We start from the raw sequence: 144,179 nt of genomic DNA on the forward strand, positions 1-144,179 counted from the left end.
TTTGAAACTAATTTAAACACATTGAATTGTTGAAAGATTAAAAACCGCAGTCAGCTAATTACACTCTCTCTCATCTCTTATTCAGCAAATGAATCACTTTTCATTACCACTTAGCTGAAGTACATGAATTTCTGCCTAATTAGAAATGTTGTAGATGGAACATTAGCAAGAATGGAGCAGGTCAGGATATCTTTGCGCTTCATTTTTAATTCCTAACAGTAGAGTCTGATAGGAAAGAATAGAGAAGTCATTAAATAATTCTAAATTATTTATAAAAATTACTTTGCCCAAATTATAATTATTTTTTCCTCAAATGGTCTCAAATGTCTAACAGAATAAAAGAAGCAGCAGTTCAACATTGATTTTAATGAACATTTTAATGTTATGTATAACAGAACATTATGAATACAATGGAAACAAAGTTTTATCAATTTAATAAAAAAATTTTCAACATAAAGTGGGGAGGTAATAATCTGATGCCTATATTATAGTATTTATTTTAAAAAATATTCCCAGCTTGAGGTTGAAACATTTAATTTTGCATTCCAAACTCTAGAATCATGATTTTCATGTGAGCTTAATGCAGAATTACAGCAGGAAAACAAAAACATTTTAATTAATTTCCTTTATTTGTCATTAAATCAATAAAATCTTTGACTGCTACAGGTCTCCTTTAATAATATATATTTCAACTCCTCTCTATTGGAACCGTATTGCTAATGGCATATTATATACACTCAAAACCAAAACAAAACAAATACTGTATAAAATCTAAAAGCAAACATTGTTGAGTTCTAACATTTATATTTAACTTAAGGTTTTAATGGATTTTTACCTTTTCAATCTTTTGAAAAGACACAAAAAAGATAAAAAATAAATATTTTTCTCTTTGACTGTTTCCGACTTAAATGATGGCTACAGGGATAAACACGGAAGAAAGCCTTGCCAAGTTAATCACTGCAAATTGTAAATGATGACTGCTGAAAACAAACAAAAAATACTGAAGGTTTTTTATTTCTTCTCTTAAAAGGAAACCATAGAGCAGTCCTGAAAAAAATATTTTTCCTAGTTCTGCACAGGATAATTATAGCAGAAGACATGAGAAAAGTTCCATAGCTATCACCAATTGCTTAAAGAGATTTTGTTACAATAAAAATTTGGATAGTATAATAGCAGTGTTGCTGGAACATTAGCAAAAGTATATACATTCCAGTTACCTTTGATTTAGCCATAATCACATATGTATGCCTTTTTTTGGACAAAAATATATATTTTTATAAAAAAATGATCATCCAACTTTAATGATTTCATATATGGACTCAAGAGTGGTAAAAAGGAACAGACCCAATTATGACAAGGCGATTCAGGGACAGAAAAATCAAGTTCCTCAGGAAAAGAAAAGTATAAAATTAGAGATTCAGCCCTACTCCAGTCTCTCCACAAATTATGTTACTGGGCTTTTCAATTTATAAAGGCTTTCAATGGTCTCATCACCCCATTTGTGGTCTATCCTCACTGGGAAAAATGACTGCCTCAACTGAAGTGCTTTCTGCTTGGCTTTCTGAAATACTAGATATTTCACTTTTATAAAACAGCCTTTTTGGTTCTTTATGTAGGTTTACTTCAATTAATTCATAAAAGAAAGGGGAATTTATTAGCATTTTCCATCCCAACATCACCTATCTGCACAGCTAAAAATTCTTCATTCAATCTGCTTCTTTACAATTTCTTATTTGCTAAAGTTGGCGAAGTTTGCAAAGGCATCTTGCTTAGGTTGCACAGTTCCAGAAGTCATGGCTATGTTGGGCATGCCCATTCCCATAGTGCCTGTTAAGCCCATCCCAGCAGTTGACATCCCTATGTTCATGTTCATGCCCATCATGCTCTGGTTCATCATTGGAGTATTTCCAAGAGGGGCCATTCCCATGGTGCCAGTCATCACGTTGGGCATACTCATAGGCATGGGTCCCCCCATTAAAGGGTTAGTTTGTGGCCGGACAGGAAGCATGTTTGATGGAGAACTGAGATTCACAGCTCCAAAACTTTGAGTCATCACATTAAGAGGCTGTTGCATATCTACCAGAAGAAAAAAGAAGAACTTTACCAAACAAATTCTTAGATTCATAGAAAAATACAATGCTTGAGGCAGTCCTGGCAGCAGGGGAAAAGATTACCAGTACACAGAGAAGTGGAATGTGTTGATGGGACTTAACTTACTCTGCTGCTGAATCATTGTATTGAGCGATGGCTGCTGGGGTTTGGAAGGCTGCATACCAGGTAGTAAGTTGTCCAGGCTGATGTTTACACTGGGGTCAGACCAAGTAGAAGGCAGGGTTTTGCTGACTGACTTCTGGACCATATCTGTATTCTGATTATAGAGAGGATTAGGCTTCTGCAGCACTGTGCTAATATTTTGCAAAGGCTGAAAAATAAAAAAGATGCTCTAAAAATTAAGCATCTGTTCTATAAAGATTATCAGATGGCAATTTAATCACAATAATGAATTTCTAAAACCAAAAGAACCACAAATGTTTTATGTTATTGTCTTCAGTACTCTGAATCATTAGCTTTCTAAACAGGTCCTTCTAATGTCTCAATTAGCTCTGGGTTCCAAAAACCCAATAATATATCTACACTAACAATTATTCTCCCATAACCCAAAGTCTAGAAGCCACCAACAATATATCTACACTAACAATTATTCTCCCATAACCCAAAGTCTAGAAGCCACCAACAATATATCTACACTAACAATTATTCTCCCATAACCTAAAGTCTAGAAGCCACCATCCCTGGCAAATGCTCAGAGCAACTACCAACTCCAGGTTAGCTTTGAGGAAATACACAAGTGGAAATTTATTCTTAGAAAACATAATTCAGGTTATGATTTCTCAAGTTACAAAAGGTAAAACCATTTTAACAGCAAATTATATTTCACATATCCTGGTTGCCATTTCCCTGCTCTGTGCATACTTCTACTAACTGAAGTGCACAACTAGTGGAATTTGATGTACACATGGACCAATTTAGGAGCAAGGAGAAATTCAGGAGAAAGAAGCAGAGATGCCAGGTAGTTACAAAGGATAATTATGAAAAGAACAGAAAAAAAAGGAAAGGTCTAGGAAAAGGAAGAATAATTTAAAAATGGACCAACACAAAGACATATAACATAGTTACTATTACCACTGCAAATAAAGCAGACTGGCTTTATGCTTAAAACACGTGTTAAGGCTGATTTCTGATATATGCAGCAGTTACCCTTCTGCTTCTTTCTTCTTTTCTTTCATCCTAACACCCAAAAGAGGAAATTCTCACGTATTACAATGAGTAATTAGTATTATAAACAGATATTCTCAATACCTTGAGTCAAAAATAGTAAGTTCCTGGTACAACTGAGAAACTTAATTTTACAACCCTGCATTTGTATAAATTCTAAGTTGATAATAAGTAATTTAGATTTAACTATGTAAAATGAATTAAGCTCCCCTTTTAATAACAAAAACCATAGGAGGAGCCTTATAACATTTATATAATGGAGAGCAGGCTCAGAATAGGGAAAAACTTTTACCATTCGAGAACACGACTTTCTATGTTAGCAACGATTGTTTAAAACAATGATACTTCAAGAACATAACCAGAAATTTAACAAGAGAATGTTTGTCATGGGTGAAGCAACATAACATATTTTTCTTAAAAACAAATTTTAAACACAACTAAATACCAATTTTTACAATTCAATTAATATTCTGAATTTTCTTCCTCTGGGGAAGACACCATGTTTGGTTTTATAGGGACTATAAGATGAGTGAGAAGGTCTTGCTTTCTCCAACCTGAATGACTATACTAGGCAAAAGAGTATAAAGTAAATGCAGTGTGTAAAGTCCCCCCCCCAACACACCCACACCCATACCCACACCCCCCCCACACACGTCCATCACGTGCTGCTTAATGAGGTAATGATGTTTGGTCAACAATGGACCACATAAAATTATATTGCCTAGTGTCATCAGAACCACCTCAGCTTTTTTGAGTGTACTATGATGTTCACACAATGACTAAAATGGCTAATGGCAATTGGCAATTTTCTCAGACTGTACCTATTGTTAAGCAACATGGAAACACACATACACACACACACGGCTTATCTTTTCTCACACTATCCTATGATTAAAGTATCTTGAAGATTAGAAATCATAATTTCCCAGTGAAGCAGACAACTTACCTGTGACCTCGACATGGGCAAACCAAGTCCTACAGCATTAGTGCTCATCAAAGAGAAATTCATACTCTGGGAAGATGTCATGGTTGCTTGGGATGAGCCCATAAGATCAAACAGATCTGAAGAATTTGAGGCAGCTGGAGGTGGGCCTAAAGCTGGTTGTGAGCTACTGACAAGTTCCACTGCTGGCTGAGAGGTACTGCCGAAGAGTTCGCCACTGGAAGGAACAGGCCCTGATGGGGCTTGGTTGAAGGCACTCCAGTCACCAAAGTCTCCATTCCCACTTGTTGCAGTTACTAAGACAAAAAGAACCACAAGGGTAAGAAACTTTCTGAAATGCACAGAACAAACTTATATAACATCTATGAACTGAAACTAATTAGAACTGATTGGAGTCCATCCTGATTAACATCTGCAGGTACTGTCTCCATCTGGACGTTATTCTTTCTCATGAATATTACACGAGTGTTAACAAGGTGGCAAAGAAAAAAAATTAAACTTCACATATAAAGTAAAACCCACCTCCTGCAGGTCTGAAGGTGACACACAGAAATTACCATAAAAACTTCCTTTCAACCAAGTTTGTGTATTAAATCTATTTCCAGCTGAACAGATAAGAACCAGTCTGGGACTTGAAAAGCAAGAGAAAATTGTAAACTGGTTAAACTTTTTGCTGACAGCTACAAAATGTTCAAGTGAGGAGACGCTCTGTAAAATCAGAGAACTCAACTTATTTCACTTACTGTTTGGAAAGGTTCAAGGAGAAATCTTTCGTTTGTCATGTTTTAAACCTCAAATTCATAAGATTAAATTTCTTTAAAAAGTATGGAGGGAAGGCTGGGCCGTAGGTCAGTGGTAGAGCACCCACCTTGCACGTGTGAGGCACTGGGTTCGATCCTCAGCACCACATAAAAATAAAAAGATATTGTGTCCAACTACAACTAAAAAAGAAATTCAGGAAAAAACAACAGTATGGAGGGAAAAAACTTAAAGGTTAGTGTTAAGAAATTCTCATTTGACTATGCTTCCATTAATACCACAAGGGCCATAGTCATGATATAGCTGCTAGTACATTTCTTGGCTTCAGTTGAATATGTCCAATGTATTTAAATATAAAGGGCGAAAGGGAAACTCATGCTAACATTAAAACAGAAACAAAATGCTACCACTATATTTCAAAGTATAATTATAAATCTGAAGTTGAATATAATAAAAAACTGACAGGTTAACTGCTAAATTGTAGTGGTTGAAAGCACAGATTTTATACCTTACTAGCTATGTGACCCCTAGCAAATTACTTATATTTCTGTGCTTTCCCTTTTAAACCTACATTGTAAAGATTAAATAATTTAACATACACTAAATGACACCTAAGATTGTTGTTGTGACTCTGAATTTACTGTCCAAGTCCCGGTGAGGGCCAAGGCACTGCACTCTCTCTTCTTTGGGCATGCCATATAAAAGTGTAAGTCATGCTTCTGTGAAGTCTGCATATGTAATATTAACTATCTGGAATACAATTATTATAAAGGCAGGTGATACTTTTTAAAAAATTGTTTTAAACTAGGCTATCCTGAATCTAAGTAAATGAATTTTTCTAAGAAAAGAAAAAAATGGATAAATATTAGTAATGAAGTTGAAAAAGCAGAAGGAAAGAATAAGCTACATAAAAACTGTCATTTTAAAGTGAATGGTATGTATTCCAAGTTAATTAACACCATCTCCTTGCAGTCTACAATCATTTACAACTTGGAGATACATTTTGTCTAGCTTATAAGGTAACCAACCACTGCACCACTGCAATACTATGTCTCATTATACTAAATATCAAAAGAGAACAATAATACAAAGTCTTTAAAATTATATTCTTCTATTACCATATTAAAATGTAAGCACCCTCAAAAGAGAAAACAATCACTTAAAAACCCCAAGCCTATCAACAATTTAATACAAGAACTGGGCTAATATTCATTAGTTCAGGGTTCTACTAAAGCGTGTCTTTGATCTTTACAAAACCGAAGACATTTAGAGTTTTACAATTAGTTCTATATATATTAAACAATTTGAGCTCATTTAAGTTAAGCTGCTGGATAAATGTAAACTTTATGCTGATTTTCTATTTGCTTGATCTATAATAAAGCAGCATATGAATAAAAACTGGGGCAAAATATGTTGCCCCATCTGAAAACTCAGTATTTGAGATGATTAATCATGAGAGGAAGTGATTTCTAGTGGGGCATATACTGTTCAGAAATGATTAATCATTGTTGCAACAGTTTTCAGCCTCCTGCACAATGGTGATCAGGTTATATTAATCAAATGCATACAGATAAAGAGATGCATCACTTAGGCAACATTAGCATATTCAAATTATTTGCATAGTAGGCAAATTTATATACATAAAAACTTTGAGAATTACACAAGGAGTCTGTAAAATTAGGGCAATGTTTATCTTCTGCTTTGATTTGCCTAAAGTAAGGTATCAAACCTTAGAAGGCGCAATCACACTTCCAAAATAAAGCAGTTAATTACTCAATAATTCTGGTTCCTGGGCAGTACTTGGAATTTATAAAAGTAGGCTATGAAAATAACCCCAAACCACATTAAAAGCTATGCATTTTTCTTCCTACCTCCTTAGGAACCTAAATCAGACATTACTAAATATAAATTTTAACACAGCTTAACAGCAAGACTAATTTATCTGTAATACATAGTAAAACTAACTCAGTTACATTTTTCCTTCCTGTCTCACCTCATGTTTAAAATTTTCATAGGTAAATTATTAAATATTTTCTTGTAGACTGTCCAGTTTTATAAAACAACCCCTTCACAACATACAGGAAAAAAGACAGTTAATAATGAGCTGAGTCTCTATTCTACATATTTCTATAGACATTACTTTATCCTTTAAAGAACTGTGACAAGTAACATTATTCCTAGTTATATTATTAATTTTTTGCAGTAGTGGGGATGGAACATAGGGATGCTCTACTACTGAGTTACATCCCCAGCCCTTTTTCCGATTTTTTATTTTGAGACAGGGTCTCACTAAGCTGCCTGAGCTGTCCTCAAACTTGTGACCTTCTTGCCTCCGCCTGCTGTGTTGCTGGCTAACAGTTTCAGAAAGTTGCCTGACTAGTCCATTTCAGAAAGTTGGTACATTTCATACCTGAAAAATTATATAAACTAAATGTATATCATATTATTTGTGTTAAAAACAGATTATTTATACTTATTTGCCCCCACCCCCCCAACTAAAAAAGTTACATATGCATATGGGCATTTTTTTAAATGTATACCTTATTATCCAGCCAAATGAACTCTTTTGGAACATTAAAGACAATGGCCTAATAAAATACCTTGTGAATTGGTTATTTGGGAATTATGAATTTTAAATATGATAAGGATAAAAACAACAAAAAAAGTTGACTGTAGGGAAGAGAGCTTTGTATTGACAACCTTTTTACCCACCGGGATGTCTGGCCAATCAAACCATCTCGTACCTTGGGAGGGAAAATTGCCTGATGCAGCAGCTGAGCCAAAATCAGCAAATCCCCCAAATAAATCAGCTGATCCTCCTAGAGGTTAAGAGTAAGGAAAAAGTTAAACTGGTAGAATCAGAGAACACTGTGTGCAATTCCCGGCATCCTCAGCACCACACAACAATAATACAATGGTAAAGGCCCCAGGCCCCAGGCCAGAAGCTACTGGCTGCCCTAGGCTTTCCTCACACCAGGTTTCCTCTAAACTAGCACTCTCAGGCCTCAGGCCAGTTCCTGGTAAGACAGCACACTTTACCTTGTGATTAAGGTATCCCTCACCCCATTTCACAAGCATTATGAGGACCAGTGGTTTATGCACTCAACTATGCTCTCTGTTAAAATCTTCCCTGGGATGCTTAAAACTGAGTAAGATTATTATTAGGGAATAAGATATCCACACATGGAAGTGAAATGCACAACACCTGAATGGACTTGGAGAGTTTTTAAAAGGTGATCTGAAGAGAGAATTGAGACACTGGGGAAATTAACATAAAGTCTGTAAATCAAACAGCACTGTTGTTTTAATGCTATAGGTATAATCATATTATTATTATAAAGAAGAATGTCCTTGCATGGTGAAATAAAGTGAAGTATTTTAGGGGCAAAATGTTACGGTGTTTGCAACTTTCTTTCAAATGGTACAGAACAAGTAGCATTTAATAAACAAAAGAATCAGTAAGAAAATAGTGAAATTTTCCATATGTTCAAAAAGTTTTTACATTAAAAGGGGAAAAGCTCTAAGTTGATTTGTTTAAAAAAATTAACTTAAACAGATACAGGGAGAAAAACCAATGTAATAATCTTAGTAGAGTATTTTTCCCCATTGTTTACTCCATAAAAGAGTAAATACTTTTTTTGGGGGGGGGGTACTAGATTGAACCCAAGGGAACTCAACCAGTGAGCCAAATCCCCACCCTGTTCTCTTTTTATTTTGAGACAGAGTCTTGCTGAGTTGCTTAGGGCCCAAGTGTAAATACTTGTATTTTTTTAATGTATGGAAAAATAACCGTTTTTTGCTACTACTTCTAAATTGGTATTTTTGTTTGTTTGTTTATTCTTAATTTTGGGAGTGCTGGGGATTGAGCCCAGGGTTTTGTACATGTGAGGCAAGCACTCTACCAACTGAGCTATATCCCCAGCCCCTTAAATTAGTATTTTTAAAGAGTGACAAGATCCCAATCAGGTCTGCAAATCAATCTATCTGTACATATCACGTTGTTATCCAAGTTTTATTTATAAACACTACATGGATAAAAGTATTTACTTTTATCTACAATTAGAGCAGTATTTCAAGTTTTAATATTTCATTTTCTCCAATTCAATTATCAAGAAAATAGTAAAAAATCTAAAGCCCTAAGTAGCTGTCCTTACTTTTGTCTGTCCTTAAAGATTTCACCTCCTAAAGAGTCACAACCTTAGAAGTCTAGTGCAGCAGTTCAATTATGGTGCTTTTAGTGTTATGTGAACATTATATAGGTTACATCACAGCTGCTTAGCCTGCAGTGCTTAGAAACTAGCCAGGTGGGACTGGAACATCTGGGCTGCACTCAAACACCACCAGGGACAGCTTTCAACATCTGGTGCCATTTCTGAATTGTCTTATCGCTGCAAGACATTCTGCCCCATCTGCTACACTCAACTGGGTTAATTAAACTAGAACCATCTCCCTTTCTTAATAAATGGCCAGCAGTAATAAAAGGAACAAATCAGTTTCTGATAGATGTATATGTATTTCTTTTTAGTGCACATTTACTGTAGTCAACCATCAGCAGGCATAACTAATTCCTCATTCCTCATCACAAGTGCACTTGCTCACGTATACATTCTCACTCACCAGTGAACCACAGGTTCCAAACTCCAACTAACACTAGAGCTCATGCCTACATTTTAAAGAATCTAAAAGATAATATCAGAGGGATTTAGTTTTCTCTTCCTTAAAGGTACATACATCATGATAAAATGTGATGAGTACAAAAGACCAGTGAGCTAGACGTTAAAAACCAATAGACAAGCACGATATTAATAAGAACTAACAGGGAAATGAATGTTGCAAACAGTTGCTGCTTAATATTCATGTTTGTTTTCTGTAATGTTCCTTCATGTTAAAAACACTGATCAAAGTACACTGTTGGGTAACAAGATGGTAGTTAATCAATTACTGTAACATTAAGGGACTTGAAAATTGGAGATTATTTTAATTTGCTTCATCCAGAAAGACAGTGAAAAAATATTAGTAATTTATTCTATCAAACAAGTAGGGGTTTTCAAATCTTAACTAGTGTAAGTTATAAAGAAAATTCATGTTGCAGATAAAAGTACTGAATATCACTGATCACAACTTAAAAACTGGGTAAGATTTATTTATTTTACTTTCTGGATTTAATAGTTCAGATAAATATCTATCTACATTTTGTTTATTCTGCTGCTCCACCCTCTTCCAACTACATGGAAATAATTTTTTTATTCATAACTTATTTACAGTAAATATAATTCCCCCTTACCCATACTACAGGGAATTTGATTTCAACATTATTAATTTAAGAATATTGGGAGTAAATAATGAAAACATGCACATAGCTATTTTACAAATATAAGCCACTTTTCTTTGACAGAGATTTGACTTTTATTTCTCCAATCTTTTCAAATACCATGTTATGCTTCAATTAGTACTTTATATAAGGTGATCTTTGAAAATTGTCTCAAAAATTAAAACTCTATTTAGGAAAAGTTTCTCTCCTAGGAGAAACATATGATACTCATACTAATGTTTTAAATTCAACAGAAAACTTTTATGTCCAAGAATTTTCCCCAATAACATCTATCTAAGGAAATGTACATCAAAGATTCTACCAAAACTGCTGCATGTGGAAGACTGCTAATTTTCACAGGAGCCATCCTTCAAGATTCCCACATGAGAGCTGTCATTATAAATGAACCATTTCCATCTGCCTTTTCAGGGCAGCAAGGAGGTTATTTACAATCACCAGCTGGGAACATGTATTTTCCAAAGCAATACTGTGAAGAAGAAAAATATGGCTAGACAGAGCATCAACTAGAAATGGAAATTTTCTCTAACAAAGAATTTAATCTGGGTTACATTTAAAAAAAACTTTTGCATGAAGAATTCTTATACAAAAGTAAAATAAACGATGAAATGCAAAATAATCACATAAATGATAAATTATACATAATCCACAAGAACTTTTAAAAAAAAATCACTAAGGATAAATACCTCCAACAGAAAAAAGGAACAAAGGACATGAATAGGCAAGTCACAATTAGTATATAAATATACAAAAAGTGTTTAAATTCAGTTATCAAATAAATGCAAAATAATATGAAATATTATTTTCTTCTTACCAAAAAGGAAAGTTTTAAGAAGTGCTAGAATGTCACTTTGTTCATAACAGTGAAAAATTTGGAAACGAAACCTAATGTCCAGAAAATAAGGAATTGAACATATGATTTAAGATATAAAGCAATGCAGAGTTCTATAAAAGAATGCATCATCATAAGGAAATGGTCATGAGAGCTTGGGTCAGAAACACTTTACAAAAAATAAAAACAAACATTATCCAGAAGGCTGTAAAGACCCTGTCACACAATAAATGCTTACAAGAGGTTTTGACTAAAATACAGAAATTGTATTTTAAAAAGAAAGCTCACTAAAGTAAATAGTTTATGAATCTAAATTAGAATGAAGCTCTTGTTTTCTACGTTTTTAAAGTGGGCATGCATTACCGTGAATAATCACTGAAAAGAATGTAACAAAAAATGATTTTTTAAAATTAAACTTGGCTTTAAACTACACATATGCCCCCCACCCAAATTCTAATATAATTTGGGGTACTGAGGATGTAATAACATGATTCAAAGTCACGTAATAGTGATTATGGAGCCAGGTGAGGTGGCACACACCTATAATCCCACCTACTCAGGAGGCTGAGGCAGGAGGATCCCAAGTTTGAGGCCAGACAGGGCAACTTCATGAGACCCTGTCTCAAAAGAAGAAGAGCTGGGGATATAGCTCAGTGGTAAAGTGTCCTGGTTCAATCCTCAGTGTGTATGGGAATGGTGGGTGTGAAGTGACTACTGAATTCAAAACAAATGGTCCAAATGTAATAAAAATATGGATTAATGTATTTTAATTCTTTAAAAATTTTTAATTAAAAAAATTCAAAACCTATTATAAGGTATGATCTTCTAGTCGTACCAATTATGGTGTATTATCTCTTCAACCTCATTTATTTTATGAGAACTCTCTTATGTAGCAGCAGTATGTTAACCAAGACATAAATTCCTTAATTACAAAGGGACAAAGAACACAATTTGGATTTATACTAAAAAAGACACAGAATGATTTTGGCCTTCTATTTCTAATTGGCTTAATTTCTAGTTACTTCATTATTTATTTCTTAAAATGTTTAGAAATGAACTATATTTAAGAGCCACCAAAACATCATTTAAGTACAGATTTTAAAAGAACAAACATCACTACAATGGGACATTTATCAAGATCATCTTGAGTAAATCTTGATGGTTAGGGTTCACATATGTTCTTTTAAATTTAGTAAGATATTCTACAATAATTTTTACCGGATATACTTTTGAAGATACCAACAATAAGGATGAAATAACACATTAAAAAAGAAAAGAAAAAAAATCTGAGCATTTTCTCAAAGGAGATATTTATCTGATGAGTGGTACAGATGCCATATCTGCTTAGCTTTACAGTTTGTGCCCATATTACTTGCATGATGGTACTATTATAAATATGGGCACATCTGGTAAATGACACCCAAATGACATACCAAACAGCAATGTTAATATGGTAGATTTCTTAAACTTTCTCATGTAGGTGCTAAAGATTTAATATCCAATTTCCTTTTACTGCAGAATTCAATTTAAAATATACTATTAAGATATATAAATAGAAATGAGATCACTAAATTTATATACTGAATGAAGGGGATCTGCAAAAACTGGTTACATGTAGTGTTTCAAATAGAAGATAACTTTAAAAAATACTCTGATGTCAATTCACATATAGTTGCATTTTAGAGATATTAAAGTAAATTAAACTTATAAGGCAAGAAACCTTCCATGGATTTCATTTAAACTTAGTCTCAATTACTGTACGACTGACTAATAATTGCTACTTCTATTTAATTAGTCAATCTACTGTTTGCATCAGAGGAGAAAAACCACTCAAAGGTTTCTTGCCAAGCAAAAGAAGCATACTGATATTTAAAAATTCTCTATTCAAAGAAATCTTGGTACCATGGAGAAAAAAAGTTACATCTACTCACTGGACCGTCCTAGTTAATTCTTCTCTGACTGTCCCATTAAAACTTACCATAGATGCATGAAAGGGGCTCTTTATTATTGGATGCCAGAAAATTAAAAATAATGATATTCTGTGACACTATTTCTATATTATATAACTACATGCCAACTATCAGTTAATAAACAATTCAAATCTTGAACATGTAAAAACATCACAAACTGCTAAAATAAGTAATGCAGTTGTTTGTAATCTTGCATTACAGTCTAATAAAGGTTAAAGAACAATTTTAGAAACAGTTACAGAAAAAAAGTGGAAAAGGAACTGAAGGATCTCAGAAACCAGGGTGAACCACAAATCCTTTAAGTTCATACTAGTTCAAGTTTTATGACAGCAAGTAGGAAGGAGAAAATAACAGGAAACTTAATTACGTGTACCAATACATTAATGAAAAACAATTTCCATCATAAATTTAAAACCAATGCAAAAGTTTTTAAACAATTTGGCTTTGAAAAGTTATTACACACAACTGGGAATGAAAGATTTAGTTTATGTACATTAGATATATTCCAATCTTGTTGGTCTACACTTTAATGTAAAATGAACTTTAAATAGGCTTGGAAAGACTTTCTTTAAAAAGAAATTTTATTTCTTAAGCTGTTTTGACTTGTAACCCAATAGTTTATTAAAATTCCATAAGCATCAAAAGCAATAACATAATATTATCAATTTTCCTGGAAACAATTTATCAGGAATTAAATAAAATGTAGCATATAATGGAAATCAAACTGAAGAAGTCATGAATCCCATCTATAAGGAAATTTTGGTAAACTGTTTTGCCACAGTACTCTTAAAACATTTGGCAGGCAGTTAAACACACATTCACACAATGCCCTTTCCTCCAGAGCACTCAGTCTGTTTACAATGAGGCAACTATCTGTGTCTCCTTGATTAATGATCACTTCCTTCACTTGACCTTTCCAAGAGGGTAAGAACTCTCTTTCATAAGTGCCCAGACTGGTGTCTCGTTAAATAAATACCTACTGAATAAATGAATAAAAAGACTTTATCTAAACTCCAAGCATATCCAAGCTGTTAGTAATTTTCTTTTTTCATTTAAAAAAAACACAAAAATCTAAGTAGCAGATTTAATATATTTTTTTCTCCAAGTTAATCTTAAAAGATTAATAATGGGAACTATAAAGCCTCTAAAATCTTTATCTTGGGAAACTGCAAAAAGGATACCAAATCTCAAAATACCATTTACTATTATTTAGGGAGAAAGCATTGTATCAAGTGTATAGAGCCATTAAAATATAAGTATTACAGTGATTTGAGTATACTATTTTACTCACATTTACTAATTACCACAAAGAGGTTCTACTTATGTCTGAGGACTAGAAAAAGGTATAACACTGAGTATATTTCTTTTAAGAGCAAACTTCGAGAAATAAGTGCATATACAAAAAGATAAACACCAACATGATAGTTCCAAAGTAGAGTAAAGGCCATAGATGCTAAAGAAAAAAGCAGGGGGAGGGAGTTACCAAATATTTAAATACTGTATCTCTTTTATCCAATTAAACAAGTATCCCCAATTAATGCACAAGGAAAATAAATTCGATTAAAAATTTTATTTTTCAATCCATCTTTTATATAGCATTTTTAAAAAACTAAGGTTGCTAAAAAGAAAAGGCTTGTGTGGAAGCTTACCTGTTGACTGGCTGGTGCCATCGAAGAGATCAACAAGGTCACCAGATGACTTGCTGCTAGGCACTGAAATCTGAAAACACACACAGGATTATGTGCTCAGAAAACAAATTTCTACTACTTTTCCCCCTAAAGCCACTTCTACCAATTTCTAATTACAATTTTAAACACAAACACCTGTAAAAACCATCCTTAACTAAGTAAAGGCAGATTTCATTTTCTGGGAAAAAAAAAAAAAAAAAGTATTAACCTGAGTCCTTACAGAGGCAGTAAGCTTTAAGGAATTTTACTTCTAGTCCTGTGGAAGTCCCTGACATCTACACTCATTTCTTTTCTAATTGCATTGCAATCTGGAAATAAACATATTTCAGATTGTATTCAGTTCAGAATCACAAAGAAAGAAGAAAAAAAATGTCCGAGTCCCATCACAATATACTTTTAGTCCCTAGAGGAATGCTAGCCTATAAAGTCTTATAAAGCTTCTTTAGCCAATTCTAAGAATCAATGTCCACCTGGTGAAAGAGCAAATTCTTATCCAGTGCTAAAATTCTAAGAAATTCTAAAAACTGATTATATATCACACAAGTTAGTGTAATTTTAAATTATGTGATATACCTTTCCATTTTACTCTTTCACATTTAGTTCCTGAAATAAAAATACAAAAGCTGGACTTCTAGTACTATTCTTGTCTTCTTCATAGTGCCAAGTGCCCTGATATCTATGTTCCTTATATTCAATACATACATGATTATGTACATGTTAAATTAGAAGTGAATTGTGAGAAAACAGGGAAACACTGTAAATTTCTAGTCATATTAATTTGAGCTTTAAGGATTAAAATTACTACACTGTGGTTCAAAATAGTGTTTAAACTTATATAAGAGATCCAAATTGAAATAACTTCAAGAACTTCAGCTTTCTGTATTTTTTTAATTGTTAAAAAAAAAAACCCAAAAATTTATATTACAAACATAAAATATTCATGGCAAGGGTTGGAGATGTAGTTCAGAGGACAGAGAAGCAAGCATGAGGTTCTGGGTTCAATCCTCAGTACTGAGCCAAAAAAAAAAAAAAAAAAATTCAGGCTATACTATAAACTGGTATTTAAAATACTTTAAGAACCCAAAACCAGACATTAATGGGATTCAGGCTGGGGTCCACTAAAGAGGCTACTTTATACCAGAGTCTAGAGCAACAGTCAAAAGTAAAAATCAAAGGAACATTTTAAAATGGTAAGTAGATCTAAGTTAAAAAACAAAAAACAAACTCAAGATAAAATCTTGATTTTTTTGTTAAATAATGATTTTCCTCATGTAACCTCAGATGGGTTTTCCATGACAGTCATCATGTATTTGGGTTTTAACTATGATAAACACCTACCAGATCCTATATAGTTAACAACAATAACTTATCTACAGAAGGGGAAATCTAAGATCATAAAAAAAATAACAGAGCCATTTCCTTTTTAACTACAACCAAAGTAAACTTATAATTTTGAGGTTTTTATCAAAAGTTAAAAAAAAAAAAAAACACCACATGGGTGAAAATTATACATCAGTTCAGAAGACACCTGGCAAAAGCTGTCAGAGTTCTTGTTCTTGCCATTACACATGCCTAGCTTTTTGTTTGTTTGTTTGTTTTTTTGAGTCACGTACAATTTGCAGAAAACATTAGAAAAATGTTTTCCTCAGCTTTTAGCTACATCTAGTTCGAAGACACAAATGGAAAAACTGTAATGGGGAAGAGTGACAAAAAAAATAATTTAATTGTCCAGGGCAAATCTCCCCCTTTGGCTGATTTTTGTATGAAAGACTACCTTGTGGCCAGCTATCCAGTAGGTGGATTTTATTTTTGTGGTGAATAAAAACAAAAGAAGGTACAAGAAACAGTGCTTCTTACAGCACTGATGGCAGTGAGGTAAATAAGCTTCCCTTTATAGTTACCATCTCAAGGCTAAATGAGACTTTCTCCTATGTATTCATCTTCTTATTCATCCATCTTTTGTCACTTCTTAATTCTGCCATGTTTTAGTTCAAGGCTTGGTAACCAGTGGTGGTAATAGATGAAAACAAATACACTATATATTCTGACTTACAACCTCCCCCAAATGAATCAAGAGTGTCATTTCTACTTTCATATGAAGTACATAATCATTCTACAATTGGACAGGTTTCTTCCCCAAAGAATTTCTTATTATTAATGACTCTGAGTAATACATGCCAGATGATCTATAATTAATATGATTACCTAGAAATGCCCAAGCCTACTAACGTCGAAATTGTAAAAGTAGTTTATTAGAATAAACCATGTGTAATGTGTAAGCTCCTGCCATTCCCACCTTAGCTGAAGACTGAGGTGGATGGGTTGAAGCATTCTGATCTGGACTTGCTTTGTCTCCTGTGTAATGTGCTGCTGCTCCAAGATCAATGGTTTTGGAAGGATTTGCTGTGCGCTTGTGTCTAGTTGTGGTGGTCTCTGTGGCCTGTGTGATATGGATATGCTTTGTCGTCACAGTTTCCTCTTCATCTTTGAATTCACCTTTGGGAGATCTGCCTCTTCTTGCTTTCTTTTCCTCATCGCTGTCACTAAAAGATATTAAAAATGAAGCAAAATAATAAGTCTTGGGATTATTTTTAAATGGAATCCTTAGTGACTTGAGTTAGAGAATTTCAAACACGATAACTCCAAAATCCTATACTTTTGACTATTTGACAGGGATCAACAGAATGTTATCTAAGCTTCCTGAATAATGATATGTGTATACTGGGGAGGGGAAGTGGGAATCTGCAGAATTCCCTAGGTAAGTCTAAAACATTGCTATGAAAAAGTCTTTACAAAAATGTGTACAAATAAAAAAATACCTAAAATAACTCAGGTTTTTGTTTATTATATATTTAAAGCTTAATTAAAAGATTAAATAGTAGGATTATCAGAATCAATTGGTAATATTCTAGTATTTAAAACATCTGCACTCGATGATCTTTTTTTGAAATGTACTGTAAACATAGCTACAGTTCCATTTTTATAACATAATTCAGTCACCAACTCTCATATACCAAGGCTTATAACATAGTAAAATTTTACAATTTCAAAGGATACTTTAAAAATATTACCCTATTTCAATTCAAGTGATTAAATGCTATCTGCAAATGCAGAAAAATATGAGGTAATGCACTTTACAGCTGTACTGTATTTTACTATATTTGGAGCTTAAACTTTTACATAACTATGTAAACTGCTTCAAAGAAACTTACCTATATTGAAAATGTTTCTGAAATGATTTCATTTTGCTCACATTAAAAATATTATATTTTTAACAACATAAAGAAAAAACAGAGGAAAACCTGGATTTTTATATGTTGGGAATGAAAATGTCAGTACTAGTCTGTTATGCAGTTAAAAGGCACTGGTTTATTTATTTTTTTCCCCCTGGGTACAAACAGAGAAAGACAAAAAGAGACAGAGGGGCAAAAGAAAAAGAACCAGGAAAATGTTCCACTACTTATATTAATTTTAGAGTAGGTGGTTTAATTTATAAATATCCAGGAACGAAATGCTTAAAATCCACCTTTAAACTATGACTGTTGGGCTGGGGATGTGGCTCAAGTGGTAGCACGCTCGCCTGGCATGCGTGCGGCCCAGGTTCGATCCTCAGCACCACATACAAAGATGTTGTGTCCGCCAAAAACTAAAAAATAAATATTAAAATTCTCTCTCTCTCTCTCTAAAAAAAACATGACTGTTACTGATGCAATTTAGCTTAAACTAATCTAAAGCAACTTCCAACTTCTATTTGAATGAATTTAGAACTTGTACAAATAAAGGATTAGAAAGGAATGGCTTTCAAATAGAAAAAGGATGAAAACATTTTTTTAAAAAAGATTCTTTTTCTTTCTTTTCTTTTTTTTTTTTTTAAGAATATAACCTTTTATTTTATTTATTTTTATGTGGTGCTGAGATTAAACACAGGGCCTCACCCATGCTAAGCAAGTGCTTTACCACTGAGCTACAACCCCAGCCTAAGATGAAAACATTTTTAAAGAAAACCTATAATTCTGGTAAGTGGCCAAGAGCTCTTACTAATCTCTCACCAACAAAAAATGACCCAAAGCTTCCGGCAATCAGGCCTATAAGTAGAACTGTATTTCTTACCTTTTTGATATTCAGTTTTGTCAGTGCAGGATAATTTCTTTATAAATTGAGAATATAAATCTGACTGGCACACAACTAAATGAAAGCTTCACGTGTGATCAAGTTCAAGAATCCCTGACTAATAATGAACTAAAGACTGAAATTCTGGTAAAGTCTGAGATAACATGCAATTTTTGTCTAAAACTCTACTACTCTCTCAGAGTACAAGATGAAAAGTCTTTGATGTGCCTGTTAGAGTGATATATCATATTTGCTTATCTCTAGCAACTGAACATTCTATATAAAAGACTTAGAAAATCTAGTAGATTCTTTCTTAGAGGGAACACATGGGAAAAACTACAATAAGGGAAAATCTGAGTGGGCAGAGAGGGGAAACAAAGAAGGAACATAGACATGAAGCTCGAAGGGCAAAGGAAAAAAAGTTAATATTAGAATGTAGGACTAGGGGTGTAGCTCAGCAATAGAGGGCTTACCTACCATGTATGAGTTTTATCCCCAGTATTGGGAAAAACAACATACCTTATTTCTAACCAGCCTACCCTTCCTTGAGTCCCACTTCATGAGGAAATCTCAATAGATTACATGGCTACTGTTTTCCAAATAAAGCCAAAAATACACAGGCCAAGAGAACATTAATGAACAAAAACAGCATGGAATATCTGAAGCAGGCGCTCTTTCCCCAAGTTTAGTTATTTATGATTGTCAGTTTATCATATGCATACTCCTTTATAAAGGAGATAGAAATGCAGTTGTAAAATAGATCTCTGGCTATTCAAAGATCATATTCCAGAAATGGCCTTTAAAAAGATACATTTCAGCCAGCTGTGGTGGTGCACACCTATAATCCCAGTGGCTCAGAAAGCCGAGGCAGGAGGATTGAGAGTTCAAAGCCAGCCTTAGCGAAAGCTAATAACAAACTCAGTGAGACCCTGTCTCTAAATAAAAATACAAAATAGGACTGGGAATATGGCTCAGAGGTCAAGTGTCCCTGAGTTCAATCCCTGGCACTTACATAAATAGAGATATTTCATTGATTTAAATAAATATGGAAACATACTGAAAATACACTAAACAATTTTACACTAAACAAATTTCAGAACCTATTTCAAAAGTAGATTACATTTTTGGTTTTTACGTCTTAATGAACCCCTAAATCTGAACCATTAAGATATTTGGGTAGGAAAAAGAAAGACAGTAATTGGTTACAAGAATGCACTTGAACGCTCAGCATTCAATTATATTCCATTATTGTGTAATTTTAGATGGGTCCACACAATCTAAATGGGCCTTAGTTTTACTTCTAAAAAATAAAGTCCTTACTCCACCTTATTTAATATATTGTAAGGCATACATAATACAGGTCTTCTAAAATCTGCCTTGCAACCAAGCACTATACACAATGACTTTTAATTTGGAAGAAAAACTAGCTTACACCTATACTGGTAGGTAAGAATAAAAACTGAATGTTTCAAAGCTCCAATATGTTCTATGTAAAACTAAATACAAATGCCCCACCACAGAAAATATAGTTTATAAAATATAAGTCTATATTAGAAAAGTTTTGGTTCAAATTTCACTTGGATTTGCTTTTTGATACATACTGTATAAAATCATAATAAAATGTAATGGGAAAAGTTAAATTTCAAATCCTTTACCTTTATTTTAAACTTACTACATGGACTTCATTATTCCTCAACAGTATCTTAGATCCCTGGATCATTTGATGTCAAAATGCAAAATAATCTGTAAATGTTTTTACTGGGGGCAAGAAAGTCCAAGGGAAGACCAAGTAGTCTGAATAAAAATATAGAGGACAGATAATCAACTTTAGAAACAAATGGGCACAGACAAAACAAAAGGAATATCAATACTAACAGCAATAATGTTTGGCCTAGCATCTTTAAAACAAATGAATGCTGCTTGCTTCAGTAGCACATATACTAAAACTACAATGTTGTAAGAAAACTAGTACAGCCTTTATGCAAGGATGACTAGTAAATTCACAAACCATTCCACATTTTTGCACAGGTGGTGAAACTATTTTAGGGTGGTGAAACTATTCTACATGGTGCTTTGTGAGTATTATGCATCGGTCAAAACTCAACAGGACTGCACAACATGGTGAACTCCAAAGCAAGCTATAGACTTTAGTTAAAACATATTAATATAGGTTTATTGTTAACAAATGTACCATAGTAAAGTAAGATGTTAAGCAGAAAAATCGGTGGGGAAGGAAAGAGGGGACATATGAGAACCCTCTGTACTTTATACACAAATTTTCTAAGAACCTAAGATTTCTCTAAATGTCTAATTTTTTAAAAAGCTGAACTTCAAATAATGTCAATATCACAAACAAAAATCTAGCTGCATAAATTTAGCACCCTTTTTAAGAGACCGGGAGACAAAATGTTAATACCTGCATCTTTCTGGAGAGTCTTCTCTATCTTTCCTCCGGAACTTGCTGATGGTGTCATCAATTGTGCTTCCAATTTTATCACTCAGTTCACCTAATTTATCACTGAATGGAAAAGCACTCTTGTTTTTATCCCACTCCTCATCCCATTTTGATTTGGGTTCAGGATCATATCTTTCGCCTATATAACACATTTAAAAAAGAAACAACTCTAAGGACATTAAATTCAAAAGGTGTCTACACTTCTTATTTCTGAAGCTTTTCCTCATAATAAAATCATTTTCAAAGGAAAACAGAAAGCTCTGACAGTGCTGAATCAACACAATTATAGCAAGGCGCAGCATGTAATGCCAATCATTAAGTAGGAGAAATGCAGATTCAAAAGCTTTTGTTTATGAAAACTTTCACAACCTTAATGTGCAGCATTCAGGAAGTTCCTAAAGGCTGTTGAAAGTAGTAATAGAAAACAAAAAAATCAACACAAGTTCTACAAGCAAAAGAAAAATAGAAATCTTTTTGTTTTTCAAATATTACTTAATAATTGTGTTTCATTCCTATTTTCAATTTAAAAATTTTTAGAAAAGTATTAGACATCAACAGTGTCTTAAAAAAACAGAAAGTAAGGCAGGCATGCTGGTAATGTGCTTGCAGTCCCAGCTATATGGGAGGGGAGGCTGAAGCAGGACTGCTTAAGACAATGAGTTCAAGGCCAGCTTGGGCAACACAGAGACAGTCATTTCAAATATCAATCAAACCAAATCAGTCAATCTAAAGGAACTCCACCATGAATGCTACATGTTCCAATATGCTGGCATCAAACTAGAAAAACAATGAATTTTAAAGCATGGGAAAGTATTTTATAATTACTGTAAAAAGAATATTCCAGCTACTAAAAACTGTACACACTAGAGTCATATAGTATGATGATATTATACAGTCAAAGACCAAGTGGAAATATATTCTCAAACTGGTGAAGCCTATAGAACTTCTGTGTGAATCAGGGAATAAAGAGAAAAGATGATGGTAGTGTTTGAACAAAGATTCAAAATGTTAAGATTTGTATTATTCCTTACTCTTTAGAACCCAATGAAGACACAAAATGGAATCTTTCCATTTCCATGTTCTAACTGAATTTAGGAAGCAAGAGTGGGAGTAGAGAAAGCAATCAAATTTAATAAAAAAAAAAAAAAAAATCAAAAAAGTAGCTAACAGACCATTGTTTCCAACCTTTGTTAAACCAGTTTTTATGGCATACATGCCCTCTGGAGACTGTACAAATACAATTTGCTGAATTGTGGGCTAAAACTTCAAGGCTAAAATTTTCTGTAGTAAAAACATTGTACTAGGGTCTGGGGATACAGCACAATTAGAGTGCTTGCCTAGTGTGTACAAGGCCCTGGGTTGAATCATCAAAAAAATTTAAAAATCTATTTCTGGGTGTGTGTAACAAATGTAGAAGTGGTCACCAACTTAAGAATATATGATAACAAAACTTCAACCAGGAAAGGTTTTCAGAAGTAATTTTCTAATAATGTATGTGCACATTTCAGTAGCAATGTGATGAACTAGACTTTGAAAAGAAACAAATATACAAGAAAGATGAAAACCAAAATGATTACTATTGGTAAAGATCATACTAAATTAGTGCTTAACATAGTAGGTTTTGGTAAGACACTATCTAAATAAGAATGATAAAACACACAAAAAAGTTAAAATAATCAAAAAGGTTGCTAACAGACCATTGTTTCCAACATTTGTTTTTCGTTAGTTAAGTCTGAAAAACAATAATAATTTAGCAAAGAATGTGAAAGTTGTTTAACTCTTCTGTCAATACAGATGCTGCAATCAGTTTGCTGTGACTAAGACTGAAAATTCTCAATTTTCTAAATTTATCTGATATAAGTGCACATTGTAATAGTCCAAAAAAGGGGGATATGCAAGTAGAATGAGTAAATGAGTTGCATATAGCAATTTTTGTTCAAAATATATTAAATTTCTTTAGCTACAGTGAAAAAGCTAAAGAAAAAATACTTGAGCAAATAATACAAAAAGTTTTTTACTCTCCTCCAGAAACAAATCCAAAACATATACTGTAGAAAAATATTCTTGTCAAATTCACAAAACAATTTTTATGTGGTGCTTTGTCACTTAAGGGAAATTTTTCTGATAGAAATAAGCTGAGAGAGCAGTACTTTTTCTTTGAGAGTAATAAAAGGAACATAGAGATAATATTCTATGGGTAATCCCAAAGTAATAAACCTCAATATAATCCAAATAAAAATGAACTCAATTTTAGGTAGTGGGAACTAGAGTGTCCCCAAAAGCAACTGTGAAGATCCATAGTGCATAAACTGTCAAAGTTCACACAAGACAGGGAGAATTCAAATGAACATGCTGTGAAAGAAAATTCTTAATTTTGTGTATGCTTCAAGAACCAAGCATCCTATTTTTAAACTACTACATTAAAAACAAGCATTAAATATTCTAGTTGCTCCTAAATGTGTTAGAAATAACAAACAAAGCAACAGATCCAGATGAAAAAGTGATAGTACAGCCAGTAATCTTTTTCTCAAGTTATATATTGCTTCACTAAGGGAACAGAAACTGAAGCTGGATTGACTTGAAGGACGCATATGTGTTTGTGGACAAAAATGTGAGCTAAACCAGTTTTGAAATAAAACAATAAATCTCTTGATCAAACTTGGTATTTTTATGCTCTACAATATGAGTGAGAGAAACTACTTTCCTGAAGAAGTGTATACATCTGTTTTATTTTCTATACATTAATACAAAGTTTGCAGTTAGCTAATTAGTTAAAATCACATTCTTGAACCTGTAATAAAAACAAGACAGGAAGATTTCCACGATCCACGTGATTGCAGCCAAAATGAGTATCATGTGTATTTAGTAATCTGTATCTTCCTAGGAAAAAAATAGCATTTTGGTATTTAGTATTTCAATGATTCTTAAAATACATCTGAGAAACTAAACTGATGCTTAGATGCCATCCTATCTTTAATACTCACTGTATCTGAATCCTCCAACACTGTCTGAGGAAACCCCAACATATTTGTCTTTGTTCTTCTTTGCTTTCTTTCGCTCTTCACGAAGCCTGTCGTCATCCTGGGCAAATTCAACCAATTCCTTCACTTTCTGGCGAATATTTATACCTTGATCCTTGCCATGCTCATCTTCAGAATGGTAAGGAAGAAAAGAAGCGAATGAATTCATTTAATACACACCAAACTCTAAGACAAAAAAAAAATAGTAATTCTACAAAATAAGAAACTAACTTCAATATTTTGAAAAATAAAAACAAGAGGTAGATTATGGTATTACACTGTGTCATTTCCTTTTTAGCAAATCCTATGTTCTAAAATGCAATTCTGCTTTACAGATCACAGATAATAGTACTGTGTAAGGTCAATTAAAGACCCACTAAAAATTAGGGTTAGTGAAGATGACCACATGAAATGAATATATCCATGTTTTCTATTATATTTTAACAGAACAAATCAAAACAAGAACCACCTGAATATTTTAATGACTGAAAAGCACCCCAAATGTCTTGGTTTCCCAATACAAGTTTGGGAACACTAATTATGAGGACTTAGTGTAGCTGAAAAACTGAATTTTTTAAAGTACTAGGGCATGCTACAAAATGAAGTGTGCTTCATTCTCTAGCCTCTTTCACATTCAAAACACACTCTGGCCTTGCTGCCTTTGCACAGTAAATATTATTTGGTGGGAGGGGGGAAAACCCAGCTTCAAACAGATGTGTGTGTTTTGGAGCTCTAACCTTTTCTTCCCATATGATTAAAGCTATTCCTTTATGGACACCACAGGGGACCAGTCTCCAGTGCATATTTTAATATAAACCCGAACACTCATGTTGTGTTGGTTCTGTTGTTATTAGCCAGTCTTTTCTGCAAGTTCTTGTCTTCACTAATTAATACTCTAGGGCCCCACGTCTTGGATTCTGCACTCGTCACACAACCAGCAACAGTCACATTCTAATTAGAGCAGAGAAGCTTCTAAGCTGGTTCAGGTGACTGACAACTCCAACTACTGTTTTAATTTGCTTATAAGGTTTTTCTATTGCTCACCTACAAAGTGGTAATTTTCCAGGGATCGCAAATCATAAATGTGTTCTCTGGCACTTGTAACAACACGCTCTGATCCATTTCTTATGAGGTAAGCTAGAAGCAGCAAGGACTGTAAAAATATAAGGCACCAAATGATTTAACGAAATAAATTCTGGTAAAGCTTTGGTAAATGGTTAAAAAAATTTTCAACATTAGCAAATAAATAATCATAGTGGTGATGAAGAGGGTTTCTTTACTCTGTATTAGACTTTAAATACACATATTATCAATTTGAATTGATATTAAATCATATTATCAATATAGAGTACAATAAATATAAATTATCCAATAAGTCCTATGTCAAAATTTTAAAAAAAGAATCAATAATTCTGATGTTTAACAACACTGCATGATACAAATGAACAATGAAGCTTTAAAAAGAGGGCTCAGTTTTTACTTCTTTTGTAGGTATTATAGAACTCTGAATTAATAGAACTATCAAAATTATCTGGCATTTATATAAACCTATAGTATTTTCCAAGGTAAAATTTAATTTTTAGAGGTTATTGATATAGCATTTGCACCAAAAAGTTAATGCCAACTAATGAAAGAAAAAACTTAAGTTTTCAGGTTTTGCTAAAATGCAAGAATGGCTACCAATGAATATAGAGTAGTGTAATTATTCTGAAATAACATAGTAGTGACTCTTGAACAACTTTGTGAATACACCAAAAACTGCACTGAACTGTACATTTTAAACATAATCTTGTTGGAACAAACTTCACTGAGTTACATGAAAAAATGGTTAGGTTGTTGAAATTAAGGAACATAAAACCTCTTCCTATCAGTGATTTATTTATTTATTTTTAAATAATTTACCCAAGAATTAAAAAAACAAAAACAAAAACAAGCACCAACCACATCTTCAATTTCTGAAAGCATACTTACTTAATTTACAGAAATTTTACTATTTCATCATAAATACAAACAGAAATAAAGACAGTGAATGTTTCCAGAAACAAACATAAGAAAAAGAACTACAATATCATTAGTGATTAGGAAAATGCAAATCAAAATTACATTGAGATTTATTCTTACACTAGTCAGAATGGCAATCATCAAGAATACATATAATAAGCTGGGTGTGGTGGCACAGCCTGTAATCCTAGCAACTTGGGAGGACTGAGGCAGGAGGACCTTGAGTTCAAAGTTAGACTCAGCAATTTAGTGAGGGACTAGGCAACTCAGCAAGATGGTGTCTCCAAATAAAATATAAAAAAAGGGCTAGGGATGTGGTTCAGTGGTTAAGTGCCCTAGTGTCCTGGGTTCAATTCCCAGTACCAAAAAAAAAAAAAAAAAAAAAAAAAAAAACCATAATAATAAATGCCGGAGAGAATGTGGAGAAAATAAACATTTCTAACATTTTTACACTGTTAGTGGGACAGTAAATTAGTATAATAACTAAGGAAATCAGTATGGAGATTCCTCAAAAGACTAGGCATTGATCCAGATATACTGCTCCTCGGTATTTACCCTAAAGAATTAAAGTCCTCATAACTACAGTGATATATGCATACCCATGTTTATAGCAGCACAATTCACAATAGCCGAACTATGGAATAAGTCTAGAGATCCATCAAAAGATAGATGAATAAAGAAAGTGTTGGATATATACACAATAGAGTTTTATTCAACTAGAAAGAAAAATGAAATTAATACCATTTGCAGGAAAATGAATGAAACTAGAGACCATCATGTTAAGCGAAATAAGTCAAAATCAGAAGACTAAGGGTCATATTTTCTCTTATATAAAAAAGCCAGAGGATCTCCTAAAAAAAAAAAAATCAAAGGGAGATCAACAGAGGAAAGGGAAGAGAAAAGGGACAAGGGGTGGAATGTGGAGAGGGAGGGAGGAAGTTCTGGGGAGTGATACTGGTCAAATTATGTTGTTATATTGTGTGAACACATAACAACAAATCCCATCAATTTTAATACACCAATAAAAAATGTAGGAAAAAACACAACAATAAAAAAGAAACAGATAACTAAAAGAGATTTTTAATCCTAAAAATCAGAACTTTCAAAGGTTCAAATATGAATGTCATGTCATTTTGTTATGTATTTTGAGTAGTAAAAAAAAAATATGGTAGTGTTGTAAGAACAAATGACACCTAGTTTTAGAATTGTGCATTACATGTTATCAGGAAAGGAATCTGATAAAGAGTGCATATATGTTCAAAATTTAAAAAATATTAGAATTTGAGTCTATAATGCCAGTGACTCAGGAGGCTGAGGCAAGAGGACTGCCAAAGCTAGCCTCAACAACTTATGGGCCCTTGGCCATTTAGTGAGACCCTGTCTCAACATTTAAAAAGGGTTGGGAATGTGGCTAAGTGGTTAAGCACTGCTGGGTTCAATTCCCTGTACCCCTGCCCCACAAAAAATTAAGTCTGTGTATTTAGGATTAAAAATCCAATTATTTTCTGAACTAATATTTTTTGGGTGCTGAATACTGTTAGAATCTTATTATTATAAATTAGGCAAATTTTTATGCAGTGATGACAAACTACATAGGACTTGATTTCATCTTAACTGCTCATAGACTAAACATGTATTATTAGAGATGAATTATTTTGATAAGTGCAAACATTTTTTATAGGAAAAATTTTCTTAAATATTTAACATTTAAAAGCTGAATTAGTTTTAAACATTTTACATTAACAATTGTTCTTTACAATGACTGATAAATAGAACACAAATAACAAATATGCTTCCTTTATGTGTTTTCGACTATTCTATTAAAGGATTTAGTGTGCTTCCAAATCACTTCTGTATGTGTGCTTTAAATTCTAAGCATTTGTTTTCAAGATGTTAGTTTATAAAATAGGCTTATGTTCATACCTTATAAACTCTTCTCCAATTCTTTTTGTTGTCTTTTAACATTCGAGACCAAAGCATATTCATAAGTTCTGGAAACTGTTCATACATAAAGGTAGCCCTGAAAAAAACAATGATTTTTCTCAAGAATTTGCAATATGTTAATTTTGACAGTAGATGGCAGGCTTGCTCTAAATTGTTATATTTCCCCCAAAGAGCTTAAAAAAGAATAAGCTTAATTCAAAAAATGTGGATGATACATTTTTTGAAAATGTTCTTCCTATATTTTAAACAATACCTATAATATCTGTAGGCACCACTAATTAATATCATACTTTGCAAGTTCTTTATTCACTGACACAGTGGCCCCGATATTCATCACAAAAAATTCTTTAGAACTTTACTTCCAAGTATTTTGTACTCATACTTCAAAATTTACATGGTAAGCTACAGTAAATCTTGAAACTTCACCTAGAAAGAAAAATTGTGGGTTTTTTTTTTCTGAGCTAATTTTTAAAGGGAATAGACCCTGTATAAAACTTTGTACATCATTATCTGAATAATTATGCAAAATTTATATTTGGCAGCTAGTTTAAAACTGAAAGAAAATTTCACATTTTTATGTAAAGATGCTTTGATTCTTTCTGCATTGCTGAGTCAAATTATCACTTACTTGGCAATCTCTCCCATGAGTTGCCCAGAAGGTCCCCAAGGATCATCATTCGTTGCTTCTCGAACCTTAGACTCAATCTCTGAATAATTCATAACCACATTGGTGCTGCAGAGAAAAAAATGCACGCACATACGCACAAAGATTAGCATCAAAACTGAGAAACACATGAAAACTTAATAATGACGCTACTGGGTGTCCTAATGAGCTACCTCTACAGGGTGGGAAAGAAAACATCTTTTGTGCACAAACTACCCCAAGGACACTATATAACACATTTAAGCTATCTTTAAGAAGATTTTACTATTCTACTATCCTTCAAGAATACAGATGAGAGACTGCATTAGAGCTGGCCTAAATTCCATAAAAAAATGGACTTGGTTAAATTAAAAAGAAAACTGAACATGCTAGAGTCTATTATGAAACTAAGTTGTCAGTTTCTTGATCAGACTTGGTTTATATGCAGTAAATTGTGGGGTTTTTTTTTTTTCTGAGCTAATTTTTAAAGGGAATAGACCCTGCAGGTTTAGGTTTCCTGATTACAAAAAATTCTGTAGATTAAGCAAAATTACATTGCAGCTGAACACTACATCATATTTTCAAAAAAGAATTATGAATCAAAGATAATCAAAGTTATTTAGGAGTACTTTGAACATTTACTTGTAATTCCAGGCTTTTTTCATCTATTATATATATTTTCTATTATCATATAGTAGTTATCCCTACTTTTATTGGCTACATAATATTCCATCAGGTATATTTAACTTTCCCTTAAGATTTCTGCAATAGTCAATAACATGGACCCCAAGAATCAGAAAACTGATACCATTCACACTTTGTGACCTCTAGCAAAATAAATTATTGTAATCTCAAATTCTTCAAATATAAAATGGGAACAAATAAAAACAATACCTTAAAGGGCAGCATATTAAATAATGTTTAGCACAGTGACTGACATATAGGAAATGCTCAAAAAATTTTAGTTACCATAATTGAACATAATAACCACTAGAATTTTAAAAATTAAACAATACTTTAATAAAGAATTGACTCTGAGAAAAATACATTTGAAAACTTAAGACATGTGATGGCAAAATGTTTGGTTGTTAAAATGCAGTTTGGCATCCTTATATGAATATAAGAATTCAAAGATATTCTGAGAAGGAATAAAGAAATACTATGAAAATGTGACATATGATAGTAGTATTAATTTGCCATCTAAAGCTCCAATTATTACTGAGCAATCATTATATAACAGATACTGTGAATATGGTAATTCAAATCTTCCATTTAAAATTAAATCTTAGAAATAATTTTTTTAAAATAGCAGAATTTGGTAGCTATTACTTACATTATACCCCCGTTTTGCTATCTAATTTTTCAGTCATCAAAAAGTACTGTTTTTTAAATAAGGAAGGCTTAGTTGAAACTGGCACTCAGAATCTCTTCAAATTTATTTTAATCCTTTCAATTTCTTTAACTTTAGGGAAGAAACTAACATACAGGTTTGGGTCAAATGACTTGCCAAATCACTGAATAACTTTAGCTTCTAGATTTACATTCAGGACACTGTTCTATTAAGGAAGAAAAGTGAAATCCTGGTATTTTATTTTGAATGCTGGAGAAAACAACCTTCTAAAATATCAACTAATTTGATAAAATAAATGCAAATTACTTCCTTGAGACTAAATAAATCCATAATCTCTACAGTCCCTCCAAAATTTAAACCTCTTAATGAATTTTCATAAAAATCCAATAATGATTACATTGAAGGTAATTTTATGTACAAATGCAGAAGAGTAATTTTATTCCTAATTTTTTTCAGCAGTGGGATCAAAATAAAACCTAGGCAGCCAATAACAGATATGCAATTTACGATGCCACAAAATGATAGATTTCAGAATGCTTTTGTTTATCCTGGTGGCTGAAGAATGCATAGCTTAGGCAGTTAAAAGTGCCAAAATGCAGCTGTGAAAATGAACAATAGCAATTAGGATTATAATTCACCCAAGCATTTCATTACCAAGAATGCACTTGAAATCTCTCTCCATTGTTTAATTTGTTGGAGAATAAGATGAAAGGAGTTAATCTCCAGTCCATGTACATGAAATATTTTTACCAGAGCCTTCATAAATGCTTTAGTTTTCTGAACACTACTTTCCTTGTTCAAGCTACAAAGGCCCATGGGTCAAATGAGAAAGGCACTGTTTCCGTAACCCTTCACAAGATTCTTTGCTTAAGGCCTGTGTGTCTGAGTGGTGTGTGTTTAGAGAGGTGGCAAAGAGCCAGTAATTTAAGAATCTCCTTATTTCCTTTGTTGAAAAACAATGGGAGCCTTAGAATATACAATATAAAGTATAACCACAGAAGGATATGGCAACTATAACAACAAAAAATTAGTCTACTTCCAGGAAGTGAATTGGGCTCTATTTTAAAGCTATTTTCCAGTGAAACTGTTGCTTTCAGAAAAGGGAAAGAATTTTTTCCAGATCAGATCTGATAGTACAGAGAATTCCAAAACAAAGTGTTTTTGAGCTTTATTTGATTCAGAAACAACTGTAAACTAAACCAAAACAAAACAACACTATATAGTTTGGCTTTATTCCAGGTTGTTTAAAAATAATGGTTTCTAAAAAATCAGAAATGGTATTTTGATCCTTCCTTTCCCATGTTTTCTATTGCCCTCCATCCGTGTACTATTCATAATTCCAGTAACCCCACTCTCAAAAAAAAATAAAGAAAAAATTTTCAGATGTTTGAAAGAAAAAACAGTTTAATTTTTTAAACTTCCTATGATTGACAGAAATGTCTGAAGAATGGCTATTTCAGACACTAGAGGGAGCTCTCTAATCAGTTTTTTTAAGAGATGCAAAATTCAGACAAAGGTCTAAGATATATTGTTAGCAGAATTATAGAAAATACCAACCAGTAAGTTTTATAGCATTTAGACTAATATCATAAACGAGTGACTTCAGAACTTGTACCAATCCTAAACTGAAATTCCTAACTTGAAAACTTAAAAAAAAAAATCTCTTTACATTGTATTACCATACCATATAGTGACCTTTTGTTAAGACTCAAAATCCTTGGATACTGTGTGTGTGTGTGTGTGTGTGTGTGTGTGTACACACACACACACACACACATTTTAACCTGTATTTCCTTTCATTATAACACTTAAGAACATAACTAAAAATTCTCTGAAACACCAAAACAATTTCCTATATACTACTTTAAACAAGCTTGGCAGTGATATCAGAAGAGAATTCAACCTATAAAAATGTCTAATGAGTTTTAATGCTTCTGATGATCACCAATCTTTTCTCTCCAGGTTTTTAACCTGTTTTTAATTTCTACAGACATGAAAATGTAAAATGGAGGGGGAAAAAAAGAAGAAAAAATTTAAATGTTGCTGTATTTTTAATTATTCTATTGCCAGCATTAAATGTTATCTAGATTGAATTATCTGAAATGTTCTCTAATTAGACTGAAAACAATCTAATAATCATTATAAAGCGCAAATGCGTCCTCCTCACATTGCTCTAGGTTTACTCAGTATTTTTAGCTTTGTCTTTGCTTAGTCATGAAAATGAGTGACAAGACGAGGTAGGTTTTCTTCTGACCTGAAGATCAATGATGATTAATATCACTCTGAAAATGTAACAGTACCTATTGCTGGGTAGTTTAGTGATACAAACAGTTAATAATAACAAAACTTAAAGGTCTCTGATGACAGGCCAAAAAGAAAAAGCAAAGGGAAAGAGGAAATAACCAAAGCAAAAATTACAGGAAGCTGCTCATGTTGTGAAGATTTTACTGAAAAGCAATTCTGAGCCACTGCTTTTTATGTGGATAAAATTCAAAATCATGTGTGTGCAACTTTTCACTGTTTCTTCCCTGTTTGTTCCTCAAGCACCCTAACAATAGGTAGGACACAACTAAGATTTCCCAAGGAAAGGACAACCAATACCAATAGCTCACCAACTGCTGAAAGGTACCATCCTCAAGCTCTGCACCAGCTTCTAAAACTGTGAGTACAGCCACATTCAATCAGTCAAGGGCTGAGTATCTTGTTTTCATTTGGCCTTCCCCATCCTCCTTTTATTTGACCACTTGATATTGATAAAATACTGAGCTATTTTACTTGATAAATTTGGATCCAGGTTTTAGAGGCAGAACTAGTGGAAAGCAAAAGCATTTAAAATGGGGCTTCAATGCTTCTTCTGATCTGCATTAAGAAAAATCAGTAAAATGATTAATGAAAAAAAACCTGTAAGTCTTTATTACTGTTATTTTCTTTGTCTTACAAATTCAGGTATATGCTTTCTAAAACAAAACTATATACCAAAAGAAAAAGTGGAGCATAAATGTAATCTGATCTTATTAACAGATGAATAAGGAAATAGGATAATGCAGTAATATTTTTCCAAGTTTGTCTCTTATTTTTTGAAAAATGGCGTCAAATGGGTCTACATATTTCATTTGGTTTCTTCTTTTTGTTTTAAGCTTATTATAAAGACTTTACTCACTGTAAATCAGGAAATATTTTGAGAGATTTAAATGTGTTTTGTCATATGAAGACTCAGCCACTCATAGAAAGATACAAATAACTTAGTTCCAAGCAAGGGTTTCAAATAATGGTATTTTGTTTCCCTAAAACTTTCCCATATTTTCCAAATTTCTTCCCATGAGCAACACACTGTAACCAAAATAAAATTATTATATGTTAATTAAAAACAAATCCAATACTGTATCTCAGTCAGCTATAACTATTTGTAGGGAAGTAAAAAATGTTGGTAAGATGATATGAATATTATTTGTATTTCAAATAACTTTTATCAGGCTTTTTAAAGTGCAGCAAAGTAGTGACTCAAATATCTCTACATGTATTAAAATATGTATACCAACTGGTACATGTATAAAAACCACAAGGAATAATTTAAGTATTTACCTTTGGAATTAACAAGATTTTTAAAAACACTATTAGGAAATAATAATTCTTGCATCAAAATCTATGTATCTAAAAGTCAACTGTTAACTTTTATTTCCAAAAAAGTCCATTTTTTTTTCTTATTTGGTACTGGGATTGAACCCAGGGATTTTACCACTGAATTACATCCCCAGACCCTGGGACCTTTTTTATTTTGAGACAGGGTCTTGCTAAGTTGTTGAGGGTGGCCTCAAATTTGAGATCCTCCTGACTCAGACTCCAAGTTGCTGGGATTACAGGAGTGCACCAACCATGCCCAGCTTAAAAAAACATTTTAATGATGAAGATACATAAAACAATTACACTCCCTGTTAAGTATCAATCTTTAAAAAAAAATTTAAATCATAAAACACCCATGAAATGAACACTGAAGGTTTTTTCAGGTAACAAGTCATTTATGCTGGGAATTTTTGTTTTTAGTTTTTTAGTGTTTTTAGCCATAGTACTAGGGAAATAGTAAGAAGAATTCTAAAAACTTGATAATGGATCTGGTGTCTTTGTTTTTGTTTACATCAGGGGATGGCCTTCACCACATTATTCTTATTTATAAACAACACTTTATAGGTTCAATATTCATATTTTAAACTATGTTCAATCTCATTACAGCTCTGTGAACAGTAACAAATTTACTGTCAACAACCAAGAACTCTACTCTTAAATACAACAATTATGTAACTTTCACCATTGGGAAATTTGTAGTGCTACATAAATGACATGGTAAGGTAGAAAAATTATTAATTCACTTAGCTGGATATTTGCCAACCATTTATTTATTTATCTCTCTTTCCACATTTTTATTGGTGTATTACAGTTGTACATAATGAGGGAATTTGTTGTTATATATTTGCACATGCACACAATATAATTTGGCCAGTATCTCTCCCTAGCACTTCCCCCTGGCCCCCATTCCCTGGTGCCTTTCTTCTACTGATCTCCCGGCCTCTGCATCTGCCCCTGTTTTCCTCTCTAACTTTCACATATGAGAGAAAACATTCGGCCCTTGATCTTCTGAGTTTAACTTACTTCACTTAACATAATGTTCTCAAGTTCCATCATTTTCCTGAAAATGACATAATTTCATTTTTCTTTCTGGCTAAATAAAACTCCATTATGTATATATCCCAAACTTTCTTTATTCATTCATACGTTGATTGAACCGAGGCTGATTCCATACTTTGGCTATTATGGAATTGTGCTGCTATAAACATGGGTATACATGTATCACTGCAGTATGATGACTTTAATTCTTCAAGATTGGGGAGTAGTGCAGCTGGATCACAGGGTGATTCCATGCCTAGTCTTTTGAGGAATCTCCATACTGATTTCCATAGTAATTATATTAATTTACTGTCTCACCAGCAGTGTAAAAGTGTTTGTTTTTCTCCCCATCCTCTCCAGCATTTATTATTATGGGTGTTCTTTTCTTCTTCTTCTTTTTAGTTGTAGATAGCACAATACTTTGTTTATTTTTATGTGGTGCTCAGACCAAACCCAGAGCCTCTCAAGCGCTAGGCAAGTGCCCTACCACTGAGCTACAACTGTAGCCCCTATTGTGTGTACTCTTGATGACTGCCATTCTGTCGGGTGTGAGATGAAATCTCAGTGTAGTTATTTCTACTTCCCTGTTAATGACATTGAACATTTTTCATATATTTTTTCATCATTTGTATCTTTCTTTTGAAAATTGTCAGTTTAATTCATTTGCTCATTTATTAACTAGGTTATTTGATTTTTCGATGTTAAATCTTTTGAGTTCTTTCTATATTCTGGATATTAACCTGCTGTCAGAAGAGTAGGTAGCAAAGAATTTCTCCCATTTTGTAGGTTTTCTCTTCACATTCCTAATTGTTTCCTTTGCTATACAAAAGCTTTTTGATTTGTTGTTATCCCATTTATTAACTCTTGACATTATTTTGTAAGTTTTAGAGATCCTACTGAGAAAGTTGTTGCCTGTGTAACACGTAATGACTCTACATTTTCATCTAGGAGTCGCATAGTTTCTGTTTAACACTCATTGAAAAAATCATTTCTTGGTTTGAAAATAAAACACAAAGCAATGAATAATGTCTTCACAAAAGCAACAACACAGTTCAACAGAAGAATTAATTTTACTACAGCGAATATTATCATATTTGATTATATAGTACCATATTTACAAAATAGCTAAAGTGCTAAACAAGAAATCTGCTACTGTTCTGTGTATAACATTGGAAGAAAACAAATAGTGAAAGTACAGAAAGAAATGCAACAATTCGACAGAATGAATCAGACATAACTTTCCTATGTTTAAATATGAATATACAACCAGTATAACCCCACATCATTCAACCACAAGAATGGGACATTATATTCCATTTATGTATAATATACCAAAAAACATTCTACTGTCATATATAACTAAAAAGAACAAATAAAAATTTTTAAAGAGAAAAAAAAAAAGAAATGCAACAAATCTAACTCTGGCAGCTTTCTCTATAATACTGCCCCTATCCTAATTAAGAAAAAGTAAGGAGAGGGAAAATATATTTAATGGCAGTTTCTTAGTGGAGAAGTTAAATCAACTCATTCAGAATTCCACAACTAGTAAGCAACAGTAGAAGTTAGAACTTTGTTAGTTAATTGAAAAGCTCATTTGTTATTATGCCATAACACCTGAAATATCTGAATATTATTGGAAATAATTAGTAGGCTTTTATAGTCTACTAATTTATATACAAGACAACAACATCAAATGCAACATCATGAACTGTGGTACTAAAAGAACTAAATGTTAAATAAAAGTTCAAAAAAATACATTGTCAGTCATAGAAATTACATTTTCTTTGGTTTTTAGAGAATATCAAATACAAACCATACAACTGAAAGAAAAAAATCCTTATTCTTCACTCCTATGCATGCACTCCAGAAAGCATGGTAAATATCAGTATGAGAAGGAAAAACTGAAATCAGAGACATAAGAAAACTGAGGATCTCTTAGCAATTCTTCTGCAATAACTAGATTTCAGAGAGAGTAATCTGCTTACTTTTTTTTAAAAAAAAAAAACTGTACTTCAATCCAATGGTATCATATCTTTTTGGGTGTTCATGTGCATATTATTTACAATTTCAATTACTTACACAAAAGACCATGCTAGATTATATACACCTTCTGTTTTCCTCTTTCCAAGAGCAAAACTACAATTCTAAATAATGAAATATGAAACCTTTTGTTTTTAAAAATAGCCATCGAGAATTGGCTCTGAAATATACTTCATCCTTCAGAGATCTCAGTTAAAAAAAGAATAGAACAAATAAATTAAAAAGCTTCCTGCCAGGTTTCGAGGAAGAAGTCCTTTAGAAAAATCTTCTACTTTCAGAATAATTCTGGATATTCAAAGAAAGATCAAGTAAAAACTGTTTTCCAACTGAAATACCAATAGTTTGTTTTGTTCTGACCCAGGGTGGCCTTTAATTTCAGTGTTTATCTTGGAGGCAGGAAACAGAACTACAGATTGTTTTTAGAAGAGAGGAGATACTGGGGATTAAACCAAGGGTGCTTTACCTTTTATTTTTTATTTTGAGATGGGGTCTCACTAAATTGCCAGGCTGTCTTTAAATGTTCAATCCTCTTGTCTCAGCCTCCCACATTACTGGGATTAGAGGTGTGCACCTCCAAACTCAACAGAGCATACCGATTTTTAATCACTCTTGACACTTTCCTACTACTGAACACAGTTAACTAATATGGTTTAATATTCTCGTAATCTTAATTCAAAGTTTTAGACTGTATTTGTACTACTAACAGATAAACCAGAAATACAAATTCTACAAAAGTATTTTATATGAAAGTATTTTCTTACTTTTCAGTTTCATGGGAGGATGGAAGGAAGAGTAAATAAAACTGAATAATATTCTGCAAGCAGAAAAAAAAATAAAGTTATAAGAGCCCCTAACATTCTTGAAAGATTAACTGAATATCCTGTGTTCCTCCAAAATTATGAGAATGGAAATGTTTATACAAACTCCAGATACTCCCAGAATCAATAAAATGTTAACGTATCCCATGTACATTATATATTTCCTCCCTACAAGTAACTGATTATTTAGAGTCAGCAAAGTTTAATTTCTCAGGCAAAAACTTGCATGGCAAGATACTTTTTAAAAATTCATTGATTTATAGATTTGATTGCATCATCATTCCAAACTACTGCCACACTTGTTGGGTTCCTCTTTTAATAGATTAAAGCATTTGATTTCTGTGTATTGTTATTAAAATAACTCTGCTACCACATTTAGAACTAGAGGTTGGCTTTCTCTGAGCTCTTCCCTCACCCCAAACAGAAGTAAGTCACCCTGCTCCAGAACTAAAAACAAAGCTGAGAGGAGGATGCCAGTGACTGGCTTGGCTAAATGACTTGTTTGAACATCAGATTTGGGTCATAACAAAATAATAAATTATTTTTTGTTGAAAATCTCCTAGATTTTTTTTTTTTTTTTGGTGGTACTGGGAATTTAACCTCATGCATGCTAGGAAAATGCTCTACCACTGAGCTACATCCTCAATCCTTTTAATGTTTTATTATGACACAGGATCTCACTAAGTTGCCCAGGCTGATATTGAACATAGAATCTTCCTGCCTCAGTCTCCTGAGTTAGCCGGGATTAAGGGTATGTACTACGATGACTGGCCAGATTTGTTTTACAGAGTTAAAACTTTAAACAAAAAAGTCTAGCCAAGAACCTATTGTATTTAAAAAGAATCATTACATAGTAAAAAATGTAATACAAATGAAATTTAATCTGAAGACTCTTTTATTAGCAGCTGACATTAACTGATTGATACCACAGAGTACTTTATCTTTTAATCTCTAAAAATATCCATTATAGATTATAAGTATTACAAATAGTCTTTATCTAAATATTTCAAGCTTAAAAAAAATCAGCATTCTAAGGTTTGGGGATATAGCTCAGTTGGTAGAGTGCACAAGGCCTTGGGTTCAATCCCAGCACCACCAAAAAATAAAAATAAAAAAAATCAGCATTCTAAAATTTGACTTCAATCCCAATTCCAATCTGTTCAGTAAAAAAGTAATTGTTTCTTTACTCATTTAAGAGTTTACTTAACATCCTAGAGAAAACTTCCAGTATGGATTATCAGTTTGGATAGGTCAAAACTAACCAAACTCACATTTAAAATTTCTAGATTCATAATACCTGATATATTCATTATTGAGCATACAGCTGTCAATGTTTTTTAAAAAAAATCAGAAAATTATTATTTTATGGTTTATATAAAATCCAAGGTTAGAAAAGATTAAATGAATAAGCGTTGAAGAAGTCAACATTCCAAATTTTGTTTCAAATGGTAAGCAGTACCAGACTAATAAGAATGTATATATAAATTGATCACTCACTGAAAAAATATAAAGTATAGAAGTAGAAACTAATTCATTTTGTAGAAAGGTCATTAAATGTTTATAGTCCAATATAAAGTCTTGGGAAACACTAAAAACCACATACAATTGTTTCAATACCTCAAAAAAAAAAAAAAAAACAGGAATTGATCCAAAACAAAAATACATAAACCAGGATGGTAGTGGAATTTCTTATCCTTATAGTCTATTTCAACTTTCCAAAAGGTACCAACTTCTTGATAACCATTAAGGGCAACTTGAATCAACAAATTTTCAAGGAAATAGTTTAGTAATTTATTTAACAGATGTACAAGGAAAACTACATGAATGAGATTAGCCAAGAAAAACATCCTGATGTCCACAACTAAATTATGACCTATGGGAGGAAGAAACTATAAAACTATTTCCCTTTTCTTACAACTTTGGTGGTTAGCAATCCCAAATAAAATAACCCATTTGATAGCAGCTCATTTTCAGACTATTCCAACATGAATATTTCAGGAACTATTCTGACATCCAAGGCCACAATAAAGGAAGATATTGAACATTTAAGCATTTTTAAAAATTGCTTCATGTTTTAAGGCTATATTGTGCACAAGCAAAATAATACTTATATTAATGGATCAATAAGTTTCTGAGATTATTAGGGCCTGAGTCTTTGTCTTCAGCATACACTAATTCTTGTTTTATTCATGTGGATAAATCAACAACTATGTGCCTTGGTTTCTTCATCTGAAAGTTCCTTATATATTACTGTTATGGAGATTAAGCATGTGTGAAGACAGAATAGTTTTCTGATATAATTTTTTGATTGAGTAACTTCAACCTAAATATGGCCCCCTATGATTAGATTGGCATAATACATATCAGTTACCCATATCTCAATCACCATGCAGAACTTGTCATGGTAACTAGCCATTTATTTGACACAGTACAAATTAATGAAATCAAGATTTCTGGGAAAGAATTACACCATAAAGACAGAAAAAACTTTCTTGATTAAGAAATAGCCTAAGAGCTGACAATGAGTATCACTAAAGGTAGACAAGAATTTATTCACACAAGTCCTGCCACTGAACAATTACAATCTCACTGATACTAGAAGTTCATACTACTTAATAATTTGGTGAACCATCAACCATGAGCCAGGGTATTATTTTATATTAAGCAACAATTTCTTAAATTACTAAAACATGAAGGTCAATTATCTAATATGAAATGTATATTTAGCAAGGCACACATGCCTGAAATCCCAGCAACTTGAGAGACTGAGGTAAAAGAATAAGTATAAAGCCCTCAACAATTGGCAAGACCCTATATCAAAATTAAAAAATAAAACGATCTGGGGATATACCTTTATCATCATATTTGCACGTGTGTGTTTATTTTTATTTTGGGAATATCAAAAGCAGCTGAGGGCCTGAGAGTGTAGCCTAGTGATAGAGCATGTGCTTAGCATTCATGAGGCCCTGGGTTTAATTCCCAGCAGAGAGAGAAAAAAAATAGTAGTAGAAATTCTGAGCTTTCAAAGGACTAAAAATGCAATCACAGGACTTAATCCATGAGGTTTCTAGCTGAATAAAGGGTTTTAGAAGGACCATGACATTTAGTTTCTGTACCATTTTTCCTCTTCAAAAACACAAAACTTTATACTAGGAAACATACCTGGACATTTATGTTTATATGGAAGCCCTTTTACTCTCCTTGAGGCTGCTGCTATTGTGACTTGGGCAGGCTAACTAACAAAAAAGCTGCCTCATAGCACTAAGGAGTTACTGTTTTCCAGAGAAGCACTTTGACAACAAATGGGAGATGGTTTGCCTTATGGCAAAAGGGAAAATTTTTTTAAGGTTAAGGGAAGTAGGATGAAAAGTAGCTTCCCAAAAAGTGGCAACAATGGTACTTGGAACAAAGTAGCACAGAACAGACAGAAAAGACAACACTAAAAAGTTCCTTTCTACTGCCACAGAAAAAGCTTAGGGCTGGGGTTGTGGCTCACTGATAGAGTGCATGCCTTGCATGTGTGAGGTACTGAGTTTGATCCTCAGCAGCACACACACAGTCAATCAATCAATCAATCAATCAATCAATAAAGATTTTGTGTCCATCTACAATTAACAATTTTTTTTAAAAAAAGAGCTCTTAAAAGTAAAATCATAAATACTTATAAATATGAAAACAGCTGGATTAGGATGGTAATAATTAAAGTACATTTGTTTACATTTTTAATTTATTGTGATTTATTTAATTGTACTGGAGATCAACCCAGGGGTACTTATATGTATAGATATAAATTTTATTTATTTTAGTTATAGGTGGACACAATAGCTTTATTTTTATGTGGTGCTGAGGATTGAACCGAGGGCCTCACATGTACCAGGCAAGCACTCCACCACTGAGCCACAGCCACAGCCTCCCAAGGGTACTTTATTACTGAGCATGTTACATTCTCAGCCCTCTAAAAATTTTTTAAGTTGCTCAGGATTAACATCAACTCTGTCCTCCTGCCTCAGTCTCCCAAATAGTTGGGTTTACAGGTAAGTGCCACCAAACCTGGCCTATAATATTTTTTATTTATACAATGAAAAAATTTGGCCATAGCTGGGGTGATTTAATTCTGGGGATTGCCTCTAACTCCTCCTAGCTCAACAGTCTGGGTTCTCTTGGTTCCCTGCCTCCATATGTAAGGTTTTAAAGTTGCTCTTTTCTCACTGGGTACGTGCAGAACACTACTGCTTCAACAGGAATTCCAGTCAGCAACCAAAAAATTTTTCTCTTTTCAACTCTTTTTCCTTCATCATGTTTCTCAGTAACTTTCAAGATTTTCATTTTTATTTTCCTTTAGAGCAGTAGTCTTTACTGGTGTTTTCTGAAAAATATTAGGTAGGGAGTGATAACAGATGCAAGGAAAGGGTTCCATGGGGGAGGTTTGGGCAATTCTATTTAAACAAGGACAACTTTACTACTGCAGCACCACCCCTCAGAGACTTTCCTACTTTTAACGGTGTGTCATGAGTCTCCAAGAGGAGACTGTATCATACATTTCCAAAAGTTCTGAGACAACATAATGTTTTTCCTAGAACACCCTGCTAAGTGTCCCAAGAAACCCACTTTGGCATATAGTATTCTAAAAAAGTGATTTTCTTTAAATTATCAAATATATTGTTAATTTATACTTTTGATCTTACCATTCATGTTTTAGTATCTGTTCTTATTTTCTACCTCATAGTTGCTATTCCTTTGGTCTTTTATTTTTATATTTCTAAACTTTTCTTAGGCAGCTGTCAGACTTTTAATGTGCTTTAAATCTTACGTATTTAGCATATTTTAAAAATCTCTTGATACCTCTTTATTGCTGATCTTAGGTTTCCTGCCTTGCTTATTTTACGTACTGATCTTGTTTTTAATTGATATGTGTATATATTGGGTAATAAGTCATAGTATTTAGCATATCCATCACTGGCATACAATTATTATTTCTTTGTGGTGAGAATATTTAAATCCTCTCTTCTAACTATTTTGAAATATTCAAATACTGTTAACTAACCATAGCTACCCTACTATATATATAATTATTTCTTCTAACTATAATTTTGCTACCATTGACCAACATATGAGTAAGATAACATGGCATATGTCTTTCTGTGCCTGATTCAGCTCCAGGTTCATCTGTGTTGCCATAAATGACAGGATTTTGTTCCGACAGTTTATATTTACCACATTTTTGTTATTCATCTACTGAAGAACACTTGTAAAGGCCGATTCCTTATTTTGGATACAGTGAACAGTGCTGCAATAAACATGAGAGGGCAGATATTGCTCTGATATACTGATTTCATTTTCTTTGGATATGCACTTAGAAGTTTAATTGCCGATCATATAATAGTTCTACTCTTATTTTTTGAGGAATCTCTTATATTATTGTCTATAACAGCTGGACTAATTTACTTTCTTATGTGTGAAAGTTCACCCTTTTCCATATCCACACCAGCATCTGTTATTTGTCTTTTGGATAACAACCATTCTAGCTGGGGCATATTTATATCCATCAATCTTGTCTGTTTTGAATCTCATCTGTTTTACTATTTTTGTACCTTGTTTTTACATTGAATTCCAAAAAAATGCATTTAAATTTTACTCTAATCCCTTCAAAATTTTCATCTATTTTTACCTTTTGTTTTCCTATTCCTTATCTGATAATCTCATGCCATGTTTTCTTTTGCTAAGCTTTCTTTTTTCCTTCATATTTTGCTGATTTTATATTTTATACTTCATAGTTGAACAAACAGGACAAAGAGCTCAAGCAAAGAGGTAGAGGTAGAGCTTACTCTCAGACCAACAGCTCCTTCTTTGGAACACCACATGAAGAAGTTACCATTTTTCACACGGGACAATTACACAACTACATATTATGTATGCAAGATATGCAAAAGAATTGGCTTTATTGAGTCCCAAGAGTAAAAATATAATTATTCTTAAAATCTGAGCTGCTTTTACAATAAAATTTATTTTCTATGTATTACTTGAGAAGGAACAACAAGATGGTAGTTTTACTACTTTTCATCCTGAAAAATGATCTCAGGGGCTAGGCAGGCTGATGTTTGGAGTTATCTTTGGAGGCCTTTTCCCTCAGTGTCTGCCCATTAGTACCCCAATCATGTTAATTCCATATTAAAAATAGAGGTGCTAACCACTAATCTGATTCTTAGAAAAGCCACGTTAACAATCTATTTCTGATGTGTGTCTGTTCCTTCTCCAACTCATCACCATATTCATCTTTAAGGTAGTTATTGCTGGGTGGGTTAGTACACCACAGACTCATTACTACCTTTCTTCAAACATCTTCCTCCTTTTCTATCAGTGGATAGTGCTGATTACTTCTCTCCATTATTCCCCATCCAGGATTCAGTCTTGAAGATCTTTTCAATTCTATTTCCCAAGTAACTCTCAAATACATCTGTCCACTTTGCCCTACCCACACTGACACTACATTGGTCTAGGGCCATACGATTTTTCACGTGGGCCAACAGTCTTGGCCCAGTCTAACTATAACTAGTCTTTATGCTTCTATTTATATTTCCTCTAAGCTAGAGCTAAAGAGAACTCTTGCTTAATTACAAATCCTATCCCATTTTTTTTTTTTAATTTTGGTTGTAGATGGACACAATATCTTCAGGCCAAGTTCCCTAATATGACATAAAACGTTCTTTATGTGATACCAATTTACTTCTTCAGTCCCATCACTGTGTCATTCTCACTGATAGGCCTTTGGTACAGGCTGTTTTCTCTAAGTCCTCTGCCCACCAATAATTGCTGCCCAGCTAAATCTTCTTCATCAGCAGGTTTTAGCCCAAGCATCACTACTGCCAAGCAACCTTCTTTTAACTCCCCAAATTCCCGGGGGGTTCTGTCTATATGTTCTTTGTTTACTTTCCTGTCCCCAACCCCCTCTCAGACTGAAAATACTTAAAAGGACACAAAATCCAGTATCTTCCTCAAAGACCCTCAATACCTGAAACAGGCTTGGTTATAGTAAATGTTTAAAAAATCTTTATCAGCTGAACAAAAAGAACTAGAATTCTTAAAAAGCTCTATGCAAAGGTCCTAAGTGAACTGGTGATCTGGCCTCAAGCTATCTATTTAGCCTTTTCTCTCATTTCTCCTGTTTCATTTCCTTTATGAGAGTTACACCAAATACAAATTACTAGCTGATTAACATGACAACATTACCAACATGCCCTTTCTTTTTACCTCAGTGACTGTGTACTCCTGAATCCCCATCAATGCTTTCAGTTAAAATCAAAATTTGTTTTTAAAAAAGATGCAAAAATGAAGCCTTTTGAGATTTTTGCCAAGTCATAATCTCCCCTTCCTATGGTCAAATAGCTCTTGTGTATTACAGTCAGTTATGTATAATGGCTATTTATGAATTTGTCTTAATTCCTTTAATATATTGTAAGCTTTACAAAGCAGGTAAAAGGAGGGGTATGAAATGGCAAAAGAGATTAGAGTTAGTAAGATGAAACTTGCTGAACTTAAACAAGAATTTCACTCCTTTCTTGGTCATGTTATGAAGATCAAGGGAATGAAGCAGGTTCACTTCAAGAGGCTCCAGGCATGTCCTAAAGAACATTTCAATGGGAAGGTAAATGAAGTCACACTGGGAGATGAAACAGGAAGAACCAAAGCCCATAGAACTGCCTGTCAAAGAGGAAGAATCCCCTAAAACAACTGTTGAGGTGGCAGCAGAGAAGGTGGTAATAAAATTACAGTGAAATACCATAGATGGTGAAAATGCAGAAAAGGACTGAACAATTCAATACACCCATGAGCTTAGAAAGTAAGAAAGCTTTTTCTTTTTTTTTTAAATTATAATTTTACTAGTTCTAATCAGTTATACATGACAGCAGAAAGCTCTTTGCTTCATTGTAAACAAATGAAGCACATTTTTTCACTTCTCTGGTTGTACATAAAGTAGTCACACCATTTGTGCAAAAAAACAAAAAGAAAGGAAAGAAAAAGAAAGAAATCTTCTCAGACAGCTAAGTTTGAGATTTGTTTGTTTTCAACCAAAGATCTGTCATCTGACTCCAAATCTATGGTTAGCTTAGATAAGCTGAAGGAAAGAGGAGAAAAGACTTGGTTTGAGTGTCTCTTCAATCTCTAGGTCTGAAGATGATGAGGAACTGAAAAAAGAGTAAAAAGTAGTTTGGGATTATCAAATCTTCAACTGCAACTGGAACCATGGAGGGATACAGAGATGAAGAAGAGGAAAACAGTAGAGTACTTTGGGACTGCCTTAAATTCTTGATGCTTTCTGTTCTCTCATGGTTTACACTTCTAATTCTTCTTCAAATGTATAACCATGTGTCTATATCCTGCCTTGCAAAGAGGAAGCATCTATCCCAGGTATATTACGAACTTCAGTAGCAATTTGACTGTTGCTGTTTCAACTTTAAAGTTGTTGTGTTTTTTATTTTTAATTGTTTTTCTTCTTATTTATTTATTTAAAATGAGGAGAGTTAGTCCTTATTATTTGTGGCCTCCATACTTGCAAACTTGCCTGTACACTGAATTGTATTTGTAATCCCAAAATTAATATTCACAGTAATTTCCTGATCATTCATGGACATGTACAGAACAGCAAAAATTCTGAGTCATCCATCACACATTCCTAGCTGAGGTCAAATAAGGTGACACTCAGCCCTGTTTTAGTTCTCATCCTATAAACATGTATTCTTTCTATGGTCTAGTTAGTGACACATTTTTCATATTTTTGGGCTTCTCAGTGATTCTGCTATTTAAAACAGTCCACAAATTGGGCACAGTGGTATACAACTATAATCCCAGCTATTCAGGAGGCTTAGGCAGGACTGCAATCTTGGGCTGGACTGGGCAACTGTCTCAAAATAAAAAAAAAATTTAAAAGGGTTAAGATATAGCTCAGTGATAGAGTGCCACTGGAGACCACAGTACTGTGCAAGGGAGATCAGCCTGCAAGTGTAGTACTGAAGTGCTAGTTAGTATTCCTAAATTCATGAAGGTTATGATGTGCCTTATAGAGAAAGTATGTGCATTAAATAGCTTTTTTTTTTTAAGGTACAAATTATAGTGCTAATGGCAGCGAGTTCAACAATAAATCATAAAATATATATTAAATAAGGCATCTTTAAATAAAAACACACACAAAAAGTTGTGTACTGATCGGAATAAAGGTGATGCTGTGTCAAAAAGGTTATAAAACCTGACCCTATATTTTCTCCTAAGAACAATGGTTCAGCCTGTATTCAGTGTAGACTTTACAAAAACTCTCTCTCTCTCAAATAATAAGAATTGACTGTACTGTATTACATGGAGTACTGCTTCCTTCTCAGTGTCTAACTAGGAATGCCTCATATAAAAGAAGTACTTAAGGTTCAATCGCCAGAAACATAAAGAGAAGGTAAAAAATGACTTAAAAGTGACTATACAGGGCTGGGGTTGTGGCCCAGTGGTAGAGCACTTGCCTAGAATGTATGAGGCACTGGGTTTGATCCTCAGCACCACATAAAAATAAATAAGAAAAATTATGTCCGTCCACGACTAAAAAAAAAAAAATTGTAAGTGAGTGTACAAGGCAGGCGTGGTAGAGCCCGCCTATAATCCCAGCAGCAAGGGAGGCCGAGGCAGGAAGATGGCAAGTTCAAAGCCAACCTCAGCTAAGCAACTCAGTGAGACCCTGTCTCTAAATAAAATACAAAATAGGCTGAGGATGTGGCTCCCCGTGGTTTCGTGCTCCCAAGTTCAATCCCTAGTACCAAAAAAAGAAAGAAAGAAAGAGAGTATACAAATAAAATATCTAGTATCTTGGAATAGGGGGAATGGAAGGAAGGAAGCTGAGACCAAGAGGGGACTAAAATAAATACTGTTTACCCATCAAGTATATATAGAGAAATAATAAATTATCTTCAGGGGGGAAAATTTAAAAGGCTATCATGGAAAAATGCTTCAATTTCAGGTCATCTGGGTGCAAGGATGTAAAGATTTCTTAATCTGCTCTGTCTTGTGATATCTCACGAACCTTTAGAAGAGATTTTAAAAAGTTAAAATCTTTGGCATAAGACTTCTATGTCCCACAGAAACATTTGAAGACTTAAATATAAACTCTAAAGATATATATATGTATATGTGTGTGTGTGTGTGTGTGTGTATTTCAAAAACATTAACATTAAAACTACTTCTACTCATGCTCAGCATTAAACAGAGAGTTTACAGAGATCACTGATTTCATTTTTTTTTTTTTTTTTGGTACTGGGGATTGAACCCATGGAAGCTTTTACCACTGAACTGTATAATTTTGAGACAGTGTCTCACTAAATTGCCAGGTTGGCCTTGAACTAGCAATCCTCTTGCCTCATCCTCCTTAGTTGTGCCACCTTCCAGCAAGGATTTCACTTCTACAGATGCAGGAATTATTCTTTTATGAAAGCAACTCTCACTTTGCAAAAAACCTTGTGAACTGAAACTCACGTATACTGGAAGCATGTCCATCCTTTATACAATCTATTACCATCGAAAAGCTTTACAAAGCCAAGATCACCTGTGTAGTAGTAACTCTTAGGTGTTCCCTTCCAAATGAGTAAAATACACAGCAGTCTACTTTATAACATAGTTGTATATGTTGTTATTGGCTTTTAACACATAAAGCTTGGGCTAGGCATTATCCTAAACCACTTCAAGTAATTTAGATAATCCTTTGACAACTCTTAAGAGGCAGGTACTGCTTTTATTCCCATTTTACAGATGAGCAAAGTGAAGCACAAGGAGGTTAAATATCTTAAGATTACACAACCATTAAATGATATGCTCATGACTTGACCTCAGAGATGATGTTTCTAATCATGATTATTTTATTCTCATGATTTCATTTCTCCTTCTACTCTTATTCTCTATCCTGATCCATTATCCAATTCAGCACCAAGGAAAAGCTACATTAAGTGGGATCATTTCACTCCTTTGCTTATCAAAATTCCTGACCAGCTTCTTATGAAAAAATCCCTGCCAATGGCTTACAAATCCCTGAAACTACCTTTGCTCATTCCCTGGAAAACTTTACACTTTACTTTTCATTCTTAATGTAGATGCTACAAGCTCAGGAGGGGGCCTCTGGCCACTCTACTTAATAGCAAGTTCACCATTTCCTACTTTAGCCTCTTTTCTTCACAAATGTATCATTACTTTATTACTTATTCTATTTATCTCTCTTCATCAAATCTTACTTACAGTTGTATTTCAAGAACCTACAATAGTTCTGGATGACCAATAAATAGTCATTAAATTAACAAGTGAAGCTATACTGTGGCTTCCCTTATTCCTAGTTACAACATTCTGACTTCTTGGAAAATATGGGCATCTGACCTGAGAGCAGAGTTGTAATCCGAGTTTTCTTATCAGAGACTATACAAGCCTTAAGAATATAATTTAAAGCCAAGAGATGTGTCTCTGTCATACAGTGCTTGCCTACCACACATGAGTCCTTGAGCTTGATCCCCAGCATCTCACTCACACACACACACACACACACACACACGTACACACAAAAGAATATACTTTCAACTCATTCATTACATGGACTAGTATCATAATCATCATATATTCTAAAAACTCATATTTGAGAAATGTTATCAGTCTAAAAGAAATGTCATTGATGGCCAGGTACAGTGGCACCTGCCTGTAATCCCAGGTACTTGGGATGCTGAGGCATCAGGAGAATGAAAAATTTGAGGCCAGCCTGAGCAACTTAGTGAGACCTTGTCTCAAAATAAAAACAAATAGGGCTGGGAGCTGAAGAGCGCCCCTGCCTTCAATTCCCAGTACCACAAAAATAACCACAAAAAAAAAAAAAAAAAAAAAAGAAAGAAAGAAAGAAAAGAAAAAACAGAAAGAAATGTCAACTATGTATTTATTTTCAAATTACCCTTTTTAAGCCTCAAGATGGGTAATGGGATATTACCTATATTAAATTCATAACCAATACTGTAATCAACAGCAAGTTTCTCAAACTTTTCTTAATGTTCAAATTAAGGCAGTGCATTTATTTAAAACTGTATAGTTTTTTGGGGGGGGCTTTTTTGGTTTGTTTTAATTACTACAAAAATGCTACTCTCAACATATGACCTTTTTTTTTTCCCAACTGAAGTCAAAAGACTTCATATTCCAAATTAATTATATATTTGGTTTGGAGGTAAAGCCCATGTCATATATTATAAGATTATGTACAGATAAATTAGTCCTTAATACTACTTTACAAAATTTCACAAACACAAATATCTTATACTTCTGTTTGCTAAATAAAGTGCCAACATCCAGTATTCTAATTAGAATAGTGCTGCCATGGTTAAGATTCTTAAATTACTCAGTAATTAGCTGCTAGTATAAACAATTCAAAAGCCAAACGAACTTTCAATGCAAGAGACAAATCTGAACTGCAGGTGTAATACTGTAACAGGAAATACTATTAGGAAGAATACACTCTCTAACAGCATTTTATTGACTTAATCAAAATAAGTATGCTTTGATACTTGTCTGTTCATACTTAATTGACTTAAGGAAAGCAAATTACATTGCTAAAGTAGAAAAAACAGGGAGACAACATATGTGTAGCCTTCTAAAATTATGTTCTCTTAAAACTTAAAAATAACAAAACCTTACACTTTTAATTATCCAAAAGAAAAATACCACCAAGCCACTTCTCAAAGAGCTCTGTCTTTGAATTATGAGGTAATTTTGCATATTGAGGAACTCTAGCAATGAATTATGACAAAAATATCTCTCTATACATAATCAACTATATAATCTCTATGTAAAAATATCTGCCTCACCACTAAAAGGAACTAAATCCAGGAGTCCTTTGAAATAGGGCTTACTTAAGGCTGAAACAGCAAAAGTATAGTATAATCCAAAAATATCTTGTATCAGAAACTGAAAAAACACTAAAAAGAAAAAAGGCCATGTTAAAAGGAGATAGATTAGCAACATCTGAGGCAATTTCACAATCAAAATAAATATGAACAGCAGGTTGCAGTGGTACACTCCTATAATTCAAGTTACTCAGGAGGCTGAGTCAGGAGGACCATAAGTTTGAAGTCAGCCTTAGCAACTTAGTGACACCCTGTATCAAAACAAAAAGGGATAGGGATGTAGCTCAATGGCAGTACCCCTGATATCAATCCCCAGTACTGATGCAAATAAAAAGAACAGTAATGAATTACAGCCTACTGAATGAAATATCACTGGAGTGATAAATGAAAGAATAAAAAGGAGGAGGCAGGAAAACAATGAGGATTTGTATTTATAGTAAATTGATAAATATGGAGAATTTGATTGGAGTTGGGCTAATCATAATATTACAATCATTGTAGTAAAGACTGGCTCAAGCAAGAAAAATCCACTGATGCTAAATCTAGGAGTGAAAGTTTGATGAGAGGTCTCAAAGTGTTTCCTCCTAGATTTCTTATTAGCTACAATGAGAAAAACAGTAGGATAGAGGAACCAAACAAGAACTTGACTAAGTGATCAAAATTAACATCACCAATGAGGAGCATATAAACACATCTTCCTCCTGGAAAGGGCACAGCATCATTTAATTTGGTACTCCAGTTTGAATGGCTCAAAATATAACCTGAGAAAATGTCAGCTCAACCTAAATTGGAAGACTGTTACATAAACTAAATGGTTTATAGTTTTTAAAATATTCGCTGTATGTGGTGGCACATGCTTGTAATCCCAGCAACTTGGGAGGCTGAGGCAGGAAGATTGTAAATTCAAGGTGGGCAATTTAAAGACTCTGTCTCAAGAATAAATAAATAAAAAGGGTTGAGGGTGTAGCCCAGTACTAGAATGGCCTTGGGGTCAATCCCCAAGTACTGAACAAAAAAAAAAACAGCAATAAAATGACCTATGCCATGAAAGACAAAGAGGCCCATAATCCCAGCTACCTCGATGGCTAAGGCAGGAGGATCAGAAGTCTGAGGTGAGATTCGTGAGTTAAGGAAATTGAAGAGATATGAAAACTAAATACACTACATATTTAATTTCAATATAAGGTTTTGCAAAAATCTGCTTCATTGCACAACACTGTGAATGTACTAAATAACCACTGAATTGAACACAGTAAAAGGGTTAACTTCATGTAATATGATCTATGCCTATGGCTATTTGCTTTTTATATGACTGATTTTGTTTTAAAAGATAAAGAACAGTGTGAGATTTTTTCATGACAAGGGGTATCATATGTAAAACTGGTTCTACCTGGTCAAATATCCAAGATATTCAAATAAAAATAGCTTAAGAATTTTACTTGCACTATACATCCCAATTCTAGTTTTTACAGGTATGATAAAATGGTCACTTAAAAAAAAACAGTAAAAATTTCACAGTTAAAAGAGCCTAAAGCCAGGCGTGAGGAAGCATACCTGTACTCCCAGTGGCTCAGGAGGCTGAGATAAGAGAATCATGAGTTCAAAGCCAGCCTCAGCAAAAAAGCGAGGCACTAAGCAACTTAGTGAGACCCTGTTTCTAAATAAAACATTCAAAATAGGGCTGGGAATGTGGCTCAGTTGTTGAGTGTCCCTGAGCTCAATCCCTAGTACCAAAAAAAAGGGCTTGAAATTTATGAAAATATACATTAAATTTTAAATTTCTATTAATTACAATTAACTTGAAAAATAATTTTTATTCATCTACAGTTTTTAACTTTTGGGTTATTGCTCTTGAAATTTTGTCACAATGACAAAACAGAAGAAACAAAATAACAAAACTTTCTGAATTTGATTATTTACTGTGATTATTTGTTAACAGAATGTTCACAATATATTAGCTCACTTAATTTTTTAACAGCCATAGAAACTAGATTTTGTATAGTAGAATTATTTTAACTCATGTCTCTCCACCAATGATCCCTATCATTCTTTATTTAAAAATAAAATCAAAATCCAAAGAAATTTGATCAAGTTTAGCACACTCATGACCAGTTTTATCTTTAAAATTTTAAAAACAGGTGATGAGCTATTTAGAACACTCTGTTAAACTGGGCATAGCAGCTCATGCCCATAATCCCAGCTACCTAGATGGCTGAGGCAGGAGGATCATAAGTCTGAAGTTAGATTATTGAGAATCTAGCTTAAAAGATAAAAAGGTCAGGAGAAGCAGCACCCCAGTGGTAGGGTGCCCCTGCATTCAACCCTTAATTACAACATAAAGCAAAACATTCAGTTAAGGTGGTTTTATCAAATGCTTTGTCCTACCTTCAGAAGAAAAATATGAAACAATGTACTAGAAATCAGTAATTCTTAGAAAGAAAAAAAAAATCACACAATTTGAACTCATAATTTTAAAAACAATGATAAAACAAGACATCCTACAGTTGCAAAATATGTGAAAATTACATCTTTGTAGATGCAAATGCTTCATATTGTAATTTAATCATATCACTTTTAGATTTTTCACTTCTACCTGATAAAACTGATGTACTGCCAAATATCCAACACTAAGTCAATGTATACAATTCTAAAAAAATCCTAACAGAATGAGAAATCCTATACCTCAATAGTGTCAAGTTTGTGACACCGCCTTTGTCAAATCAAATACTTGATATTTTGTTTAAATTAAGCTATAGATTTTTCTTTTTTTTTCACCAGTAATTAAACTTATATGCATTGCCAAATCCCAGGAACTACACTAACCATAAGCTGACATTGATGGAAATTTTCTATAACCTAACCACTAAAATTTTGAAAAACTTATAATTTATTTCCCCCCTCAAGCTGAAGAAGGAGGAGGAGGAGGAGAAAGAGGAGGAATGCATATACTTCAAATTATTTAATTTGTACTATATGGGGTAGAAAGGACCTTTCTTTTCTAGTAGGACAGATTCTCACTGATATCATCCTCTGCTTAAAACCATTTGTGAGTGTGTTCTTATCAGTGAGCGAACATCATTTGACCTGATTCAGATTTTTCATTTTTTGTGAAACTTTAATTAGCCTAGCCTTCTCTCTCTCAATACATACACATTTTTAAAATACCAGGAACATCTCCTTCATGATGCTTTTACTCAGCTTCATTTTGCCCATTCTCTGAATTTCTAAAGTATTAAGACTCCTCAAATTTGAGTATCATACCATCCTATATCATTCTCTATTTCTTTTTTATAGGAATCTCCTTTATAGAATCACAATCTGCCCAGTGGAACCCAAAGGTGCTGCCTGTCTTACAGTACTGTACTGGGCTTGTGTTAAGCATTTAATAAGCACTCACTGAAGGATTCTTTAAGGGCCACAATTAATAAGGACATCAATAATGCATTTTGAATCATTGACAACATTTAAGTATTTATAATATATGCCAAAAATTCAGCACTTCAATAGACATACAAAGGTCTAAGGAAAATTATTCCTAAATGATCCACTTTGAACATAGGAAAAAATGGAAAACACTATGCATAAATCGTATTAATATAGTACTACAGGCATATTGAACTGACCATATCATAAATATCACGGGATTATGAGGACTACTGATTCTGAAGCACATGACAGAACTCGTGGATGCCACAACATATTTCAGGGATGATTACGGAGATCGCCTTCATACAACAGGGAAGACTTTTCACACACAGAAACATCTGTCTGCTACCCTGTCATTAAGGGTCACCTAACTTATAGACATTATCGTACTGTAATAGGTCAGTAAAATTCTCTTCTATGATAGGTACATATGGGAAAGAAAAATAATACTCTCATCAAATTTGGTTCTGAATATTAAGTGCTATAAATTTTTCTAAGCATACTCGGTAATTCATTTTTATGACAATAACATGACAATTTTTTATTTAGATTACATGTTATAAAAGATTAGCAAAGACTCATATATATTATGTTCTGAAAGTAGATCATCTTGATTTAAATCTATTTTCCAGAGGTGTTACTAGTAGCAAGTTCCTGAACTACTTTGTATTCAGTTTTCTCATCAAAAATGGAGGGTAAGGGCTGGGATTATGGCTCAGTAGTGAAGCACTTGCCTAGCACATGTGAGGCACTGAGTTCAATCCTCCAGCACCTCATTAAAAATAAATAAGTAAATAAAGTTGTGTCCATGTACAACTAAAAATATATTTTAAAAAAATGGAGGGTAATTAACATTGCACTTGATACATAACAAATTCTCAGTAACTACTGGCTTTTATTATTAGAAATATCTGGACTTAAAGAATATTCTCTCCAATAAATATTAATTTACCAAACTTAACATATTCATTCAAAAATATATTTACCAAGGGCTGACCATGTATCATATACTATTCTAGTTGTTAGAAATAAATAATACAGCAGTAAACAAAACAAAGTTTCTGGCCTTCAGGTAGCTTATACATCTGAGGTAACAAATACATGTAAACAGATGTGTGTCAGTACACACTAGGTAACACAGGAGGCACACTGATCAGATCACTGAGAGGGCTCAGAGCGGTGGAAATGAGGGCAGAGGGGCAGCAAAGGGTCAGGAAGACATGAAATGAGAAGGGGGGGGGCGGTTCTGGCAGATTTCACTTAGTATTTTTAAAGAATCACACTTGCCCATTGTATGTACAGTGGAGATAAGAGACTTAACATTTTTACTGGCTTCATGAGAAATGGAGCCGCATTTCAAAAGCTCACATAATACCAATAGTATAACTAAAAGCCAAACACAACAAATCAAGGTCATTATTTAAGCAATGTGGATTAACTGTAAATAAAAACACACTTTTATCCACACTACAGTAAGTCATTTTAAAAAATGACTGATAATGAATGAGAAAATTAGCAAAAAATCCAAGTATATCTATTTGCATTATTCTTTAATGATATGCTTATCATTAAAGAATAATCAACCTTATGAAAACAAAACAAACAAACAAACAAAAAAACAAGAAACTGAATTTTCAATGCTTACCACTTTCCTACTACAAAAACATAAGGCTATCTGGATGAGAAGTGCAACATTACAAAACTGTGTATGCACATTTACCACATAATGGTGAGTTTGTGTAAAAGTTACAAAAAATTACTTATTAGAATTTAAACTCTCCTAAAATTAAGAAACTAAACAAAATTCATGTCAAAAATAACTCATTCTGACTTTTCTTATGTGAAGTACAAAGCATCCATGTCCATTGTTACGCATTAACAAATTCATTAACATTTAATACACATTCATTAGCTTAATCCATCCAGAAATGAAAACTAACTACATATTGGCTCCAATATGGGATTATATTATGGTCCTTTCTTAATTCTGATGTTAAAGGGCCCTGGTAAACTAAAAGATGCTCTTGCCATGTAGGCAGGTGGATTGAATGATTGGAAAGCCCTTTCTGCAATGTGTTTTCTTAGCATATACTGCTCATTTTTTGTCAGAAATCATGTACCACATATTCTGGAGGACTATTATTCTTAATATTGCTCAGTTTCCTAAAGATAAACTGTCAGTTTCAATTTGCATTCATAAAATAAATTTTTGATGTTTTAGAAAAAAAGTGTTTTACATTAGCAGTGTCTTTAAAATCTTGAGAAAATAGAAAAAAAGCTGAACAAAATATAAGAATTGGCAGATGGAAATTGCAATATGTCTGTCCAAAGACTTTATTCCCCAACATGGTTTCATAAGCGTATTTCTGCAATATGCTTTTCAATGTTAAAGTACAAGCATTTATGGTTTAGTAAAAATAACACAAGGCACACAGAACAGAGGTATTTAAATGAGTTTTCTTCTCTGTAGGTTAGGCTATCTATTCAGCAGAAGAATTTTAGGAGATAATACCCACTGAAAATGTTGACTTCATGGATTAAGACACAATCCTTATGTATGTGTAAATAACTTAATTTGACAGCAACAATAATTCTCTCAAACACTATGTGATATTTCTAAATGTTACAGATTATTTTGTGCACAACACAGTTATAATAATAGATTTTCCAAAGTTTATTTTATATAAAGTACTAGTCTAAGGGCTTTAGATTAATCCTCACTAGCATGTAAAATAAGTACCATCATTTCTATTTTAGAAGTACCACTCTAATACCCAAGATCATTGTTTTCTCAGTAGTGGACCTAAGATTTGACTCAATTTCTTATCTATGAACCACTAATGGCTTCTCAGATCTATTAAATACTGCCTGGAGGTGCCTAAGGGTGGTATAGAAGTGCAAGTGGTTAGCAAATTACTGTAAAATACACAGAAGGGCAAACATATATAATTTGGTTAAACAAGGGAAGTTCATATAAAATGATACCTTAAAAAAATAATAAAGTTAAGGGGATGAGGTTGTGGCTCGCCTACACATGCAAGGCCCTGGGTTCAATCCTCAGCACCACATAAAAATAAATAAAATAAAGGTATTGTGTCCAACCAACTACAACTAAAAAATAAGTATTTAAATTAAAAAAAAGGTTAAATGTGTTGTCTCAGAAAGTAATGTGTATCTGAGACTGAAAGGAGTTAACTTTTTGTATACAAGAAACATTAGAGTAAGAACTGAAAATGCATTTTGAATTTAAGTAGTCTTGCTCCCCCAAATTGGAACTTTTTTGATTAAATGACTAGATATAATTATCAACTTACAAGAATTACAGAAGACAGAGAACATTTAAATACCACCATGGGGACATAATTAGCAAAATTTAACAGAGAAACACCCAGTTTCTTTAACAAAGAAATAGCAAGAGGAAAGAAACATGAGTAGAGGCTGAACTTATACATTAAGAAAATCAAGAGAAGGCTGGTGATGATATGCTCAGTAATAAGAGTGCCTGCCTATTGTAAAGGAGGCCCTGAGTTTAATTCTCAGCACAGCAAGGGGCAAAAGAGGGAAGGGAGAGAATTGATAGTTATATCGACTATATATATTATACATATACCAGAAAACACTAAGCAGGAATTATGAAGCAATTAAGAAATGAATACTGACTAGACATTTTGTATTAAGGAATTACCGTTTAAGGCATAATAATGGTATTGTGTTTATGGTTCTAAAAAGATGATCCCAGTGGTACAAGTCTGTAATCTAAGTGGTTTGGGAAGCTGAGGCAGGAGGATCTTGAGTTCTAAGCCAGTCTCAGCAAAAGCAAGGTGCAAAGCAACTCAGTGAGACCTTGTCTCTAAATAAAATACAAAATGGGGCTGGGGATGTGGCTCAGTGGTCAAGTGCCCCGGAGTTCAATCCTTGGTACCCCAGCAAAATGATCCCTACCTTTGAGGATTGATATAATTGATATATTCATAGATGAAATGATATGGTATCTGGGAGTGAGAGCTTAGAGTACAGCTCATGCAAGATTAGCTAAATTGTTGAAACTGGGTCATGTGTCCATAAAAATTTATTACAATGTTCCCTATTTTTTTTACACATTTCAAATTTTGCATAATAAAAGTTAAAAATAAACTAAAGCTTAGCAAGCCAGAAGATCTAAATATGAAAGATAAAACAATAAAGCTTCTAGATTAAAAGGTATTTAAATTGCCTATGTTTTCTTTTTTTCCACATAGTACAAGAAATTAAACCCAGGGGCACTCTACCATTGAGTTATATCCTCAATCCTTTAATTTTTTTTTTTTTTTATTCTGAGATGAGGTCTTGCTAAGTTGCTGAGACTAGCCTCAAACTTGCAATCCTCCTGCCTCAGCCTCCTGAATCACTCGAACTACAGACAGAGACTGCTACAACCAGCATGTTTTCTTTTCACCTAAAGGAATTATTAAACATTTAAATAAGTAGAAAAACAATACAATAGTACAGAAAAGATTCAACTCTGGAGCAATAATGTAAAAGCTAGGAGTACTAGATGCTGTCAAATGATAAATTAAGCCAAGTGTGGTAGAGCACACCTGTAATCCCAAATACTTAGAAGGCAAAGGTAGGACGACTGCAAGATTGTGGCTAGTGGGCAACTAGGACGCTATCTCAAAAATAAAAAGGGCTGGAATGCAACTCAATGGTAAAGCATTTGTGGATCCAATCCCAAATATAGGGTGTAGGGTGGCAAATTAAGCTCATCTTTCTTTGGAATTAAGTTCTTAATATCCACTTGTGCTCAATTACCAAAAGAAAAGAAAGATAATTAATTCCTTGTTTCAGCAATAAGAATTATCTATAATTGGTTCAGAGAAAAGTTGATCTAGGAAAACTAAAAAGCTGACAATCATCTTGCCATCTTTGTTTTCAAGTTCTCAGAAGCTAACTGAATGGAGATTTACTGGTAAGATAGGGCAAATAAGGGTAGGGGTGGGAGGGGAATACCAGTAATACATTTGTGTTGTAGCATATTTGTAGTGGTAAGCTTTTTAAAGGCAAGAATTGTACTTTTCAAGTTCAGAAAATATAGTGCTGACCTAAGAATTAATAAATGTATTATCTGTTGAAGTAAGAAAAGAAACTATTCTCTTTGAAAGCAAGAGTTTCTCCCTCAGCGCTCAGAAAGACTGTGAGAGTAGTTACTATAGCTGTTGCATTAAACATTTAAGAACTAAAAACAAGCAAATATACACAAATGAAAATAACTAATGGGGAAAAAATGCAAGTTATGATGAAAAGAATAATTTAAAATAAACTATTTATTGCAGTTGCTGTAAGGCTTTAGTCAGAGCTGTTTAATCTCTATCCAAAACAGAGTTGCTGATCAAATAGATTTACCATTAACATATTACTTACTCCCTGTAAGGAAAGAGAAGAGTTAGTGGGGCTTGAACCCTAAGTCTTGATCTACGACAACCATGTCATCTTCATTACATTCCCCAAATTACAAGAGAAAATATTACGGAACTACAACGATTTTCAATTTATACCATGTGTGGGATGACAAATATAAATATATCTAATTTTATTCAAATAAAGAAAGGCAGGTCATAGGATGACAATGGTCAAGCCAGTCCTCGTTAGTGGGAATGGTGCCTCTTAATCTTTTCCTGCAACAGTTCCCTTTTATGCAACTTGATTACAAGTGGGAGGAAACTGGCACTACAGGCTCTGGTTGGCCTATGGCTTTATCTGCTTTCCCTCAGTTCCATAATATGTTCTACAAAATAGATCCATTTCATACCACCAGGAGGTGCAACAATTGTGGAAATATCCCCCTACCTTCCAGAAAGTTTTCAGTCTCAAAAGTCATTATACTTAAGAACTGCTAACATACTGAATGTAAGAGGTAACTCCAAGGGAACACAATATGAAAGAGTATATTTTCTTTTTCAAGTAAATTCACTGAATAGGAATATATATTAAAAGTCTTAGTTTTCCTGAGTTATGAACTATATTTATTGCCTAAAACATTTAAATGTAACATGTACCAATGACCTGTTTCTTTGTTTTTGTGGTACTAAGGACTGAAACCCTGAATCTCAGCCTTGCACACACTAAGGAAGCACTCTACCATATAGCTATACTCTCATCATATTATCATTCAAAAAAAAAATCCCTTTTCAGCCTCAATGTCTCTGAAGGATACAGGAGGAAGGAATCTCTGAAGGATTCTCAAAATTTATTTGTTACTGTGAAATAATAGTTCCACTTAGCTGCCTCTAATGGAAACTCATTTCTTCAAATACACATTGAAACAATTCTTACTCTAGCTCAATCCCTCATTTTATAGACAAGGAACACAATGTCTGGAGATTCATGTCATTCTGCCTCAAATAGTACAAATGGCTAGTTAAAAATGGTACTGCCAGACTCATGTCTCCAAACTTTCTAACTAATGGTCTTTCTGCATATCAATCTATTAATCCAGCTATCACAGTAGTCCTTAATTCATGATTCTCTCATGTGCTTGTTCCTCCATGGGTTTATCTCTTTAAAAATCAGAGTAACCATTCTATGGCTCAGTTTTACTTCTATGATAGTATTTGAAGGTGCAGTCTAACTGGATATAGTGCCACAATACATGGTTTTATAAAATGCTTTTACTTTTAGAAGGAAGAATTTCTTCTTGCCAATGAAAGATGAAAATTAAACAAGTACTCATCAGTATAATAACCATATATACAGCCCAAAGTAAATATATTAGGGCTCAATGGTCAAATGAATAGTTGTAAAGGAAAATTATTAAAGTGAGTCACTTTTCAAACTTGGAGCTTCACTCTAGTGAGTTTTATCTTACTTTAAATGCAGAACACTGCTATGGTTCAAATGTATACTGATCTAAACATATTCCTTGAGGGCTACATATGCAAGTCCTTGGCCCTTAACAATCTTCACAACCTTTGAAAGTATGCGTAGTTATTTTCATTCTGCACCAGAAAAAAATGGAGTACTGGGAGGGTAAGTTACTTGCCCAGGGCCACAAAGCTTGAATCCAGTTTTGCAGGCAGTCTACTGCCTTCTTGGTAGCAAAGAAAACTGCAAAGTATGGTCAAATTCTAGTTCTATCTGATGCATTATCCAAGCCACTGCAAATTATTTTGTTTTCTAGTGTCAAGAAAAGTTTGCCATTCACACTTCCTGAGTTTAGGTTAGGTGAGTGGCACAAAGAACTGTTTTTCTAATCCTGCTTACTACTGCATAATCACTAAAACCCAAAAGGAAGAGGATTGGTTAAATTCTTAAACTTTATTTCCTCCTGCCTAGAAGAGCCTACTGTTATATCCGATATACTAACATTCAAGTGCTAAGGTTTTCCCAGTGTACTAGGACACTAAAGCTATTTCAGTCTTAAAGGAGTCAACTATGTATTGGCCATTTTACCAGTCAGGAAAGTTAAAAACAGGTCAACACAGGGCTAGGGATGTGGCTCAGTGGTTCGATCCCCAGTACCCCCTCCCCCCAAAATAGGTCAACAGGAAACAAACATGGGTTCTTTTCTTCTTTAAGGGAAATTTCTTAATGACACCTTAAAATGGAACAAGGAGCCTACCAAAAAAGAAGTTCAGTGAAAAAGTTAGGGGAAAAGAACCACAAGAAGCTATACGGTGATCTATCTTCGCTAGTGTTAGAAACGCGAAGGTGAGTCTCATGGAATAACTTCAGCCTGGCCACTTGTTACACCTACCACCCACTCTAATATTTCAGGTTCATCAAGAATTAAGAGAGAGCCCAGCAAGGCAAGAGGTAGCCCGACCAGGCCCAAGATCTCTCTGTACTATGCCCGGAGGGACCTAGAAGGCCAGTGCGCTGCGTCCCCCACCCGCAAGCCTTCCCTGCTGCTCAGGAGGCAAAGCTCACAGCCTGGAGCCAGGATACTCGTCCTGCCAGGGCAGTGACCCAGCTCCTGACAACTCGCCCCCTCCTCCGACCAAAGCGTCCGCACCAAGGCTTGGGGTCAGGGCAAAGAGATCCCAACCTGGACAAGAGGTGGCTGAGAAGATAAGCTGAAACGGGAGAGGGTCCCTCCGTCTCCAGCCCCGCTGGTGGGACGAGGGCCCAGGCCGGAGAGGCGGCCGGCCGCCGCCATGATGGGGCCGGCCGAGCCGGGGGGGCGTGACGCCGGCGACCCCGCGCGCAGGGCCGGCTCCCTTTCCCCCTCCTCCCCTGCCCCGCGAGGGCCTCGGCCACAACTGCCCCCCGATACTCACGCTTTGTCCACCAGCTCCCGCACCTTCCACATGTTCAACATAGTGTCCCACGCGGGCCGGGCCGCCGCCTCCCTCTGCTGTTCCCCACGGACCCCGGAATACTTCCGTGCCGGGCAGGTCCAGGCCGGGGTCGCCGCCGCCGCCGCCCGCCGCCTCGAACTCCCCAAGTCAGCTCCTTCCCTTGCTACAGCCGCGGCGCCGCCGGTGACACGTCGAGACGCGGCGGCAGAGGCGCTGCGTGGAGCGGAAGCCCCCGACTTTCCGCCCTTTGCGCGCGCAGCACGCCGGGACTTGTAGTTTTTCCAGCCTCCGAGAGCCTCCGGATGCTGAGGTTGCTGCCCCAGACCCTCTGAACCCGAAACTGCGTGGGGGCGAGCCGTTTGTGCTCCAGCAGATCCTGATCACGCCCACGTTTCAGAACCAGTGGTGTAAGATGTAGTCACACTCATTCTTTTAAAATGTGAAACATTGCTGTTATTAATAATAATCACACAGAAGCGTGATCAGCGTTTGTATTCTTCATTGACAGACAAGTGGCTGTATTTATTTCGAATGTTCAAATATATTTACATCTCTGAGCCGTAGTTTCCATCTCTGTAAATTAAAGAAGTATTCTAAATTCTTTTTCACTCTGGTTCTGTGATTCAATAGTTTTATATTTACACAGCTATCACAGATACTTTGTTACAAAAGTCAGAAACTCAGTTCACACTCCATGGAAAACTAGAAAGACATCTCTAATCATACTCATATATATGTATGTTATATGTAATGCACCAAAGAACTTGGCAGTTTCACCTTCTGAAAGTCTAAATATACACACTGCTGTCAGGGGGTTGTTGCAGTGGTTGTCATTGCTTCGTTTTCATTTATTCATTTCTGTCAATCCTCAAAATAAAGCAAGTACATTTTATTTGGTCAAACGGCTTAAATTGTAGTTACAACTGGTTAATGAGTGTCACCTATGTGCCAGAAGTGGAGAATACAGCTGGGGCCCTAGTTTTCTTGGAGCTTTAAATGCCATTGGAAGAAACAGATCATAACTAAGAACACATTTAATTATAGATAGCAAATGCCTGAGTAAACAATAAGATAATGTTATAGCAATGATGCAAGAGGAAAATAACATTAGGGAGTATTTACCGCCTCTCTGACGACATTGTGTTTAAGTTGAAACCAGAATGATAAAAGGAACTGGCCATAAGAAAAGAGCTACAAGAAAAGAATTATCAGTGAAAGGAATAGATGAAGATTGGTTCACAAAGAAGTGAAAAGGTTATTAGTCATGAAGCTAGAAAACAAGGACCCCAGAACCTCTGAACCCTGACCTGTCAAGCCCTTTCTTCAAGTTGCACTCAGTTACTGGAAGCAGCTTTAATAAAAGGGTTTTCAGTAAGGCTGAAGTAAGCTCAGAGAAGCAAGGCCCAGAGAGAGGCTAGTTGAAGGAATCCCTAGGAGGAGAAGTACAAAGAGCAGAAATCAAGACAGAGCTGGCTCAGATTTACTGAGACAGGCTTGGGATCACAGAAAGAGAGTTGGAGTGGTGTGTGGGGAAGGCAGGTAAAAGATGAGCAGAGATAGGCAAAGCAATGGGGCTTTCAAATGAAAAGTTTACCTTTCCAGTTGAAAGGATGTCCAGCTCAAGGTTCAAAGGATAAAATGTGGCCAGAGGAGATAAGAAAGAGTGATCACTTTGCATAAATAAGAGCAGGACAAGTTAACTTTCAAACCAAGCAAGTCCAGAGTACACCTACTGAATAGGCTCCGCACAAAATAACCACCTTCCCCTGCCCTGGGCCTGTTAGCTTCTTCACTGCAGTGCAGTTAGCCTCACCAGAGTTATCCAGAAAGTACAACATCATTATCTAATTTTCTCATTCCAACACCAAGCTGGAGTATATCTAAACTTACTCCAGAGTTGTCACCTGTGGCATTTTCAAAGTTAGCTGGGACTATCTACAAAGTGACTCTAAAAACCTGCCTGTCCACCTTTCCTTCCCGAGAGCCCCAGAAGGGCTCAGAAAAACCAGACTTGAAGAGTTTGTTCAAAAGTGGTCTCCAGAGGCTAACCATTTTCATGTCCACAAAATGCTTCATTTGTACCTTTTATCTTGCAAGTTTGGGAGCAGTTTCCATAGTAACTTCTTTGTGGCAATTTCAATATGTCCGTGGGAGAAAAATAAATGAGAAAATGCCCCACCCACCCCTCTTCAGGAAAACATTTTTCAGTAAATGAGCTGACATTTTTTGTAAGGTCAAACCAATATATTTTGAAAGAAAACATACTCAGCTGTGTTAATTACGTGTGAAGAATAGTGGTAGACAGTGGATGCTGACTGTTAGTCTCATATGGTTAGCTTATCTCATGTGGTAGGCTCCTTGGTGTTTATTTCCTTCCCAAGAAATCAAACTCATGGCACACAGGTGTGACAGGCACAGTTGGGGCAGCACCATCCAGACAGGTGTTTAATAGGAGTTCTGAGGAAAGTGGTTATGTGATACCTCCTAACAGCCTCTCTTTCTAGGAATCATTTTTTGCCAAGGTGATGTTCAAGGTCTGCTGGAGCTGGGCTATTTCTGGACTATGCTGGACTTCTCCTGGACAGTTCTTGCCCAGGGTTGTCCAATTTCTTTGGAGCATTGTGGGAATTGGACACTCTTCCTACTCAATCTTCTTTCCCTTTCTTCTCTCCATTGACAGGTGTCAGAACTATCTTGTGATTTGAATCTCTCATACCCTATTCTTGCTCCCTCTTCCTCTTTTCTACTGATAAATCTCTACTCATCTAATTCCATCGTGGCTTCTGCTTCCTGAAGTACCCAAAGTGACCCAGCAGAGAAACATGTGCATCTTGCTTGCAGTATTTGGGCCATGAGTATTGGTTGTTTTTTTTTTTTTTCCTTTTTGCCTTTTTAATATTTTCAGTTGTAGATGGACACAACACCTTTATTTTGTTTATTTAGTCTTTTTGTTTGCTTGTGTATTTGTTTTAATGTGGTGCCAGGGATCAAACCCAGTGCCTCATGCATGCTTGGCAAGTGCCCTACCACTGAGCCACAACCCTGGCCAAAGTCTTGTTTTTGATCATACCTCCCTGCTCCTCCTTTTTAGAAGTGAGGATATTTTGTTTCTAATCATATTATGATAGGTAATAGAAACCTACCTTCTCAGACAAATAATTAAGGAAATATTTAAAAAGAACTCAGAATAGTATGTAGCACAAAATTAACATTCAGTAAATGTTAGCAACACTATTACTACTATTCTGCTACTAATACATAATTACTAGTAATAATAGTAATTATCTATGTGAAGTTTGCTTAATATTCAAATATTTTAGTTGGTTCCTATGTTCCAGGCACTGTGCTTGGTGGTGGATACACAATTGTTCATAAGACAATTGTTCATAAGACAACAGTAGCAAGTAAACAGATGTTTAATAAGTAAGCATAGTAAACTTAGTGATGTGCTCAAGATAAAATGAAATAATATATATAATTATCTTTAAAATGAGTACTACAGTAGTATTCCCTAAGTTTTTCCTCATTACTATTATCAAACCCCTTATGTGGATTTCATTTTTGTCCTTATAAACTGAGGATTTCATCTGTCAAAGTACCCTAAACCTAACCCCACATCAGAAATTCATGGACATATTTTAAAATGTTAGATTTTTTGTGTCCTACCTCTTGAATTTCTGATTCAGTTTATTCTCTACACTTGGTTGCAAGTGACCGAAACTCCATTAAAGCTAGTTTAAGCAGAGTAAGAGGAACTGAGGAACTGGGAATAGTGCCCAGTGGTAAACAGCTTCCCTTGCGTGTGCCAGGTGCAGCTCCAGGCTCCATCACTAGAACAGCAAAAAAAAAAAAAAAAAAGGAAAGAAACAAAGAAAGGAGGGAGGGAGGGAGAGAAGGAAGGAAGGAAGAAAAGAAAGAAGAGCACAGCAAGGAAATCTTTTCACACAGGAATCAGGAGTTTGCCTTGGTAATTTAAGTTTTGTCATAACTCTCTGATGCTCATTTTACCTAACTGCAATTCATGATAAATAGGTTCCTACCTTATAGGAAACAGGAGTCATTTGCATACAATTAGGTATCCAAGGGAGAAGAGATAGGTTTGTCTTTTATGCACATGGGGCTAATACCACAGAGAAACTCAAATTGGCCCACTTTTTTTTTTTTTTTGTGTGTGTGTGTGTGTGTATAGTTTCACACTTATTTTTTAAATTAATTAATTAATTTTAATTAGGTATATATGATAACAGAATGCATTTTGATTCATGGTACACAATTGCAGTACAACTTTTCATTTCTCTGGTTGTACACCATGTAACATCATACCATATGTGCAGTCATACATGTACCTGGGGTGATAATGTCCAATTCCACCATCTTTCTTGCCCCCATACCCTCTTTCCACACCTCCCCCCCTTTGTCCAATCAAAGTTCCTCCATTTTACCCATCCCCCCCCATTATGGATCAGCATCCACTTATCAGAGAGAACATTCAGCCTTTGGTTTTTTGGGATTGGCTTTCTTTGCTTAGCATAATATTCTCTAACTCCATCCATTTACCTGCAAATTCCATAATTTTATTCTCTTTTAATTCTGTGTAATATTCCATTGTGTATATATACCACAGTTTCCTTATCCATTCATCAATTGAAGGGCATCTAGGTTGGTTCCACAGTTTAGCTATTGTAAATTGAGCTGCTATAAACATTGATGTGGCTGCATTACTATAGTATGCTGATTTTAAGTCCTTTGGATATAGACCAAGGAGTGTGATAGCTGGGTCAAATGGTTGGTTCCATGATTGGCCCACTTTTGACACCTCTCTATCTCAGGGCAAATCACCTGCAGGAAGGCTGACAAAACAGAATTGGTAGCCCTAATAGAACCACACAAAGAGGGGAAAGAGTTCTCTAAAGAGACTCTGAAGATAAGCCATGCCCTGGCGACAAAAGCAACAGTTGTTCACAACTGTAAATCTAATCTGAAGTCTAAAGATCTGTATTTTGAAAACAACAACAACAAAACAAAACAAAAAAAACACAAAAAACCCTGAAGTAAGTTTTGCCAGACTTTGGGATTACTGGGCTATATGATACATGGCCCTTCCCAGTGCTCTAAATTCCACAAATCTTAGTAGGTTAGACAGTTCAAGACAGAAAAGAATGCCATGGAAATAATAAATGAAAAAGAAGCAAGGGAGAGGCAGAAGTTGAGAGTCCCGAGGCTGCAATGGAGGGGCCAGCATTGGGCAGCAGGTAATGTGATAGTGGGCACACCCTGGCTAACTCTCTGTTCTGCCAACAGTTGGGCTTTTCTTCAGTGAAATTCAGTTCCCTTTCAGAGTTGTCAGCAGGGACCAGGTGAGCCTGTTCAGAACCCTGGAAGGTGCTTTAAAGGGCTAGTGTGTTTGCAGCCTTCCATGAGAGTAGGAAGGTGCTGGCAGGAGGAGAGATGGAGATAGAAGTGCTCTTGCATGTCTCTGCCTCCCAGGATGCTGTCTGACACCCGGAACAGAAGAGCCCAGAGTGGATGCTGCTCCTAGTGTCTATGCCTGGGAAAACTCTTCTCACAGGAAGCCAAGATGCCTCAGTGAAGCAACCTGGCAGCATATGACTGTGGGAGCATCCTGCATGGTTAAGTTGGGTTCAGGGGTTCCTGGGATAGATGTCAGAAAGACTGAGCTGGCTGGTTTCTGAGGCAAGCCTTTCTGAATGAGGCCAAGTATCCTGAGAAAACTCCATGTGTGCTGATTTTGCACTTAGGCTCCTCCAAAGAATCGTGTTTTAGAAAACTTGCAATAGATCTGCCATTTGACCCAGCTATCCCACTCCTTGGTTTATACCATGAGGACTTAAAATCAGCATACTACAGTGACACAGCCATATCAATGTTTATAGCAGCTCTATTCACAATAGCTAAACTATGGAACCAACCTAGATGCCCATCAACACATAAATGGATAAAAAAAATGTGGTTCATATACACAATGAAATATTGCTCAGCTTTAAAGAAGAATGCAGTTACGGCATTTGCAGGTAAAATGGATGAAACTAGTGAATATCATGCTAAGTGAAATAAGCCAATCCCCCAAACCCAAAAGCCGAATGTTTTCTCTGATAAGTGGATGCTGATCCATAGTGGGGCGCGGGGGTCGGGGGCGGTAGGGGATAGGGAAAAATGAATGAACTTTGGTTTATGTAGAGAGGAGTAAGGGGAGTGCTAGGGCTGTGGGGATGGGAAGGATGGTAGAATGAGATATACATTATCACCTTACATACATGTATGATTACACTACTGGAGTGACTCTGCACCATGTACAGCCAGAGGAATGAGAAGTTGTGCTTTAGTTGTGTATAATATGTCAAAACGCATTCTACTATAAAATGAATTAAAAAAATTAAAAAAGAAAAAAGGTTACTAACCCAGCATGTTAACTTAAAGATGACATAATAACTGATATTATTTTAGTTTTTAAAAGAAATACATCTATAGACAGGCAATGTGTTATATAAATAAATTAATTTATTATATATGCCCACACTGAAAAGAAAGAAAGAGAACAAAATTCAAAAATCCATGAAGAGTTTCAAAAGAAAAAAAAAAGCCAAAAGAATTGTGTTCTATAGGGAAAGCTTACTGCAATGGAGTTCCAAAGAGTAATGGAGAGACCTCTTTAATAAATAGAATATATCTGGCTGATGACTTGGGGTTAGGAGCAATTAGCATTAAGTGTGCTTTCTTGCTGGGAAAGAATCAACATTTAACATTGATTGGGCACCTGTAATGTTCACTGGGGATAGATAAATACAACTTGTTATCCCAAAAAATTAGAACATGTAAGGGCGGTGGTGGTGGTGGTGGTGGTGGTGGTGGTGATGGTGTGTGTGTGTGTGTAGGGGGCAACTTTTCCTCTACCCTTTTAAGTCTGTGCCCAGGGGCCTTCAAATTAAACAGACAAAGGACACATTGGCAAGGAATAGTTTATCCATGCAATGTGCGTGCGTGCAAACAGGTATGTTGTGATGATGGTTACCTAACTTACCAGGGGAAGAAGAGCAGGGAAAAAAGGCTCTCATGGAAATAAACAGGTTTCTTTAGGAAAGACAAGTGGAGTTTGGAGAGGAACAGATGGAGATAACAAAGATGGTGGAAATGTTTTTCTGTACATCTGTGAATTTTCTTTCTGTTATCTTCAGGGGCATAACCCTCACCAAGTGGTAGGTGTCTCCATGTCTGTCTTGAGACTAGAGGGGATTCATGGTGGTCTTCATTTCTTACATGTTCCTGCCTTGAGTCAGACAAAGAAGTCTTTGAGCTTCTTTCTACATCTGTTGGATATCAAATGTCTTCAATTTAAAATAATCTTGATATCAACTCTGGGGTTCTGGTGTGTCACCCAGAGTTTAATAAGCAAAATATGTGTATAAACACACAAACCCCACAGGGAGAGACATAAGGAGGTAGTGCCATGTGTGCGAGGGGTTCCATCACAGCTGTGGTGTCTACAGGACCTTGGTTCATACCCAGGCTTCACTCCACAGCTATGTGACCTGGCTATGTGACCAGGCCTCTCAAATCTTAGCTTCCTCATTGGAAAAATGGGGCTGATAAGAGATTTGGTCTCCTTGGATCATTGTGAGGGGGGCAGGGATAAGATAACATGTTAAATTTCTTGCATAGACCTGGCATGTCAAATGGTTTCATTATTTATAAGCTCTATTATTGCCAAACTGTAGCCAGAGATCAGCGGTGATGTGGAAGAGGGTGTTAGAGCAGGTTCATGGTGTCTTTCAGTAAATTTTTGTTTGGGCACTTGCCTCATCACCAAGATTTGTTTTGTGAAAAATAGTCCTGATTCCTGTTCTCATGGAGTTTACAGTCTGATGGAGGATATAGGTATTAAACAATGGCACAATAAATCTGCTGTTATAAACTATGACGAGTGTCATAGAAGAGAAGAACAAATGCAGTGAGAGAATGTAACAGTAGTGGTTCATCTTGATTGGGTAAGAGCAAGGGACAGGTAATGTTTCTCTGGGAAAGTGACATTTAAGGAAAGGGTGTGTGTGTGCGGGGGGTAATTTTGAGTGAATGCAGTGAAGAGAGGAGAAGAATGTCCCCCATGGAGGGATCAGCCTGTGCCAAGGCCCGAGATAGGGATCCAGCTTGGCATGTTCTGGGACTTGCAAGAAGGCTCTGTGAGGCTGGATGGAGATGGGCAGAATTGACAAAGATGAACCTGGGAGGTGAGCAAGGGTGTGATGGGTTCTGGGCCTGCTCAATGTATTTTCTGTTTTCATGCCCTTCCAATCTCCAAGGCCTACATTCTCATGGTTTTCAGAGGGTTCGGCCAATTTGGGGAGAGGGGATTAGAAGATGAAAGAGATGGTGGTCTTTCTGCCCCCTCTTCCCTGCTTGGGTACCATGCTTCTGTCTGGAGTATTCCCTAGTCCATTCTGGTATCAGGTGGATCTCTTTCCATGGCTCCAGTTCTGAGTGTCCTTCCTTTGCCTCTTCAGGATGATGCTAACCCCCCGGGTGTGTCCAAGATGCTGGTTCCTCACCCTGCCTGCCCTGCTGTGAATTGTCCCTTCCTTATGCTGTACTTAGCTATGCTCCCTGAGTATGCCAGTGTTTGCTAGTGGGACCCTGATGGAAGACAGGGTCACAACATGAAAGGACTTGTATTTCAAGTTAATGACTTGCCTTTGGGTTTTCTATTTTATTATTATTTTTTAAAAATTTTTATGGTGCTGGGGATCAAACTCAGGGCCTCATGCATGCTGGGCAATCATTCCACTACTGAGCAACAGCCCCAGCCCCATTTTGGATTTTTAAAATAGTTACCTTTAAGTGCAACAAGAAGCTACACGCATTCCATAGTCTCTTCCTTGTCACTTTATTTTCTTCCAGCTTCAGCTCTGTTTCTCTGCTCCTTTTAACCAAAGGCTGTCTTCTTCACAAACAGGCTCTTCATTATTACTTTTTAGGCCATAGGTGATCCCCTTTTCCTTCTCAGAGTTCCTCCCTCAGCTTTCATCACTCCATAGTCATCTGGTTCTTCCCATATTTCAGGTTCCTCGGGAAACTTCTGTTCCTTCCCTGTTTCTAGATGTTGGAGAGGTCTCTGTGGATTTTCCCCTTCTCCCTGCCTGTCAATCAGAATCCTAACTCTAGATATCTGAACCATTGCAGAAGCCTCTGAATTTGTTCCACTAAAACCTTTTGGAATCATAAATTGAGCCATGCTACTGTATTCACAAAAAAGTTCAATAGTTTCCCATAGCCCTTAGAGTCCGAACTTGAATGAGCAGGTGTGCAGCCCTGGTCCAAACAGCTGAAGTTGGGTGGAAAGAGTGGTCCTCTCACCTTCCTGTAAGTTGGGATTCAAGGCCAGTTCTCAGGACAAGAGGTAGACCAGGGCCACCAGCTCAGCAACACCATTAAAATCTGTCATTGACAGCATGGAAGTCTATTTTTTTTCTTCTACATCCATTTTCTTTCACATTCCTTTATGTCATGTTCAAATTACAATCAGTTCTTCCAGAGAATAGGTCTTTGTGATATTGTTGGGAGTTGTGTAGCACCAAACTCTGAGTCTGGATTTGGAAGTTACTAAGGTCTGGTTCATAGTTTGTTTACAAACCCTCCTGAAGGTGAGGCTGCTGCTACTCTCGTTTTTGATGTGTTCATTTGACTAGTTTCAGAACCTGCTCTTTCTTCTTCTTTTCAATGCTGAGTATCTATTCTGGTGACACCCTGTTATTGTAGAATGTAGGTGTCATGAGTTTGGTTTTGTTTGCAGGTGGTATCTGCTGGTGGAAGCTGCTTTTTCTGTGTGCTAGCAGTTTTTTGAATTACAACTTGAGTGTCTTGGCTTCGGGTGGTGATATGAAATCTAGTTTCTCTTAGGTAGGTGTAGCATTAAAATTTCCCCATCTCTGATGATTCACCCTGGAAAGTGGTAGGTCACTGACCTGGCTTGGGAGTTACAATCTGACAAACCCAAACATCTAGAGGGGGTGGAGAGAAAACAAATATTACTATTACTCATACAAACTTAGTCTTCAATTTTTTTCTTTAAAATGGTTATTTTTTTTTAATTACAAAAGTTGTGTTCCATATGTTCTCATCCAGCTATGCTTTGACCTAGAAATTCAACTCCTGGGTGTTTTTCCAAGAGAAATGAAAAGCTATACCAAAATTATTATGCAGGACTGTTCTTAGCTCTATTTATCACAGTAGTCTCAAACTAGAAATAGCCCAAATATTCGTCAACAGGGTATGGATGGACAAGTTGTGGTAAAATATTTGAATTGAATATGACTTGGAAATAGAAAATGAGTCACTAATATATTCAACAATCTGGATGCATCTTAATAGTGAGCCAAGGAAGCTGGACAGAAAAAAATTATGACTCCAGTTATATAAAATTCAAGGACAAGAAAAACTAAGGTTAAAGAAATTAGAAGCATGATTTCCTGACGTAGAAAGAGTGAGTTGTAGGAATAAGGGAATTCAAAGTAAATATACATGTTTAACAAATTAAACAATCCAAAAATGTATCTAGAAAAAGTTAACATTTCCATGCTATATGGTAATTGTGTTAAAAGCTCAATGTGTATTTTTCCAGACTCTATCCTTGCTCACATGAATATAAACAAATATTCATGTGCATAAATAGGTTTGGGGATCATGTTGTGCATAATGCTTCCTTTTAAAAATACTGCATGATATGCCAGGTGTGGTGGCAAGTGTCTAGAGTCCTAGCCTCTCAGGAAGCTGAGACAGGAAGGTTGCAAGTTTGAGAACAGCCTAGGCAACTTAGTGAGACCCTGTCTCTAAACATAAAAAAGAATGGGATAATGATCAGTGGTAGAGGGCTCTTGGGTTCAATACCCAGTGCTCCAAAACAATAAAAATAAAAGAATAAAAATATTCCATAACATTTCAGATAGCTCCCAGTTCTATAAATGCAGATCTTGCACATTCTTAATAATAATTGCACAATTCCTTAATAGGAATGTACTATTGGACTTGGGGTATAACTCAGTGGCAGAGTACTTTCCTAGCATGCATAGGAGACCTGGGTTCAATCTCTAGTTCCCCCCCCCAAAAAAAGAATTATTGAACTATTCTCTTACTAATGTATAGCCAGTTTATTTCTATTTACCAGTACAGATAGGGTTGCAATAAAATAGATCTTTCTGTGTATATCTTTATATTTGGTATTTAGAATAGCTTCTAAAAAATGGGTACGGTAGAGCATACATGTTTCTTTTTAATTATATGTGATTCTCCCTCAGATCTGGGGGTTTGATTTCAGGACTACACACATGTCACAATCCATGGATGCTCTTGTATGAATGGTGTAGCATTTACATATATTCTACATGTCTTCCCACATGCTTAGAATACCTAATATAATGGAAATGCTAGGTGAATAGTTGTCATACTGCATTGTTTAGGAAATAATGATGACAAGGAAGAAAGTTTGTAAATATTTAGTACAGATGCAATTTTTCCCAAGTATTTTTGGTCTGTAGTTGGTTGAATCTATGGATTTGGTGGCCGCAGGTAGGGAGAGCCAGCTGTCTTGGCTGAACATAGACCAAAGAGGTTGTAGCAGTTTTTACTCTTGCCAAGTAGCATATTGAAGAGCCATTTATCACATCCTCATTAGTGCTCAATACCACATCTCTTGAATTTTTGTTCATTAGATTGATAAAAAAATAATTACAAGGTATTTGTAACAAAGGTAAATCTGTGCTTTCATATTTGATTTAAAAGTCCCTTTTAATATCTCCCTTGTCTTTCAGTCTTGTTTCTGTTTGGTCAGTAGGGTTCAGACCCTTCAAAATTGCACCTGATGTGTAGTGGAAGCAGATGTGTCAGGGAAGGAATCATTCCTATTGTTTTTCTTCTACTTCAACTATTCAGCCTAACAAATGAGAGATGCCTCAGGGATCCAAAAAGCATTAAGAGACCCCCCCAAACAGTGACTTGCCCCTGACATAGCTCCTCCACTGAGTTGGCTCCCACCTGGCTTCCTCCAGTATCCTCTTCCCATCAGCCTCTTTGCTGTAGGTATCAACTAGCTTAGGCAGAGTCAGGAAGGCAATCCTTATCTCCTGTGTCTGACCTTGATTCTCTCTGACATCCTGTATCCCTGCAGCCTGTTTATTTTCATCCAGATACCAACAAAAATCTGTGGTTGTTTTATTTGTTTTATTAAGTGGGGTTGCAGCAGGAAGCAGAACTCAACAGGGCTTCATTAAAGTGAGTGAAGTGAAGGGACCATTGATGGAGGCAGGGTGAGGCTCTCTCCAGGCATCTACAACTAGCAGTGTGAAAAACCCATTAAGACCTGTTTTAGTCATCTATTATTGCATAAACACTCCAAAATTTAATGACTTAAGTGATGGTGGTGTTGGTGGGTTTTTAATTTTCCCACAGTTCTTCAATTTGATCAGGTTTGGTGAAAATGGCCCATCTGGACTCTGCACCTTATGGAGTGAGCTGGGGCAATCAGGTTAGAGCTGGAAGACCCAAGACATGTTCATTCAGATGTCTAGAGGTTCTACTGGGGGAGCTGGAAAGCAAGGGGTGGACTAGTATTGTCTCTCTTTTTCTCCATGTGGTTCTTATTTAATCATTTAGTCCAAGTTCCTCTTAGATAGCTGAATCTCAAGAGAGTCAAACTGCAAGATGCTAGACCCTTAAAGGCTTGTCCTTGAACTGTCAGCATCACATTTGCCACATTCTATCATCCAAAGCAAGTCACAAGACCAAGTCCAGATTCAAGGGAAGGTGAAATAGATACTACCTTTTAAGAGAATGAGCAGCATATTCATATAGGGTTGAAATCAATCATGAAGGGCTGTCTTTGCAGACATGTCTTTGTCTTTTCTACACATATACCTAGGTAGGAAAAGAAAAGGGAAGAAAATGAAATTGCCAATGAAAGTTGGAGCTGTGCAGGAGGGTCTTTCCTGCAGATGAAGAGGTTGAAGACTGCTTCCAGAAATGTCGCATGGAAGCAGGGAGGTAATGGCAGAAGGAATACCTTGACCTCTTACTTCCTATTATCTGAACTTCTACCAGTACAAGGGCATCTGAGTGATGCAGTTCTCAGTGGTCAAGTCCACTACTCCAGGACGGAGTGGCTCCAAAGGGGGCATAGAATACATTGAGGGGATCAGGCAATTAGAGAAAAGTAACTTTTTCAATGACCTAGCTCTCGTTTTAAAGTATAAGCTCCCTGAAGGCTCATAGTTAACTTTTCTAGTCAGTGCCTGGCACTTCTCAGCTGCACAGTAAAATGTGTTGAATTAGTTCAATTATCTTAGAACAAATCAAAAACCTGACCTCCTTTTTGATTCTGCAGAGGAAATGCCTGAAACAGGTTAGGATGAAGATTACTGAAAAAGAGACCAGCTTGATCCTAAAGCTGTGTTTTAGTCATCATTTCACTTTGGGGCTGGTCATTGTCTAAAACTTGAATGTACACTCCCTAGAGGTGGGCATGGGAATAGCTGGAATACTTTTGAGTCTTAGCAACCACTCTGGTCCTTCTACTTATTTTCAGAGCAAATCTGGTGATGAGCTTAGGTATCTGAAGTTGATGATTTGTTTTCCATAGTGTAGCAGGTCTGAGAAGCCAGAATTATTTTATTGAGATACAATTCATATACCATAAATTTTTTTTTCCAGTACTAGGGATTGAACCCAGTGGAACTCTACCACTGAGTTATATCTTCAGCCCTTTTTATTTTTATTTATTTATTTACTTACTTTAAATCTTGCTAATTTGCCAGTCCTCTTTCAAACTTGCCATCCTCCTTCCTTGGCCTCTTGAGAAATTGGAGTTACAGGGATGTGGTACTGCACCTGGAAAAATTCACTCTTTCAAAGTCTGAATTCAGTAAATTGTTTAGTGTATCCACAGGTATGCAACCACTTCACTATCTAATTCCAGAACATTATTGTGACTCCCCCTGCCCCACCAAAAAAAAAGGAAAACCCTCTTATCAATTAGTAGTCACTTCTCTTTCCCATTTGCGCTTAACAATCACTAATGTGCTTTATGTCTCTATGGATTGCCTATTCTACACATTTTATATAAGTGGAATTGTACAATTTGTGGCCTTTTGTGACTGGCTTCTTCACTAAATGTGACGTTTTCAAGGTCCATCTCTGTCGTAGCAGATATCATTGCTTCATTCCTCTTTATAGCTTGATTTTATTCCATTGTATGGATATACCACATTCTGTTCATGTTTATTCGTCAGTTAATGTACACACGGGCTCTTTCTACTCAGTGACTGCAGTAAATAATGCTGCTACAGGCATCTGAGTACAAATTTTTGTGTGGATACATTTTCAATTCTCTCTATGCCTATGAATGGAATTGTTGGGTCATATGATAACTCTGTTTAACTTTTTAAGAAGCTGCCAGACTGTCTTGTAAAATGACTACACCATTTTCCATTCTTGCCCGAAATATGAAGGTTCCAATTTGTATCTTCATTAGTACTTGATATTGTCTATCTTTTAAAATTATATCCATCTGAGCAGGTGTAAATTGGCATCTCATTGTGGTTTTGATTTGTTTCCCTGATGGTTAATGATGTTGACATCTTTTTATGTGCTTGCCATTTATGTATCTTCTTCAGAAAAGTGTGCAAGTTCTTTGCCTATGTTTTAATAAGATTATTTGTCGTCCAATCATTTATTTGTAAGAGTTTTTTTAATATAAAATCTGGATTTAAGTCCTTTAACAGATATATGGTTTGCAAATATTTTCTCATTCTGCTTTTCATCTTTCACTTTCTTGATAGTGTTCTTTGAAGAACAACAGTTTTTCATTTTGATTAAATCCAATTTACCCATTTCCCCCTCTTTTGTTATTTGTACGTGTGGTGTCATACCTAAAATCCATTGCCTAATCCAAGGTCTTGAGGCTACAACCCTACATGTTCTTCTAAGAGTTTTATAGTTTAAACTCATATATTCAGTTTAGTCCCTTTTGAATTAATTTTTGTATATGTTGTGACGTAGGAGAATGACTTTCTTTCTTTTGCATGCAGATATCCAGTTGTCCTTGCATCATTTGTTGAATAGACTACTCTTTTCCCAGTGAATGATTTTAGTACCTTGTTGAAATCAGTTTATTTTCAGAAGTTATTCGTAATGTCAATGGTAATGGTTAGAATTATTGCTGGCTCTTGATTTATCTCGAAAACCTTTGCCCTTTCAACTCAGAGGCCTCCCCACCCCCCAGATTATTTTAGGATCTCAAATTTGTATTATTGATTAACAAAGGACTTAAAGGTACTAGGAGGGTACTCCAAGTATGATTGTATATTGATGCATTAATAAAAATTTTGTGAGCCTTCCCCATCTATAAAACGGGGATCATAAGAAAACTCACATATAGACTAGTTATAGGGATTTTAATGAGTTTTTAAAGATGCCTGTGGAACTCTGCACTAGGGGGAATAATTGTAAAATGCTTTATTGATGTAAGGAAGGCAAACTTCAGTGCTTTGGCAAGAGATGGACTAATATGTCAGAAGATAAACTTTGTTCTGTGATTAATTAGCTTGCCGGATCACTCTCTCTGAGTCTCAATTTCCTGGTCTATTGAATGTAGGCAATGAAGCCAAGTCTAACGACTTCTCTGGGTTATTATGAGATTGAAACAATGTAGTATGTGAAAAGTACTTTGGAAAAGTTGTTATCCTGGGCATTGTGAGCAATTCATAGAGAACTACTTGTTTTCATTCAAAACAGTCTTTGAACTGTTTAGAGTGCCTGATTTATCCCTGTTTGGGGCCAACCACTAGCAAAGCTTACCACAATAACACATTAACAGGAGATTTCTTGCCACTTTCTCTGGGGCAGCGCCAGGGCCTGGGACTTGGCTCAAAGAAAGTAGTTATACATTGTTGAATAACAACAAGGTCCTCAGGGAACTCTCAATAAATACTTTTGATGTTGGGAAAGAATGTGACCAAAGAATATCAACCACAGTGTTTTACTGATGACTTAGAATGTAGAGGAAGTTTATTTAAAAAAAAAAATTAAAAATAAAACCTCAGATGACCTTATTTGCATTGTGGTGGAGCTGGAAGACCAAAGCCTTTACCCACCCCATGCAGTTATGGGAATAATGATGGTTTGCCCAAGGGAAGCCAATTTGAGGGGAAGGAAATAGAAAAATAAACCAATCATCATAATCTGAATTGCTAGCTGTGTTGTAAAGGAAGGTACATTTGCAAATCATGAAACTTCTCTAGACATTTCTTTACACCTTTAGGGATTAGTTTAGACTTAACTGTGTCTGACAATCAGTTGGGAAATACTAGTATGATTCAGTATTTGTTGATGGGCCATGATAGAATAAAGGTCTTTAACTGTCACTCTTTCAGAGAGACACCAGGTACCTGAGATGCTGACATCCTCCACCCCATGTTCTGAGTGGTATGTTAGACCAGGTAACTCAGACTGAGATTTTTCTACTACAAGGAACACATTTCACCTGGCAGAGGAAGAGGGGTGACCTTGGGGCAAGAACAGCCCTGCTGAAGAAAGATGGAATTTTCTAGAGAGTGGTAAAGAAGAAATCAGCACTCTCATATGAGAAAATGAGGATTAAGAAACAGGATGAGAATTTGAAGGCTTCTAAAAGGGAAATTTCATTATGGAGAGTTTTGTTTCTCAGTAGCTTTTTCCTTTAACTGTGAGGCTTTACAGTTTGTATTTAGTTTTAGATGATTTCTCTCATACTTCAAATTTCTTTAGCTGCCTATAGCAGCTCATCAGCAAATGTGAAACACAACTCCTTAGCAGTTTCCTTACCTGTGAAGTGGAGATAATACTAGCCTTGCAGGATCATCATGAGGATTAAGTGAATTGGTACATACTAGTTTAGTTAGATTCCCCTCCAGTGCCTGGCACCAAGAAGTGCTTTGGGTATGTTAATTGTTGTGACTGTTAAAACCATAAGGCTTTGTCTTCCTCTTTAAGAAAGACTTTCAGATATTGAGGATCTGAAAAGCCTTTCAGATATCCAGAGAGGCCAGGGTCACTTCCATTTTTTAAGCATATTAAAAATAAGGAAATTACAAAATAAGATTGCAAAATAGTGTGGTCTGCTTTACACAATTACATGTAACAAATTAATACTTTGCTACATGAAGAAATACATGCTGTAAAACTGCTATTTACAGGGTAATCACGCAGTACATAAATTGCACACTGTACTCACTGTAGCTCAGGGATTGGATGTGAGTTTTAAAATGAAAGGTGAACATCAGCATCTTGTAGATCTGCCAGCCTATTTTCTAACTTTTTATATAACTTGATTTAAAAATAACTTGAAATTTTATTATTCTCATGAATGAGAGAACCCACCAAAATGTCCTCATTTATGCCCAATCCTTTGGACTTGATGCAAATTCACAAAGCGAAGCTTCATATCACTCTGCAGAGAGACAAATGGCCAGAGACCAAACAACTTGGAGGAACAAGGTCAAGAGGATGATCTGGAGGAGATACACTCTTTCCCTAATATTTATTAGGGAGGTAAAAATCTGGAGAAGGAAAAACCGCTGTTCTAGTAGCTTGAGTAACACCTGGTTCAAAAGCATCAGAGGAGCATTCAGCTTCAGTTTTGTGGGCTGACACTTTCATTTTTTTTTTGTCTGTTTTGATGGAAATCTTCCTGAAATGGAGTCTAATTTCCCATGTTATTAAAAAGATCATTGTGAAAACAAAAAAACAGAACCAAAACATACTCTGCAAATGAAAAAGATCAATGTATTTGAGATAATGTGTGCGTGTGAATCATCTCCAGGGAGTCCTGTTCTGCCTTGGAGGGGCATCTGGAAACTCAGAGCTGGAGATGCAACAAGCACGTGTATTTCCCCACACTCTGTTTCTTTCACGCTGTCCTGTCCGTGTCCTAACTTAAGACACAACATCACGGGGATAAAGAGCACGTTTGGAATTCATTGCCATAACAGTGAATTGGCAGAAGAAACGTGACTCCAAGCACTTCTGTTGGATGAAGATCTTTTTAACTGCTTTTTTTTTTTCCCTTTCAAAGGAAAAAAGCACTAATAGAAGACAAGACCAGTTAAACTCTCATAATAAATTTCCTTACACACAGTAAACCAAAAGGTTTATTTCCAAATTGAAGCCATTCTGTCTTGGCCTTGACTTCATTCCCTTTTGGGCCCCAGAGCTAGGGTGGAGTGAGAGAAGGGCAGACTAGTTGGCCAAGGTCCTGGGCATGATCTGTGTCAGGTGCTTCCCAACTGTGGTTTTAGGCATCACAATTTTGGACTCCCTGTTAGTAAAATGTGGATGGCCCAATTTCCTATCTGCTCCAGCAATGTAATAAAGATGAAATGCAGTAGAGATTTGTAACTATAAATACAGATGGATAATGTTGCCTGGTGTCTGTCCTGGTATCTGGCTGGTGCTCTACAAACAGGGCTGCTAGCGTTTGTTAACCACATTTTAGTTCCAGTTGTCTCCTTTGGATCAGCATTTTTCCTTTGCTTTTCAGTGGTTTTTTCTTGTGCTTGTTGGGATGCATGACCCAACTACCCATTCATTCATGGACTCATTTATAAATGTTTACTGTGGCAAACTCAGACATAAAAGTAGAGTGAATACTATAATAAATGTTTATTTACTTTGTATATTAAATACAAAACATTTATTTACTATAGTAAATCCCAATGTACCCATCTCCCAGATTAGGCCATGAACACATTGCCACCTCTGGTTTCATCTGCATTCCTCAATAGGAGTACTTTGAAACAAATCCTTGGCATCTTATCATTTATAGGTACATATTTCAATATGCATCTCAAAAAAGGAGTGCTTTAAAAAACATAATCACAGTACCATCATTACATCTAAAAGTAACAATGATTTCTTAACACTGCAACAATTCTTAGTCAAGGTTCAGTTTTCCAAATTGTCTCTTGTTATTTTAAAAAAAGAAGAAGAAGAAGAAGAAGAAGAAGAAGAAGAATGAATGAATGAATGAATGAATGAATGAATATTTTGATTGGAATACCTACAAAGCCCTCTTTTGGAGTGGGAGGGCGGTCTTTGCAATTTATTTTTTATAGTTACAGGTCAATGGTCTGAAAAAATTTTCCAAATCCTGAATTTTACTAATGGCATTCTTATTGTGTTGTTTAACATGTTTTCTTCCCACATCAGCCCTATATTTCCTGTAAATGGGTGTTTAGTTCTAGGGCTTGATCTGATTTATATTTTATTTGGCAAGAATATTTCAGGGTGGAGTAATGGGCTGAACGGTGTCCTTCCAATATCCACATGTGAAGTTCTAACCCTCTGTACCTCACACTGGGACTGTGTTTGAAGGTGGAGTTTTTAAAGAAGTAATTTAGTTAAATGAGGTGGTTCCTATTCTAAAATGACTGGTGTCTTTTTAAAGAAAAGACTGTTTAGGCTGGGCTTGGCTGGGGATGTTGCTTTGTGGTAGAATGCTTGCCTACCATGTGAAAGGCCCTGGGTTGGATCCCCAGCACTGCAAGGAGGGGAAGAAAAAAGGAGACATTCTGACAGTTAAACTGGAATGAACACCTGAAAACACAGAGAAAATATTACATCCACAAGCCAAAAAGAGGAACCTCTGAAGAAACCAACCCTGTCAACACCTTATTAGTTTTGTGTAGAAATAAATTTCTGTGGCTTGATCCACCCAGTCGGAATCTGTGGTACTTCATTAAGTCAGCCCTGGCAAACTAATATGGGTAGTTGGTGATAGGAATTTTCTTTAGGAGACTCATGGTATGGATTGTCTCTATTATAACATTTGCTGCCAGTAATGATTATTGCCTTACTCATTTCATTTGGAGTTTGTAAAAATAGTCATGTTCCAGGGTGGCCTTATAATATAGTAAGAAACATAGCTGCCTTCCAATAATAATCTTATTCCAATTCTATCATCATTTGTTCTTCATTTCCGTTTTTCCCAATTTTTATTGGTGTATCGTAGTTGTACATAATAGTGGAATTCGTTGGTACATCGTTGTTCATGCATACCATATAACAATATTATTTGGCCAACAATACTCCCCGGAACTCCCTGCCTCTTTACTGTATTGTCTGGGTCTACCTTTGCTTTTCATGAGATAGCCTCACCTTTCTTCTTCCTCTCTAGCTTCCACATGTGAGAGAAAACATAACCCTTGACCTTCTGAGTTTTGGTTTATTTTGCTTACCATAATGGTCATAAGTTCTATCCTTTTTCCTACAAATAATATAATTTCATTTTTTATGGGTGAATAAAACTCCATTGTGTATATAGACACCACATTTTCTTAAACCATCTGTTGATGGACACCTAGGTTGGTTCCCTAGTTTGGTTACTGTGAATTGTGCTGCTATACACACGGATATGCATCTACCAAGGTAATATGGTGACTTTAATTCTTTAGAAGAAATACACAGAAGTGCTATAGCTGGGTTACATGGTGGTTTCATACCTAGTCTTTTGAGGAACCTCCAAACTGACTTCTGCAGTGCATGTACTAATTTACAATCCCACCCATATTGTAAAATCCCACATCCTTTCCAGCATTTATTATTATTGGTAGTCTTCAGTGTTACCGGGATGACTGGTGTGAGATGAGGTCTCAGTGCAGTTTTGATTTGCATTTCCCTAATTGCTAATGATGTTGAACATTTTTCATACATTTATTGGCCGTTTGTATTTTTTCTTTTGCAAAATGTCTATCTAATTAATTTAACCACTTATTAATTAGATTTATTTTTTGATTTTTTATTATTCTTTTTTAATTACATATTTTTATTAAATTATTTATTTATTCTAATTTGTTATACATGATGGCAAAATTCAATTCATTTCGTATTATACATATAGAGCACGATTTTTCAAGTCACTAATTGTACACAGAATCTGTATAGTGCTTTTGGTAGTATGGTCATTTTGATAATATTAATTCTGCCTAGCCAAGAACAGGTAGATCTTTCTATCTTTTAAAGTCTTCTTTAATTTCTTTCTTTGGTGTGCTGTAGTTTTCATTGTAGAGGACTTTCACCTCTTTTGTTAGGTTTATTCCCAAGTATTTTATTTTTTTGAGACTATTGTAAATGGGGTGGTTTTCCTAGTTTCTCTTTAAGAGGATTTGTCACTGATATACAGAAATGCCTTTGATTTATGGGTGTTGATTTTATATTCAACTACTTTGCTGAGTTCATTTATTAGTTCTAGGAGATTTCTGGTAGAATGTTTTCAGTCTTCTAGGTATAGAATCATATTGTCTGCAAATAGTGATAATTTGAGTTCTTCTTTTCCTATCGTATCCCTTTTTAAAATATTGTTTTTAGTTGTAGATGGGCACAATATCTTTATTTGTTTATTTATTTTTATATGGTGCTGAGGATTTAATCCAGAGCCTCACATCTGCAAGGCAACTGCTCTACCACTGAGCTACAGCCCCAGACCTTAATGTATTTTTAATATTCTCTGTCAGAAAAGTTCCTAGAATTTTCTCCCATTCTATGTGTTCTCTTCATTTTCCTGTTTCCTTTGCGGTGCAGAAGTTTTTTAATTTGATGCCATCTCATTTATTAGCTCTTGGCATTATTTTCTAAAGAAGGCCTTTTGGGAAAGTTGTTGCCTGTGCTTATACGCTGGAGTGTGGCCCTAAGTTTCCTTCTAGGAGTTGCATACCTTCTAGTCTAATTCCTAGATCTTTGATCCATTTTGAGCTGACTTTTGTGCAGGGTGAGAGATAAGGGTCTAGTCTCATTCTTTTAGATATGGATACCCTATTTTCCCAGCACTGTTTGTTCAAGAGGCTGTCTTTTCTCCAATGTATCTTTCTGGCACCTTTGTCAGGGATCAGATGATCCTATCTCTGTGGGTTTGTCTTCTATTCTGTATCATTGGTTCATGTGTCTGTTTTTATGCTAGTACCATGCAGTTTTTGTTGCTATAGCTCTGTAGTATAATTTAAAGTCAGGTATTGTGATCCCTTTAGCATTACTTTTTTGGCTTAGAATTATTTTAGTCATTCATCAAGTCTTTTAATTGAAATTGTTGACTTGGTTTTGATTTGTTTCAGTGCTGGGGGTTAAACCCAGGGTCTTTCCCATAATATGTAAGTGCTCTACCTCTGAAATAGGCTGTCTTTTTCAGTCTCTGAACTACACTCCCAGCTCTTTTTATTTTTATTTTTAAACAGGGTCTCACTGAGTCTTCACTGAGTTGCTGAGGCTGGCCTCTAAGTTGTGATCCTCTTGCCTCAGCCTCCCAAATAGCTAAGATTGCAAGTGTTCACCAGCTGAGAATCTTTTTTTTTTCTTCGAGAATTTTAATATTTATTTTTTAGTTTTCGGTGGACACAACATCTTTGTTTGTATATGGTGCTGAGGATTGAACCCAGGTCACACGCATGCCAGGTGAGCACACTACCGCTTGAGCCACATCCCTAGCCAGAGAATCTTGATTCTTAGCAACATTAACAATGACTTATTTCGTTTATCCTACAGTGAGTATTAACAGTTTTGAAATAATAATAGTATTACTAACAATGTGATTTCTGAAAATAGTTTAATTGTTTTTTGCAGTTCTTTGTCTCCTTAGAGAATTTTTTACTCCTTACAGTGTATTCCACTAGGGATACGTACTCAAATTACTAAAACCAGATAATTCCTTTCATTGTTTTTTACTTTTGTGTTTCACTTTATTTTTGTCTCTTAGAGAGTGTTTCTATTTTTATTTTTTCTGTTATTTAACCATTTGGGTGGCTGAAAGTCAAATCTATAAAACAAGTTATATTTGGAAACCTATCTTCTCACTATAACCCTCCACTATGTTCCCTTCCGTCCAACAGGTAGAATTCTATTTTAAATTTACATATAAGCATATTATCTACATACACATGTATATACACACACATAGGTGCATATAACACACATATAGGTACATGTGTATTTAAATGATAGTTGACTCAAATAACTTTGCCTTGCTTTCTTGCTCATTGTTATCCTTTGTGTATCACTTGATAGCATTTGGATAATAGTACATATTGACACTGGAAATCTCTAAGCTTTTATTTATTCAGCCAACTGCCCACTGATGAACATTTAGTCTGTTTCTAGTCTTTTGCTATTTCCAATGATTCCAGTTTATACTTAGTATACACGCAACTTTTCATGTTCCTGTTAGCATATTTTGGGGATAGGTACTTGGAGGTGGGATTTACAGGTCACGGAAAAATACAAATGCAGATTCCATAGAGAGTGCCAGTGCCCTAGAGAGGTTGAACATTTGACCTTCTTCCTGTGAATGAATGGAAAGATCTTTTGCTTAGAGTATTATCACAGAATATGTTGTCAGTCTTTTTTTTTTTTTTGCCAATCTGATATTTGAAAAATGGTATCTTGACATGGCTTTAATTCACATTTCTCTCATCGTGAACAAGACTGATTTTTTTTAGTGTTTAAAAATCATTTACATCTTTAAATGACCTGTTTGTATCTCTCATCCACTTTTCTGTAGGGTTGGTCTATTTCTCTCTATTTATCTCTTTATGTGTGATGACCAACTAGGGTCTGTCAGAGACAACTGGGTGGGGTACTTCCCTGCTCCTCCTTCCTGTCTCTCTAGTCATTTAGGGCCCTGGTGCTTCCCTGTTAGGTTCTTGGAACTTTAGGAACAGCACTTAGCTGTGTACTTCCTGCAGCTGTGCCTTCTTTGCATAAGTGGTGCAAAGAAATAAAATCAGCAGGTGTTCTTACCTTCTTGGAACCACAGTCCCCTTACCTACCCCCCAGCCAGGGAGAGTCAGTCCCTTCCCCAGAATGTTGGGCCCTGTGGGTGCCATTGCTGTGACCATCCTATCACTCTCACTGTTGGGGCCATTAAATTGCTCTGGGCTGTCACAAGAGAGAACAGAGAAAAAGAAAAACCCAGGATTTAAATCCTACTTAGCATTAGAAGCTCCATTCCCCTCTCCTGAGCCAGAGCTGGAAAGCTGTCCCTGATCTCTTTCTCCTCTGTGCCCAGTGCCCAGCTCCAGGGATCTGATGTCTTGCAGCCAGACTGGGAATACCAGAAAAAAGACACAGAGTAGACTGAGCTAGTTTTCACAGATGACACAGTGATACTTCAAATTTTATTCTTCAATTTGCCTTTTGGTATTTAAATTAAAGTGCCTCTATGTGCTTTCTACCCAGGTTTTATAGCTACTGCTGAAAGAGAAAGGATAGATTGTGCTTGTTCCATCTTAGCTGGAGATGGAACTGGGTTTTATATTTGTTTTTTTTTCCCCCCTGAGTGAAACCTTGTTCATCTAGATTGACTGATTGATTTATAATCTGTTTATTTAGCAGGAGGGGGGATCAAACCCAGCCCTTGTGCATGCTAGGCAAGTGCTTTGCCACTGAGCCATATCCCAGCCTCACCTCAGTCTGGGATTGTCTACTACTTTCTTGTACATCAGGTTTTACCTGGAATGTCTCTTGTCCTCAGAGAAGCCCTTCCTGGCCACCCTCCCTGAAGTGGCCCTTCTCAAATTTAGACACCCTTTGCTATATCATACTATTCTACCACCTTCAGAGTATTTATCACAACTTGCAATTATCTTGTTCATGTGCTTACAACTTGTCTGCTTCCCCATCTCCCCTCCATGCCTGCAAGCTCCTGTCTTGCTAATCGTTTCTTTACCGCATCTAGAACATTGATAAGTAGAAAGTGCTTGATACACAGGAATTCAGTAAAGGGTTGAAAAAGGATGAAGCAGCATTTGAGTAAAATGTTCAGTGGATGATGGTGTAAGGGAGGCTACAGACAAGGGACTGTGGACGGCAGTCCCATTCACCAGGACAGGGACAGTGAGAGGAGTGGTCTTGTGGTGCAGAAGTGGGAATCAAGACTGTGACTCTGCTCCTGGCTCTGCCACAAACTTACTCTGCTGTTCTGGAAAGGCCACCTCATCTTTTGGGGACTTAATTTCCTTGACTGAGAATTACTTAGAGTGAGATTTGTCGACTAGTAAACGCTTTCCAGCTTCAGCCTTTCAGGACTCTTAATATTTGAGTCAACTGTTGGCACACCTTTAGGTTTAATTACGTGATCCAAAGGCTTGGTGATGCCAGCAGAACCTGTCTCTCCACAATACCAAATCATCCTTTGGCAAAAAGTGAATGAGATAATTATGGGAAAAGAGGTCTCCTTAGGTTTCTGATGCTGAAATAAATAAACTGCTCGCTATGGCCCAAATCCATTTTCTTCTCCAATTTCACGTTTAATATCTGCTTAGAATAGGAGGCCCCACTTCCACACTACACTGTCTTTTTGACTTGGCAAAGTGTTGGGTGTTTGAATTTTCCAGATTTCCCCACACGGCACACAGTGAAAGAAGGAGTTGACTGAAACATTTGACAATACCAACCTGTCTCCCCTCTAAAAAAAAATCTTCCCCAGTGTTGACCCTCTTGCTAGGCCTGAATTAGTAGTCACACTTCCCCTTCTTGACGTAATACGTGTGGGCACAGACCTGCTATTATTTTTAACTTATAGCAGATACCTCAGGCCCTTTCCAATTTGGCTTAAATATTTTGGTTTCCCTCGAGTTTCTTGGGGAATGTATTTGGGAGACCTCCAGGCCAAATCCACACAGGCTGAGGCCCTAGAAGGTGGTCGTATGCAAACCCATCACTTTGCTAAATATTCCCCTCTAGAGTTAGAATGTGAATCATATTCAAGTTATTTACCACACAGGAATGAATAGGGAAGAAGACCTTATTTTCCCCCTTCCTCTGGGTTTTCCTCATTTTTTTTTTTAACTGTTTATTGGGCCTCAGTATTCGCTCACCAAACATTTGCTGTTCTAAACCTTGCCCTGAGATGAGTCCACATTCAGGGAGAGCTTTTATTTTTCTTAATAAATATTTCCAACTATTATTGCCACTCATTTATTCCATTACTCCATTTCTGAATCACTGATGATACAGTATCAGTGGTTCTCTTAATATAAAACTAATAAAATTATCACTCAAAGTATTTTTAAATGACCTGTGTAATTATCAGGCAGCATTGCTGCGGGGCAGCAGGGTATAATTTGGTTTCACTGTCATGAAGCATTAAAGTGAGAAAGTTTATAGACTGTATGTACTGTTTGGAGAGAATTAGTTTTCATTAGTAGGTGGGCTTATATTGTTGATACAGAGATTTTAAAAATGAAGATTATAATCACCATGTGTTACATTCAGAGATGTTCATTATAGTGTTATTTACCATGTGAAACATTGGTTATGATCTGATTATGCAACAACAAAATTGATTAAGTGAATTAGAATTCAGTGTATCCATTACAATTATTTTAGAATTGTAATAACATTGGAATGTGCTTTTGATATTTTATAAAGTAAAAGAACTAGGTTACAGCAGCATTTGGCCCAATATTCTCTTTTTAAATTTTTATTTGTTTATTCTAATTTGTTATATATGACAGCAGAATGCATTTCAATTCATAGTACACATATAGAGCACACTTTTTCCATGTCTCTGGTTGTGCACAAAGTAGAGTCACACCATTCATGTCTTCAAACATGTACTTGGGTTAATGATGTCCATCTCATTCCACTGTATCCCACCTCATATCCCATCCCACTAAAGTTCCTCCTATCTAAAGTTCCTCCATTCCACCCATGCTTCCCTCCCATCCCGATTATGGATCAGCATCCTCATATCAGAGAAAACATTCATCATTTAGTATTTTGGGATTGGCTTACTTCACTCAGCATAATATTCTCCAACTCCATCCATTTGCCTGCAAATTCCATAATTTTTATTTTCTTTTAGTGCTAAGTAATATTCCAGTAACATTCCACTATGTGTATGTATGTATATATATATATATATATATATATATATATATCACAGTTTCTTTATCCATTCATCTTCGGACAGAATCTAGGTTGGTTCCCCAATTTAGCTGTTTTGAATTGAGCTGTTATAAACATTGATGTGGTTAGATTACTATAGTATGCTGTTTTTAAGTCCTTTGGGTATAAACTGAGGAGTGGGATAGCTGGGTCAAATGGTGGTTCCATTCCATGTTTTCAAAGGAATCTCCATACTGCTTACCATACTGGTTGCAACAATTTGCAGTCCCACCAGAAATGTATGGGTGTGCCTTTCTCCCCACATCCTCACCAATACTTCCTGTTGTTTGTATTCTTAATAGCTGCCACTCTGACTGGAGTGAGATGAAATCTTAGAGTAGTTTTGATTTGCATTTCTCTAATTGCTAGGGATGTTGAACATTTGTTCATATATTTGTTGATTGTATGTTATCTTCTGAGACTTCTTCTGTTCAGTTCCTTGGTCCATTTATTAATTGAGTTATTTGTTTATTTAGTGTTAAGATTTTTGAGTTCTTTATATATCCTAGAGATTAGGGTTCTATTGGATGTGCGAGAGGTCAAGATTTGGTCCCATTCTGCAGACTCTCTATTCACCTCACTGATTGTTTCTTTTCCTGAGAAGAATTTTTTTTTATTTTATTTTTTTTAGTTTGAATCCATCCCATTTGTTGATTCTTGATTTTATTTCTGGCACTATAGGAGTCTTATTCAGGAAGTTGGGGCCTAATCCAACATGATGAAGATTTGGGCCCACTTTTTTTTTTTTTAATTAAGTGTAGGGTCTCTGGCTTAATTCCTAGGTCCTTGATCCATATGAGTTGAGTTTTATGCATGTGAGAAATAGGAGCTTAATTTCATTTTGTTGCATATAGATTTCCAGTTTTCCCAGCAGTGTTTGTTGAAGAGGCTATTCTTTCTCAATATATTTTTTTGGCACCTTTGTCTAGTATGAGATATAGTACAGAAATAAAAACTGTATTTATGTGGGTTTGTGGCCCAATATGTGGGAGGCTACCCTGCCCATGAGCCAAGCCTCCTCTCTCAGCCTTGATAAGGGGGGTGTTTGGTCTGGCATTCCACACCATGCCCTGTGTGAAGCAAGTGGCCTCCACCTTTGCATGGCAAAGAATTTTGCTCTAGCCCTGGACTTGGGCATTACCCAAAGAGATTGGACAATTCCCCTTTGAAACCTTATCCCCTGCCTTATTTGGTGAAGAACATTCTTTTGAAAAAGTCTATTCTGTGTGCATGCTGTCTTGCCTTTCTGCATGGAAGAAGACCCTTAAGATCACACAGCAGTTCCACCCTGGATCTGAAAAACTCATTTCCAAGTGTTGTGTAGTTTCTTCACCATTTTCTTAGTTTAATGTTCCAGCCAGCTCTTTTGAACCCAGCTCATCTCGTCAGTGCAGGTCGCTGGCGAGACCAATATTTTTTCAAAATTATAACATTTGTTTAAAAAAAAAATTTAAAGAGTCAAATGCAGAGAATCATGCCTGTAATCCCTGTGACTTGGGAAGCTGAGGCAGGAGGATTGAAAGTCTGAGGCCAGACTGGGCAACTTGGGGAGTCCCCATCACAAAATAAAAAGAGCTGAGGATGTAGCTGAGGGGTAAAGCACCCCTTGTTTCTATCCAGTACCAAAAAAAAAAAGTTTCCAAGAGATTAAAAAACATATAAAATTATTTGCATGGAAGGAAATAAATTGTAAATAATTGCATTTATCAATATATTTTCACATGCATGCTTATATAAGTTCATATGTATTTACCAATCTGAAGGAAAATACTAAATTACCTGTAAATATTAATAGTTATTATCTCTAAGTTGTAGGTCTGTAGACAGTATAGTGATGATTCACACAGATTCTGTGAATCTTAATCCTGGTCTTACCATTTGCTGGCTCTGTGACCTTTTCTGAATTATATAAACCTCTATATGCCTCAATTTCCTCTGCAAAATGGGCATAACAAAATTGTACTCACTTCATGAAATTTTTTTCAAATAAGATAGAGAAAGTGCTTAGAGTAGTCCCTAACATGCAATATATACCATGTAACTGTTACAATAATTTTTCAGATTGTCCATGCTATTAGCAAAGAACACATAGTCATTTCTCCTTTAAAAAAATTCAGTAAATGTTATTTTCACTCAAAATAGCATTTTAGCTTTATTTTTAACTGACAAATAATTCTATATGTTTATAGAGTACAAATCGATATTTCAATGCATTTATACATTGTGGAAAAATCAAATCAGTAATTAGCATATCTATTGCCTGAAATATTTCTTTCTGTAAGAACATTTAAAACTTTCTCTTTTGGCTATTTTTAAATATGTCATTATTAAGTATTATGTTATTGACACATTCTTTACAGAAATGTATCTCCTTTGTATCAAAAATGTTTTGAAATAACAGGAAATTACAGAGTATGGTATTTAGGTTTCTATGGTATATTATTAAAAGCTATTATTAATAAGTTTACTCCCCCCACCCCCGTTCATTTAATATCAAATATACGCAGCAAATGAAGAGTTTCTCCTCCAGCAATGTTATCAAACTTTGAGGTCCCTCAGAATTATCTGAGGTCTTCTTAGAATACAGGTTGCTGGACCCCACCCCAGGGATTCTGACTCAGCAGATCTGGGGTGGAGCTTGAGAACCTGCATTTCTCATGTTTCCAAAGACTACTGCTGTTGCTGGCTGATGACCTGACTCTGAGTACCATTGACCTGTTCAGCACCTAATGCCAGGATCATAGAACAGATCTATGACCAGGAACTTGGCATCCCTGGGGTTTTAGTTATTCCTAACTTATGATATTCCTTCTTCCTCCTTCTCTTTCTTCCTTCCACAGATGTTCATGGAGAACCTACCCAGGTATAGGCACTGTGTTCAGTGCCTGAGATAAAAAAAAAAAAAAAACAACAACAACAACAACAACAACAAAAAAAAAAAAAACCAAAAAAAAAAAAAAAACTTGATTCTTAAGGGACTTAAGGTCCAGAAGGAATCTTAGGCAAATCAATTAATCTGTTAATAGCTCAATAATAGGAAATAAAAAATTTAATTATTAATTTGTTTTAATAGCAATTGTACATTTACTGTTTTTCAGGCTCTGTGAAAAGCAATAACAAGACAAAAGCTTTTTATTATATGTTTTCAGTTTGCCAGGTCTTTCCATAAACATTATCTCATTTGAACCTCACATCAACCATTTGTAGTTGATTAGATACAATTAATCCTATTCAAAAGATAAACCAACCAAAGCACAGAGAGGTCAAGAAGTTTGCCTGAGCTGGAAAGTTGATAAGAGAAACTTGTACTCAGTTGCATATTCTATTACCCATCTGTCATCTTTATATACCCTACTGAACTAAATTTTGAGATAATCAATTTTTCTCAGATTCCTTCTTTTAGCGATTTTGAGATAGATATTGGTTGGATTAAATGATGATTGTTTTTATCTGTTGTTCCAACTTTGCAGGTAAGAAGTTTGGATAAGCATTGTAAACTCATTTAATATCATCAGTAGTGCAAGTCAGAAACTATTTATTATCTAATGAGTAATACTGATGCACTAAGGGCTGGAGATTAAAAATAGGTGATGCAGCCAGGCATGGTAGTGGATGCCTGTAATTCCAGTGGCTCAGGAGGAGGCTGAGGCAGGAGGATTGTGAGTTCAAAGCCAGCCTTGGCAAAAAGCAAGGTGCTAAGCAACTCAGTGAGACTCTGTCTCTAAATAAAATACAAAATAGGGCTGGAGATGTGGCTCAGTGTTTGAATGCCCCTGAGTTCAATCTCTGATACTCTCCCAAAGTGATGCAGATGTGTGTGTGTGTGTGTATACTGGAAATTGAACTCAGGAGCACTCTATGTGCATATATATGAATGCATTATGGTGTGTGGATATATATATATATATATATATATATATATATATATATATATACACACACACATAGATAGATATATAGATATGTGTGTATATCCCAAAAATATGGGTGATATTACACACACACACACACACACACACACACACACACACACACACATGCATATTTATCTCCCATATTTTTAAAGGAGTTCAAGTTCTAGTAGAACAAATAAATTATCAGAAAATACAGTACTCCACTAAAATGTGGTAAAGACAGTGATTGCAGAATGCCTGGGGTACTAGGGGACTACAGAGTGAGGACAAAAACCCAACCTGGGGAAAAGATTGAAGTTTCCCAAAGGTGCTCCTGTTTCTGGGATGAATGATTTGCATAGCAGGTGACCCTGGCAGAGAGACAATAAGGTATAAAACTGCAGGGTGGGTTCAGGCAAGTTGTAAGCAAGTTCTTTGATATTACCTGAAATGTGATATGCAGCCTTACAGAAGCCTTGAGAGGTAGGAGTGGCTAGATGTACTGATGTCAGCCAGGCACCTTAAAATATCACCTGTTGGTGGTGGAAAGGCTGTGGATCATGGAAAGGTTAAGGCTGAGGCTTAGGATTCAGGCTATGTGTTCTCAAATTCAGTTCTTGTACATACTAGGTGGTAATCTTGGATAATTTAATATCTCTAAATTTGATTTCTACTTTTGGAAAATGGGGATAATAATGCATACTTCAAAAGATTATAATGAATAAAATAAGATAATACATGTACAGATCTTAATACCATGCTGATCTTGGGGCTCAGAAAACAATACTGCACAAGAAGTCCTCAGACATAGAATTTCTCTTTCCTTCTTCTGCCTTCCTGTCTCACCCTCCATCCTTGTCTCCCAAGGCAAGCTGTTGAAATTGGAATTCCACTTCCCAAGGCAGCTCATAGAATCTGGAAAATTCCTCTTAGGCTAGCCATAAAACCTAAAAATATTTTTCCGTATAAAAGCTGGTCCTAAAGAAATGTTTTGATCTACTTAGTTTGACAGTAGGTAACATGATCCCCAATCCACAGAAAGTTACAACTGAGGGGCCAAGAAGAATCTTCATTTTTTTTTTTTTCATACTGGGAATTGAACTCTGGAGCACCTTACCCTGCAATTGAACTATGTCTCTAGCCCATTTTATTTTTTGAGATATGATCTCACTAAGTTACTAAGGTCGAGGTTGGCCTTGAATTTGCTATCCTCCTGCTTCAGCTTCCAGAGTAGCTGGGATTGCAGACAGCTAAGAGGCATCATGCCCAACTTGAGGGGCCAAGAAGAATCTGAACGGACCTTGCAGGGTTTCCCCACTCAGTCTACTTCCTTTAACGTTTATTGTGTCGATCACCCTCTTATCTTGCCCAATTACATTTCTAACACTGCTGCTCTTGCTTCATCAAACCTAAACTTAAAATCTAGTAGATCGCCCTGGGTCTTTAAGTCTTCCATCTGAAGGTTCCTGCATCACGTAAAACTGTTCAAATAGCTTGCATCCTTCTCTCTTGCTAACCTGTCTTGTGCTACAGGGGTATCAGCTGTGACCCTTTATGCCCCAATACTCGCCACATATAAGCTCACAATAAATGGTAATATAAAATTATATTGCTAATGGCAGTCAGTAGAGGGATTATCACAGATAGTAACCTAACTGTGCCTCCTATTGTAATTACATTGAAAAGAGAGCATGTGGTGAGGACTCTCTGGGAGTTTAATGTCCACATTGTTGTGGGAAAGAAAGTGTGAACAATTTTATTGCTATTCACCAAAGGTGGGAGGAGGGAGAAACAGCCTCTGTATCTGGCAGGCTGTTGTTAATAATTATCTAGCCTATGCTTTGCTTCACTGTGGTAGAATCAGTGCCAAAGAATGAACAGGTAAATTTTCCATTCATATCTGGGAAAGGGCAGGCAATCTTGAGTTTTGGGTTCTCCTGCTCTATAGGTGCATTGCCAGTTCTTTTTCATTTTCCAGGTAAGAGAAGGAGGGCTGTGTCTTCCTTCCTGGAGACTGCAAGGGGTAGGGATTGTAGACTTCTGTGTAGAGTGCCCAAAATAGAGGCTACCTCTTGTAAAGCACTTCAAATATGGCAGGCTGTTGGCCAGAGGGTAATTGTATGGATGCTGGGCTCTTGGGAAGAGCATCTCAATTCCTGTGGCCTAGGAACCACAGACAAGAAGGCAGGAGAACCCAGAGCACCCAGTGCCAACAAGTGGAGGGAACAGCTTTCCAAACCAGCATGTCCTAGAAGAAGAAGTGATAATGGCCACGCCATCGACTGCTACCCAGAGTCTCTCTTCCAAGTTACCAGGATAGCATCAGCACTCTCCTTCTGAGAGCAAGAAACTAAAACCAAACAAAAACAAAAATGACAGCTACTAGATTTCTCCCTGACCTTGGTGTGTGAGGCCGGAAGGTGGATTCAGAAAACTAAAAATGTGGTATTGCTCAAACTTGGAGTGTTGAGTCACCATTTTTCCTCATTAAAGTCACTAGAACACAGGTTTCCATTCATGGGGTATGTTGTCCAGTTCCAGCTCCTAGGTGGAAGGATATTGGCACAGGAGAAGTTTCCCCACCCCAGCGCCCAGCAGAAAACATCTGATGTGGTTGACTTCTCGTGTCCTTCCTTGTTTTCTCTCAGTCCCCATAGTGCATTTGTGCTAGCACAGTCAGAGAATGGAAGGGCCTGCCTCAGGGTCTTGAAAGCAGGCCTTTGAAAGTCTACCAACCCTGAATGATCGTATTTCCTGATGTGACCAGGGTGTGGTAGCAGGCCCTCTTTCTATTAATGGCTATCCAGATTTTGAACTTAACTGTGGTACTGCTGTCACACGCACAGTCTTGGCAAGAGAACGTCATACCACCCTTTCTGCCACCCCTGTCCACCTACAGTACCTTTTCTCCTTGTGAACCTCAGAGGGCTCCAAGAAGGGAGCAAGTTGCCACCTGCTGTAGTGCCTGCCAGTAGTTAGACTGGTTTTTCCTGCTAAAGCAGCCCCGTCCCTGTACATCTGAGGCCCTGGTGACCCATGGAGACCTATGTGGTTAGCCACCATAGGACCAAAAAAAAAAAAAAAACCACTCAAGTTTGGCAGGCAAACAGTAAAATAGCTCTTTTCAAGCAATTCTGAAAACCTGTAAAGTGACTTTGTTGTAAAACCTGTGATTTTCCTTTCTCCTTTCCAATGAGTTAGATTTTTGAACTATACTTAGTATTCAGAACTCAAAGTACTCTCTGTTCTCAGTGCTTGCGAATGCATTACAAAGTGAGCCCTTTCTCCCAGTGAGGGGCAGGGGTTTTTGAAGAACCCCCGCTGCTGTCCTTCAGATGGTAATCGTACTTGACACACTTGAACTGGCCATCAGTACGCCGGTTCTAAATACATTTCTGAGCAAGGAAAAGGGAAAAGCTGTTCTCTTAAAAAAAAAAATTAATTCCAGTCTTCCCCAGATAGAAACTACCATAGAAAGTGAGGCAAGAAACTAACATGTACTGTAGCACCTACTATGTGCCAGGGATGCTGTCATTGAATCTTGCTGATCAGCACGCATGCTGTCATTGAATCTTGCAGCAGGCTAGTTCAGACAAGCTTCCATTGGTATCTGGCAGGTTCTTGTTAATTAACACCACAGGAGCTCCAGGAAGGTCACACCAGAAATCACAAGGCCCATTGAGTTGCCCCATGTCACTTATGCCCTATTCTATTGCTTTAAGGAAATGATGCGGTCGAATTATATTCAAGAGGTGGAGAGACAGGTTCCATCTATGCGCATAGGAGGGCTGGATGGAATTACTGAGACCTTCTTTGCAGATCAACTATTACACCACACCTGAATAAACAGAAATGATGAGAGTTGGCTGCTACCCAGCCCCCAAGGAGGGACACTAAATGAAACAACGTTCCCAAGCTGTTACGAGCCACTTGGCAGAAAAGTGCAGTGCGTGGTCAAGATAGAGGTGCAAACTTCTGCCATAAACAGAAATAGTTTGTCACTGTGATGTACAAGATCAATTAGGTAGATATAATCAGATTTGGAGGGTGTGGTTGCAGTGATCAGATAGAATGATCAGACAAAACGTAGGCAATATTTACTTTGCATACATGTAATTCACTGTAGGATTCTCTGAAGAAGTCATTCACTAGAGCAGCTGAGATTGAACTGAGGCCTGAAGACCGCTGGCTGGGAGGATGTGCCAAAGGATTAAGAGAGAACAAACTGGTTTTCAAATGTGAGCCCCAGACGGAAAGGCAAAAGGGTGGGTGCTCCTATTGGAAGGTGTTGATTTACAATCGAAGTGCCTCTCACATAAATCCCTGAGAAACTAGCTCCTGGGCAGCCAACAGTCACGATTTATTTATCTAACAGTGGTTAATGATTGTCCAGGCCATACCGGGCAGACTTGCTAGTTATCAGGGTCTATCGTCATTTCCGTGTCTCTGAAAGCTTCCCATCTCTGGCCGTTAGTGTGATAAGCTGGGCTTTTTATCGGCATGAGGTTTACTACTTGCAGTGACCTTGGTGTTCCTGTTTCCTGGTGGTGAGTTCAGACAGAAGCCAAGGAGACATAGTACCTGGTAGTAGAGGGATAGAAAAATCCCAGACTGAACACATCCCTAAGGGGAGGCAGTGGTGTCAGAGTGTGATGAAGGAGACCTTGTTTCAATCTGTTCGCTGTTGGTCAGTGATGTACCTTTAAGTGCTCCCCTCTTTTTCCCCATAGCAGGTGAACTCTTCTAAATTATTATTATTATTATTGAAACTAACTACTGCATCCCATCCCTCCTGACATTATCTAGGTCTTCATCAACTCTTTCAAGTTAAAGCAACACTTTTCTGGAGTGTGTATCTGATCATGTTCCTTCCACAGCTTTCCATTGTCTCCCTGAGTTTGTCCAACAAAGCTTTTCTGATTTGGGCCTGCCTGTCTCCAGATTTCCTTCTTGCTACTGATCTCTCTCTGGTGCATGCACTGTTAGAGTGCAAATGCACGAATAATTCTCCCTTTTTGTATTCATGTGCTTTGCAAAAAGGTGATGTGGCTTCAAGGAGTTGAGCCTATTTCCCTACCCTCTGACTCTGGGCTGGTTTTGTAACTTGCTTTGGCTCATTAAATACATGGGGTGTGGCATTGTATCACTTTTGAGCTGAGGGTATTTCTGCTCACTCTTAGAACCCTGCCACTGTTAAATGGACGCGGCCAGGCTTACCTGCTAGAATATGTGAGTCTATTTGGAAGAGAGGACAGTCGTCCCAGCCAAGGCTTTCCTAGACCAATCCACACCTAATTGATGCCCTGACACATAAGAGAGATGTCTGCCCAACCCTCTGCTGACTGCCAATACATGAATTAGTTCAACTGACTCCTTAACTCATGGGCAATAATAATGCTGTCATTACTTTAAGCCACTGAGTTTTGGAACTGGCTGTTACACAGCAGTAGCTAATTGATACACCATGTCTCTACACTGTGGGATCAAGTCAGGCTGAATTTCTTGCTGTTTTCTGTAGGTGATATCTTCATTCACCTTTTGGTCTTTCCCCAGGTTGCTTCCTCTGCTTGAAATGCTCTTATCTTCCAGCTTCACCCTTTGCTTGGCTAAAGTCTATTCATTCTTTAAAAGCATAGATGTATGGGTCTTCCCCCTGAAAGTTTTGTCTAACTTTCATCATGACTATGTTAACTGTCACTATTAACAAAGACTCTCCTTGATCTAATGTTGTTCAGGCTTCTCTAGGTCTTGATCTTTAGGTTCATCTTTTTCAGATCTTCCAGGCCCAAATTTAGCAAAAATCATATTAACTCAGCTTAGAAAGAACTCACCACCCTTGATATCCAGTCACCCTGAACTGCATTTAGCAAGAATTTAATTATGTCAGTTTGGAAAGAATTATCCTACTCTTTTAGGAATTTCCCATATACTGACACCTCAATTCTGCTTCTTGGCTATAAATTTCCACTCTTCCTTGTATTTCCATTTGTGCCCAATCTCTCTCCCCTCATGCAAAATTCCATTACTATAGTCCTAGAGTAAAGTCTTTCTTAACATCTTTTTTTTTTTTTTAAGAGAGAGAGAGAGAGAGAGAGAGAGAGAGAGAGAGAGAGAGAGAGAGAATTTTTAATATTCATTTTCTAGTTCTCGGCAGACACAACATCTTTGTTGGTATGTGGTGCTGAGGATCGAACCCGGGCCGAACGCATGCCAGGCGAGCGCGCTACCGCTTGAGCCACGTCCCCAGCCCTTTCTTAACATCTTAAGCAAGTGTCAGAATATTTTTTCTTTAACATGGTCATGTTTACTTATACCATCCCATCCTCACCTTTTTCTTAGCACTTGTTATACTGTGTTCAAATTACCTGTCCACTTTCTAACTTCCTATTCTTTAAGTTCCTGAAGGCAGGTCTGAATCTTGTTTGAAGTAACATCATCTGAGCTTAACATAGTGTCTGAAATATAGTAGGGCACAGTATTACCTTGTCAATAAATGAATGAGATTATTCTACCTCCCTAGGTTTCTATTCTCTCATGAACAAAATCTGAGCGATGGAAAGAACCTGGGATGCAAATAGGTTTTCTTTTGTATGCCAACTCCAGTTCATTGATCCTCAATGTCTGTAGTTTTGGACCAGGGAGGATTGTGCCACTGTGACTGGATTTATAGGGAAGCATGCCATGATTCATTAGTCTGCACAGTCAGGAAATAGGAAGTGACCTCAGACCTGCCGAAGACATGTCAATCTAGGGAATGATTGTCATTTCTCTGGATCCTGTGAATAACAATCTTGCAAATTATAGCCATGTCTGAATGTTATATTGTGCCAATAAGGAGAAAACCAAATGTGAAACTCACTCAGTGCCAAAGTTAAGGGTGCTTTCTGTGGCAGAGACTGGGTGGGTACTCACCAGTCCTTTTCTTTTTCTGCCTGGGCATGCATCTAGACTCTTTTACTAGCCCCTTCGCATCGAGTTTGGGCCACACACTAGTTCCCAGCAGTGAAGCGCAAGCTGACATGATGTGAGTCCCCTCTGGTCAAGCTCAGCTCAGCCTTCTTGGTGTTCCTTCTTCATCCCTTAATGACTGGTTCCATACAAACAATCCACTGGAAGGATCTGGGCTCCTGGGTGATTGCATGCAACAATGAACTTCACTAGCAGCGAGGAGTAAAACTTCTTCTCTCAAGTCATTAAGATTATTTGGAGGGCAGGGATGGTGCCATGGTTATTCTAAAATATCTTCTTACCTTATTTTTTTCCTTCCTTTTAATTTTTAGGTGTGGAAGCATTGGGGAGGTATGTACTAAATGTTAATGCCAACCATGAAAATCAATAAAAATTACATTTAGTATGGCAAATGCTTCAGCTAACCTTGAATAATCACTTTGTAAATTCAGTAATTTTAGAAGCCTGTGTTTCTCTGTTCTGCATTTATTGTTCTTTCCTTGTGGTTTTTCCCCACATAAGGTGACCTACCAGAGGGGCATGATAAAAGCCCCACGTAAAGCACCTTCCTTTTCTATGATATCAGTTACCTAACAATCGCTGACCATGAAAAAGGCTGTGGCTCTTTAAGCCCCCAAAGTTTATAATTTCTCCCCTCAAACTTCTTGCCTTCTCCAGTTTGATTGCAAAGGTTTTTAAGCTCATGACAGAAACAGAAAACATTTAAAATATTCACGCCTCTGTCTGCAGCAGTGTGGGGCCATGAATATGCATATCCAGCCTGACAGCTGCTGCCTTTGGCTCAGGGAAGCAGGTCCTGGATGATATGAAGGAGAAATAGGAGAAGCTGGCCGTTCTGTAGCTCAACTGTGAGCATCTTACCCTCTCATTTCTAGGCTGTTGTGCCTTCATTTATTTCCTGATACTATGGTTCCCAGAGCTACCTGCTTTTCATGCAGTAAAAAATTCTCTTCCTATGACTCCATCCAAACTTCCCAATGCCAGGGCCCAGTTTTCTCACCTGGCTCTTTTCATTGCACTGATCTTATTAACTTTTGTGAACTTATGGCCTACTGGGTCTCTAGCAAGGGAAGTAGCTTTTCTTTGCTGCCTGTGAGTAATTGTGTGTGTGTGTGTGTGTGTGTGTGTGTGTGTGTGTGTGTGTGTGATGCTGGGGAGTGAACCCAAGGCCTTGTGCATGTGAGGCAAGCACTCTACCAACTGGGCTATGTCCCCAGCCCACTTCCTGTGTTTTGAACACCTCTATAGTAGCCTATGAAGGACAATGTTGCCTCATCTGGGAGGTTTCCCACTGGATGTATTCGGCCAGTAAGGACAAAAGATTGGCTCGGTAGCTGACTTGTTGGGGAAGGCCCTTATATGTGCATGGCTTCCTGGTACACCTTTCAGGGCAGCATTGGCATCTGCCCAGGTCCTCTTCAGTGTACATGCTGTGCTGCCTGAGGAGACCAAAGCAATAGCCACAGTGGGAGTTCTGATGTAAGGAGAGGCATGGTTTTAATATTGCATGCCAGAGTGCTTGTGGAAAGGCTGAGTCAAGGTCAACGGGTTGGTGTAGATGTCTGATAAAACAGGGCAAGAGGAGAATGCTGGGCCTGCGTAGGAATACAGAAAAGTTCTAGATGTAAAAGAGGACAAACAGGAGAGTGAGACAACCTGGAGTTTTTTAAAAATATATTTTCATGTTTATTTTTGCATTTTGTGTGTATCATTGAATAGGCCTGCAGGCTCGGATATGACTGTCACTTTGACAAGGGAAACCCGTGCCACCACCCTCACCCTCACTCTACTAGTTCACATTTATTGAGATCTTACCATGTACCAGAGGTTTGTTTATTGCCCCCTGCAACCCTGGTGGTCTAAGTATCATTCTCATGTTCACAGATGAGGAAACTATGGTTAAAGAATAACTTTGTGGATGGTTACAAAGCTAGTAAACTGCCAAAGACTAGAGCCTGGTTCTTAATGACTACACCTCATTATTACAAACACTCCAGGCAGGGCTGCCTGTTATCTTTCTTTGTGAAAAGCTAGTGGAAGGCCAAGAGGCTGGAAGTGACAGCAATGAGCTGTTCTACTCGGAGCTGGTCCTCCCTGTGTGGATTCCACCAACATTTTTGAATGTCCACATTCTCTTAGAGCAGGTCTCTGCAACCAGCATCCTTTGGCCGATTGATTTGAGAAAGTTGGCTGTCAGCTCCAATAAGACAACACCCCATCAGTGCCAGAGAATGGGCATTATCAAGGTGAAAGCCCTTGAGAGTCAGGTTGTCACATCTCTCCAGTGGTGCAGGGCTTCCCAATGGCAGATTTCCCAGTCATTGAATGGTCCTGGGGGATGCTGTTGTGCTGCCCTTTAGAGAACCAGGGTGATGACAAAAGACTGTATAGCTATATTTGCAGGTAGAAAATCTATTGTGACAACAGGCTGCATTTGAGTCACCAAATGCTCTCTGCCACATGGCTGAAACTTGACTACTATGGCATATCTGAAGAAGTCAGCAGTGGCGCCAGCCCAGGGTTCCAGAGAGAGGGATGCGGTTTAGCAATCAGATCTTTCAAAATCAATTTAGCTCATGCTCCAAAGTCCTGGATGGAATTGACAGCAACTTCCTCCCAGGTTTCCATATCCATCAGATAAAAGTGCTGAGCTGTTTTAAACCTTTTTGAGTCCAGGACTCACCTTCAAGTATAATTTTAAGAGGTGCCTGCAAAGAGATTGGCTTAATTCCAGATTTTTTCCCTTCCCACAAATATGAATAACTAGCAGAGCAATCCCAACCATTGGTACCTGGATTTTAGGTACCGTGATCTGAAATGAGAAGTATTCAAGAGGCCAGGGCCTAGTGGTAAAGTCAAAAGATTTCCATCTACCTTCTCTGCTCTAAGAAACAGGGATAACGATAATGAACTCTGCTGGGTGGGTGCAGGCCAATTAGTTCAAGTTCCTAAAGCTCAGAGTCTTATCACAGCTTTACTGCTTATGGAGAATGGGCAGCCCCTTCCTGTGACTTTGCATGTGAGACTAATTGCCCTGGAAATGTCGGGAATTTGATCTTCCATCAAATCCTCCAGCCCTTTAGATCCCTTGACAATCTTTGGCTATTTGCATCTCAAGGTTAAGGGAGGCTGTTGCTTTCTGGATGCTAATCAGTTGTGAAAACTTTTGATCTCCTCTTGAAAACTAAAATGCTTTGCAAAGGCCCCATTCTGAACATAGAGAGCTGAGCAATAGAAGCAGGCAGGCAGGCAGGCAGGCAGGCTTTATTGGGATGAGCAATGTATTTAGCTGTTGTGGGTTTTAATTCTGTCTTAGGAATCCTAGGAAATCACTTAATAATTCTGAGGCCCCCCCACCCCCAATATGATCTGAATTTTGTCATATCTCAGGGCTGTAGAAATTGCCATTATAAAACTAGTTCATTGATAGTTTATAGAGTTAAAAGAAAGAAACTTGGCAAACATGTTTTCAGATGTAGTGAGCAGACATACATCTATACATATCTATGTATACTGTTTTTTTATTGTGCCATTTTAGTGATGCTAGGTACTTTATAGTGATAAAATTCTCTCTCTCTCTCTCTCTCTCTCTCTCTCTCTCTCTCTCTCTCTCGATGCTGGGGATGAAACCCAGGGCTTTATACATGCTAAGATAAGTACTCTACTATGGGGTTGCATCTCAGCCCTGAGAAACTGATGTGACTCCATTTTTTGAAAATAAATAACAGCAGCTTCTACCTCAAGGTCTGTCCTAAGGAAGGGGGTGTGACCCTTGTCCTTGGAAAAACCCACAGAGAGCCTTTCTAGGCAGATAACCACAAGGCTGAGTTGTTTGTCTGCAAATAACAGGAGAGATCTGTGGAGCCAGGTGTCCCTGACTCAGTTAGGCTAGGTGAAGACCCATAGCAACTCCCTGGCAACCACCAATCAGCATGAGACAGGGAAAATACCTGGGATGCCAGATGATCCCCCAGTAGTTTATGGTGGTTGATAACATGTTGGGCAACCATGTGGTTTTGCCTCATGGCTTAAACCAATCAGTTCAAAGGAATCCCTCTCTTGTACTAACCAATCACCCCTACCCAACTTGTTCCCATCAGTGAATGTGCTAATCAATGTTAAGAGTTGTTGTTTGATTTTCCCTCGGTATGGAATGATTTGTTGTGTGATGTTGTGATGCATAGAGTATCCCCCCAAAACCTATAAAATCTCACTGATCAAAGGACCGGGACTCACTCCCTGGGACCGATGCGTCGGGAACGGTTGTAAGTCTAGGCTCGAGCTTGCAATAAAGACTCTTGTGTGATTGCATCGGATTCGGCTCCTGGAGGTCTAGTAGGGTCCCACAAATCTAGAATTACAGCCCATCAAAACTATCCTTCCAAATGAGGATTCTTGACAGTGGCACTGCGAACATTTTCCATCAGATAATTCTTTGCTGTAGGGGGGGATGAATATTTAACAGCATCTTTGACTTCTACCTACTGGGTACCAATAGTACCCCCAGGTTGCAACAGTAAAAAAATGTCTTAAGATATTGTCACATGTACCTTGAAGTAGGTTGCCAGATTTAGCAAATAAAAATAGAGGATGCTTAGCTAAATTTGAATTTCATAGAAACAATAATTTTTAGGATGTGTGAATGTAACTGGGTATACTATATATAATCTGGCAATCTACTGGAAAGGAAGGGCAAACTCTCCCCCTAGTTTAGAATCCTGTTCCAGATAAAGATTTGTTTGCATTAATGAACTCACATTGCCAATCACCTCATCTTTCTCTTATTTCTCCTCCTCCTCTTCTTTTTCTCCTCCTCCCCTCCTCCTCCTCCTCCTCCTCCTCCTCCTCCTCCTCCTCCTTCTTCTTCGGATTAAATCTAAGAGTATTCAATCACTGAGCCCTAACCCCAGGTTGTCTTTTATTTTTCATTTTGAAACAGGGTCTCACTAATTTGCTTCAGGACTTACTAAGTTGCGGAGGCTAACTTTGAACTTGTGATCCTTCTGTCTCAGCCTCCTGAGCAACTGGGATTATAGGCATGTGTCACTGTGCCTGGCTTCTGCTCAAATGACTAACCATCAACAATTTCTTCTTTCTTACTCCCTAATTCCAGCCCTCCTGATGGAGGATAAATTATATTCCACTGTGAGCTTTCACCACAAAGTTACTGGTCTTAAGTATGAGAGGAAATAGACATATGTTGTTACTAAATGTATAAATTGTGATAAAATGAGAGTCAGTCATGAAACAGGTGAAGCAATTCCATATAACGTCTCCCCAAACAGAAACCATCCATACATGGCTCAGGACCCAGTTGGATAGACCTTTGAGAAAAAGAAACTCTGTGTTCTTCCAAGATCTCCACACGGGCTCTTTGAAAGTCAGGCCCAGAAGTTACTGTGAGTTCTTCTAATTGTGATTTAACCAATAGATATTTTCTGAGCATTGATTGTATCAGTCAGGTGCCACCTGGCATACAAACAAGGAAAAGGTACAGTTTGTGCTTGTGGAGAAGCAGCAGGTTGCACTTGCATAGAGATTCTTGTTGATAACAGGTGGCACATGCCAGAGCCTAATCTGGGTACAGATAACAGACAGATTTAGGAGACATGGGTGACCATATAGGTGGGGTGGGAGTCGGAGAAGCCTTTACAGAGTAGGTGAGGCAGAAGGATGAGTAGAATTTGGGTGAGGGTTGAGCTGGTTGGAGACATGTGAGTGCTTATGGAGAATCAATAATTTGGTGTTTAAGGCAGGCCTATAATATGGTGATCTTTTAAATTGATATTATTTAAATATTTGTTCAGAATTAGAGAAGAGGAGGATGCATGGGAGAAGGACAAAGAAGGCAGCTAGCTTTTGTCAGCCTTAATCTTCTCTTGTTCTGTTCCCAACAATTTATTACTGCTCCGCTCTGCAAACAAATATTAATCAGTCCACCAGCTTGAGACTGAAGGTTGGTACTGGACCTAGCACTAGAGTTAGGTGACCATTACTCCCCTCGCTCCTCTGCAAATACTTCATTGTGTTTTTTATGCAATTCCATGAAGAGCTCTCCATAAGACAGATTCTTCACTTTGTGACATTTGTCACTGTATCATCTGGAAATTTTTGCTCCCATAGATTACCCAGTGAGGCTCCTCCTTAATCTGGTTGTAACCACTCAGGAGTTCTTGACACACATGTTGTAAGAGGCAGGACACAGTGGTGCCATAGCAGGAGCAGTAGCTTGAAGGTCAGGAGGCTTTGAGCTCTGCCTTTATAACTAACTGACTGATGATATGTGTTAAGTCCCATTTTCAACCGGGCCCTCCATTTATTCCTCTAAATATGGAAGACTGGACTAGAACCAGAGTAGCAAAAAGTTTTGTCTTACCTGCCAACTCCATCTCCCTGGAATGGTACACAGAGATACCTTCTTAGATAATATCTGAGCTCTGGAAGAATCAGCAATCAATTAGCGATGTCTACCTGGGTGAAGAAAGTGGAGTGCTAGGGATTAGAGCAAAAGAACTTCATTTTTTATCAACCCTTGGTTGACCAGGCTCTAGGAAATTCCAACTGGAATTCTAAATCATATGATGAAAATTAGTTTAATGTTTGCGGAGAGTTTGTTTTCAGACTAGGAATCTGTAGTCTTTCCCAAAATGATAAATAGGTTATTTAAAGTAAGAGAGTCACTGTATTACTTTGTTTAATATAGGATGGCTTTGCTTTTGACCTGCCTCTTTAGTATCTACACATCTCTAGTTTTTCTAGAAGTGGAAAATTCATACATGTATAGATTCACATTGCTACCAAGTCCATATTGTGAGCAATATACAAATACTGAAAATTTCAATTATAAAACAAGGTGATATAACCAAAACCAAACCAAAATAAAACTCAAAACCAAACCCTATAAACAATGTTAAGAGGGAAACTGTAGGCTTTGTGAAAATCTTTGTGAATACTTAAGTTATACTTAACAGATGAAGCACTTTTAAATTAACAAGAAAAAGGCAACGCTTTAGAAAAAGAGCAGAGCTTTATATAAGCAGAATCACAGTTGTAGTCTCTGATGTCTTTCACTGAGCATAATTATTTTGAGGTTCATCTGTGTAGTATCAGTAATTCCTTTCTATTACTCAGTTGTATTCTATAGTGTGATTTGCAGTTTGTTCATTCACCTTTTGATGGATAATTGGGTTTCCAGATTGGGCTATTACAAATAATGCTAATGTGAACATTTGCTCATGAGGAAATATGCTTTCTTTTTTCTTGGATATATATACCTAGTAGAAGAATGCCTGAATCATGTGACAGGCATATATTTGACTTTTTAAAAAACTGTTTGCAAAGCAGTTCTACCATTGTTTATTTCTATCAGCAGTATATAAAAATTTTAGTTGCTATATACTTTCACAAACAGTTTGCATGGTCAGCCTTTTGTATTTAGTCATTCTAGCCATTATGTAATGATATCTCCTTGTGTTTTAATTTGCAATTCCTTAGTGACTGATGCTGAACATCTTTTTGTGTGATTATTTACCATCTTTATGTCTTTTGGTGAAATGTCTGTTCAGATATTTTGTTTATTTCATATTTGAGTTATTTTCTTATTATAAAGCCTGTGTCCTTTTTATATTCTGTGACTCTTTGTCATATATCTATTTTGTTGATATTTTTTCCCAGTCTGGTGCTTGCTGTTTCATTTTCATTTCTTTCTTTCTTTTTCTTTTTTATTTGGTGGTGCTGGGGATTGAACCCAGGACCTCATGCATGTGAGGCAGGTACTCTACCAGCTGAGCTATAGCTCCAGCTCTTCATTTTCATTTTTTCAATATAACCATTTATTAATGATAATGTTCAACCAGGTGGTGGTGCATGCCTATAATGCCAACTTGGCTGAGGCTGGAGGATAGCAATGCAGAAAGCCTGGGCAAACTGGCAGGATCCCATCTCAAAATAAAAAGGGTTGGGGCGTAGCTCAGATAGTTTGCCTAGCCTATGGGAGGCACTGGATTCAATCCCTAGGACTTGCCACCAATAAATAAATAGTTGGACATAATGGAGTAATAAAGTGCTCCTGGGTTTGATCTGGCAATTAACGTTCAGATTGGGGGGGGCGGTGGCTTGGTGGCTGAGACCATACATGAGGCCCGAGGCTTCATCCCTAGCACCACACACAAGAGTTTGTCTAGAGAGAGATTACTGGATTGATAACACCCCTGTAATCACGTGAACTTCGGAGGCCAAGGCAGGATTCCAAGGCCAGTCTCAGCAACTCAGTGAGAAACTGTCCCCAAATAAAAAGGACTGGGGGATGTGGTTCAGTGGCAGAGCACCCCTGGGTTCAATATCTAGTAAATGCACTGCCCCCCCTCCAAAAAAAAAAAGTAGACTGAAGGGTCTGGGGAGTGGCTCAGAGGCTAACTTCTAGCTTAACAACTCTTAAGGTTCAATTCCATCAGCATTAAAAAACTTCAACTAGAGGGAGATGAATTTGACTTGCGTGTTTACCTCTATGTTTAACAGCACTTCTTTCTCTGCAGAGAACTCCTCAAACACTGAGCCATTTTCAGATGCAGATCTTGGCAATGGCTAAGCTCCTGCAGGTTCCCACATTCCCAGTCCCCTTTGAGAACCTAGTGGTAACAGGGATTGCAGACCCATGGGAGCCCAGAGAACATCTGAAGTTTGTAGAAAACCTGGAGTTCCCTTTGTCCGTAGAATTGGAAATTTCCCAAATTGAAACACTAAAGTAAAAAAACATTGGCTATTAGAAATTAAGAATATGAAGAGAATAGGCTAGGAGCTAGGTGTCACATCGGGGTACCCAGTAAAAATGCCCTCTAGAGGAAACCGAGTCCCTTTCTAACCCCCCCAGCCTCTGTCCTTTTTAAGTGTGGGCAGCAGTTTGGTCCATGAGACCAGGATTTTCTCTACCCATACCCCTGTCCTTTCTCATTCAACATAAGCTGATCTTATTTTGAATTTAAGAATCATCTTATTTTTGTGGGGGCAGGGAGACTGGAATTTTCTTAGGGCTGGACAGCAGTGTAGAAGTTGAAGAAATCCAGAAGCGTTGATGTTGTAGGTCAAAGGCAAACAGGCTCCCAGGACGCCGTCTCAATCAGTGCTTTTCATTTCTTAAGAGTGCTTTTTTTTTTTTTTGAGCAAAAGTATAATCAAGTCTAATTTATCAAATTTATGGTTCTGACTTAAGACATATTTGCATATACCACAGTCTCCTCTGTTTTCTTCTACAAGAAATGTAAGCTCCCAAACTGTAAACCTTCTAGAAGAAAACAGAGGAGACGTTGGCATATGCAAATTTGCCTTAAATCAGATCCACAAATCCAATAAATTTAAGACAATTGAGAGGTGAGGACAGGGATAGAAGCCTGATACGGAGCAGAAACTGATTATAAACTTCATTGAACTAAAAATTGTGGTACGTCTTTGGATTTATTTTTGTAATACCCTGAAAGAGTAGATGCCAGGAATTCAGGCTGGCCTGGGAAGGAGGGGTGCATGCTTGATCCTGTTTAGTGTTGTTGAGTTGAAATAAAGTGGTGATAAGTGGTCTTGGTGGCAAGACGAAGGTTTGCAGTTCAGGAGAAAAGTCAGCCTAGAAATATAGATTAAGCAAGTGTTCAGGATATAGGAGCCTTCCCATCAGGGAAGGATAGGTAAAATCTTGAGCTGGAAATGAACACAGCTGGACCCCAGGAACACTCACATTAGGGCATTTGAAGAACCATGTGGATGAGCCAGGGGAGGAGGCTGTGACGAGATGGTGGGGAGAACACCAGCACCACCTCAGTGGGACCCTTCCGATTCCTTCTTAGGCTGTCAGCCTTTTACACTCCCAGCTCCTAGGACAGTGGCTAGGATTGGTGTGTTCAACAAGCTTTTGTTGATTGAATGCAATCAAAGAGAGATTTTTCTAGAAGCCCAGGATCATTAGTCTCCAGTCTTGAAGCAAGGCTGGAAGGAATGTGGGAAGTTTTCATTGAAAAAAAGGGTTTCAAGTTTGAGAATAAGGAAATTAGCCATGACTTTATAATATGCAGTTTACAAACTTATCCCCTCACATTCAGATGGTGGGAACCTGTAAAATGCAGAAGGTAAAAATTTGCTGGGATAGTGTGAAGATTCAGCAGTTAGTTAAATACCTGGCTCAGTCTCTGGTACAGAGTAAAATGCTCATTCATTAATTCATTCAACTCATATTCGTTGAGTATTAATTATGGGACCAGCATAGTTCTAATATCTGCAGACAGAACAATGAACAAGACAAAGATGGTTTTTGTTTTCTTGGACCTTACATTCAACACGGGAAGAGGAAAGGTTAAAAACAAATGCAATCCAAGTTGCCTATTTGATAGTGTGTTGGGATGGCAGCTTTAGGCAGGTTGGACAGATAAGGCCTTGTAGAGCAAGAAGAGCTGATAGTGACCATTGCTGTGACTATTCTTCTTTTCTTTCTAATTTTAGGTTCTCCCCTTTCCACTTCAGCTGTTCACCTTCCTTACACACCATCTCATCCCATCACTTCACATTCCGGCTCAAAACCCTTCCTTGCCTCCCCGAGTGACTTTGCAAACAGTTATCTCCATGCAGACAGTAGAATAGTGTGGCTCGGGCTTTGAAAGCAGGCTTGCACTCCACATGGTGCTGTAGAAAAGGCATCCTTGCCCGAGGCAAAGGCATTTACACCTTCCGGGAGATGCGTGATTAGAGAAGGCAGGCACAGTGGAGGGGGTAGAGAGGAGGCTAACTAGAACTTAATCTATTAAAAGAGGAAAGGTCTTTGAAAAGTGAATTAATGATATTTATAGCTGCATCAGGTATGTAGCTGGTGAAATCTTGCTGATAATGAGGCCAAGGTTGAATTCCCATATGGACCAGAGAGCATTATGTGGAGAAACTACGCTGTGCAATTCAGTGGCTATGAGACCGCAGCAAACCTACAACCTCTCTGAAACTCAGCTACAGAGTCTAAACTAGGGACATGAATCCCATCTGCCTGTCTCATAGGATTTTGACAAATGACAAATGCAAATGAATAATAATATGCTTTATAAAATCATGCATTTTAAATAGATCTGTTATTGCTTGACAATGTCATTATTATTTTTACAATGTGGTTGTTGTGGTGTTTATGGTGGTGGTGGTGATGATGGTGGTGGTGGGGATGATGATGATGATGATTTTGGTACTGGGGATTGAATCCAGGGGCACTTAACCACTGAGCCACATCCCCAGCCCTTTATTATATTTTACTTAGAGACAGGGTCTCGCTGATTTGCTTAGGGCCTCACTAAGTTGCTGAGGCTGGCTTTGAATTTGCAGTCCTTCTGCCTCAGCCTTCAAGATGCTGGGATTATAGGCATGGGCCAATGTGTCCAGCTACAATGTTATTATTTAAATGGTCAAAGGGACTCCACTCTTACAGTATATATCAACTGGCTGTCTCTCAGAATGAATCCTCACTCTCCTGCTTTATCTGCAGTGTATCAGCTGTCTATCTTTAACAGTGGGGATTCAACCACACTACAAATGATGCCTTATAAATCAGTAGCTTTTTAATAGGCCCATTATATTGATCCTGAGTCAGGAAGACTATTTTCACAGCATGAGCACAACATATATTCTCAAGTGCCAATGCTTGGGCCTATTTTATGATTATTTCTGACTAAATCTTTTCTTAATTATGTTAGGTATGTTTTACACTCAGTTGTACCATTCCTCGAAACTGTGACCTACTAGCATAGATTTCCTGTCTCTTTTCCATGAATGAGTCCTAGGCTAATCACCTCTGAACCTTGTCTTTTGGCCTGATCTCTAGAGCCCTTGAAATTACGCAATTTAGCAGCCACTATCCTGTGATGACAACTACATGGCACATGTACCTCCACCCCAATTCCTTACTCATCACAGGCCCTGCTTGCTGATGATTGGACTACTCTTGCTGTGTCTAATATGTCACTGTTGCTGTGGGATGCAATCACAGGTCACCTGTGGAGCGTCTGAATGGGGTTATTCTGAATTTAGGTTTAGGTAAGATACACACCAGATTGTGAACTAGCAGATAAGACAAAGTTGCAAAACATCTAATTAAGATCTTTATATTGATTACAAGCTGAAATAATATTTTGGACATATTGGGCTAAATAAAATTCTGTTAAAATTAATTTTACCTGTTTTTTTTTTAAGTGACTACTAGAAAATGTAAAATTCTATATGTGCCTCCCATTTGTGGCTCTTGGAATTTCTGCCTGGTACTGCTGCCCACAAATTCTTCTGAAGACAGCTTTCTAGGTAGTCAGTACCAACAAAGGAGAAACCAACAAACAAAAGCGGAAGTGGGAGGGGATGTGCACATTTTGACTTATCTTATAATGAGAAAAACAAAACAAATAACTTGTAGTTAATCTGGTTTGGTGGTTTTCAAACAAGTCTGTACGTGAGAAAGTCCTGCAATCTTAAATGATAAAATGATAAATTTCCAGGATCTATCCCTGAAGGGGATAGGTCTGGGATGGGGCCTTGGGTTGTGTTTTTAATAAGTAGCCCAGGGGGTTCTGATTGTGGCCAGGGTTGAGAGAACTCCTGAGCTAGGACTCTTGCATTTCAATGAAGGGACTTTTCCTGGGGTGACAAGTTGTTACTGGCAGAACAAGGAGCCGAGCACATGTCCCTCCTGGATTTTATTTTGTAGTACAGATCCCTAGAGTATTTTGTACTACTTCCACCCAAGAGACTTAGCAGAGCTTGGGGTGGAATGTTCTCCTCTGGCTACATCTCAGCAGGCAGGCGCCTTGTGCTTCCTTATTTGGAGAAAGAGGGGTTTGTCTCAGCAGCCCCCTCTGCTGTCAACAATCCGGAGCTCAGCCTTAGAGCCTGCCAGGGGAAAGGAGCCGGAGCCAAGCCAATGCAGCAGGCAGCCGGTGCAGTGGCCTGGGGAGCCCATTTGCTGTCTGAAAGTGGTCTCGGGAGGAAACGTCACAGGTGAAGACCCTTAGAGCCAGATGAGCTTCGGAGGTCACTTGCCTGTCTGCTGACCCGAAGAAAGAAATCTGGACAAACTAGTTCCCCTCCAGTCATCTAATAGGATAGCTTTAACAATGTTTTGGTCTATAGACACACTGCTAGTTAGCAGTAGAAGCAGAGGTTGAATCCTGGTCTTCTAATTGAGATGCATCCTGCAATCGCAACTACCAAAGAGAGATGTGTTAAGCTGCTTCTAGAGGGGCAGGGGTCAAGAGAGCTTACACGGGAGGTTGAAGGTGGTCTCATGCCTAGATGAGCTTTTAATTCATTAATTCATGTGTTCAGCTTGCTTTTCTCAAGAACCTCTGACTTGGTTGAAATTGTCCAAGTGATAATAGGTTAGATGAAAATTAGTTTTCATTATGTCTATGATCTTTGCTATGTTTCCCTATTTCCTTTGCCAGAGATGTCTTTAACTAGCTGTTTCAGTGCACAAGTACCAAGTCTAGGTGAAATAACATTAGTCTCTATATATTGGGACACAGCTATATGCCAGTAGCAGTCCCCGGCACATCCTATGTACTGTAATCATCAGGGTGCAGAAGCAGATTTGAGAGATTTGGTACATGTACCTGGGTAATAGCATAGGAAGTGGTAGTGTTGAACACATGCTTTCCTTTGTTTAAAATGCCTTTATTAGTGCATTATAGTTATGCATATTAGTTGGGTTCATTTTGAAATAATCACACACGCATGGAATTTAATTTAGTCCATTTCAGTCCTTATTGCCACCTCTTCTGACCCCCTTCCTCCCTCCCTTCCTCCTTCCCTCCCTTCCTTCTTCCCGCCCCTCCTTCTTCCCGCCCCTCCTTCCCGCCCCTCCCTTATTCCCTTTCTTCTACCGGTTTATTCCACTTATTTATCTATTTATTTTTTGTGATGCTGGGGATTGAACCCATGGCCTTGTGCATGCAAGGCAAGCACTCTACCAACTGAGCTATACCCTCAGCCCTCATTTGTTTATTTTTAATTGGTATTTTATAGGTACACATAAACTTGGAATTCACTGGGATGTACTTACACATGAACATATCATGATTTGGTCATATTCATTCTGCATTTCCTCCTCTTTCCCGTCCTACCTCCCCTGCAATCTCCTTCTACTTCACTGATCTTACCTGTATTTTTATGATATTAGACAATTCTCCCTTTTCTCCCTTATTTTGTTCTATCTTCTGCATATGAAAGAAAACATTTGGTCTTTGAGTTTTGAAGTCTGGCTCATTTCCCTTAGCATGATGTTCTCCAGTTCCATCTATTTGCCAGCAAATGCTGTCATTTCATTCTTACTTATGGCTGAATAAAACTCCATTGTGTACACAAACCACATTTGCTTAATCCATTCTTCTGTTGACAGGCACCCGGGCTGATTCTATTACTGGTTATCATGACCTGTGCATGCCTTCCTTTTAAAGCATAATGGTATGTTGCCTTGAAAAGTACTTCCTTTTGGTAAAGGAATCAGGTTGCCATAAGATCCTAGGTAAAACATACTTACTTGTGCATAATAATAGCAGCAAAAAACCTCCAAAACAATAAAACAAAACAAAAAATACCCTTACATAGCCAAAATGTTTATAAGATATTTAATAAGCTACAAAATTTCCAATGGTAACATGTTAATTTGCATTGGGAAGATACAAATGTGTTTGATCAAATTTTATAAAATACCCACATCCATAAACATAGAAAAAAAGACGAAAGCAATTATTAAAATGTTTTCATTGTTGGGCGATTTTTATTGGGCTTTGAGATAGACATTTCTTTTCCACCTTCTTCACTTTTTAAAATGTTCCCCACTGCCATTTTATTATAATTTTAAACATATAGAAAACTTGAAAGAATTTCATGAATACCCTTATGCCCATCATCTAGATTCTGCAGTTAACATTTTACAACACTTGCTTTATCACTATGTGCTCATTCCTTTTTTTTTTTTTTTTTTTGTTTGTATTGGGGATGGAAACCTGGGATGCTTTACCACTGAGCTACATCCCTAGCCCCGTGTCCCACTATTTTTTTTTTAAACAATTTAAGACATCTTCTAAGTTGCCCGGGCTGGCCTTGAACTTGTAATCCTCCTGCTCAGTTCCCTCTGAGTCCCTTGGATTAAAGGTATGCACCACTGTGCCCAGCCCATTCATCCATGTACTTATCCATCTTACTTTTGATGCATTTCAAAGTAAGTCACAGATATCTGTATACTCCCCCCCCTCCGTAAATGTTTTATCATGCATATAGTTAAATTTCAATATCTGCGTAGAGTATTCCCTTTTTATCCACGGTTTCACTTTCTATAGTTTCGATTACCTGTGGTCAAATGTGGTATGAAAATTCCAGAAAAAAATCTGTTTACAAGTTTTAAATTACATACTATTCTGAGAAGCTTGATGGAATCTTATGCCATTCCCCTCTGTCCTGGCATGGATGTGAATCATCTTGCCCAGTGTACCCATACTGTATGTTACCTGCATGTTAGTCACTTAGTGGACATCTTGGTTGTCAGGCTATCTGTTAAGGTATCAAAGTGCTTGCGTTCAAGTCACCTTTATTTAATAATGGCCCCAAAGCATAAACTTTTATTACAGTGTTGTCTGAGTCAGTTTTTTCATTGCTGTGATCTAAAGACCTGACAAGAGCAACTTATTGGAGAAAAAGGTTTATTTTGAATCACCGTTTAAGAGGTTCATTCATGGTTGGCTGACTCCATAGCTCTGGGCCTGAAGTGAGACAGAACATCATGGTGGAAAGGCATGGCAAAGGAAAGCAGCTCAGGATATGGCCACCAGGAAGTAGAGTGCAAGAGAGAGCTCCCCTCATCAGGGACAAAATAGAAACCCCAAAGGCCTGCTGCCAGTGACTCACCTCCTCCAGCCACTCTCCACCTGCCTATCATTACCACCCAGGTAATCCATGTCAGTGGATTAACTCATTAGGTTAAGGCTCTCATAACCTAAGCATTTTACCTCTGAACATTTTTTTTTCTTGGTACTGGGCAGATGAACCCAGGAGTGCTCAATTGCTGAGCCACATCCCAAGCCCCCTTTAAAAATTATTATTATTATTGTTATGATTGGACCTGGCTCCAAAGACTAACTTCCCCATCCCCCGAGAAGAGCTGTCCAATGGTGAGACCTGCTGGCTCACATGATCCTTACCCACCAATCAGACTAGCTCTGCTGGCTCACATGATCCTTACCCACCAATCAGACTAGCCCTGCTGGCTCACATGATCCTTACCCACCAATCAGACTAGCCCTGCTGGCTCACATGATCCTTACCCACCAATCAGACTAACCCTGCTGGCTCAATGATCCTTACCCACCAATCAAAAAGCACCCCATGCCAACTGTCAAACCCTTCAACCATTAAACTGTCATAACTGTCAAACCACTCCCGGCTCTATAAATATGCAGAGTTGTTCCTCAATAAATGGACATTTTCTCCGACGGCAAGCCTTGATCGTTCTTTCAATTATTATTATTATTAGTTGTAGTACTGGAGATTGAACTCAGGGGCATTAAACCATTGAGCCACATCTCCAGCCCTTTTCTGTATTTTATTTAGGGACAGGGTCTCACTGAATTGCTTAGTGTGTCGCTAAATTGCTGAGGCTGGCTTTGAACTCGTGATTCTCCTGCTTCAGCCTCTGAAGCTGCTGGGATTACAGGCATGCACCACTGTGCTCGGCTATTTTTTAATTTCAAGACAGGGTCTCATTAAGTTGCTTAGAGCCTTGTTAAACTGCTGAGGCTGACTTTGAACTTGCAAGTCTTCTACCTCAGCCTCCCAAACCATTAGGATTACAGGTGTGCACCTCTGCATCTGGTTACCTAATATTTTTGCATTATCTCACACATGAACTTTTGGGGGACATCTTGTATCTAAACCATAGTAAGTATATTATCATACTTTTTATTATTTTAAAAATATTTTTTAGTTGTTGATAGACTTTTATATTATTTATATTTGGTGCTGAGAATCGAGCCCAATGTTTCACACATGCCAGGCAACTGCACTACCACTGAGCCCCAGCCCCAGCCCTCATGCTTTTTAAATTATTTTTTTATTTCTTACATACATGACAATAGTGGAATGCAATACATTCATAATTATCCATTCACAGCACAATTTTTCATAACTCTGTATATAAAGTATGTTCATACCAAATTATGCCATTGTACATGAGCTCTCATTTTTTTGCATTTCAATTCTTAATACACCTTTATAGCACAATTTATCATATCTCTGTTTGTATATAAGGTATGTTGACACCAAATTCACATCTTCATACATGTATTTTGTATAAAGATGACCATCTCCTTCCACCATCCTTTCTATTCCCCTTCTCCCTCCCACCCCTATTCCCTATCTAGAGGTAATCTTCCTCCCATGCTCTCCCAAAGTTGGTGACCCAACTTTGAGTAACCCCCCTTATATCAGAGAAAACATTTAGCATTTGTTTTTTTGGTATTAGCTAACTTCACTTAGCATAATCTTTTCTAATGGCATCCATTTCCCTTCAAATACCATAATCTTATTCTTTTTTAGTGCTGAGTAATCTTCCATTGTGTATAAATGCCACATTTTTTCATCCATTCATCCACTGAAGGACATCTAGGTTGGCTCCACAGTTTAGCTATTGTGAATTGTGCTGCTATAAACATTGATGTGACTATGTCCCTGTAGTAAGCTGTTTTTAGGTCCTTTGGGTATAGTCCAAGAAAAGGAATAGCTGGGTCTAATAGTGGTTCCATTCCCAGCTTTCCAAGGAATCTCCATAATGCTTTCCAAATTGGCTTCACTAATTTGCAGTCCCACCAGCAGTGTATGAGTGTACCTTTTCCCCCGCATCCTCGCCAACACCTCATGCTTTTTCTATTTTATTTTTAGTTATCATGTTAATCTCTTGTGCCAAATTTGTAATTCAAACTTTATCATAGGTATGTCTATATAAGAAAAAAACAGTATACATTGTCTCTAACTTAACCATTTGATTTGGAGTTTTCAATTGTATTATGGTGCAAAAGCTAATGGATTCAGTAGAGATGGTACTTTAATCTTTTATTGGACTAGTGATATGCCACATGATACTGGGAAGCCAGTGTGCTGGACAGTAGCAGTGAACTGCAGCTCTGTTGGCCACACTGTTAGGAGGGGAAACAACAGATTATCAACAGCATACTGGGTTGCCAGCTTTTTTTGGATATTGTGTTTTGTATTTTTGCATCCTATCATGTAAAAATATCCCTCTCTGTGTGTAAGTAACATATTCAAAACTATTATAAAATAGGTTTTATAACAAAATACAACTCTAGTTTAAGTGCTCTGAGCATGTGTGTATGCATGAATTTATTATTCATTACTTTAGAGTTGGGGTCTTGCTATGCTGTTCAGGCTGGCCTTGATCTCCTGGGTTCAAGCAATCCTCCTGTCTCAGTTTCCTGAGTAGCTGAGACAACAGGTATGCACCACCAGTCCCAACTTGAGCATGTTTAAAGTATGCTCAGCTCACCTATGATGTTCAGCAGGTTAAGTGTATCAAATGCTTTTTCTACTTGTGATATTTTCAACTTAACCTAGGTTTATTGGGTCATAAGCCCATTGCAGGTAGATGAGCATCTGTATGTGTAACATTTGTTCCTGTGGTTTAACGAAACCATGAGTGGTCTTGTAACATATTTCCCTTGGAGAAGGAGGGACAACGGTATTTTTTTTTTCTTTTGGGTAAGTTACAACAAGATGCTCAAATCCTAGGCACTGTTATGTAAGCTCTGAAAATTGCATCTACTTGTGCAACCCAGACCTCTATCAAGATACAGAATGTTGTCATCACCCCAGAAAACTCCTTCATTCACATTCAATCCCTGTCCCTGTGGCATCTTCTGTTGTCATTTTTTCCCCCCAGAATAGATTATATTTGCTTGTTATAGGATGTCTTGGAAATGGAATCAAGCAGTTTGTGTCCTTTCATGAAAGACTTCTTTTACTCAACATCGGGTTTTGGAGATTTTCTTAGGTTCCTCCTGTTGCTGGGGAGAAATATAACACTAGTTGTATTACCCTTCTCTTATTGATGTACATCTGTGCTATTTTCAGTTTTGAGCTATTGTAAATAAAGCTCTTATAAACATTCTTACAGTCTTTTTTCTGGACTTGTTTTCTTATTGGGTAAATGCCTACAAGTCAAATATCTGGGTTGTAGGGTAGGGACATGTTTACTTTTGTAATAAAATGCCAGACCTTTTCCCAAAGGGTCTCTACCGTTTTATACTGTCACTAACAATGTGAGTTCCAGTGGCTCCACATCCACACCGAGGTTTGATGGTGTCTTTTATTTATTTATTTTTACTGAGAATTAAACTAGGGGATACTTTATCACTGAGATTTACATCCCAGCCTTTTTTTTTTTTAAAAATTATTTTAAATTTTGATATAGGGTCTCGCTAAGTTGCTGAGGGTCTGGCCAAGTTGCTGAAGCTGGCCTTGAACTTGAAATTCTCCTGCCTTAGTCTCCCAAATTACTGGGATTATAGGTGTGCACCTCCACACCAGGCTTAATGGTATATTAAAAAACAAAACAAAACAACAACAACAAAAACTTTAGCCATTCTGATGGGCATCTAGTGAAACCTCACTGTGGATTACCTATTATTTTGTAATCAGAAAAAAGTTTTATAAAAAATAAAACTGAAATGATTTCAAGGAAAAGAAATAGGAAGAAAATGAGATAAAATTAACATCACTCTTCTCTTGGTAAGTTACAAATGATTTTCTTTTCTGTCCCATTTTCAAGTTTAGTTTTCAAGTTGTTCAAACTAAATTTGTATTACTTTTATTGTTAAAAAACCCCTCCATATCTTATTGAAGAGAGCTGCAAGATTTAATACATTAGTTTAAGAAAATTGAGTGACAATTTTGTGATGACTTTATGTGACAATTTAAACCGTGCCGTTTTAAGCCTGCTGATGAGTTATACTTGTGCATTACTTATAACAATTACTTGAGGTTGAATAACTATTCCCTTTGGATAGGTTTGGTTTCTTCCTTTTTTTCTTTTAATAAATGAATTGAAATAAGTACCAAGTCCTCTATCAGCTACAATAAAAAAAAGTCTTCAAAACGAAGAGGCATTTAAAGAAATAGAGATAGGACAAGTAAACTTTGATGGGGAACAGCTGGCCACTGCCTTGGGGTTTCAAGCTGGGTAACAGCCATTTGCCATGGGCTCATGGAGGAGGCCTAGAGCGTTAGGAAGACTGTAGGGTGTAATGAGGAGAGTGTGAGCTTCAGGGTCAAGCAGGCTGAGACTCAGATCTGGGCGAGACCCTCTTCTTGCCTCTTTGTCATATCCTCCACCCCTATGCTGGGGATCGAACCCAGGGTCCATTTACCAGGCAAGTGTTCCACCACTGAGCTCTATCACCGGCCCTTTGACCTTGAACAAGAGTTTTAATCTAAGTTTCTGCATTCACTAAATGAAAACAATCTTTATGTTCTTGACTTTGTGTATTTTAAGTCAGTAATGTTTATAGACATCTCTTGTGTAAGTGTCTTGGACAGACTTTTTTACCTTGGAGTATAGGAAGCAAGAGACCAAACTGGGGAAAGGGACTTCAAATATGGGGAGAATTAAAAGGGACAAGAGATAATTTTAGAATTCTACATTGCAAAGCCTTAAACAAATCTAGAGATTATCAAACCCAAACCATCCTATTACAGAGGAGAAAAATAAGGCCCAGGATCGATTACTCATGGGGTGGGTGGCAGTGACCATGTGGGAATCTGGGTTTTAATTTTCTAGTCATATCCTAAGGCTTTGCTTGACTTCTCAATTTAGCCTTAGCCTGCTTTCACTTAGATGAGGTGGAATTTTTCTTGTGTATCCCACTAGGACCTCTTGGCTCCTGGGTTTTCAAATGCTATAATCAGCAGCAGAACAGAAACAAGCTCACCAGGAAACTTGTCAGTGGAAAATTTAACTCTTCAATTCTTTAAATTTTACAAGCACAAGCAGTAGGCATGAACAACATGTTGTTGATCTGTTTATCTTTCTCCCAAAGCTGCTTGTTGTATTTGATTCTGATTCCCAAGATCAGGTACCCACTTCCCTGAAATGTACATGCTGCCCACAGAGTAATTGCCTGCATATTAATTTTATCCATGGAAGTTTCCTCCATTGTCCTGGGTTGCAAACCAGATACCTACTGTCAAACAATTGTATGATATTCTGCCACTTTCAAAAAAACCCCAATTATCTCTGCTCACTAATTTGCACTAATCAATTTCTTTTTTAAAATTATTTTGATTTGTTATATATGATAGCAGAATGCATTTCACTTCATATTACACATATATAGCACAATTTTTCATACCTCTGGTTGTACACAATGTAGAGTCACACCATTTGTGTGTTCATACATGTACATAGAGCAATGATGTCTATCTCATTCCACTCCCTTTGCTACCCCCATGCCCCCTCCATCCCCTCTGCCCTATCTAGAGTTTGTCTATTCCTCCCATGCTCCCTCTCCCTATCCCACTATGAGTCAGCTTCCTTATATCAGAGAAAACTTTTGGCATTTGTTGTTTTGGGGATTGGCTAACTTCATATATATATCTCACAGTTTCTTTCTCCATTCATCTACTGAAGGGCATCTAGGTTGGTTCCCCAGTTTAGCTACTGTGAATTGTTGCACTAATCAATTTCTTTCAAGATTATTCAGCACTAGTTGGGAGGTGGTAGCTTGCTTTTCCTTTTCTGCTTAATTTCAGAGAGAAGGATTTTTTTTTTCCATCAAAGCTAACAATTAAGTGTGGATACTCTCCCTTCAAATCTTTGTATGTTTTGCTTTATTTTTCTGTCTGTAGAGGATTCCAGCAATCTCCTGGGTGGTTTTACTGACTAAGGGATAAAAAAAAAGTCACGACCCAGCTTGGATTTCTATTGCTCTTGACCTGAATCTCTATAAAAAGTCTTCTCTTTCTGCACCCACACTTCTCCCAGATTTTGCAAAAGGCTGCTTTTGAGTTGGCACGCTTTGCCTGAAATCATGAGACAGGAAGTGAGAGCATTAAACATTCTAGGGGAGTGTGTTTTCACAGGAGAGTTTTTACTACACACTCATTCAAAAATTATGAACTCTGTGTGAGCAAATCTCTTAGGCATCTCCTAAATTTTCTAACAATGTTGGTGGTATAGAAAAATAAGAGGACTTTAGGATGCTGTGAAGACAGACTCTCGGGATCTTTCTTTCCTTTTACATCTCTTAGGGCTGATTTAGTTTCCCTCTTGGAAGGAATGATTTCTAAGCTCCTTCAACACAGGGCATAGAACACACAAAAGAAATGTTGATAAATTCTTATGCTTTCCAACACAAATTTGTTTCATAGAGCCTTTGCTGCTATAAAGAGATTCTTTGAAAGCAAAATGTAAGAGAGCTTTGTTCATAGAAAAATTCTTTTGTCCTTTGGTTAAAGGCTCCTTGTTCTTTTGCCATCTTCGCTCCCTCCCTGGCCTGAAGTGTTTATAAGACAAAGTCAATATTGTACTCCACTTAGGGAAGATGGAGTTGTTAAACTGTTGCCCCAAAGATATTGTATCAGAAGAGCCAGGCCTGGAACTCAGTCTGATGTCATGAATCCAAGCTTGGGTTTTGATAACTTCTACTCAGACTTCAGCTTCATCCATTGCATCTTAAAAAAAAAAAAAAAGGTTTTACACATTCTAATGCAAATAAGATATTTAACACAGGCATAGAGTAGTAAGCATCCGGAGATTCTAGTTGTAGTTGGCATGAAAGTTGGTTTTACCAAATGTTTTTGTATTTAACAGGTGTGCCCGGAGAGGGTGCCTAGACTCCTCTAGGAATATGAGAGATGGCTACAGAAAGGGATGCAGGACATAGGGAGAACAGCACAATATCAAAGATAAGTACTGACTAGTTCTTTTCCTGTGGGACGATTCTTTAGCTATAGGTCAATGCTGATGTGTCATAGAAGTACAGTGTAGTCAATTTTGAGTAATAGATTTGAACTCTAGATTCTATTCCATTGATTTTTGTGTGAAATATCGTGTAAGTTACTTAATATCTCTCTTATAAAATTGTTGTGAGGATCAAATGAGACAATGCAGGAACAGACTACTAAATAGACTCAAGGTTCTTGTGCTGCTCCTGCTCTTCCACACCTGAAACTGAGAGAGCCTGTCTAGAGCACTAGAAGTGACTCTATTTTCCCTGTGACACACCGCCTACAAAAGCAATTGAGGCCACAGAAGGTGCAGAGAGGAACCTCATAAACTTATGGGTGGAAGGAAGGGAGACTGCTGGCTACCCTTTCTTACAATTGAACTCTTCTGTGAAGATTAGCACCAGTAATAAGCCCCACTGAAGAGAATGGCTTTAACTGATTCCTGGGGTTGATTTGGGATAAAAGTTGGTCTATCCATTCTGAGAATGGTCTCTTCGAGGCTGTGTCTACAGTTTGCTCAAATGAATAAGCAAGTAGAACATTCACTCCACTTTTGAGTTGTTGGGCCTGGGGGTAGCCCAGCCAAGGTATCTGGTTGATTTTCACTTACAAGTCAAGAGCATGTTTTGGCACCATGTAGATACCCACTTGTACACATACATGTGTGCATTTTTATGTCCATTGCAGAGAAGGAGAGAATGTGTGTGTGTGTGTGTGTGTGTGTGTGTGTGTGTGTTTAAAACCATGATTGAGACAAATGAGGATAAACATTTGGAAAAAGAAACTAACCAAAGGCTCAAACAGAAATCTGCTTACTTAATAGATCTCACCTATATTCTCATAACTTAAAAAGCACAATGAAAATGTTTGGTTTAATGAATGTAATTGTCACAGATTTTTTAATTATTTAGGTGTAAAACAAGGTGATGGGAAAAGATTTCTGCCTAAGACTAAGGACTGATATGTTTTTCTCTTCAGGGAATTGTTAGAAGGATATTTAATCAAGTCAGATGTTATTGTTTTGGTCAAGGGCCCTTCTGTAATATTTTTGGGGGCTTATGGAATCTTTCAATTAGCATTTATATTTTTATTGTAGTAAAACATGCCTAATGTAACATTTATCATTTTAACCATTTTTAAGTGTCTAGGTCAGTGGCGTAAGTATTGAATACATTTACATTGTCCTGTAACCATTACCATTATTCACTTCCTCATCTTTCTAAACCTAATCTTGGTACCATTCATCCTTCATTTCTCTCTTTCTTTTCTTTTCTTTTCCTCCCTCCCTCCCTCCCTCCCTCTTTCCCTCCCTCCCTCCCTCCCTCCCTCCCTCCCTCCCTCCCTTCCTTCCTTCCTTCCTTCCTTCCTTCCTTCCTTCCTTCCTTCCTTCCTTCCTTCCTTCCTTTTTGTGAGACCCCTATCTCAAAAAACTACAGCTGTAGTTCCCCAGCTGTCCTTAAATTCCTGGGCTTGAGGGATCCTTTTGCCTCAGCCTCCCCAATACTTGGACTACAGGCATGTACCACAACACCTGGTGTTCATAGTTTTCAAAAATGGCATATTTAAGGTTTTGGAACTCATGGTACTTGGTTCACATGAGGAATTACCATGAACAGTGGCGTACCCTTTATATTTGCTTTTTTATTCATTCAATTATTCAATAAGTGTTCACTGAGTACTGGGTTGGGGATGATATTGACGGAATCAGTTGCCATCTAAAATCTTTAGATTTCTCTCTTTTTATTGTAGTAAGCAGAATAATAATCCCCCCCCCCCCCCGAGTGCTAGTCCCTAGTACCTGAGAGTATGGTACCAGGGCAAGGGAAGGCTTTTCAAGGTCTGAATCCATCAAGGATCTTGAGATGGAGAGATTATCCTAATTACCTGGGTGGGCTCAGTGTAATCCCAAGGTGGTTCTTAAAAAAGGAGGCAGGAAAGTCAGAAGAGGAGGTGAGACAAAGAAGCAGAGTGATAGGAAGGGTCTTTCATGGAAGATTGTGGGTGGCTTCTAGAAGCTGGGGAAGGCAGGGCTGTCTCTCTCCTGGAGCCTCCAGAAGGAGCACAGCCCCTTTGCACCTTGAGTTCAGCCCTGAAAGACTCGTTTTGGATTTCTGATTTCCAGAATTATATGAAAATGGCAGGTTTGAAGACTTGGACCAGACTGCAGAATGGGTTTAAATGGAACACTAAGGCGTGCTGGCACCAGGCTGGGCAAACTCAATGTCCAGCACTCAAGCTAGGAGACCTTATTATTTTTGGTCAACGTTTTTATTGCTGTGATGAAAAGACCCCACCAAAGCAATTGTAGAGGAGGAAAAGTTTATTTGAGGGCTCCTGTTTCAGAGGTTTCAGTCCATAGGAGGCTGACTTCATTCCTTGGGACTCAAGGTGAGGCAGAACATCATGGTGGAACAGTGTGGCAGAGGGAAGTGGCTCACATGTTGATCAGGAAGCAGAGAGAAAGACTCCACTTGCCAGATACAAGTACATACCCCAAAGACATGCCCCCAATGCCCACCTCCTACAGCCACTCAGTAAATTCCATCAGATGATTAATTCATCATTTGGTCGAAGGATCTGGCAACCCAATCTTTTCTTCTCTGAACCTTCTTGCATTGTCTCACATGTGAGCTTTACGGGGACACCTCACATCTAAACCATAATGCTCGTAGGCATTTGACCTATTTTACAAACAGAGTGATTTTCATGAGAGATGGCCATTCTATCACCTAGTAAATTTACAGGGGCTTTACCACTTTGTCTGCAGTAAAAATGTTTGTGACAGAGTGCCAGTACTATTTTCACATATGCTTGGTACTAAACCATAAAATGACATAATTTTGCTGAGACTTAGATAAAAGGCATAAATGTTCTGCCCAGGAATCTCACATTAAAATGAAAATCTAACAATTCTAAACTCAACGTTTATCTACTTTTATGCTGGTCTGAAGCAGTAATCCTTATCCTTCATACTGGAAAATTCCTTCTTGGGAAAAGAGAATATTTTTCATGTTTTCAGACCTCATTATCTGGCCTCTGAGTCCAATCTGCTGAGTACAGAGAGGTCAGGGCTGAGTGCAGAGAGGAGCAAACAGCTACCAGTCTTCAGAAGAGGCAACTTGAACATCAGAACAGGAACTCCCTGTTCTCTGCCTTCTTGACCTAAGACCAGAGAAAAACTGATTTTCCATTGACTTAATATTTAGAGATTCTCATAAAAGAGGATCTCTTAAAAAAATCTGAGGAGCCAGTTGAATAGTCTGTTTTGTGATGGAAATAAAATATTAGGAATAGAAAGTTGAACTTCTTTGAGATGCCATAAGAGGCCCTTCAGGTCCTGGCTGGCCCTTTCTCTGACCTGTCCAATCTTATTTGTCACCACTCTGTCTCTTAATCTTCCAACCAAACTGGATTTTTTCACTTCCTGTAACTTTGAGTCTCTCTAGCATTTGGCCACACCTGAGTCGGGCTGCACCTGAACCCTGCTTGTTTTTCTCACATGTCCCTTCATTTTTCTTTGTGACTCTTCCTTATCCTTCAGTTTCAAGTTCATGTCCTTGAGTTAGTTCTCTTTGATGCCCATTCTGGATGTTCCCCTGCACACGGCTCTTACAATACGGCTCTTACATACCGTATTACTGATGCCCATTTCCTGTCTCTCTCTCTCCCTGGGCTCTAAGCTCTGAGGAAGTAGTACATGGTGGCCTTTATCTTTTTGTTCATTTTTTTCTTATCATGCCTGGTGCTTCCTTTTAACAGGCTGGCACTCTGCCCACAGGCCAAATTTACCTCAGTCAGCCTTTTGTATGCCACCATTTGTTTTAATTGCGCAGTTGTAGATGACCGAGCAAATGGCATCCAGGTACCTGTAATCAAACAGTTGGGGGATTTTAAGCACTTTCATTCATTCCCGGAGCAGTCACTGAGCCTCGGCAATAGGTAATTTAAATTCTGGACAATGAGTTTTTCAAGGCGCTTCAATGGCTACATTTTGAGAACAGTGGAAAAAAACCCCGACCCTTTGATAATTAGACTGAATCAGTTTTCATAATTCCACTTTATGCCCTAGAATGCTTAGCAAACTTCATTATCAGCAGCCTGATGAGAAATCTTTATGGATCCAATATAGATGTCTAGAGCAATTCTGATTTGCCACCAAACTAAGACCGCTCTGAGCAGTAGTGTTTCGGAGGCGAGATGGTCTTAGAGTTTCATCATTATAAATAATTTCAACATAGGCACAGAGAAAGCATACGATTAGCATCTTGTCTATGTACGTTTGATCCGGAGAGAGGATGGCTGACTGTCACAGTTGAAAGCAGTCACCATAAACCCCATACAACGCAGCAAGCCTGCATTTGCTGAAATTGTAAATTGATATCTTTTCTTTAGTTCTGTGTATCTGGAACATTGCCAGTAACCAAATGATGCTTTGTAATTAAGGGGAACGCGTCTTTAAGAAATTTCCAGGAAAGACATGTGGCGTGTTATCTGACAGGGACTCAAAGCATCCTGGGCTTCCCCTTTTGTAACACTCATAAATTACTCCTTCAATGTCTCTTTAACCCATAGTAGCCTGTAAGCTCCATCAAAGCAAAGATCTTTTTTTTTTTTTTTTTGTCTTTGCCACCCAACCCTCAGCGCACAAAAGTGGCACTTCAAAAATGTTTGTTGGGGGCCGGGGATGTGGCTCAAGGGGTAGCGCGCTCGCCTGGCATGCGTGCGGCCCGGGTTCGATCCTCAGTACCACATACCAACAAAGATGTTGTGTCCCCAATAAGTATTAAAAAAATTCTCTCTCTCTCTCTCTCTCTCTCTCTCTCTCTCTCTCTTAAAAAAAAATAAATGCTTTTAAAAATGTTTGTTGGGTGGCTAGATGAGTGAGATGGATGAAAAAAAAATCCATGGTTATATATTGGTATATATGTAGTTTTATCTTGGGAAGCTCAGTCTAACTCTGTTCTGAGTTATAACTCTATAGTTTATTTAGAAAATTGCTTTGCATCCTGCTGCAGTGACTGGGCCTATGTGATAAACTACCTCAAAACTTATAACTTTAGACTCAACAGCATTTATTTTGCTCTCAGCTTTGCAGTCTTAATCGGGCTCCCCGGAAGCCGCTCACTTCTTTTCTCTTTGGTTTTGGCTCAGGAGTAGAGAAAGGAGACATCTGAAAGTTGCTCCTGGCCTAGCCTAGGGCCACTGAGCAGCTGGGGACTGGGCTAACCGGGTCTACTCATCCTCATCTCCCTGGCTTTACTAATCTTTCTGTGTAATCTTTTATTAATCTCCTGAGCATGGTGGCTTCAGGGTGATTGAACTTTTACTTGACAACTTAGGACTCCAGAAGTATGTATTCCAAGGAAAGAGGATAACAAAATAAAACAAAAGGACTTTGAGACATTTTTAAGGTGCTGGGAATGGAACTGAGGGCCTTGTACGTGTCCAGGTGAGTGCTGTACCACTGATCTACGTTCCCAGCCCACAGAAGCTGCACTGCTTTTTATAATCAAGCTTCCCAGCATTCTATGCCTTTGCGGTCACTAAGGCCAGCTCATAAGCAAGGAGACTCTTGTCTTTTGTGGGAGAAATGTCAACAAACTCACAAACATGTTTTAAAACCATCACCCTCTCCGTCATTGTTCTGGAAGTTTTAAAAGAGATTTTGGTAAAAATCAATGAAGTTGGGAAGTCAACCCTTTTTCTGAACTCCTGCAGATGAACAACCTGAGCATACAATTGTCACTTTTTACATAAGGGATGAAGACAAGGGGTTTGAATGAGAACCCTTCTCATTCCATGTGAGGCAAAGCATCCCACCTCCTTTAAGGGGTAGGATTTGGGGGGTGCATTTCTGTGCTCTGAGTGGATACAAGTGGGAATCTTTCAAAGCGGAGGAGGAGGTGTAGCTGACAGTGTCAATCTAAACGTCACTAGATGCACACCTTTCTGACCCTAGTTGGTTCTCACTGTGTTCTGGCTTGTTTGCTCAGGGCAGCCTTCAGGAAGCCTTGTAGTGACTCTTCCCTGGTCCTTCCATTGCCTTTACCAGAGATTTCCTTCCCTAGCTTCTCCCACAGTTGTATAAAATATCACTTCGGTAAAAAGTGAACTTTTTTACTAGTCCAGTCCTTCTGAAAATTTATTTTTTAAGAGTCTTTTTAGTTATACATGAGAATAGAATCTATTTTTATATATTCCTATAAGCGTGGAATATATCTTATTCTAACTAGGGTCCCAGTCTTGTGGATGTACACAATGGTAGGATTCACTGTGGTAAGTTCATATATGTACATAGGAAAGTCATGTCTGATGTATTCCACTGTCTTCCCTATTTCTACTTCCATTACCTTCCCTTCATTCCCCTTTGTCTGATCCAGTGAACCTCTATTCTTCTCCCCACCTTGTTGTGGGTTACACATATCAGAATATTTGACCTTTTTTTTGGGGGGGGGGCGAATAGGCTTATGTCACTTAGCATGATAGTCTCCAGATCCATCCATTTACCAGCATGAGTCATAAAGCCATTCTTCTTTACAGTGAGTAGTATTCCATTGTGTATACGTACCACGTTTCCTTTATCCATTCATCTGTTGAAGGGCACTTGGTTGGTTCCATAGCTTTGCTATTATGAATTGAGCTGCTATAAACATTGATGTGGCTGTGTCACTGTAGTAGGCTGATTTTTAAATCCTTTGGCTATATACCAAGGAGTGAGATAACTGGGTCAAATGGTGGTACCATTTAAAGTTTTCTGAGGACCCTCCATATTGCTTTTCACAATGGTTTTGCACTAATTTTCAGTCTTGCCAACAATGTCTGAGCGTATCATTTTCCCCACATGTTTACCAACATTTATTGTTACTTTTATTCTTGATAATTGCCATTTTGGTTGGAGTGAGACTGAATCTCAATGTAGTTTTAATTTGCATTTCTCTAATTGTAAGAGATGTTACATTTTTAAAATATATTTGTTCACTGTTCATATTTTTTCTTTTGACAAATGTCCGTTCATTTGCTCATTTGTTGATTTTGTGTGTCTTTGTGTGTGTGTGTGTGTGTGTGTGTGTGTGTGTGTTAAGCTTTTTGGGTTCTTTGTATGTGCTGGGAATTAACGCCTTATCTCAAGTTCATGTGGCAAAGATTTTCTCCCATTCTGTAGGTTGTCTCTTCATGCTCTTGATTATTTCCTTTGCTCTGAAGAAGCTTTTAAGTTGATACCATCCTGTTTATTGATTTTTGATTTTACTTCTTAAACTTAGGAGTCTTGTTAAGAACATCAGTCCCTAAGCTGATGTGATGGAGATTTAGGCGTACATTTTCTTTTAGTAGGTATAGGGTTTCGATCTAATACTTAGGTCTTTGATCTACTTTGTGTTGAGTTTTGTGAAGTGTGAGAAATAGGGTTAAATTTCATTTTATTGCATATGAATTTTCTGTTTTCCCACCACCATTTGTTGAAGAGGCTATCTTTTTTCCAATGTATGTTTTTGGCATCTACGCCTAGTATGAGATAACTCTATTTATGTGGATTTATTTCTGTATCTTCTATTCCATTGGTCTTCAAGCCTGTTTTGGTGCCAATAACATGCTGTTTCTGTTATTTATAGTTCTGAAGTATAGTTTAAGGTCTGGTATTGTGATGTCTCCTGTTTGTTTTTCTTGCTAAGGATTGCTTTGGCTATTCTGGGCCTCTTAGTTTTCCAAGTAAATTTCATTAGAACTTTAATGAGAGCATATAGCACATTTGGTAATATAGCCTTTTTGACAATATAAATTTGCCAATCCAAGAACATGGGAGATCTTTCCATATTTTAAGGCTTTCCTCAATTTCTTTCTTTAGTATTCTGTAGTTTTCATTGTAGAGATCTCTCACCTCTTTTGTTAGATTTTCAAGTATTTTGTTTTATTTTTATTTTTTTGAGGCTATCATTAGTGGGGATAGTTTTCCTGATTTCTTTCAGCTGATTCATCACTGGAGTATGGGAATGCAATTGATTTATGGGTGTTAATTTTGTAGCCAGCTTCTTTGCTGAATTCATCTATGAGATTAATTTCTTACTCCATGTTATGAGAGTATTTCCGTTATCTGGTTGAATTATGCCTGATAGGGAAGACTGTTACATTATTTCCTTAAATTGTTTTTGACTTAATATAGCTTGAATGATTGTTATTTGTAGTGTGAAGATGATGATTTGCAGCATTTGCCACTAGGATGGCAACTATGAACCATGTATATGGAACTTTTTAGAATCTGGTAGTGTTGCCGGAATACTTTGCATTATCCTTTGTTAAAACATCCAAAGATAGATGTTGCATAGGTTAATAATACATAGTCTCTCTCTCTCTCTCTCTCTCTCTCTCTCTCTCTCTCTCTCTCTCTCTCTCTCTCTCGCTCTTTTTTTCTGCTAGACCAAGGGCTGGCAAGTTTGCCTCAAAGAGGCCAGATAGTAAGCATTTTAAGCTTTGAAAGTCTCTGTTGCAAGGACTCAAATGTGCTGTTGTAGATCAAAAACAGCCACAGATGAAATATGATTAATGGGTGAAGCTGTGTTCTAGTGAAAGTTTATTTATAAAGAGGCTGAAGGTAGGATTTGGCCCTTGGGTTGTAGTTTTGCCTACTTGTGCTCAGAAACTAGCATCCTTCAAATGTGAACCTGGGTGGGGGGAAATGTTGCCTAATGGAAATATGACTGATGCTCTTGCAGAGAGTGTAAAACAAGAAAAGGTAGAAAAGAAAAAGGGATGACCTGCCGGAAGGGTAATGTGTGCAATAGGAAAGATATCAGAGAACCAAGAGCAGGAAAGAGGTGAAAGAGTTGGGGGAAATGCCCTTGTGAAACATGACACTTAACTTCATGCTGAAGGCACTTGAAGGAAGCAAATGCAGACTTTCTCTGACCTCCTCTTATCTACCTAAAAACAATCCTTTAAAAGGTCTCAACTGTACACATCCCCTCCTCAGGAATCTCACCCACCAGGGAGAATAGACTATCACAGGAAGGGAGACCAGGGGTTAACTTCATACCCAGACAGACTTGATTCACAGGATATACCACTTTTTCTTTTGAGGGCCTATTTATCTTTCCCAGAAATCATTTATTTTCATTATGAAGTCAGCTCTCCATTGCTGTGACAGACCACCTGAAATAAACAACTGAAAATGAGGAAAGACTTATTTTGGCTCACAGTTGGGACATTTCAGGCTGTGATTGCTTGGCCCTTTTGCCTTGGGCCTGTGGTGAGGCAGAATACCTTGGAGGGGAGCAGGGGGTAGAGTGGTGCTATTTACCTCAAGGCTGCTGGAAGGCAGAGAGAAGGAGGGAGAGAGGTGTGAATCAGGGTTCCCTATGTTCTGCAAGGTCACACCCTCCACCCCCATGACCTAACTTCTTCCACTAGACTGCACCTTTTAAGGGTTTCACTGCTTCTCAATAGTGCCCCAGGCTGGTGACCAAGCCTTTAGGTATGGGCCATTGGAAAACATTTAAGATCCAAACCACAGAGTTTGACAAAATTGTCTGTTATTTTCTCTACCCTATCTTCTATAATAAGGCCCTTGAGCTTTGACTGACTTTTTGGAGATTCACTTTTCTTTCATGTGATACATGTAAGTAATTCATATACCTTTTTTTCCTGTGAATCTGTCTGCCATCAGTTTAATTCATTGACTCATTTATTGAACACTCAGAAAAATTTCCCTCTGCAAAGAAAAAAACCCAGTAATATTCCAGAAGTTGAGATGAAAATAAAATTGTGAGTGATTTTGTGTAGCAGGGGAAAATATGTGCTGCAAAATGTATGAAAAAATATGTGCAAACAGGGCCATGTTATTCTAAATCTAGTTCATACCCCCATTTGCCAAGATTGATAAGACCAATGATGTCAGTCATTTGTGTATCTGTGGGCAAGGGGAGTGATGCTATCTTTCCTTCCCAGGTTGGTTTAAGATCCCATGGCTTATGCAGTTTCTGGCACTCAAGATGGTCACCCTGGTTCTGAGCTCTACTGCAGGATTGTTGCATTGGTTGCTGGGGCCACAGTACTGGGACTCAGTCTTCAGCTACTCCTCCAGAGTGTGAAGAGGCACCTGTTCTCTCCCAGCCTTTAGCCCCTGACCTGAAGAACTTGCCTCAGATCACTCTCTCAACACCAAGGCACCAGTAGCCACTTTGTGCCACTCTGCAAAAACCTAATTACAGAGTAGGTGCCCATAAAATATTTTGCCCAAGTGCCTTCTGGGGAGCTAGCTATCTAGAAAAAACTTATCTCCCCAACAGGATTGACCCAGTGAAATTCTTTTGGAATTGCCAAAAATAATTTGGGGATGTAATCAGGGTACTTCCTTGTCCCTAGTCTGGCTTGTAGCTTTCCTTTTTTGGCCCTGAAACAAAGGCTTTTAGGATGGGAATAAATACCATTCATTCCTTCCTGATAGCAAGAAGAAATAACACAGAGACATACTTCAGGATTATCCTTTTACACAAAAGTCTCAATCATCCTTCATGCAATATCTGGAAAATACATTTTGCTGTAAAAGAAGCCCATGAGAAGCAAATACAGTAGTGCAAGAGAAAGTTCATCTCATTTTCTGTCTATAGGACATGGATTTGAAAAATAAATGTCCTTGATGGAGGAGGTATTCACAGTTACAATCACAACAGAGAAGATGGCTTTTTCCCTTATTGGTTTTAGGATGGGAGGAGGCAGGCAAGACATTTTTCTCTCTAGCAGATCTCTGAGTTTGTTGGCTTGGTGTTTCTTTTCTTCTCTCTTCCCTGAATTTTGAATATGATTTTCTTCTGAATCTCTGAAAATGGGCCAGCTATTTTAAAGAAATCAAGTTCTGATGATCTCCAAATGGGAGGCAAAGAAGACTGAGCTGAGTTGATGGGACAGTGTGATTCTTTGGCTCTTCTTGTTTGATAATGTGTCTATACAAGACCCTGCTGCAATCTGCACATTCTCCAAATGTGAGGATGCAGAATAGGGTTGTGCTTAAAAACATAGATATTAGGGGGGAATTTTTCCTATTAACTCGTTCCTTAATTAACTGTATAAACTTTGTGCTGGGGCTCATGATCTTTAAGCCTTGAGTTTCTCATCCCTAAAATGGAGGTAATAATAGCACCAACTTTGCAGGGTTGAGGGTAATGTGGAGTGGTGGTTAAGAGTGAATGTGGAGTTGGGTTGAGTAGATGTGAGCCCTGTCAAGTTCTTGACCTCTTTAAGTCCTCAGTTTTCCAGGATAGAGAATGGAGTTAGGAGCAGAATCTAGCTCCTAGGGTTGCTATAATAATTTCACTACTGAACAGTGGTAAACTATTGTACTTACAACAGTGCCTGGTGCTTAGTGGATCTCTGTAAATGTTAGCCCTTTGTGTTGTTATTAGAAGTTAAAACACAATTTGGGGACCCAATGTCAGAAAGCCTTAGTGGGTCTCTAGAGATACCCAGCATTACAGTGGAGGCAAAAGAGATGCAATGGGCAAGGACTACCTTATGTGGCATGAGTTCTTTGCCCGGAATGCTTCCTTAGACAGGAATCTATACATCACTTAGAGATGCTCAGAATCCAGTCAGTAGAGAATAAATTCATTACCTTAAGATAGTATGTTTTGGTTCTCTATTGCTATCCAAAAACTACCCTCAAATTTAGTGACTTAAATAACAATAGGAATTTATTGTTTTTCACAATTCTTTCAGGTTAACAGGGCAGTTCCACTTCATTAGGTGTCGGCAGGGGTGCAGTCATATTTGGGGCTCACTCATATAGCAGACAGTTCCTCCTAGCCATTGGCTGGGCACTCACCTAGGGCTGCCAAATCAACACCTCAGTTCTCTTCCACACATTTTCACTCCACAGCTTTAGTTGCTCACAGCATGTGTCTAGGTTCTAAGATGTAGAGAGTAGAAGTTGCCAGTTTTCTTAAGACCTGGACTGAGAGGTTTCAAAATGTCATTTCTCAATCCAGTCACAGATCCGGTCTACACTTAAAGGAAGGGGAAATAAACTCTATCTCTTGATGCAAAGAGCAAGCAGGGTGCAAGACAGGAATAGAGACTGGATACCTGTGTTACTTATCTACTGCTGTGTGATAAGTTACCCTAAAACAAAGCTCCTTAAAGCCATGAGCCTTTATTATCTCTGAAGGGTCAGCAGAATGGTTGATTTCAGAGGCTCTTAAGATGTTACAGTCAAGCTGTCAGTGCTGCAGTTTCTGAAGGACCTGGAGAACCTGCATCTAAGGCCATTTGTGGCTGTTAGCTGGCTTCAGTTGCTCACCACACGACTCTCAGAAGCCACAAAAGTTTTATAATCTGACCTTGGAAGTGACCCACTATCACTTCTGCTATTTGCTGTTGGTCAAGACCAACCAAACCTATTATAGTGCACGAGAAACTACAAAGGTACAGCTTGGGGGTGATTGGGAAGCATCTGTCAGGCTCCCTGCCACAGTACTGCATGGAGGTACTGGGCATAAGAAGTTTCTCAGGAGCTTGTTAAAACATTCAGATATCTTGGTAGAGATTTTGATGTGTCTAGACTCTGAAAAACCTAGGCCATACCAAGACTATCTTTTACTGACAGTCTGATGCCCTTTGGGCTACTAATTGTAGTGAGCCACATTTACACTTCAGCCTGAGTAGATATGGATTTCTCTTCTACCTTCCAGTACAATTTGATACACACCAAGCATGATGGGTATACCTCTCACTGTCATTGGATGTAGATGCCACTGAAAAGTACAGGTTTTTAGTTTTAGGCTTTTCAGCAAAGTCTTCCCCCAATCCCCGCAAGCTGTAAACACTTGCTATGGATCGGTGAACATGTTCTCAAATGTAAGAGTTCATATCATTGGCTGTCTACATGCAGATAGACGCTGTATGCGTATGAACACCTGATGATATTGTATCAATGCATTTCCTGAGCATTCCTAGTAAGAAAGACACCGAAGTTTCTAACCTTCTGGTTTGGCTTTTATAACCACGGTGAACTATTTAACATGTATCTGGACTGTCTATCCCTTCATATCTTCCCTTCCTCTCTTTAATCCAACTAAATTGCCAGTGTAGGAGCCACCCTTGGGGTCATCTCCTCAGCTCACAATGATTTTTGCTTCTTTTTTTTTAACCTGCTTCCCCGTGTTCCCGCTAACTGTTTGGGCTTGAACACCTGACCACTTGAACTTAGTGAACTGGATCGCTGTGGACACCTCACTTAGACTGTGCCATAAAATTCCTTCCCTGGAATTTGAAATTGGAACTGAAGGGAAGACAATAAGAGATTCTTTATGCACAACTAGATTCCTGTGCTTCAGTGCAAAATTGTGGAACTGAGTCTTTACACCATCACCCAGTCCTTTGTGTATAGGCAGATAAAGAAAAGTCAGTTGTGGTGATAAAAGTAAAGCAGATGTTATGGAAAATTGGTGCTGAAATGTGGGAGAGTGATGTTTGCATTTTGGACGGCTTTCCCTTTCCTCTGTCAGTGTTGTCTTGAGACTGGGCTTGGAGTCCATGAGATTCCCAAGGAGGCCTGTAATAATAAGCTCCCCAACCTTTTGACGTTTAGTTGGCTCCCATAGGTTATTGTTACTCAACTACTAGTACGATTCCTATATGCAGTCACTGTGGTTTAAGCTGATGAGCTCACGTATGAAGACAAAAGATTCTTTAAGAAGCCCACGTGTGGAAGAAAAGATGCCTGAACCCCTGGTTGTTGGGAGCACTTAGGAGGGAAATCACTTCTCCACCTGGGGGTGCTGAAAAAGTTTCATGAAGCAGGTGATATTTGAGTTGGGCTTTGTGGGATGCTATAAATTTGCTAGTTTGGGATTTGGAGTCCTGTGTGGCCAACTTGTATGCAAAAGCATGAGGAGAGCGACCATAAAAACTGGAGATGAAATCTGATTCCGGAGTTCCAGGGCTTCACATGCCATGCTGCAAATAACAAGACACGTGTTCCAAAGAGAAATGAAGATGATCTAACAGTATAATTTGGAAACAATTGGTCTAGAATAACTCATTATGGATTCATTTACTCTGACTATAATAGAGCTGATCCTTGTAAATGCATTTGGAATTCAAATGGCTTTCACATATACCTTCCATAAGCTTTGGTCTGTAGGTATTGAAAACCGTCAATAATCTTTCATTCTGGTTATAATATTCCTGTGGCATATGAAAGGTATTAAAAAGACTTCTATCGTCACATTTGGCTCAGGCATATGTTAATTAGAAACAAAAGCAATTTGTGTTTAATTTTATGGGTAGTGAGAGATTCATTACATATTGCTCTTTAGTTATATATAGTGCAGTGAAGGTAGATTTCTCTCTCTATTTTTTCTTCATATTCTGTTTGTCTTCTAAAGTTATGGTCGAACATATTTCTCAGGGATTGTGACTGTTATTTTCATTTGATTTTTTTCCTGTATGGTTATGTTGTATTTGAAATTTAACTCTTCTCATGAGCTTATTTGTTTTTGCATCTGCTCATTCTCTTTCTGGTGGGCAGAGTCAATGGTACCTTATTTTTTTTTTATCTTCTTCCTGTTTCTAATCTTGTGACTGTTCCATCTTACAATAATTGCCTAGGAATGAAAGAAGGAAAAGAACTTTTAAAAGTTGGTAACTTTTGAGAAAATTGAAAATTCAGTGGGGGGAGAATTTGAAATTTGTGGCTATAAGCAAGAATTTTGATGGTAAGTTGAGTTGATTCATTTAGAACTACTAACTGTCAAAGGACAAAAATATTAACAGTGTAGATTAAAGATCTTTATTGGTTTCATTTTCGATTCCAGATAAATTGGTATTTCATTCCACAGAATAAAATAAGTGTTCTAAAGAGTTTAATGGAGGTTAGTTCTGAAGACAGATAAGGGCCAAAGAAAGCAGAAATAAAAACTCACAAGGTGTTTCAAAGTTACTTCCCTTGTATAAGGAGGACAGGGAGACAGAACACTAGAAAAATAACTGGCTGGTGACATCAGGTTACCTTTTTTTTTTTTTAAATAGGATAAGTCATAGGGACTACAATATCATGCCAATAGAAACTGGACTGTTTGGCAAATTAGGCTGTTTTCTTTCTAATCCTAATGTCTCAGGAGATCAGATAAAAAGCTTAGTTTCAGCTTCACGATGTGGAACTTTAGTGTGAGTGACTCCATTTTTATTTTTGTACCTTTTTGTTAGGCCCTCGAACAGGAGCCTAGTCCAAAACAATTGCCTCCTGTAATTTTTGTTTAACATTTGTTTTTGACATTACTTCCCTCGATTAGAATGCTAGGCAATTGAGGGAAAAGCTAATGAAGGCAAAAGCAGTTTGGGGAAAATCCTGTTTTAAAAGTAACTAAAAACGTCCAGGGTTCTAAAGTTCTTTTATGAAGTTTTAGAAAGTTGTAAGAGAAAGTTTTGTTTTGTTTTTGTTTTTGTAATAAAGAAGATGACACTAATGGAGAACACTACACTTTACCTCTATACCCCATGGGATGGCTTGTTTCTCATTTGGGAGAGTGAAGAGGGAGCACCCCACTCTCTCTATTGAGAGATGAAGGTCGGTAGTACTGCTTTCAGGTCTGTGGATGTGAGGCCTCTGTGTCTATTTGCCTTCCCTGAGCTGGCGGGAAGGAAGGCAGATCTCCCATAGGCAGGTAGGCATAAGGGCCTTACAGAAGGACAGGAGGAGAGAGGGACATCATACCAAGTAGACAGTGGGTCTGAAAGACCTGTGACTCGCTCCCTGCCAGCCTTAACCACAATGCCTTCTCACCTCCAATACCTGCTTCTGTTCCTCACAGCTGCAACCACAGTAGCCCTTCCTTAGTTACCCTTGCGCTTACCCCTAGCAACCGCCAACCACAGGCAGACCCCTACCCACAATACTTCCTCTTTCTAAAAGACGTGTTAAAACCACCAGGTGAAACCTTGATTATGTAAATAAGGGATTGAATTTAGGCAGTTGTGGTTGGCTTATCAAGTTCGCTTGAAGAGCTTGATTGGTCCATGCTGCATCCCTCACCCCACCCATCGCCTGAGCTGGGCCACCAGATATGCCTATAAAATCCCCTAGACAACAGACACCTGTTGGCAATCCTCTCTCGGGATCCCTCCCCTTCTATTTCTTTCCATTCTTCTAATGAATCCTATTACTTTGCACTCATCCTGTGTCTGTGGATTTTATTCCTTGAATTCATGAGACAAAGAAACTCCCCAACTAGAGCCATGTTATACTAGGTTATAACAACAAAAACAATGCAGATCATTAAATAATTTTGATTGACATAGGGAATTTGATGAGGGAAACTGAGTCAGAGATATTGTAATTCGCCTAATATTACATGGTTGGTCATGTTCAAGAGGCTAAATTTGGAGCCTTTGTTTTTGGTGTTGATGATTGAACCCAGGACCCTGTGCATGCTAAGTACCTGCTCTACCACTGAGTTACATCCCCAGACCCCAGTCACTGTTACACTTTTTACTCAATAATCAAATGCACAATTTCTGTAGGCCTGTTTATTTTTACAAAAGAGACACTAGTGATTGTTCCGATATACTCCTCCAGTATGGGAGGATCAAATGAATTTATGAAAGGGAAAATGTTTTGAAGATGATAATATAGTAGAAAAATATAAGAACTTATTATGATGTTCATCCTGAAAGAAAGACAGCAAGAGAGAAGGCTCCCTGGAGCGAACTTAGGCTCTGACCTTTAGAGAAAGGGCTGCTGTGCTTACACTGACAGCCCAAGCTGGGAACCTGGGTCCTTCTTCCACAGCTGTCAGAATGCCAGGAACAGGGGACAGGTGCCAGGCCTGGGCATCCAGGCATGAGTGGTAAGTCTCTCTGCACTGGAGTGTCTGGACAGAATCACTCAGATTTTGACCTTTTGAATGTAAAACAGTTGTCAGGTTGCCAAGTGCCAACCAGCCAGGGAATGGATCAGCCAAGAGGAGAATAGTCCTATGACTGTCCCAGGATATCTGTTCTTTGACTGTTTTAAAAGGTTCTCTTTTGAAGAGAAATGACATCTACTGTGCTCAAGGGGCATCTGGAAACTGGAATCCCCACACTATATGGTTGGTGTTTCTCAGTTTTCAAAACCACACCTCAGGCTGGGTGTAGCTCAGTGGTAGAGCTCTTGCCTAGCATGTCTAAAGCCCCTGGCTTTGAACCTTAGCATTAGTGGGAATGCGGGGGTGGGGTGGGGTGGTAGACTCATACCTCCATTTTTACAAATGTGCAACTTTTTGTAATTTTATTGTAGAAAATAGTTTCATATATTTTTCATGTTCTAACTATAAAATTGTGTGGTTTAAGTGTTTTCAAATGACATTCCTCTCCCCTTTCCAACTCCAAAAATCTCTCTGAGTAGACTTATAGGGGAGGGATTGCTTGTCTTCTTGGGAATCATTGTGATAATAATATACTTATAAAAATGTTTCAGCCATATGGCCAAACTATCCAAAGTGATCTTCAGATGCAAAGCATTCCCCATCAAAATACTTTACTCCCAGGATAAGAAAAAACAACCCTAAATCTCACAGGGAAGCATCAAAGACCCTGAATAGACAAAGTAATACTGAGCAAAAGAGCAATGCTGGAGATGCCACAATACCTGATTTTAAAACATACTATAGAGTCACGTAACAAGAACAGCATGCTGTTGGCATAAAAGCAGGCCCATCAATTAGTGGAACAGAAATGAAACCACACATCTACAACCAACTGGTTCTCTTCAAAGGACCCAAAAACCTATGTTGGAGAAAAGATAGCCTCCTTAACAAATGGTGCTGGGAAAACTGGAGAGCCACCTATAGAAAACTGAAAGTAACTCCTGTCTCCCAACCTGGACATAAATCAATTCAAAATAGATCAAAGACCTTAATGCAAGACATGCATCTTTGCAACTACTAGAAGAAAAGCTAAGGGAAACACTGCAAGATATTGGCAGAAGCAACAATTTCCTGAATAACTCCAATAGCTCAGGAAACAAAAAAGGACTGACAAATGGGATTTCACCAAATTAAAAAGCTTCTGTACAGAAAAGGAAACAATCAAGAGTAGAGACACAACTTACAGAATGGGAGACAATCTTTGCCAGTTATTTATCTGACAGAGAAGTCATATGCAGAATACATAAATAACTTAACAAAAGAACAAGTAATCCAACCAGAAAATGGACAAATGATCTGAACAGACATTTTTCAAAAGAAGAAATAAAATGACCAACAAACATAGGAAAGAATGTTCAATATGTTTAGCCATCAGGGAAATGCAAATGAAAACTACATTGAGATTCTGTCACATCCCAGTCAGAATGGCTACTATCAACAACAACAACAAAAAGAAAATGCTGGTGAGAACGTGGAAAAGGAATTCTTATAAACTATTAGTAGGAATGCAAATGAATATAACTGCTATAAAAAATAGTATGGCATTTCCTCATAAAAACTTAAAAAGAACTAGCACCTATTCCAGCTATCTCACTTCTAGATATATGGCCAAAGAGAATTAAATCAGCATACAAAAGAGATAACTGCATACCCATGTTTGTTGCGACACTGTTCACCATAGCTAAGATATGAAATCAGCCTAGGTGTCAGTCAACAGATGAATGGATACAGAAAACATGGCATATATACACAATGGAGTTTTATTCAGCCATGAAGAAGAATGAAATTAAGTCATTTGCAGGAAAATTAATGGAACTGGAAGACATCATTTAATCAAAATGAGCCAGACACAGAAAGACAAATATTGCATTTTTTTTCTTGTGTGGAAACTACAAATAAACAAAAATGAAAAAAAGATTTGAAAGCAGAACAGGGACTATAGGACTATCAGGGAATGGGAGAGGGACTGGGGGGAAGAGGAGAATTCAAGAGAGAGTATAAGGGAGGGTAGATATGATCCAAGCATGATATAGGTATGCATGGAAATAGCACAGTGAAACCCATTAACTTGTATACTTCAAATGTGTTAATTATAAAGAGAAATGTCTCAGTTGACCCATTTGAACAAGAACTCTGTCAAAAATTGCAGAATGATCTATAAACTTGTTATTGGTGGAAAAACTTTCCTTTAGGAGTCAAATTGGAGGGTAGTGTGAGGTCAGTAATTTTAAGTTACATATTTACAGCTGCTAAATTACTACCCGGAATATGAATTCCCATCATCATTGCTTAAATGTTTACAATTAGGTAAATTGAAAATAGCTGCTAGTCTCTCATCCTGGATTACCTTCCCTTTTGCCATGTGTTATGTTTTAGGCATGAGGTGTTTCCCCCAGAAATTCCTGTGTTAATGAAGGAATATTCAGGGGTGAAATGATTGCATTGGGAGAACTGGAACCTAAACAATCCATCTTAGTTTGAATGGACTAACTGGGTGACCACTATGGGCAGGTGGAGTGTGGCTGAAGGAGGTGGATCACTAGAGCTCTGTCCGGAAAAGGTTCATCTTCCTTTGTGGTCCCTTCCCTCTCTCTCTGCTTTCTGGCTGCCATGAATGGAGCAGCACTCCTCCATAATACCCTCTTCCATGATGTTCTGTCTCATGTTGGGCCCAGAGCAATGGAGTTGGTCCACCATGGACTAAACTTCTGAAACCCTGAGCCAAAATTAACTTTTCCACCTCTAAGTTGTTCTACTTGGGTATTTTAGTCATAGTGATGAAAAACTAAGAGTCCATGTGACTTTGCTTCTTTTTCTGTCCAGAGTTGGAGTCTGTTCTCTACCTCCCAAATCTAGGTTTGGCCATATGACCTGCTTTGGTCAAAGAAAGATTAATGAAAGCAGAGGTTTGAGAAATGCTTGTACATTGGGCATTTCCTCTCTTTGTGCTAGGGTCCCGTTTGTTACCATGTGAAGAGGCCCAGACCAATCTACTACAATGCACAAAGCCATGTGGAACCAATATAACCCAGCCAGATAAGGACCCAGAGGGATTATTCCACCAAACCCCAGGAAATGTAAATGAAGTCACCCTAAATTTCCATTCTCAGAGACTTGTCAAGAAGACACAAACCAGAAATGCCCAGCAAATCCAGGGAATTTGAGAAATAAGTTAGCTGCTTCGACTCACTGAGTTTTAGAGTATTATACACCAAAGTTAACTCTTTTTTTTTTTAACCTTAAGGGTTGAAAAACTATGGCCATTGGGCTGGCTTTCGTTTTTGTCAATAAAATTTGTTGGGATACAGCTAATTTTTTACATATTTTCTATGGCGGCTTTGAGCAATAGCTGAATAGTCGTGGCAGAGGTTGTATGGACCTCAAAGACTAAAATTTTCACTATCTGACCCTTTAAGAAAAAGTATGCCAACCCCTATGTGAGCTGTTTGTGCTTTTCTAAATGCTGTTCTGTGGTTCTTGATGCCAAATCTTTGCTGGTTCCATGTATAGATATTATTTACTCTAAATTTGTCATTTCAATTTTTTAAAATGTATCCTTTGGTGAAAAGCAAGTTCTTAAATAGCTAAATCAATCTTTTACTTTTTTTCAATAAATGCTTTTATGTTTTTTTCAAAGCAATCATTTTTTACTCCAAGGTAAATAAAAAACACTTAGATTTTCTATTTAAAAATAAGTTTTGTTTTGACATTTATGTCCTTAATGCATCTGGAGATGTTTTTTAGATATAGTGTAAGGGAGGAATCCAATTTCTTCTTTTTTTCTAAAATGATAACTTTTTTATTGCTCCATTTATCCAACAGTTACTCATTTCTCCACTGATGTGACATGCCACCTCTCTCATGTCTCTCCCATGCCCAGGGCAGGGAGTTGAGAAGTGAGACCTTTGAGAAGATCTGATTATTAGTGTTCTCCCTCATGAATGGATTAAAGCCATTATGACAAGACTACCCTGTTATTGTAGGAGTGGATTCCTGATAATAAGTT

The 144,179-nt window shown here is 37.2% G+C and overlaps 1 protein-coding gene, 1 non-coding gene and 1 pseudogene across 6 annotated transcripts; 1 reads left to right on the top strand and 2 right to left on the bottom strand.

Annotated features, from left to right (window-relative positions):
• Nucleotides 1-358: 358 nt before the first annotated feature.
• On the bottom strand, nucleotides 359-62,654 carry Clint1 (clathrin interactor 1). Of its 5 annotated transcripts, none has more exons than XM_078051716.1 (12): nucleotides 62,416-62,654; nucleotides 28,956-29,060; nucleotides 28,307-28,403; nucleotides 25,427-25,535; nucleotides 24,347-24,511; nucleotides 21,324-21,501; nucleotides 17,094-17,340; nucleotides 14,759-14,828; nucleotides 7,723-7,797; nucleotides 4,223-4,515; nucleotides 2,218-2,368; nucleotides 359-2,076 (listed from the first exon to the last, which is right to left on the bottom strand). In XM_078051716.1, the coding sequence occupies exons 1-12, from the start codon at nucleotides 62,454-62,456 to the stop codon at nucleotides 1,730-1,732; spliced, it is 1,878 nt and encodes a 625-aa protein (XP_077907842.1). In that variant the 5' UTR covers nucleotides 62,457-62,654; the 3' UTR covers nucleotides 359-1,729. The 5 variants fall into 5 exon arrangements, with proteins under 5 accessions (XP_077907842.1, XP_077907837.1, XP_077907843.1 ...); XM_078051711.1 differs by having other exon boundaries at nucleotides 2,218-2,422; XM_078051717.1 differs by lacking the exon at nucleotides 62,416-62,654 and adding an exon at nucleotides 62,184-62,202 and having other exon boundaries at nucleotides 2,218-2,422.
• LOC101963236 (SAP domain-containing ribonucleoprotein-like) lies at nucleotides 45,328-46,222 on the top strand (annotated as a pseudogene).
• A 45,337-nt stretch (nucleotides 62,655-107,991) lies between the features above and the next one.
• On the bottom strand, nucleotides 107,992-108,064 carry Trnav-cac (transfer RNA valine (anticodon CAC)). Its single transcript has one exon. It is a non-coding gene; the product is annotated as a tRNA-Val (tRNA).
• Nucleotides 108,065-144,179: the final 36,115 nt, after the last annotated feature.

This window comes from Ictidomys tridecemlineatus, chromosome 1, assembly GCF_052094955.1.
Source record: "Ictidomys tridecemlineatus isolate mIctTri1 chromosome 1, mIctTri1.hap1, whole genome shotgun sequence".
NCBI classification, from domain to species: Eukaryota; Metazoa; Chordata; class Mammalia; order Rodentia; family Sciuridae; genus Ictidomys; species Ictidomys tridecemlineatus.

Excerpts from the sequence above, each read along its gene's own strand:
- Clint1 (XM_078051711.1), bottom strand. The coding sequence starts at position 62,456 with ATGTTGAACATGTGGAAGGTGCGGGAGCTGGTGGACAAAGC. Across the intron at positions 17,341-21,323 it reads GACTCTCCAGAAAGATGCAG|TGACAGCGATGAGGAAAAGA; the intron begins GTATTAACATTT and ends AATATCTTTTAG. Across the intron at positions 2,077-2,217 it reads TACAATGATTCAGCAGCAGA|ATATGCAACAGCCTCTTAAT; the intron begins GTAAGTTAAGTC and ends TTCTTCTGGTAG.